The following is a 132500-nucleotide window of genomic DNA, read 5'->3' on the forward strand; positions in this document are numbered from 1 at the left end:
AATGTCCCAGTTAGTGCGTTATCAAAGCATCAGCGGGGGGAGACCGCGGTTAAACAAGACATCAAAGATGGAGGAAAGTGTCAGCTCATTGTTCCCGATCACCCCCACAAGTTTGATACCGAGAGAGGATCCTAAATCAAACCCAAGGCGGGAGAGTGTAAACATGAGTGTCATCTGAGAGGAGAGGGAGGGGGGTCAACTGTGCATCCTGCCCCTCATGCACATGCAGAAAGGTGCATGTTTCCTCCCTCCACCTGCTCTCAATCCCAGCCTTTGTTTACTGCAGCACATCACACACTCCTTCAGGCCTGAGCTGCAACTGTCTATAATTACTTGTCTTTTTTCTTCTTTTTTTCTAATATATAATTCCATCAATTCATTAAATTTGTCAAGCCTGCAATGCAATCAAGGATTTGTAATTAAAATTGATTGAAAACTCAAATAATTGCTGTGTAATAGCTTCATAAAGAAGTGTTCTTTTTGTTACGCAGCGCTAATTATTAGTTAGTAATTAGAAAATCCTAAAACGCGTTAAGTGAGGAAAACAGGGCTTTGTGTTGGAGTGCGTGTTATAGCGTGCAGTTACATTATCAGGCTGCTCTCTGATTTACATACTGAAGGCAAAGGTATAATTCAAGTGTGTTGAATATGCAGTGTTGCTATAAAAGGCTCCCACATTGATATGGAAAATCTTCTGCAGGACACTTGCAGGTTTAATTTTATAACACCTTTTTCTGATTTGTGATTGTGACACAAAAAAAAACTGTGTGTGTATATGTGTGTGTGTGTGTGTGTGTGTGTGTGTGTGTGTGTTTGTGGTAGAGGAGATTTAACGGCAACATAAATCTAAATAGATTTTAACTCATTAGCCATTGGAGAGGTAATGATGTAAGTCTGCCACTAATGAGCTTAAGCTCTTAATTGAATAGGAGGGGGTGGGGGGTGGTGGTGGAGGAACACACACACATACACACACACACACACACACACACATTACACAGCATGGACGCCCACACAACCCTCAGTGCACAAAAGGATGCACACACAAAGACACACACACCTACAAATACAATCCCGCCTCCTGTGTTGGTATGGGGTGTTTTTTTTTTCCCCCCTCCCTACTCTCTCCGGGGTCATGAAGGGAGGAGGGAGGGGAGGTGGTGGGGGGGGAGTCATAGTCACATGACCAGCTAAATTTCAACTCCACTGCCTGCGGACTTCAGTGTCGGCCCTCATCACTTCAACACTGCACTTTTATTTATGTATTTCTTTTCACTCTGAAAATGAAAAATAAAAGCTGATTTAATGCTGCTGTTCGTGTGTTATTTATTAAATCGCTGCTACAAGTGAAACACAAGAAGAAGGAAAAACAAAGCCGTTTTTCACAATAAGAGCTTAATCAAAGCGCTCATTGAACGTCACGCTAATCAAACCTTGTGGTGCAAACGCTCCATATTGGCGGTATAAGAGGGAAGAAACATGCAACAGAACCCGCTGCTTTGATGTCACCTCTACCAGACACATTTCATATTTTTTATTCATCTCCTCCAAATAATTATCATCACTTAACCTGCCATGTCTGCGGCGACGTAAAAATGTCACAATCAATTTGAGCAAAGAGGGAAGCTTATAGGATAAAATGTCCACTCTTTATAAAGTGTACAATACATTTAGAATAGACCCTGCTCCCTTGGTAATACAGTGTGGAAATGATGATATCCAATTTCTTAGTGTGTCCTGTGAAGTGTACGCTGGTATAAACAAAGCCCCAGTGAATGGGGGGGACAATGGAGGGGGAATCTCAAAGCAGGAAATCCAGTGGGAGAGAAAGGAGATTAGACTGTTTCCAGTTGCTCAGATAAAGAAGAGGGGAAGTAATGTTGGAGGGAATGAGTCGTCTTCTCTGTGTGTGTGTGTGTGTGTGTGTGTGTGTGTGTGTGTGTGTGTGTGTGTGTGTGTGTGGCCGATCCTCTTTTATGAGCCCAGACTAACGCCCTGATGGGACACGGCGTATATTTGAGCAGAGCCTATTGAGCATAAGCTGCTAAATTTGGCAATAAAGGGAATGTGATTTACTGTAAGCTCCACTGGGCCGAGAGCGACACAGCCGACGGCATGTACACACACACACACACACACCTGAGAGCATAAAAACACACACACACACACACACACACACATACATACAGTAACAATAACTCACTCACTCTGTTACTGTCTCTTGCTCTCTCCCTCATTCTCCCTGACACACACACACACACACACACACACACACACACACACAACACACACACACACACACACACACAACACCACCACAGCACACACACACACACACACACACACACACACAACAAGCACACACACACACACAGCGAATGCCTGACCAGCTTGCCTCTGAGCCCCACACACTCGCGCAGCCACTCATGCGGCTCAGCGGCTGTGACTTTGACAAATAACCAGGAAGTCCTGGTGTTGGCTTAAAAACTCCAACTTGTTCAGTTGCAATTCTGCATTTGTCCTGCTTTAATGGCTGTGGAAGTGGCTTTGGAGGTAATCTGTCAGTGATTGATTAGAGCCCGGCCAAATCCCCTCACTGAACACATTGGTAGGCTGCAGGCCCGCCTGCTGCCTGAGCGAGGCAGAGAGAGAGACGCAGGGAGAAGACAGCGAGACAAGCACTGACACACAGTCCTCCGATGTGTGAGCACATGTTGTGTCCACATACTCCGACAATTCAAAATGGAAAAGTTCATCCGTGCTAACAAGAATTCAATAGGTGGATTTCAAATATTAATAATAATAATAATACTCAGCCTGGAATTTTTTGCTGTATATCTATTAGACGTCTTACTGTAATAAAACTCCATCACATTAATACGAATTAATTTGGATGCCGGAGGGGGATGCTGTGTAAAAACAAAGGTCATGTGAGGTCACTTTTTGTAGCTGACGTCTGAGAAATGTCGTCAGTTCAAAAATCATTTTTTATAAACAATTAAAATCAGTTAAAGTCCGGAGGTGTGACTTGTTTTTCCAGCAGGTTACGAGGAGCCCCAACAGAACACCTGGCCCCAGCACGAACTGCATTCTTCAAATCTACAAAACCTTTATTTAAAGTCGAGTGAAGAAGTCAAATATGACGGTGTCGCGTCACGGGTTTGAATTAATATCATATAGCTGAATAAATATAAAAGTAAAAGCAGCATCTCCATTAATGTAAAAATACTCAATTACAAATAAAAGCTCTAAATTACAATTTTAACTAATCAAAAATGTCAAAATAAAAGCTTCTGTTATTTTTATGTTAGCTTTTTGTGGATTATTTTTATAATAATATTATTATATAATAATAATAATAATAATAATAATTAATAATAATAATGCATTAACATGTAAGCAGCATTTCAGGTGGAGATAATTCTACTACTTTATGCACTGTTAACTGATGTTACAGTTTATACTGTATGTATGTATATATTATATATATATATATATATGCATTTATACTAGTATAAACTAGTATAAATACTCAGTTAAAGTTTAAGTACAGTTCCTCATTTGCACTTATGTAAATCTACTTAGTTACTTTCTTGCACTGTATATATGATACTGTGAGACACCGGGAATTAAGGGGTTAAAAAGATAATTCCTGATTGAAATTTTGCTTTTACATTTGCAGTTGATCTGAGCTCTACTGGAAATGCTGGGAATTTGCCGCCTTGCTCAAGAGCACCTCAGCAGCACTCACTGAGGAGAGGTAAGATCATGGATTATGATGAAATGCAAATGTCAGCAGACGGTAAAATTTGTAATGTTTGACACGATCGCTGACGTTAACACGTAACACCTCTCTGATCACAACTGCTGGAATTGAAGCCAAATTTCATGAGATTTGTTCTGGAGCTCTTCTGTCACATCCAGAAAAGGAAACAGGGAAAAAGAAGGGATGAGTCTCTTTGCAGCTAAAATCCATATTATCTTTCATCCTGGAAAAAAAAAAAAAAAAAAAAAGACTTTTTAATGGCTGCACAGATTTAATCAATGCTGATATTTCACATGCTATAAATGAATTAGTCCACAGATAATTACACTTCCAATGATGTAATCATCTGTTTTCATCAGTTTCCATGAGTTGATGACTGCATCGGAGTTTTGCATGTAGAAGAAATGATGTTGTTCCTGAGGATCATCTGCTAATAAGCAATCAAACCAAAACCATAACGCAATGCAATTTAAATTTATGTGAAATAGACATTTATGAGTAATATTCCCACTCCTAGTTGCTAAGACTGATCATGCTAATAAAAATAATGGCTGTTAATCAGTATTTAAAATAGTCTCTAACATTATTATCAGTCAGAACTAATTTCCACATCTAAAAAAACATTCAATTTCTTTGTCTTTTCTTTTATATTCAAAGATGAGCCCATCCTTTTGCCAAACATGTGGAGGTTCTGACCATGAAAATGTTCAGCATGAATCTTAATATCACTTAAGTGATAATTATTCCGCTCGCCACAAACCTGACGAACAAAATGGAATTCAATCAGAGCCTGCGCATAATGACAGTCATTATGAAAATAATGAATAAAAAAGTAATAATGACATCCCTATCTGCATTCAGACCTTTTTTTTTTTCCTCACACATCTCCATGGTGATCTGAATTATTATTTTTTCAACTCTACTTTCTGGCTGGCCCATGGCCGCTTTAATCACATTGTTTATGGTAAACCAAGCGTTGTGCACGAGCACTGTGCTTGGACTCATTTAATTAACCACTTGAGAGGTGCAGCCGAGTCTACGGTAGTACAGCGTTGTCTCCTGCAGTGGTGAGTGCAGGGTTATTGTTGCTGACCAGTCCATCTCTCAGCAGCTCCCTGCGTCTCTCTCTGCTGGCTCCATGAAATGAGACAAATCTCCCTCTGAACAAGAATTTGCCTTTCAACCGCTAATGTGAATCAACGTCCGACAATCAAGAACAATATAATTATGAGAAAAACATCTCACCGGGGTTGTGGAGAACAGATTACACATGCTGAGATTAAATGATAAATCACTGGCTGCTACTCCATTACAGCCTCTGAGTCAAACGCAATAAACTGCGACAATAAAATGTCTGTTTAACTTTATATTATACAGATTTTCTCTGACTTGACTGTAAATTAGATTTTAAAGCCTTTACTTATTTATGACAGACAACATTTTAAACCCTCATCTGCACCTACTGTTATCACTACAGTCATTATTAAGTGTGTGCACCTGCACGAAAATACAGTTTCTTGTGCGTGCCGGAGGATTTTCCTAAGCTTTCCGCACAGCAGAAGTGTGTGTGGTGGACCATGTCCTTGAGGTTTACTCTTTTGATTCAATAGCGCTCCACATGGATGGACTCAATCAGATACCTCAAACCCAGTGAAGGGTGATGCTCAATGGAGCTGAAGTTACACTACAGCAGCTCCTCGGAGAAAAGACGGCCTGGTTCTTAGACCATGTTCACATGTAAAGACACTTCTTTTTTTCCCCTGTAGAAACACACAACCTGAATTTTAGGTATGTAAACAAAGTCATTTTGACTTGTTGACACTGCTACGTTGCTTAATTGTTGTTGCTGGCATGGAAACGTATTTAATGTTCGGAACAAACACAGTTTTCTACTTCATATACTTTGTCAGTTGTCAGTTCATGTGGAAGATTTCCTGATCGGTTACAGCATGTGAGAATCAAGACTACACTTCACATAAATAATCTATGACTTTCTGCTTTTCTACTGTTAAATCTATTTTAAAATCTGATTTATAAAAAGGTGTACAGCTTTAAGAAAGGCACAGAGGGTTGTGAGCAAACACAGCTGCATTTAACTGTACAAATCTTTTCAGGATACCATCCCGTCTCTGCAAACACTCACACACAGTTCCTGAACAATAACTGTGGAGGTCTGGCCAAAGAACTTGAAATGGCCAATAGGTTTCTGGCCCTAGAAGCCATTACTCCTTGAATACCTTGAGGATAATGAAACTGGGCCAAGGGGAGAGTGGAGATGGAAAACTGTGCTGTTGGAGTGCAATGAGCCATTGCAAATTTCTGTTTGAACCCATAACACTGTGGCCATGTGACAAATGATAGCAAACACAGAGCCTGAGCCGCTCGTAGCAGATTACAGTCAGCTGAGATTCAACTAAAACTCAGGAAAGGTTGATTTTTCTTTTCTCTGGTTTGTTGCTTTCACTGTTCATGTCGTGTTTCCAATCATTACTTAACCCAGTTTAGTTGTCAAGGACCTATTTGTATTTCTGTCAAGTCAAGAAACATTAAGGGAATACTTTGATATTTTTTTATTTGCTTTCTTTTTGCAGAGTTAGCTAAGATACCACTTGTTCATCTGTCCGTTAAGAGACCATTAGCTTAGCATAGCAAGCAAGATTGCAGGCTAATTAAAGCTCAATCCAGTCTAAAGGTCTGTGTCCATGTGTAGTGTGATTATAGATCAGCTCTAGCTTCTATATTAATACTGTGAAAGTATCAAAGCCTCAGTCCACAGAGAAATGCACACAGCCTGTATTCAGAAACTGAGCCTTAAATCCAGTCGTCAGGACTTCTGGAACTTTGTGATGTCACAACAAAGCAGCCACCAAGCCCCGCCCACCTGGACCCACCATCCAAGAGAGAAGCCTGAGAGAGGAGATGTAAAACTACACTGAGATGGTTTTTGGTTCTTAAAACCACAAATCCATCTTCTTATGGATCAACACTTCAAAATAAAACACAGCAGAAGTGTAAAATATGGAGCTTTAACATGTTGCATGTTACATGTTTACGTTTGGAGCGGGCCGAGCTAGCTTGCTTCCAGTTGCTGTGCTAATGGATCCAGATACAGCATGGCAGGCTACGTAATCTTTCACTAAATATAGTTTAAAAGTTTCTATTTGTCATCCCGTATCACAGTAAAATCGATTTTCTCGGAACAGGGAAATACATTTCTTTGCACTTACAGCATTAAGGACGACCCAGACAATTTCTGCTGTGAGTCACATGTCAGTTTGTGCCAGTTCTATCTGAGAAATGAACATTGGCTGGGAGCAGACTTCCTGATTGGTCATTTTGAAGCAGAGAAGTATGTCTGCATGTCCTGACCTCTGCCCGTTGTTTCTTCATGCTCTGCTGTATAACAAGACCATCACACAGCAACGACGGGAGACAGGTCTCAGCTGCTCGCACTCTTATCAGAATGGGCTGTGCGGAATGAGACGCCTCAAGGAAGTATCAGTAAACAACGCTATAGGGTTCCAGTTGCTATACGCTCAGGCGCTCATGCAAAATTCAGCACTTTGTAGACCGAGATGGAGCCGAGGCAGAAGTCAGGGGTTATGTTTTAACTGGTGAACCTTCAGAACTCCACTATTCCCCCTCTAATTCTGAAGGAAATGTTTGCGAATTTGACCTGAGAGCATGAAACAAAAATATTAATTGCTGCATTTATACATGAAGAAATTCAAACAGCTGCTGCTATTGCCAAGCTCCAGCTCCAACCAGCTATCTCTCTCTCTCTCTCTCTCTCTCTCTATCTTCCTCCCAAGTCCTTTAATGGTGCGATCGCCCTTAACTCCACTGTAAATCTCTCCCCAACAGCTTATGGTTCAAATTAATGGCCCTGCCATAAGTGTTTGAATTTCATGAATTGTAATAATACTTACATCACAAGACACATGAAGTCATGTCTCCCTCTCTACAGTGGAGATATGATACATTTTAGAGGGATGCACAAAGTGGTCCCCTGGTACGGTAGTGATGTATTCTAATAGACTGTGCTGGCCAACCCCCGGGTGCAGATATTCATGATTCATATTTGAAGGCTGCAGAACATTTAAATGGGACATTAAGTGGCGAAGAAGATTAAAACACTATTGGCTTTGTGGAATAACTGGGACGTTCACTGGTAGAGTATTACGCCTTTTTTTTTTTCCCTTTTTCTCTCCCCTTTACAGTAACTATCCTCGTTCTGAGGAGTCAAAATATATTAAAGCTCAACTACATTTGAATTTCTATGTTGGAGATATAAATCAAAATAATTGTAATTCTGCTATTGTTTTGAATATTTATTGATTTTTCAAAAGTGGATGAAACAGTTTGTAGGAATGTTTTATTTATTACAAACACTTCTCTTCAACAAACTCACAAAACTTTGGCTTTCAAACTTCACCTTTCTCTTGCTTCTCAAATAGTGAAGCTATCAAGGCTAGCTAGCTAACTACTAACTAGCTTCCACTTGGAAAGCTAGCTTACTTTAACCCTGACTTCCATTAGCCTTTATTTTTTGCTCATGACACACAGTGTTGTATTTGTTCCACATTAGCGATAGCATATATCTATACGGATGGTGGTTTAGCTAGCGTTAGCTGTTTCACTCTTCTAGCATATTACCCAGTGATCAAATCATGACATGGAGCAACTAAAGACCAAATATAGAGAGTGGTCAAACTACAGATGGCACAACGGCTGAATGTCAAATATCTATGTGGCCAATGCAACTGAAGATATTACAAAGTAAAGTATTTTTATTGCACTAATTAAATTACCAATACCAACACACTGAATATATACATATATATTTATTGGTGAAGATTAAATTTGAGTTGAAGTTTAATTCACAATGATAGTGATATGGTGTAATTGGCATTTGTAAGCTACAAATAAGGTTAGAAAATTGACAGATATGTCCTTGTCTGTCATCATCATCTTACAACTTTATCTCTCCGTTGTTATTATAGGAGCATGTTGTGTGTCTATGAGAGCGGGAGCGTGAGCGTGTGGGACACAGATGTGTACGTGTGTGTGGTGGAGCAGGAGGACAGGCTTGATGATTCCCCCGTCTCCTGGTGACTGTGGAGCCAGCCAGCCGTGGCGAGGCTGCCATAACTACCAGTTGAGCTCTGTCAGGGAGATGACCCACTCTCTATTCAACAAGACCTGCCACCCTGACAGACAGACAGACTCGGGGAGCGTGATAGACAGTGAGACGGGCGGGCAGAGAGACAAAAGACACAGCATGTGAATATTTTAACTCTCGACTGAATCGGAGAAATCGCCGTCTCACTCCCAACGGCTGAAAACAGGAAAAAGCCGTAGGTGTAATTGGACCGCAGCAGCACAGGTCAGGAGTCAACGGTCTTATTTGAGGGCTAACACCATTTAAGACTAATTTGAGACTATGTGTTATTGTGCCTTTAACTAAGTTTCTAACCTGATCTGTACAGAGGTTCATTGTGCTTTTAAAAGAGACCTGCTGCCCTGCAAAAGGCCATCTAATGGTTTTTCAAACCCACAGTATTACTTTAATGTACTGTAGATCAAAGGATAAAACAACCACTTCTACAGAAGAGGGGGAGAAAAAAACCTGCGTGCAGAGAAGATTTTAGATTTTCTTTATGAGACGTCCATTTGGGTTCTCACTGTCGCCAGAGATTATAGTCTACAAACGATTAAAAGGCACTCAAGCAAAAATCAAAGCACATTTAGCTCATGCAGTATATTTTCCACAGAGGCCATACTGAGGTATTAATGAGTTTGGGCTCGTTAACTTATGTCCAATAAACTGTAAAGAAAAAATGTAAAGTTAGTCATGTTTTCAACGTATTAGAAAAACTATGTGGATTCTCAGCATTAATGTTAATTGGTTTTCTCATTTACTCTCCCGGCGGTTGTGTGTATTCAGGCTGTTGCTCCAGTTTACCTGTCCGATGCTTTGTGCATGTGTGTGTTCATTTTGTCATCGGTGTTTGTGTGTACGTAGCGAGGTCAGGACCCCGGCTGGAGGCCCGTCCCCGGAGAGCTCGCCTCCAGCGTGGCCAACTAACACTACAAACAATTAAAAACCACTGCTGCCTCTCCCCCAGGGCGTTCGGCTTTATCCAGCTCGGGTCGGAGAAATCGCTGCTCTGCGCTGCAACAAGATTCCAAACTAAACCCTCGGTATCTGGTCTATAACGATGCTGGGCAACGCAGGAGATGGAGAGGCAGAATCGATACGGCTACAGCCTGTGGACCAGTGTGGAGACAGGGGCCTATTATTAGGACGTCCTTTCTTTACCACCTGAGCCACTTACACACTTAGGATAGTCACACACACACACTCACACACACACACACATTCACCTCTTCCTCTGTCAAGAGCTTGTATGTAAGAACAAATAATGCTTTCAGGAAACATTACCACATAAAAGCCTTTTTTTTGAAGCAGCAGTCCCAAATATTCACATTACAAAATCAACATGTTCTCTCTGCCGCTTTGAATTCACTTGAATAAAAACAAGACTGATGCAAAATTAATCGCAACTTTGAAAGCGAACAAATAATTCAGACTCCTGCCTGATGCAATAGCATGAGTCGGCTACAGAGCGGGCCTCACATCCAGAGCCAGGTCTGTTTGAATTACAGGATTTGGATTTAGTAGCAGAGTGGATGAAGTTTGCGTACCGGCCAGCCAGTAAGATAACCAGTCAGCCAACCAGTTATCTCCCTGGGCATATGCTGTGTCCACTGCTCCAGAGCCCCGCTGTCAAAGCCATTGTGAATCCTAATGATCACAGTGCATCCCAACCGCTCAACACACATACACACACACACACACCAACACACTCCCTGGTCTTCGCTCCAGGGGTCCTGACAAAACAGGAGACGGCGGGGACTCGTCAGAAGACAGCGCTGCCGGTGCGCTCCACCTGCTCACTGATTCTTACGCCTGGAGGAGCCTGAAGGCACTGCCATCACACACCCTCCCTGTCCATGGCACACACACACACACACACACACACAAATACACAAATACACAAATCAATAGACACACACACACACACACACAGATGCCCACATACTTACACACATAGATCCACAATGCACATATACACCCAACTCCCCCTCGTCTCTTACCTACTTACCTCCCACCTCTTTTCTTCCTAGCATCCTTTCCCTCGCACCCTCTCCATATACTGCTGCTTGTCTTCCTCCCCCCCCTCACCTCCCGACTGCAGAATGCATGAAACAACATACACAAACACACCTACACACACACCCTCACCTGTCAGGTAACATCAGAGAAGGAGAGAGTTGAAGAGACGTGACAGCATGCTGAAGGAATCGTGTGCCAGGAACACAGACCTCTCTGCGTTCACCTCTGCTGTGCTGGAACACAACGAGCTCCAGCCCCTCACCTTTGTTAAGGATCAGACCTGTTTGGAGAGTGCTGGAGAACCTCCAACAGTCAGAGCAGCGAAGACACGCTGAGGAGACGAGGTAATGTATCCGAGTGTCGAGAGGAAGTTCTGATAATCAATAGGCGCGCAGAGTAAGTCGGAGAGGAAGAAACAAAGACAGAAAGAAGGAAAGAAAGCATGGGGTACGGAGGGCCAACACACGCAGCCCGAAGGCCTTTTCACTATCCATCAAATTCAACAAGTTGGCCCGAAAGCTTGCAGCTGCCGTATGTGGTGAACCATTTACACAGTGAAGTCCAACAAGTCAGCAGCAGCCGGCAGATGATGTGTGAGAGGGAAAAAAAAAAAAAAATACACCATGAAACCCTTGAAAACTGCTCGAAATCCAGCTAACGGTGATGCACTTTACTCTTCTTGGCCATTTTAGTCGATTGCTGGTGTGTCTTTACTTTTATAAATATAGTATATTATATTATATGGCCAAACACGGGCGAAGCTAAATCATGTTGAACAGGATTCTTTAAATACAGAGACGTTTCAGTCGAGTCTTGTTTTACATTTCCTGAGCATTCTGACACTACGGCTAAATTCATTCATTTCCTTTATTTATTTAAGCCTCATTTATGAATCACTGAGGTTTCCTTCATTTCCAAAGATGTCGAGATACACAGAGGTAACAGAGTTAAAATTCAAAAGAGGACAATACTTGGTGCTAAATGCTATTAGCTGTCACTGTTTAGCTTAAGATAAGAAGCTAAACCGTCAGATATTGAATAAATACAGCAAATAAATTATTTTGGTAAACAACCAGGTGATGATTCCAGAAACACAAAAGATGGCACACTTAAAATAAAACATGATAAATGTTAGCTTACTTTCAAGGGATCAGTAATCTTAGCTAACAGAACTGGCTATCATATGCTAACATAGCTGTTAACATTACTGGCTAAAATAAGAAATGTGAGATGATGCTAATTAGCATCCGAACAGGCTATGCTAAGTTAAATCACGTCTGAGGAAGAAATGACACCGTTACATTACTTAAATTGTCTAAAATTTAAATTGTATTTTTTGTTTTCACTTTGTGATTTCATGGGAAAAAGATCCACAACAGATATTTTTCGTTATAATTTTCATTGATAAAATTAAAAATGGATATAAACAGGTGAATTCATAACTCTTGGATTGTATCTAACAGCATCAGATGAGGAGGTTTTAAATAATTAACTGGTATAAACACAACATGGACATGAGTTCACAGTGACAGCACGTACAGACCTGCGTGTGCTTTCAATATCTTTAGATTAATTTTAAATATATCATTGAAATTAATAGACTTGTCATTGACCCTGTGACAGACTGCTGACCTGAGGGGGTCTCCCTGCCCACTGCAGAAAATATGCTGATATGGACCTGAACCTCCCATGACCCCAGAGAGGAGGAGATTATGAGGAGAAAGAGTGCTGCAACTGAAGGCTGCCATAAGGTTGAGTCCATCATCATAAAGGAATTTTTTTTAATTCAATGTTTTTCCTATTATTTTCCTGTTGAATTAGCAAATTTCCTGTAGGCTATCTTGTTTTCCTGTCCCGAATGTTGCGCAGGCAAAGTGTGGTCATCAGTACAAATAAATGTGGCCACAGTAGAGCATATGTATCCAAAACACACTGCATGCAAAACTCAATGTATTCAAGCTCGGAGAATAAATTAGTAATATGTCTGCATGCGCTGGCCTTGGGAAAACATCCCCTCTTTATAATTAAGCCACTGGCAGACTCCAGCAAACCTTAGCGCAAACCTCCGCATCTCCTCCCGGTTTGAGGGGAATGTTAAAAGCCGTTGCAACTAATTGGTTCCCCTGCCTCCTGTTTGTCATGGGAACGACACAACAATCAACACCCTCCATCAACTCCTCCAGAATCGGGAAGTGAAACAACAGGGTGGTTGTTTCGTGTCACACCAAATAGACTGGTTGTCAGTCGGGCATTAGTGAAGACTGATGTCACGCATTAGTCACTGGCAGGAGGAGGAGGAGGAGGAGGAGGAGGAGGAGGTCCACTGCCTCCTTCTAACTCCTCTTTGCATGCACAGCCAACAAAGTATAAACTTCTTCAATTATCATAAAACAGAATTAATCATAAGTTCTTTGATTGTTACCTGCAAGTAGGAATTAACTTCTTCTAATTTCTTTACTTCATTTACTTTGAGGGAGCACTCCAGCACTGATATTAAAGAAAAGCCCTCCACACAGATTTGAGGGGCTATTTGCGAGTTAGAGAACGCTACTTGAGCAATAACTACCCATCTCTAGTGTTAGTTATCCTCTGTGTCCACAAGGGCCATTTCCACAAAGGGGGGGGGGGGGCGATTTTCTCTTCATCAGGAAGAAGTGGATCTTCTAAAAACAGTCATTTTGTTTCTGCGTCTTCCACCCCCCCACCCCTCCACCGCCCGCCCTTACATCTCGAGAGACGGGGTTGCGGGCTGATTCTCGGCGTGAAGAGCCTCTCGACGCTCTCAAAACTTACATCATGCATTGTTTCGCCGCCTGGCGTGTTTTGCGGGCTCTTGGCCCATTCGGGTGGCGGATTGAGTGTGTGTAGGTTAGCGGGTGGGCAGCAGGAGTGGGTTCTCTGCGAGGGGCAGTAGATGCAGGAATTCCTAATAGAACATAATTGAAAATGAGCACTTAGAAGCCGTTGGATGGAGTTTTCCCCCAGTGTGCGATGAAGGGCTGCCGTAATCATGTGCTAGACACCGCTGTACTCAACGTGCAATCGAAGGGCTCGTGGATAGTTTTTGCATTTTATGGGTGTTTGACGCAAAAAACAAAAAGGAACATATGGTGAGCTTGCCTTTCACAGTCTGCTGTAGGATTTCTTTAGTGCTGAACTTTCTGCCGCTGTTGGGGAAGCTGCTGCAGCCTTGAAAAGTTTTAATAAAATGCGACAAAATTCAGTGAGTAGGCAGCTTGGGGATGTGAAGTGGATGGCTCACCCAGAGAGCCTCCACCTCAGTATTTCTTTCACTTTCTCTCCGTCTTTCTGCCGCTGCCTCTGTCCATAGCTTTCAGGACAAATGGTACACTTACCCTTAGCTACTTTTGCCACCCTCAGATAGATTTGAACAGTCACTACGAGCTTTCAGTGGATGCTTCACTCAAGATAAGTCCTTGTTCCATTTGTGCAAGTTGAAAGGCAAAGAATAAACTCTTTAAAAAACATGTTGAGCTGAGGTATGATCACCTCACTGAAGGACATGTTGTCAGGAGAGTGGAAGATTGTGAAATGGTCAGAAAATACACTGCTATTTGCCTCCATTGTGTTCTGTGAGGGTGTGCGGACACTAAACCTATTTACAGGGGTAACCTTGGGAGTGGAAGCAACTTAAAGAAGGAGGGGAAAAACAAAAGAAGAAGAGAGTAAGGAGACAGAGGCAGGAGCTGCCTGAGAAGTAGAGCGCACAGACAGGGAGGTCACATGATCCAGTTCTGATAATCCACACATTTAAACGGTTCGGCGGCGATGGAGCTGAAATTCTATAGCCGCCCGCCTCACTCAATCAGCCACAATATCTTGCTCCAGCAAACAGAAGCTGTGCTGCTGCCGCTTAGCACCAGGATAATGATCAGATTAAAAGCTTTGACTGGTGAGACTTGGACTAATGCCAGGTGATGGGAGCAATTTGCTGCCCAATCAACGCCGAACGAAGAGGGAGGTGGAGGGGGGGGGTTGCACCATTGGCTACCGACGACAGCAGGGAGGGGTTAGGGAGGGCTAAGAGACGGGGGTTGGAAGCATCCCAACCCCAAAAAGCAGCTGGTGATTCAACAGTTCCTACTGTCAGATTCCATTACACCCCACCCCACTACGCCCACCCCCCATCTTTGTCTCTACCTACATCTCTCTGTCCGTCTCTTCTCTTTCTAATCAACTTCTTTCCCCGTCTTCTGCTTTCAATCAAAAAAAAAAGAATTATCAGCAGAAGGCCTTCTCACTGAGAATATTTCTGCACACACACACACACACACACACACACACACACACACACACACACACTCACACCAAAGCTAATGCAGCATCAAACGTAGAATAAAGACAAGGATGTGAGGATAAAAAACAAAACAAACAAGCGGCGAGCAGAGAGCGAGGAGACGTCTTTGTCAGTGTGAGAAAGACATGAGTGGGCCGGCGCGCTAATCATCGATCGGATGATTAAGGCAGATGAGGAGGGCTTTTTCCCTCCGTGAAGGATCTGATTGTTGGTCTCCTCCCGCCTGCTGTCCAGGGAGCACGCCGGCGGCAGCGGCTCAGGATCAATACACTCAATCACGGCTGAGAGGGGCAGCGTCAGTCACGCTGTGCCAGACTATTAGAGGCAAGCAGGCAGACAGTGAATAACTCCATGCTTCCCTAGTCCCACCTCACACCACAGGGGGAAGCGATGAACTGGCTGGCTGGTTGGCTGACTGGAAGGAATGTGTGTGTGTCTGTCGTCACACTTCTGGTTTGGTTAAAGGAGTAGTTCGACACTTTGGGGAATTCGCCTCTTCATGTAGAGGAGAAGACTGAGACAGGAGGCTGTTAGCTTAGCTTAGCTGGAAGCAGGTAGGCGGGCTAAAGGTAACAACATCACTGACTGACACAAATCTTTCAATCACATTTTCAATGTTGGTCATATTTTTATCTTTGCGGCAGTTTGGCTAATTAGCGCTCGCCACCTCTGCTGTACACATTCAAGCAAAACAACGTAAATAGCGACCAGCATGAGCCTCCTAATGCTCTCCAGACAAACTTCAGCTTGCTCATCTCTGACTTCTAAACCAGGGGGCTACTTCCTGCGTTTACTTTGAGTCGCTACCAGGAAGTGATGAGACAGGCTGGGGCTAGCCTGTTAGCATGCTAACTTCAGACGTGATAGAGACAAGAATTAACGTTGGAGTTACCAGTCTTGTCAAGAGCTTCAGCCGTCATCGTGTTTACGATACAAAAGGTTGTGATACGTCCTCTGAGCAGCTACTTCTTCAGGGCAGACTGGACGTGAGAGTTGCTCTCCACCGCTGGAGACAGCTCTTGGCGAGTAAAGGAATGAAGTTTGATGCTGAACTCACAACGTTTCTGCTAGCATTGCTAACGTTAGCTATGTAGCAATAGCAAAACATACAAATAGCTCCTTTCAGAGAGCACTGAGGCCCAGAAATGCTTTGTTTTGACTCTCTCCTTGGGAGTTGGTGAGTGAAACGTGGTGATCCTTTGTCCTTTGTCAGAGTGGACACAATTCCCTTTAAGGACACAGCTATCCTGTAAACTGCTTCAACTGTGAGGCACATTCCAACTTTAAATAAGCACTTACTTGGATTCTTATTCATATGTATAAGGATGTAGGAATAAAAACATAATTCTTATTTTGTGATCCATTATGTGAGGCCAAGCATTTGTTAAAATCGATAACTGATACTTCTGCTGCAGATCGTCCTTGTAAGACAAATGTAAGCATTCCAGCACTTTACCAGACTCGCTGACTTTAGAAATAAAACAGCAGCAATAACCATTTCTTTTACCGTATCCTTCACCTTTTCACAATGCTCCCTTTAGATTCTCAAGTCTCTGCACTTCAAAATATAACACTGAAAATCATTTTCCCTCTTTTCAGACAAAAGGGAATAACAAACCACTTTGAGCTTTGCCGCTCTGATGTGGTGTCAGCAGACTCACACATGCAGTCCGGCACTCATCCTCATCTCGGTGCTTGAAAACCTTGTGCACTGACAGAAAAACCCTCGTGCCCCTATAGACGACATCATCCTATGTGGTGTGTGAAAGACTTGTTAGCGCTGTAAGAAAGGAGAAGGGAGGACGGCACTTTGCAGACAGCTGTGTCCCTGACAGACAATGGATGGCCTGGGTCCATCTGGATGCTGCAGCCCTGGACCAACATGATGTATACATCTTAAATAGCCAATGGGAGCCATCAATCCCTCCTTCACCATGGTGACCAGCAGTGACAGCCAGCCGAGGACCACTGCCTCTATCTATCATTTATCTATCATTATCGTTCCTATTCAGTATGTAAACAAATATTATGTGAGTATGAACAGATAATAAGCTGAATGTTTGACGACTTCTTCTCAGTCAAACTGAAACTCACACATCGTTCACATGAGGATAAACCACGGTGGATACATGTCCACAAAACGGTTGTGAAATCACACACACACACACACACACACAAAAAATGTGTTCATGATCTGAAACTGACAAGCTGAAGAGGCTTTTTCAAATTCTTTCTCTCTCTTTTTATCCATTCTCCTTTTTCAAACCAACTTTCTTCAAATCACCTTTCAGTGATGTATTATGAGCCATTTTTATGTCAGTAGTGATGACGCTTCAGTCCAACTGTAGATTCATTTAAGCCTCATCCCATAATGCACACACAACCAATGCAATGCAGTTCTGACTTGCATTGTATATTCCACTGTTAAAACCCCCTGTTCTCCTTCCAGTATTCACATGGTTAAAATTCTACATCATCATTGAGCCGTAAAGACAAATTCAAACTATTTCAAATTCTAATAACAATACAAATGTAGATATTTTTGTGAAACGAATAGATACAGATTATAGCTTTTCTTTAAACACTATCTATCTATCTATCTATCTAGGGGTTGTCTGCTTTCCCATCTATTCACCAGGTGTTTTAAATTCTGTATTATCCCTTTAGTAGACCCTGCTTTTGAGTTGAGTGTTTGCTGCACACCTCTCTAATCTCTGCCTTTAAAAAAAAAAATAAAAAAAATCGCAGGCAACCTTGTCAGCCGAGCAGTGGAGATGCAAAGAGGAATTGGAGGAACGGCCTTGCTACGGGACCATTCTGAATATGTTAACAGCGCTGCTTCCCTTGAACTGTCACAACTTGAAAATCCACCGTGTTAAGAGCTTCACATGCAGGCGGCCATGAATATGTGCCGTTTCCATAGACTTGGCCACAGAGGCTCTTAAAAAGCACTTGTTGTAATACATGACCAATTTCCCGGCAGCGAGTGCAGGGGAGTATTAACATCTCCTCAGCCTGGTTCGGTTTTAATGTGATGGAGATGTTATTAGAGCGATCACAGGCCCAAATGAATGGCCGGTGGAAGCGCCACAGCGGGAGAGAGAGGGGGGAAAGCACCGACCTTCGCCTTACCAAGGACAAGGACACTTGTGCTCGTAAAAAGGGGTGGTCCAATTGTTCACACCAGCCGTGGCTGCAAACCAAGCCTTGAAGTCAGGCTTACATGTTCATATTACACCCAGTTAGTCAGCTTTTATTTCACCAAATTCACAAGCTGACTCAATAACTTTCAATTAGTTAAATTTCCCTTTGCTCCCTTTGACGCCATCTTTAAAATCTAAGTATAATGTGTCTATAAATGGTAAAATGGTTCAACAGGATCTTCTGCACTGAATCACTTTCTAATCATTTATAATAATGTAAATTATAAAAACTCCACGGTATCTCTGTAAAATCATTTAATTATGACCAACAGATGCACAGAAATATTTCTGTGTGTTGCTGTGTTTGTGGAATTCACTCTGACTGAGCTCTTAAATGTATAAAATGACTGATTATATTAGGAGACTTTAATATCTCTGCGATCCATTTGATTTATTTTGCTGTCCTGCATTGTTGTGGCAAGCAATTTTCCCTGTGACGAGAGGTGCTCTCGTCTTTGAACACTTATCCTGCCTCCCTGCCCCTTTGAAGTATAATTATTTCACTGTAATTAGAAGCGAATCATGCTTAGTAAACACAAAAACACGGTCTCTTCAGATTAATAAGCCGGGGTAATGCGTTAGGCATGGGGAGTTGCTTTGAATGGGCTTTGGCTGCACTCCAATTCGGGCATGATTCTCATTGTGCAGCAGCTCCCAGCCTTGACGAACTGACCAGTGACTAGCAGTTGCAGGAGGGGGGGGTGGGGGGTGGGGGGGTGAAGACACAGCAGAGAAGCAAGCACAGGTCTGTGTCTAACACTGGATTCTGCTATTGTTTCAACACAAAACATGTTGTTCTTTGTTGTCCGCTATTAATAATACATCGGCCAAAATCTGTAAGTCAAATACAGCAGAATTAGGCATGAGGCACCTTGTCCAAAAAACAAACTGACTATTACATAAGTTATGAGCATGCTGTGAGACTTTTCCGTCATGCAAAATTTAAAATCTTTGATTAAAATTGCATCCTGATGATAGATTTAAGGTTCATTTATTTAATTTCTTACATTCAACAGTTTACCTAGATATTCAAATTCAAAAAAGCAAAAAGATATTTGGTGAAATTTCAAATTCTTTTAAATATTACAAAAGAAGAAAGTCGCACGTACAATTGACTGAATCTAAACAATGACTTATTCCACATCAAATAGTTTTTAGATTAATTTAAATAACAAGAAATCCAACAACCTTTCCTAAACACATTCAATTATACTATCAAACTAAAAAGATAAAATGCTCTAATATTTACTTGCCAGTTTCAGCAGCTATGTGGAGGGAGGGAGGGGGGGGGGTCTGGTGTGGGGGTGTGAGGGGGGTGTCGCTCTCCCAGCAACTAATTACTTAAGCAGTTGTCAAAGGTTTGAAGCTCGCTCTTGAATTCCAATGAACACTGTCCATGGACAGCGGTGGTTTTGCATATATTATGAATATTTCAGCTTCTCCCAGTAACCTTGGTGTCGTTTGGCAGATAGGGGCTGGCAGAGAGCCATTTAAAAGCTTCTCTGTTGCAGAAGGGAGGAGACAGGGTATTAAGCTTTATCTATACTTGACATTTCGAAGCATTTGTAATTAATTCATATAGAAAATCTTTCCCCCCTTTCTCTAAATGACTGGCTGTGAACAGTCTGTAGCAAAAGGCAAACCGCTATTGTTTCTGTGAAAGGACACGAGACCACAAACCAAAGTGGTACATGACAAACTTACACATCAAAATACACAGAGAGGAAATCAAATCAAATCATGAAAACGTGTTCTTTTCAAGCCTGTGGATATTCCACTCAAGCTCATGTGGACGTTTCTGATTAAGCATGCTGTTCGAGACTCAAGGTAAGAGCTCGTATCACGCAGCCAGGCCCAGAATACAATCACACAGGTTTGAGATTCTGAGTGTGAATAAAGATGCACATGTAAATGTTAAGGAAAGTGAAATGTGAAAGCGCAGCCAGATGGACAAAACTATAGTCCGTCTGCATGTCACAACTCCTGGCAGCTAGCCAAAGACACAGGTGTGTGTGTGTGTGTGTGTGTGTGTGTGTGTGTGTGTGTGTGTGTGTGTGTGTGTGTGTAACCTCGTTTCCATTTTCATCTTTTAACATACAAAGAGTTTTTGAGACGTACAGAACTCCCTAAAGTTTCTACCTACACCCACAGTGTAGATACACATTGTTTTCTTTCTCCGCTGCATCACACAAAGATATATATATATATACAGTATATATATATATATATATATATATATGCTTTTCTATAATTCTTCCTGTTTGGGTTGCTTAGCTGAAAAGATTAAATATTTTAACGCGAGTCAGACAGTCTGAACAATTTGGCCTTGGATGTGATATTTCTGCAGTTCTTCTCCTCCAGAAACAGCCACAAGCAACCACTTGCATTCATCTTGATAAGATAATGGCCACCATTATTACTGCTTCTTCCTTGTTAAAACATGGTGCTTACTTTACCCACAATGCAGCCTGACCACTTACAATTCAGTGGGAGATTGGGGTTAGGGTTAGCTAATGTAGCGTTGAGCCACTAGACTGATAAACTCACTTCTTCATTTTCAAACTTGCAGTCTTCAGACTCAACCGACGCTGACTCAAGTGACATCACTTGAGGACATTTATCAGACCTCAACAGCCCCCCCGAGGAGAGACAGACAATACGCAGTAGCCCATTTTTCATTTCATTTTTTCTCGTCTTTCCATCACCTACACGGCAACTTCAAAATATCATTTGTGGGATTAAGATCTGTGACGGCTTGCAGCCAAAGATAGTGGGCGGCACAGTGAAGGTATTTAAATGTTTAAAATATTGGTGTTTTGGTGATTCGATAAAAACCATATACTCAGGTTTCCTTGATGGAGGGTTAGCTCCTCAGTACGAGCGATGTTTGCAGTAGCTCAGCCTCTTTGCTGGAGGTGATGTCAATCCACTGAGATGACTAGGCAAGTGTAAAGACTTCAATCTGCGGCTGTGCCTCATCTAAAGCCGAACCCATCCACACCATTGTGTCCATTTTCTAAAAGAGTGAGCGAGTTAGAACGGCGTGGGGGTAGTGAGTGTGTGTTTATGTGTGTGTATGTGTGTGTGTGCATTTGTTTGTGTGTGTGTGGAGTGAGTGTGCCTGTCCAAGAGCTTGCCAACTGGGATTAGGGGAATGTGAATCAGTGAGGGACCACCGCGGTGGTATCCAGTGGTGTTGAGTGTGCCCCCCCCACCCCTCCAACACACACACACATAACACACATACACATACACTACGACCCCCCCCCCCCCTACCCTCCCAACCCCTGTTCTCTCTCTCTTCACAATCCACCCCCTCCCTCCCCTCCCCACCCCCATCCTTGTCCCTTGTTTCTGCCTCCAGCTTTAGCACTTCCTAGTTTAGTTCTGCCTGAGCGCAGAGCGGCTCTCTCTCCAATTTAGTGAGTGGCAGGGAAGATGCGGACTGGCATCGTACTTATTCAGTGAAGTGTGTGTGTGTGTGTGTGTGTGTTGGAGGGGGTGTGTGTGAGAGAAAGGGGAAAAAAAATAAAAAAGTAAATAAAGTTTAAGTGTGAATATGTGTGAGGAAGAAAAAGGGCTCATTAGCGGCGCAGCAATATCTTGATTTCACCTCTATAATCTCTCAGCAACTGTTGCCATGTGACCTGTGTGTCCTTCCTAATTAATAACCCATTCATGTGAGAGAATAAGCAGCCAGAGAGAGGCTTTAACAAAAAAAAAAAAAAAAGGGGGGAAATCATATCTTCTATCAGCTGCGATGCCGTATCTCTAAATCCTCTCTTTTCATAGTGAAGACTGGTGTTTGCACAAGGGCTGCTGCCATGTGAAGCCTGTATCTGTAGAGAGCTACGGCGCTCTATGAGAAGGCCAGCGCTCAGTCTTCAGGGTGCCATCCTGTGGCAACATCAGAAGAAATGTCAAAGATTTTGAAGGCTTGGTTAAATACGACTGGATTTCTTTGCCTTAAACCTTCAATGACATTTTTGGCTGTCGGAAAGGTCAGCGTGCAGCTCCTGTGAAATGCTAGCTCTTTTGGGGTGAACTTCAATACAGGATAATAAATCCCTCTCTCTATTTTTCCCTCCATACTTCCAGCGCCGGCCCCGGCCACAATAGCCCGTCAACAAGTAGGAAAACATACAACGTATGATGGATATATCTGTGTGTGCGTGTGTCGTTTGTCTGATGAAGCGATTGTGATATATTTTTCTTCATACAACTGTTCCACAGATTTCAATGCCAGGCTTTAAAACGAATTGCCTTTAAATACAGAATAATGAATGTTTCTCATCTATGACATAACTGCAGTGTTTATTAATCAAAGTCGACACTTCATTTCTTATGAAACCGGATGAAGCTGTGCCGCAAAATATCAGGAAATAAGGGTTTTCGAGTTAATCTAAAGATGGATTTGTGCATTGACATTTTACCCCCGCAATTTAAAGTTTGTTTTCATAATCCTAATAAAGAAAGAATGTGACAGTATCGACTGCAGGCTCCTTTTTGTAAAATCATTTGATCGAGTAACTGTTCGATTTTGACATTGATGGGGTCAGGAAACTGCTCCTGGAAACAGACGCTGTTTTGCATTTATAGAAACCTTCTTCCTCAATTTCATGTCATGTAGAGACGTTATTTATAGAGCTGGTAGCCAACACACCTCTTTAATATATTTTATATACACAGTATAGCCCAGCAGTTCTCAACCTGTGGACCACAAGGGTATTACAAGTGGGCCGTGAAATCCTTCCCAAACAACAGGCTACAATTTAAGTGAAAATATAAATATAACAATATAAATATAAAATAAATAATATTTTCTAAATGTTTAAAAATTAAATGATCTTTAAAAAAAAATGTGACAGTAATGACTGGAGGCTCAGGACTGCAGCTGTTTTCATTTTCAGTGTGTGCAGCAGAATTGGTCCAGATGTGGAAGTAGCATCTGACAATCATGCTGTATATGGGCCAGATTCGGGCCGTGGAGCCGGGAGAAAACAAGCATGTGGCCCAAGTATGGGCCAGATTCATTTGGAGCTTCAACATTTATGACACCCTCAACATTATTGGGTACTTTTTTAAAGGTGCTGTTACAGTGGCTGAAGCAGTTTACGTTTGTTTTTTTTGGACATCAACACTCATACACTGATTCTTCCAGAAGCAGAATCTGACGCGACACAAGAACTTATGTGGTCATCATGGATGGAACCATGTCAGGGTTCCACCATTGTCCTTATACTACAGTTCTCCTGTCTGCTGCTGTCAGTCTACCACACACCTTTGACAGACACACACACAGAGCAAGTCCATCTGCACAAGTGACCGAGAGCAACATGTTGGTATACGAGAGTCAACTCCTCTCTGAGATGGAGGTTCTGAAGAACATCAGGGAAATGACTCCTGAGGAGAGAGGGAGACATTTCAGAGAAGAAATGTACAGAGAGCTGAGGCGAGTGGAGGAGGAGAGAAGAGCAAGAGTTGCTCTGGAAGAGCTGGAGAGACGCAGGAGAGAGAAGGAGAAAGAAACTGAGAGAGTGAACAGTCTGAGAGAACGAGTCGAGGAGGTGAAGAGGAGGCAGGAGAGGAGGAGGAGAAATGTGATGACGGCAGAGGAGCCCATCACGAGACCCAGACTCACACTGAGTGATCTGAAGGAGGAGCAGCAGAGGAGGCGCGAGGAGGCCGAGGCAGCTCAACGCAGCTCAAAGAGCCCGACCTCTGAGGTGAGGAGTCAGGAGCAGAAAGGAAGAAAACCTCTGATCAACAACTGGGTTGGAGAGCAGACTCCAGAAGAGGAGCTCCACCCAACCGACTCCACCCACCACCGCCCCGCCGCTGAAGGAACACGCCTCCAGTCTGAAAGTACCTAACTCCTTTCTATCCATTAGTTTCAAACTGCATCGTTCTACTTATTTAACGCTGCATCTTTTAATGTGCTCTTCCCCTCCTTGCTCCTCTGAAGAAGCAGCGAGGCCGATGTCGTCCAGGGCGCTGCGCTGGCTGCAGAAGTCTGGACTGTGTGCACAGAAACAGGAAGAGGTGGAGAAGAAGAAGGAGGCGTGCAGACTCAAAGTACTGTACCCAAAAAACAGTCTGTGTGAGCAGGTCCACAGTTACCGCCTGTCCAGGACCAGCATCCTCAAGAAAACCTTCTCCTGAACTCTCTATCTCTCTCCCCCACCCTCTCTCACCCTCTCCCCCCATCCAACCCCTACCCCCACTCCCTTTCTCCCTCCCCTCCCAAAAACTGTGTAACTGTAAATACACTTGTATAAGTTTGATATATATACTGAACTGTACTTTTGATGATATATACTTGTATAACTTTATATTAAAACTTTTCTGCATTGAGAACATGTGAGCTGTACCTGATGTGGGTAACTACACGAAGTCACGGTCATGTCCTGTATTATAGATGATTTACATTCTGTGCTGAGAAAAGAGGCTTTAGTTCAACCTCAACTCATAGTTCCTCTTTCACTTCATGTTAACAGTTGTGTGTGGAACAAAGCTCTGTGCTCCTATTAGTCAATGTCATCCAACATGTTGCATCACTCCAGGTGAATGAAGATATGATGATATGATGATGAAAAATAAAATCTGGCAGGAGCCACTGTTTCGGTAATAACAGAACTGGATTTGCTTTGTTACTGTTCACATGTTGCCCACAGTCGCATATTATACATTTGACTGATTTAAGGATATTTTTTTCATATCACACATCCTATGTCTGCTATTATTATCAAAGCAAGCAACAGAAACTTTGAAACTTCCTCTCACAACTTTTCAGAATAGCACTTCACAATAGTTAAGGGTTAGAATATACATATCTATATATAGATATAGATAGATAGGAATAAAACATTGCTGCAAAAATATCCCTATTTTGCACCATAGAAACTAACTACTCCAAACCAGTGGTTTTATTAACTCCACAACAACTTTATACACAAAGTGCTGTCAACCAACCTCCCTCCCTCACTTACAGGTCATAACAGCACAGGTGCTTATCATAGCTCTCTGATTAGTCACAGGTGTGTCAGTCTACTTTGATGAGCCTCCCCTCTCTCCTCATGGGGACCCGCCAGCCCATGTATGGGCCGTTAAACGGTTATGTGAGTAAATGCTTAAACGTTTGTCAATACAGTCAAGCTGTACCTCATTAGATCGTTAGTGTCTCTATAATTCAAATATTCAGTTCATTTTGCGCTAACCATAAGCACATAAATATGATTTATTAATATCTACCAGCATCATGTACCAGCGGAGTGTGGTGACTGCTTACCGTTTAGACGTGTAGAACTCCGGTTCTCTCTCCATTCCTCCATTATCTGTGTTCCTTTAGTCCGTAACGGTCCACAGGTCACAAAAATCAAAAGGGTTCCTTATAAAAGTATTCCAGGTTATGAATATTGTCATGAGAAGTCCAAAGCAGATGAACGATCCGGCTGCTCTTCCCTCACCTCTTTCTCCCTCCTTCCGGTTCCACCTGCGGCTGTTAGCGGCTCTGCTACTGTTTGTTAGCTTTCTGGCGGCAAAATGGCGGCCTCCCTGTAACGGTAACGATCGGAGCAGATTTCACTTCCGGGGCGTCTGAAGGAAGACAGTAGAGAAACATGTATAGAGGATCTTTGGGGAAACCAAAACAGCGAGCGTAACCGAGCGTAAGACGTAATGACGTGTACTTTTCCGTCGTAAGAAGCCTGTTTTTTTCTGTTTTTTTCTCGCTTGTAGATAGACGTCTCCCCTGACCAATCAGAGCAGACTAGGGGGTGGGCACTTCAGTGCGAAGTCCAATAGACAGTTGACAGCCGAGATTAGCTCTGTTTTAAATGGTTTAAATAGTTGCATTTCTTGTATGAAAGGGACTATACAAATAAAGTTTATTATTATTAATAATATAATTTTTTGGAAACAAAAAATAAGTTGGACCATGTGTTTGTTTTTTATCTCAAGTCAAAAATACTATAAGTAAAAACGTAGTGTAACTGTAGTGCAGTAGCTCCAGTAAAAGAGGAAATCCAACTTATTTCCCCCTCCACTTCTGCATGAATAAACACATGTGAAGGAGCAGCATCATGGTTCTAAGATGTAATTAAAATATTGATAACAGAGCCAGGTATTGGTTTACAGTCACTTCTCATTAGTTGCACTTGTTTTCACTGCTGTGACTCCTCGTTCGTTCCCTGAGTCACTTTCACTGAAAAAGAACATATTGTAAACAGTCAGCAGAAGCAGGGTAGTACATTGAAGTATAATTATAATTAGAACATGAGGATATTTCATTTTTGTGCATATGACAGGAATACGTCATTATCAGCGCTGGAACATCAAGCTACAACTTCCCTCATATATTATTGTGCACCCGAACGCTCCTGCTGTAATTCTACCCCTGGCTTTACCAGAGGATGTTGCACTCCACCATCCACAGTGATGCACAATTACTCCTTCAATATGATGCCACACAAAGACGATTTGGAGAGATGGAGAATCTGATGAAAAGCATTGAACAGGAATTAAATCATGTTTTCCACACCATAGGTTCAGAAAATGGTGCTTGAGACACTGGAGAGCCCAGTGGCAGATTCCAATCTGTGGGCTGAAATTGGAAATGAACAGCGGTCCCGTCTCCATTCTGACAGCCGTGTGTCAATAAAAGTCAGTTTCCCTCCATTGCTTCCCATCGCTGACCACAAAGGGACTTTTTGTCAGCTGCAGCCGGACAGCTAATATACTAACGTGCACAAAATGGCGATTGCATTTACAACACAAGTAAGATTTTAACGATTAATCTGAGCATACAGAAAGACAGGGGGAGACAGAAGGAGGGAAAACAAAGTCTTTAAAACCTCCACCTGTGCCCATAAGTGCCATATTATACAGCGGCGAATTGGTCGTTTTCTGCTTCCAGAGTGAACAGCACACACCAGCTCCCCGTGCAGAGGAGATCATATAGTGTGATTTATGGTTCTGGGGTGAATTATGGAAACACTGACCTTCCCTTTACATCCCATCAAACAGATAACTGGCCAGTAAGTTGCTGTTATGATAGGAGGAGGAGGGGGGAGGGGGGAGGAGAGAGAGAGAGAGAGCACTGTCATGTCTGCTTACATGTCCTGTTGCGGCCAGAATGGCAAATAGGACTAGATTCATATCGGACGCCGCCTTTGATATATGAATAGGACTCAGATATTTTGGATGTGGATTTGAGTTTGTGGTGTGTGATGTGATGTTTTCTAACATGCCCTCACATTCGCAGCAACACTACCTGCTCCTCTGGCCTTGGTCGCACAAAATAACATTAACGCTTGTATCTCCCATTTTTCTTTTTCCAACAGAATGTCATGACAATACCATCTCTGAGATTTTTTTTTATTATTATTATTATTTTGAAAAAAAAAAAAAAAAAAACCTTCATCTCCCCCACCTTTGTTTGCACTTTCAATTTGCATATCAAAGAAATCCCATTGGGACCTGCTTTGCATATTTACATCTGATTAGTAACTTTAAATGAACATGTCAAAAATGGTCGAGTTTTCTTTTTTGAATGTGCGAGGACTACCTAGCTTGTATAATTAGTGCCAGCACATGTAACATAGCCAAGAAACAAAACAAGCTGATTTCAAACAGCACAAGAGGCACCTTTTATATTGCCTTTCATTAGGCGTACTCAAATATTCCTGTCTCACCTTGGACCTCAAAGCTTGCTAAATGATAACTCCCTTCGAATGATAAAGACAAAAATATGTACTGTATGTTTGTGGTAATATTTCTTTGCAATGACATTAGGTCTTGTAAATTCTATCAGTTTGCTTCTGATGGGAATATTTTTAGATGTACGGAGGAAGAGTTTGAAAAGAGAACGGCTGGGTTCAAGGTCACTTAGTTCTGTGACAAAAACAATCTGTCTGCTTACCGTCATATAGTTCAAAGTCACAATAGGGTAAAGTGATATTCTGTCTTCTTACCTGACAGCAGAGTATGTCTCAATGCTGACATGTTATTCCTCTCATTCTAGAGACCAGAAGTGAGATCTGAAACCAAATTTAAACATTTTATTTTGCCTGTGTTTTGTCACATGTGGGAGGGACAGACTCGAGGGCCTGTGCCTTCTTATTTCCACCAAGTTGAAACTTGACATGTTGAACGTCCTCTCTCTCTCTCTCTCTCTCTCTCTCTGTGTGTGTGTGTGTGTGTGTGTTTGTGCATTGCAGCATGTTGAGAAATTTAAAGCAAACTTTTCCCTGCTGAAACTTCCTTTCTGCAGGCCGCAGTGTGCACACAGGGAGCCCAAAAATGAACTAACTATGTGATTATTAATTGGAGTCTATTTTGATTCAGTATTCCACGCTGCATATCGTCACGGGTCCTCAGTGGGATTGTGTCTGCGTAGCGGTGTGTGTGTGTGTGTGTGTGTGTGTGTGTGTGTGTGTGTGTGTGTTGGGGGGGGGCAGTCTGGAAGGCTGTGCCGTGTGGAGCACGGCTCGCTACCCGCACATCGGCATACCAATGAGTGGGGTTAAGAAGGCACGGCTCCTCGCGGAGACACCGTTCCTTCAGCAGACCCAATCCGCCAAGTCTCCACGGACCTATTTCCAAAAGCTGCTCCTAATGTGGGCCTGTGTCAATCACCCCCACAGACACCCCCTCCTCACCCCCCCGCTCCTGTCCATATGAAATAGTCATACATTAGGAACCAGGGGAGAGCACCTCGCTGTCTAGGAGTCCTCATGTATTCTAATGTAATTCAAAAGCTATGGGTAGTTAAGAGGAGGACAGTTGCCGCTCACTGGAAGCACTTCCTCCTTTTTTTAGTCGTTCAAAGAGTTGGATTTCGACATGCGACAATTCGGCTTCCTTTTGTCTCAGTTTGTTTGTTTATGAAGAGTCATACTGTGCAGGCAAGGAGAGGCTTTAACAGAGGAAGCGTTGTTCTGTCAGCGAGTGGACGGGGGCTCGATATTGGATCTCGCAGTGACATGTTTATGTGACAACATCGTTTGACAGCTTTGACACTCCATAGACAAACACCTTCAAAAGAGTCGGCAGTATACCCACTCAAAAAATATAGGGATACCTTTCTGCTGCCAAATGTACACTAAGTTGATGGGCTCATCTTTTTTATTTTTTTTAACAGACTTAGGGCTTGGAGTGCATTTCAAACATCGTCAGGGCTTCATTTGGCAGCTATGTCTGCAACACCTCAAATTAAATGCTGGAATAAGCAGCTTTATGCAAAATCTTGATTGTAGTTGATAAAAATAAAAAAGTCAAGATATTTACGAAAGATCAGCACCCAGAATAAAATCACTCTTCCAATTAATTTTATCTCCATCAAGGTTTTACAATTTATATTTATTGCTTAAAAAAGCTATATGTAAGTTTTGCTATCGCTACATAGCTAGCATTAGCATTGTGTTTACGAAACAAAAGGTTATAACACGTCCTCTGAGCAGCTACTTCTTCAGGGCAGACTGGACGCTACAGTGACTCGGTATCGGAAAGGGGGAGTCGGACCCTGGCGCTAGCTGCTTAGCATGCTAACCTCAGTAAAAAAAAAGAAAAAGTGAAATAGAAGCAAAACAATAAGGTTGCTTTCCACCTCTGGAGACAGCTGTTGGTGAGTAAAGGAATCAAATTTGATGCTGAACTCACAACGTATCTTCTAGACTGGTAAGTAAACAGCTGTTAATGCTAACGTTAGCTATGTAGCAATAGATGTTCAATGTTAAAATCAATGATTTAGCCCGTGTCTCAATACTTTCCAGCTTTCATAACTCTCAGGCCCAAGCGAGTTGTAAGTGAAGACGTAAGGGACTGAGTGAAAACTATTATCAGGGAGGGTTTTGTATTTTCGAATTTTTGCGAAAAGGGAGAGAAGGTGTAGAGAAGGATCATTTTATCTCAATGATTTTATCTCAGCCCTCCACAAAGCTGGCTCCTGTTCATTTAGTTTCTGACAGAAGAGCAAGTTCACTTCGGAGCTCTGTCCATTTCAAATCACTGAGGAGAAAACACAGACAAGAAAAAAAAAAAAATCAGAAATCTCTCCTGTGAACTTCTGCAGAATATTGTGTGTTCGTATTGGACTCAACCTCTTGTAGCAGATTGGAAAAAAAAAAAAAATCTTTTCAAGGCCTTTAAATTGGCCTTTGAATTTTGCTTTTTTTTTTTCTAGGTCAAGAGCAAGGTCCACTGAAAATATTTGCAAAGCTGGGGAAGGGCTTTGCTTTTTAAAAAGGTGGACAATAAGGTTCAGGTAGTTTTTAGAAAACATACCTCAAAGAACAGGAAACTCCATTTATTATGCACTTTTTTACCCGTGGATGTGGCGTGCCAGTGAGTATTTAAAGCAGCAGGACGGTGTATGTGGGATTGAGTCCAAATAAACCCAGTGCAACAAGCTTACTGGTGTGTGTTTATCAGGGTTTAGACAACAATGGAGCTCTATGGCACCGAGAGGTGAGGTATCTCAGGCTGTGGATACACACACACACTGCAGTAGTTGTAGATCTTTCAGGGGAATTATTGATAATACAAAGAATATCACCAGATTAAACCTTTACTGTAAACATTGGCAGATTCATCAAACTGCTAACAGCCAAAGCTAACTTGTTAAAGCAAACATAATTAAAGCCGTCAGGGCCGCTGCCTGGACGCCACCTGATGCCACCGACATGCATTACGTTCGTTCATATCAAGTGTAAAACAGAACATGAAACTGTCAATCAAATGATGACTGTCACTCAGGAGTTACTTCCTGTTTTCAGTAGGTGGCGCTATGGCTATGACGTGATATTAGCATGCATGCATGTGCAAAGTTTGATGAGGTTTGGAGCATGTTTATGCCCTGAGACAGGCGAGTAACTTTGTGTACAGAATAATAGTAATAAACACTACAGTTCCCAGAAAAGTAGAGGCTCTTTCTCTCTCTCCTGCCCTGACTGCAGCCTGGAGTCTTATCACTACAGCTAACACATTATCCCACTATAAGGAGTCACACTGCGGTGCCATGGAGGCAGCTGGCACTAAGTTCCTCCATGACCAAGGATCCAATCTCCTCTGGGGTCAGAGTACATGAAGCGTCCACGGCCGGTCCAATAGCTCCACGCTTCGCTGAGTGCGGCCCACGCTGGGCCGGAGGTATAGTGGCAAGTCCACGGGACGTGAGCTAGGATGAGTAAACCACAGGGATCGGAGTGGATTTACTCTCCTGTCAGCATCCTTTTTGGTCAACAGTGGAGCTATTGTACCGGCTCAATATGTTAGAAGCAACATGGAGACAAAGAGGGAGTGAAGGAGACAACAAATAAAGACAGGTGGAGAATGGTGTTCACAGATGGGATGTAACAAGGACGCTTCAGTCATTTTTCAAAAATTGGCTTTTTATCACACGGAAAAAATTAAACCCCTGATAGGAAAAAGGAGTGAAGGCCATGAAGCTGAAAATTATCAACACTTCTGGTTCATTTATACTTATGTACAACTTATCTTTAAACTTGATTTAATATATGTGAAAAGAAGATGATAACCCAATTAATTGTGAATGACTCTGCTATGCAGAGAATTTGGATTTGTTTCAAATAGCTTCATTTAAGATAGAAAATGTTGAAGGCTGTTCCTTAGAAAATATCTTCCTACCACTGGAATATGTGGTCAAAATATGTATTGATTCGTTCACATTCATTGTCCTGAAATTAAGTTTTAGCGCACTGACAATGGAATAAAGCGACTGCATGGGAACTAATTTATTACAGTGTGACAAATCTACCTCTTTACCAGAGTCTCTGAGAATTTGTGTTGGAATAAAAAGGAAGGGTCACGGGAAGATCAGAAACGTTCCCTTTTGAAGACGTCGCTTTGAAAAGTTGTTGCTTTATGATGCCAAAACCTGAAATACCCACACGGTGTCAGGAGAAGCTGGAGAGCCGCAGCTCGGCAGTGACAGCAGTAATGAACAATTCAGATGGTTGTTTGTGGCTGCTGCTATTGTGTGTTATGATTTATCGAGAAGCGTCTGACTCGGACTACCTTTCGTCTTCACCTTTATCCGAGTTACATAATTCACTTTCTAATTCAGCATGAAGCTTGTGAAGGCTACTGTTTATGTTGTTGTGGTTGTTTTCCTTCAGACTTGCATGTTTTTACTTGTAAAAAGATATTCATCGCGTTAGGAAACTGCCTGTAAGGAAGTTAATCAATCGTAAGTGATGCAAAGACAAACAGCAGCTGTAGCTGCTTCTCCTCTTTCACATGAAATAGTGGAATCAGACTCTCCTTGTACTGTTTCCTCCTGATAATGAACCAATTAAAATACTCTGCCAGCAGATCTTATTGTATCAATTAACACAACAACCTGCTAAGGAAACACTGGTGGTTAGTAAATGTTTAAATAAAAGGACTGTAGAGAAATTATTCTGGGGTCAAGTTATGAACAGTATTTTAATTTTCATTCCATTTCTACCAACATTACCCAGTTAATTTAGTCTAGCTAGCTGCTTAGCACGCTAACTTCACCGGAAGAAAAGCATCAGTGTTTGAATGAAGTTTGATGCTGCACTCACAACCTTTCTTTCTGGTAAGTAAACAGCTGTTAATGCTAACGCTAGCCATGTAGCAATAGCAAAACTTGCATACAGCTCCGTAGGAGTCGAGCCGCTGCGTTCAGGAATAGATCAGGGCGTAGGTTGTGTGCGTGGTGGTGATGCTTCAGCTGCAGTCCGGACGACGAGCCAGGAAAGTGTCATTGCATTTTTTTTTTTTTGAAGGTTACCATAGAAACATTCGATATGTTCAGTGTCAGTTCAATGGAATAATCCTAAAACGTCTTCAGGCAGGAAGGAGTGCAGAAAGGTGAAGAGCGAGAGAGAGAGAGAGAGCGACTTTAAGCACAGGCAACACAAAATCAAGAAACTGTGATGAAAAGGCGTGTTTTAGTCTCGTCCATATTTTTCTCATCAGTCTGTAAAAGTCACCACAAGCCGCGCTAACCAAGAGCTAAAAGCTAAAAGAGGAATCCATCGATATTGTTAATAAAGACAGAAAAGGGAACCGTTAGACTCAGACGTCCTTTCAACCACAACACATTTTTCCACAGTCCCTAATATTACATTAAAGTAAACTGTTTTTCAGTTGTGCACATTTTCTAGAAATCCATTTCATATAATAAGACCTTGAATTCCACTTGATTCAGAAAAACCTAACGTCCTCTTTACACAGCACAGTTACTATATAGCATGAAGCGCAGTGGAGGAATTTATCATTACTGTGGGAAGTCTGACGGTATGTGTGCTTTTAAAATTAATGACAGAAGCACTCTGACTTTTAGTCCATCTAAAATTTTCATTAAATTTCATTATTCAGCTGTCTCTGTGGCCCTGAATTAATAAACTCCAGGTATCATATCATGAATTCATATTACATTTGAGACAGATAGAGCCAGGTATGCTGCTTTTTTCTTTTTTGCTCTTTACAATATCCTAAAAACATACAATTAAAACTAAGTTCAAAGCAGTTTCTTCAACGTGGAACTTTGGTCATTGCCTTGAAAAAAGATTGTGAGGACAAAGAAAAAGACAGCTGCTGTGCCTCGTACAGCACACACACACACACACACACACACACACACACACACACGCACATTCAGGTGCTATTTTTGTAGATGCAGAAATCAATGGTTCGAACATATATCACTCAGTTGGGTGGGAAAACATCTCTTTTTACTGACACTGACAGATGAAGAGAATGTGATGAAGATTTTCCTTCAGTGGCTGAAAACCTATAATTTCATGCCGGCAACACAGACGGTTATTTATTCCATATAACTGGAATTGTTTTGTTTTATTTGATTTTATTTAGTATTAAAAGGTTATGGTTAAATTCCCTTAAAACTGAAAAGGCTCAGTTTTAACTTGTGTGATACTGGATAACACTACAACACTGTACAGACGCCAGTAGCAGAACAGATCCGGCCCATACTCGGCCCACATGTTTGTTCCCCTCTGGCCCGGTATACGCCCGGTTCCACGGCCCAAATCTGGCCCATACATAGCGTTATTTTAAGATGCTACCTCCACATCTGGACCACAGTCTTCCTGCTGGCGGACAGCAGCCGGACTCTGCCCAGATGTGGACGTATATGGGCCAGACTCGGGCCGAGGATCCGGGGGTCTGTTGAGCCAGAAGTTTCGTTTTGCTGTCTGGGACTGAAACCACTTGAGTTTCAGATTTGATAAGCAGCAGCTGCCGCACTGAAAACTATTTTTCCCTCAGTGATGTTGGAGGGAAAAGGAAAACTGAGGCTCAGGTAAAACAAAGAAACATAACTGGCAGGATTTATCTCGCACTAAATTATCTCTGGCAGACGCTGTCAAAAAAAAAAAAGACCTTTTGTTAACTGCTTTTTTGTTTTTTTACATGAAACTTCTGTAACGTTAAAAGGTTTTTACATGTTTGCCTTCATTTTATAGCATGTTTAACAAAAGACGATGTGAATGCCAGAACTCTAAAAGCAATCTCAGACAAAACGGACAGTTTGCCGTAAATATATCTCGTGATTTCAAGCGGGGAATCAGAGGTTCTGAAAAGCAGATTCCTGCTGTGTGCTGGGTTCATGTTTGTTTACCCGAAGTGTGATGGCGCCGGGGTTAAAGCTGCCTCCAGAACCGGAGCCGGGAGGCGGCGCGAACACCTGTTAATAGCGCTGGCCTTTACTTCAGCAAACTCTTTAAAGTGAGACTTTACATTTCACGCAACGTATCTCTCCAAAGAGGCGCTGCCTTTCAGTTCCTCTCTCTCAGGCTCCGAACCTTCCACCTTCAGCTCACGAGGCCGGAGGTGGATGTAGGAAATATGTGTGAGATAAGACAGTAGAAGCTGTAAGAAGAGGGAGTGTTTGGGTTTGATGAGAAAAGTCATTAAACTGCATTAAAGGACGTAAACTGATTCTGTTCTCTGAACCGATCCCTGCGCCGCTTCGCATTTCAACAGGAAGTGAACGTGTGACTGACAGACTCCGGGTCAGCGAGGTCACAGCGCTGTGTAAATATACACCACGACATTTAAACACACGCTGACTAGAACTGATCATAAGAGTGTGAAGATTTCCACTGTCAGCACAACCTACAGACCATGTGACTGTCGAAACTCAAAGGCGCCATGTGGCGTTTTGTTGTAAACAAACAAACTAAAGTTTTATTTACATTCAGTGTTAGACATGAAAACACAAGGTGTGAGTCTTTGATGCCTGAAAACTGTTTAATTCATCAAATAAAACATTTATTTTTAAATCATTTCCATGTTTACTCGCTAGCAAACTTCTTCTTCTCTGCCTTCGTTGCCACTTTGCTGTTTCCTGGCACATTACACCAAGATTTTTATTATTATTTAAATTTGTATTTATTATTATTCTATTTTATTATTCTAGATTAACAGAATAATGTGAAACTATTGGCATGAATATGAATCGTGTCACTCGTGTGGATCCACTCATGAAAACGTCGCCATTATACATTTTATTACACCGTTTAACTGAGACAATTACATTTAAAACATGCAGTAAAACGTTCATCTGAAATCATTTGTACTTCTGCACCGTGCAGGAGTTTCCATGTGGATCTCTCAGTCACGTTACAGGGGCTGCACGAATAAGAGAAACCGTCTTTTTACTTTCCATTTAACCTTTATTTTACAAATTCTTATTTACAGCGACGGCCTGGCAAGAGTCACAAAACAAACAAACAAAAACACGAGGCAGGAAGACGAAGCAAACAAAGATGAACGACTAATTAATCAAATCAAACAGAAGAAAACTAAAATCTAGAAGAGGATGATTGGTTGTTGTAAACCCTTTTTTCTTTTTTTTTTTAAAACAATATTTTTCATTTGAGAACAATTTACATCTACATCAGTTTATCTGCCACTTTAACATCATGAGTCGATCTTTCCCGAGCAAAACAAGCTGCGACTTCCTTTGTTCACTTTCCTAAAGGAGAATATGTTTTTCCATGAGATCGTAATTATCCGCACAAGGCCGAAGCCTTATCGGTAAACTCCACATACACAGTTCAACTCAAAGAATGGATCCTCACACAAATAAATATTCAATATGTTTCAGAAGATAATGACTCAAAGAAACGGCCGTAGATTAAAGCGATAATAAGTGTTAAAGTAGTTTAATTCCTGTATGAGAGGTAAAGATATAAATATAAAACTCCCGTAGAAGAGGTTTACGTATGTTGCAGAGAACAGGACAACCATGAAGATAATGGAGACAAATGTAACTAATTGTCATATAACCTCAAATTGGGGGCATGAAAGTGTCTAAATAATGGCAGCTAATTTGCCTTGTATTGTGCTTTCTTGATGGGTTTAAATTGAATGAGTCAGGATTCATTCTGGCGTAATGTGAAAGCCGGGGCACCGGTTCACACCGGAGACATTCAAGGTCGAGCTACTCCAAATGAAGGGTTGACGGAGAGGGCTGGGGGGGGGTGGGGGGGGAGTGAAGAGATTTAAAGTAAGGCAGCTGAGTCAATGGACGCTCCAGTTGCAGATTTGGCACCTTATACATGTAACCTTGAGTTATTGTTTTGTTTTTTTTCCTGCATTGAAAGCTTTTCTACAAGCCCCTTCTCCAAAATATATTCTTCTCTGTCACACACGTTAATGGCACAATCAGCCTGAGAAAAATTGCAGCCACAAATTATTCATTGTAATCCTCCATCTGAGGACCCTAATGCCTCTAATTGGGCTTTTATGACTTACAAACTGTATCTTCCTTTCTCTCCCTCTTTTTTTTTTTTTTTACTTATTTTTATTTTTTTTATTTTTTTCCCCTCTGGCGTTTGTTTTTTCTTCCTTCCCGCCATGGTGCGGAGTGACATTGAGCCTCTCCCTGTCGGGGTGCTCTCTTGTCTCACTCCAGTGCACATTTTCTCTGTCCCCTCTCCTCCCCCCCCCCCCCCTCCCTTCCCTCCCCCCCCATCAGACAATGAGCTTTTGACTGAATACATTATCTGAGCTGTTGTCCTGTTTGTTGTTGTTTTAGCATCCAAGAAAAAGAGATGAATTATTAATGACGACAGACAAAAAAAGAAAGAAAGAAAAATAATAAAAACTCTTGTATTTTTAGTGAATGCTGCCGAGTGCTGCGGCTCCATCAAGAGGCCTGCGACGTACGGCCGTAAAACATCAGTGTTTTTATATTTACAGCGTGATATCACTAACCAATAAAACACTGACCAGTTTCTGCTGCTGCTTAAATGTAGGTTCAGAGGAAGAAGACGAGACGTAACGTTAGCAGACAGGAACTAAAGCAAACGGCCTTGTTCCTAAAGAGGAGAGCGGTCAACACACTCACTGCATCTGTCCACATGTGATGGAAACCATTATCCCTCATTTAAAGTGACTTTTAAGTATTTCTTCTTCTTATTATTACCTTGTTTTATTGCGTCAGAGTTTTAAGCTTTAAATAACGGTGCACCTGCGGGGAGGAAGGAGGGACGACGACCGGGGCTGTGTTTGGGGTTTTGTTTTTTGTTCGCAATTCGAAAACTTGAAATTAGAAATTCAGAAGAAGTTTGTCTCGTGGTCCGGCGCAAATCTGTTCAAGTTCACTTTGAGGCGGATGATCACACGACTTGAACCGTCTGAGAAGCGGCAGCGGCTCGGGGGCCGCCGCGCTGTCGATGGAGAAGACGATGCTGAAGGTTCAGACACTGTCATGATGCGGCTTCGTGGGTTTTTCTTTTTGTTTGAACTTGTTCCACCCATTTACACACACTTCACACAGTGAAGACACACCTGTAAAAACTGAGCGCACACTCTAAAGCGATGTCTGTTCTTTACTGTTTATTGTAGCTGTAATGTGACCTGATAAATACGTGTGATTTTTATTGCTCTTGATCCATTAATATAAAGAACAGGAGGGAGTCTATAAAAAGTGTTTAAGCGGGTTCCCCTTTGTGTTGTGTTCTTATTGTGTTTGAGTTTTTATACTGTAGTTTTATTGTATTGTGTCGTTTCTTATCTGGTTTTTTTTGGGGGGATAATAAAATGAAATCTGAATCTGAATCCAAAAAAACGCCAGGGCCGTCAAACCGTAACTCTCAGCTGTTCAGAGAGTATTCGAACCTGATTCATCCGGTGAACTGACACTGTAAATATTGTGAAGAGAGACTGTGCGCATGTTAAGACTTTCATATAAAGCTCCTTTGTAAATTACAGCCAAAACTACCAAAAATAAAAGCCTAATCAGCAACAACCTCAGCAGTCGCCGTGGACTGCTCTGTTCTCATGTCTTAATTACCACCATCAAAGCGGATGTGTTGCTCAGGCCCGTCGTCACGCCGCTGCTCTTAAGCAGGGATTGCTGTGCCCCCTCTCGGTCGCACACGAGCACTGCACTGTGATGCAGAGCTGGAGTTGTCAGCGAGATTAGGGGCAGAGCTGCTGCGATCATTAGAGTGATTAGACTGGAGCCGGTCGCAGGTGCAGGCTGCAGGTGTCAGAGCATCAGAGGGAGGGAACGCATTGTTTTGCATTAAGGTGCACAGAGGTTTTGATCAGCAGTGACGGAGATGTCGACCATTTATCACAAGAGAAAAGCTGCACTCTCTCTCTCTCTCTCTCTCTCTCTCTCTCTCTCTCAGGATCCAGTGATAAGGGATGAATGAAGAAAAATGACAGCGAGATAGGGCTTGTCCACTATCTATCACCGTCTCCTCCACGTTCAGCCATCACACGCTGCCTCTGCTTTTGTTCCTCGCTGCTTATTTTATATAGTGCCGCCCGAGCGTCATGAATCAAACCGGCTTGACTTTGTGGTTTGTGTCAAAAAGGTTCGGCTGTGTCCTTTAACGTGCCAGCAGCAGTGAATCATGATTTGAAAAAAGGCTCCAGCTCAAGCACATACAATCCAGATACTTGATTGATTTTAACACTCACTTTTTGGATATCTATTTTTTCCTGCTGTTTGTATTTATAGCACCTCTTTAAGTCCTTCTTCCCTCAACCAGAGGAGGAGAGAAGAAAAAAAAGAAAAGGAGGCCTGCCTGTTTGGAGTTTACAGGATCAAAGACGAGGTAAATATCATTTCCATAACATTTGAACCAGTTAACCACCAGCACAATGCAGAGAAACACTACTGTAAGCGCCTGACAATGCCAATGAGGCAGGAACTCTGTGATTTGCCGCTCCGCCAAAGAGGATGGAAACGAGCGCAAACATGGAGGAGGTGAAGGGGGTCAACTGTGCTCTCCCTGCATCACTTTCCAAGAAGCCCCTCCAGCGCTGGTGATGTTTCAGGCAACCGTGCCTCACTTCGGGGGGAGGCCTGATGGATGCCGTTCCCAAGGTGAATGGAAAAGAATAGCATTAAGCTGCAACCGCTCTGCCTGGGGAGGGCTACATCGCTTTTGGTGATTCATCTATTGATTATTTCTACCCAAGCATTGAGGTGCCATGTAAACACACATATATTAGTAGTCTGCGATGCACATGTGCGCCCCGAACACACATGCAGACGCCGCCGCCGCCCTCCCCCCTCCCCCCTCCGGGCCTGCTCGCTGTTTTATAATCAGATTCTGACTTCTGCCAGCTCGTGGGCATCTTCACACCACCTGATGGATAACTAAATAGAGATGAATGAAAAGATGAAGGAATAAATAAATGATAAATGTGCATTACCGCTATTTGTGTGGGCCAGCTATTGCGTTATTGATTGGAGCTGGGAGATGTAGTGTGTGTGTGTGTGTGTGTGTGTGTGTGTTCAGAGTCGGCTTCAGTTTGTGGGCCAAGTCAAATTGTTGTTTATTCTGAGCAAAATGAGTAAAATGTGTATTTCTGTAGGTGAAGATCTGAAGGTTTGAGCGTCTTCTCAGATATAGGCCATAACAGATGAAATCTTTATCTAAGAGGCTTTACGAACCATCTGTAGTGTTGGGTCGTAATTTTCTTCTCTAATCTTAATTAGATTAATTCAAGTTAGACAACTTCACAAAAATAACCCCAGCGAGAAACCAACTTGGCCCGAGTCCGGCCCATATCACTGCGCCGAAACCCCAAGAATCCAGAGATACACTGTTTAGGTTCTTGCACGACTCGGGATCATATCTGGATTGGGTTCATAGTTTGAAATATCTGGGCAACGACCTCTCCGGGGGGATTCTGGGGGATTTTTGCGCATCGTATACTTCTCACATCCGGGCGGAGTCCGGCTGATATCCGGCAGCACTGACTGCGCCGGGTTGTTTGTCCAGATGCGGCGGTAGCGCCTTAAAATCATGCTGTATACGGGCCGGATTTGAGCCAGATTCGGGCCAGATTCGAGCCGTGTAACCCCGGCTTATACTGGGCCTGAGGAAAACAAGCATGTGGGCCAGGTTTCTTTTGCCATCTGAACTCGTTTCCATGGTAATAAGTGACACCAGTTGATGAATAACAGCAAACAAGTGCAGCAGCGAGGACACCGTCGCACGTCTTCACTCGTCCAAGGAAACTGTCCCGAGTCGAACGTTGACCCAGCAGAAGCTCTGAGCTCCATCACGTCACTGCTGTGCTGCTCAGTCAGCCATGTTTTTTCTTTTCTTCATACCTAATCCAAGTTAAGGATTGGTTTCTCGCGTTCACGCCACGGCCCTGGCTCATTAACGCGTTTGAACCTGGGGGACGTGGTCACGTGACTGACGCGTCCTCCAGGATTTAGACTCCCCCTGTTTGTCCGTTGCTGTTCAAAGGTTCCTCGGTGCTGATAGCGGTTTCGTTCCTAGGTGCTGGATCATAAACGTACATGACAGAGTAGCATTTCATGTTAGGCTGCATTATGACTCCCGCTCTCTTGTGTCTGCATAATCATGAACGTCGCTGCTCAGGTTGAAATCCAACCTTTCAGTGCTGAGGAAGGATAATGCCACAGTTGTCACTTACATTGGATATCATTTCTTCAGGCAGGAAAAGAGCTTCTCTCCAGCTTCTTGTGTGTGTGTGTGTGTGTGTGTGTGTGTGTTTCTTTTTCCACATACTTTTATTTTTTTTTTTAAACGTTAGATGTGGCTCTCTCCCTTAGGGGCGGTAATGGCATTCTCCATGACAACGGCAGTGTGACACGGCTGTGCCCTTGAGGGCCGGGCACCCCCTCTGGGGGGAGCGCTGCAGAAACACGACAGGGTCAACGGTCACCTCCCATCATCCACCAGCAACCCGTCCTCCTCTCCCTCTCCCTCTCCCTCTCCCTCTCCCTCCCTCCCTCTCTCTCTCCTCAGGTAGAGCGAGGAGTGTTGGAGAGAGAGAGAAAGAAAAGTCTTGAAGCGAGCCCACTCAGTCCAGGCCTGGCAAACAAGGAGGTTTAGCCACAGGCGGTTCTGGCTAGGTCTCTACCTCGCACAGCTCCTTGCTGTTCCTCCAAGGCCAGGGCTGGATCAATACGTATAGTAGTGCGGATTCTTTTGGCACCCAAGTATAGCTATGCAGTATTGCCCTGAGCTATGGGTCCGTTAAAGACATAACAGTGTGTGCATGTGAGCAAAGTGGACTGAGTTTATTCAGGAAGGTGTTGAAATGCTTGGCATAAAACTGATGCTTCCAACAAGGATTTTTTTTTATTTTTCTTTCTGGAAATGCAGGAAATTCTCATGTTTCCGTTAAATATATATTTCTATTCTGTCCTTCATGTGGATCCTGAGACACTTATGGAAATTTAAATGTTAAATTAATATTTTAAAATTTTCTTTATGGCTCCTGAGTAAAGAAAAACAATAGTTGCTATTATTTCTTTTTAAAATGTGTCACTTGTGAATCATCCAGCAGATGATGGGATGAACAAGGAGCTCACGGTCAGAGCCTCATTTAAAAACGATGCTCTTCTGCCACCTGCTGGCGGGAAAACAAACCAGCCTGAAACGCAGTTCATGAGTTTTACTGCAAAAAAACAAAAAACAAAAAGTACATCCTGAGGGAGAAAATAAAATTCCAGCACAAACATAGAATAAGTCTTTGGAATGACATCATTGCTTTTGTTTTACAGTAAGAAAAAAAACCCAACAAAAAACAAACAAGAAAAAAGCTCTGACGTCAGCGTTGTGTCCGCCTTGGCACATCTTCAGTGAAAAGTTAACAGGAAGTAAAGAAACAACAGGACGCTGTCAGTTCAACAACTCGTGTCCTGCACGTTTGGCCTCCTCCACAACAGAGAATGTTTATGTTCGAGCCGTGAACGTAAAGTTCAAAATGAAACCAGACGACACGGTGTCAGAAAAAATTAAAAAATAAAAATAAAGAGTCGTATTTAGCAAAATCCAAACTCAGTTGTTTCGTCTCTGAAAAATGATGCAGTTTGTTTTAATGACCGAGTCGCTCGTTGAGCGCGGCGTCCTCGGCCGGCTGCTGACACTCCCTCAGAGGAGAGAGAGGAAGCTGCTCAGGCACCTGCAGCACAAACACATATGTACATTACATCAAACTTTACTGGAGTTCATATACGCAGAAGTCCTGTAAGACCACGACAGTTACTACTGGATAAACTACTAATATATGACTGGACTCTGGAAAAATGCTTTCAAGACAAAGTAAAAAAACGCTTCTGCTAAAGAAACGCACGGTGTCGTCTCCGCCAATGAAAAAAGACACAGAAAACTGTGATTACATGGTGGATGAAGCGACTCACCGTACTGATAGGTAGACCTGGGGGGTGAGGGGAGGGCGTCGTGGGGACCGGCGGGGGCCCGCGGGCTGAAAGCCTTCCCTTGGCTCTGGAGGCGGGACCTCTGCACAGCCATGGCCACCGCCTGAGCAAACCTGGACGGACCTGCGCTCATCTTGTCCCGGAGCTTCGTCGCGGCTGAAGTCGACACATCTGGATGATGTCGGTGGTCGTCGCTGAATTCGTTGGTCTGCCCGTTGCAGGTGGGACTTGTCGGCTGGGAAGGTGGCAGAGAGGAAGTGTTTGCATCTTCCTCCCCCTCCTCCATCACTTCTTCATTAAAGAAGACAGGTGGAGGAGGAGGAGGGAAACTCTCCTCTTCCTCCTCCTCCTCCTCCTCTTCTTGTACCACTTCCTCCTCAGCTTCCTTCTCATCAGTGTATGAGCCACACTGGTCCACATCTGTATTGACAGACCGTCCTCTGGGGCTTTGAAGACATCCACTCTGATCCTGTGAGTGGATCCGACCGTCACTGCAGGCCGACAGTCCAGCTGCTGCCTCCTCCTCCTCCTCTTCTCCCTGCCCTTCATCGCTGTCCTGGTCCTCAGAAGGAGGTGTACCTGTGCAGTCCTGACTGTCTGAATCATGTGGAGGTGGAGGACAGTCTGGCCAGTCAGAAGCCTGGAGCTCCTGACTGGAGGAGAGTGATCCAGTGTCTGGTCTGTCAGGGGGATATGAATCCTCCTCAGCCTCAGTTTGATGATTCTCAGCCTCAGGAGAAGCTTCACTCCCAGGATCATCTTCTACTGGTACCTGGTCCTGGTCTGGGACGTCCTCAGTTAGNCTGTGCAGTCCTGACTGTCTGAATCATGTGGAGGTGGAGGACAGTCTGGCCAGTCAGAAGCCTGGAGCTCCTGACTGGAGGAGAGTGATCCAGTGTCTGGTCTGTCAGGGGGATATGAATCCTCCTCAGCCTCAGTTTGATGATTCTCAGCCTCAGGAGAAGCTTCACTCCCAGCATCATCTTCTACTGGTACCTGGTCCTGGTCTGAGACGTCCTCAGGTACCTGGTCCTGGTCTGGGACGTCCTCAGTTAGCTGGTCCTGGTCTGGGACATCCTCAGTTACCTGGTACGGGACTGGGACGTCCTCAGTTAGCTGGTCCTGGTCTGGGACATCCTCAGTTACCTGGTACGGGACTGGGACGTCCTCAGTTAGCTGGTCCTGGTCTGGGACATCCTCAGTTACCTGGTACGGGACTGGGACGTCCTCAGTTAGCTGGTCCTGGTCTGGGACATCCTCAGTTACCTGGTACGGGACTGGGACGTCCTCAGTTAGCTGGTCCTGGTCTGGGACATCCTCAGTTACCTGGTACGGGACTGGGACGTCCTCAGTTAGCTGGTCCTGGTCTGGGACGTCCTCAGTTACCTGGTACTGGTCTGGGACGTCCTCAGTTAGCTGGTACTGGTCTGAGATGTCCTCAGTTAGCTGGTCCTGGTCTGAGATGTCCTCCGTTACCTGGTCCTGGTCTGGGACGTCCTCAGTGACTTCTGGGTCGTGGGACGTTTGTCTCTTTGAGGGAACCACTTTGAAAGTGGTCGTTCCCTTCCTCTGCAGAGGATCCTCCCACTCAGGCTCAGTGGGGAGTTTAGACTTGATAACAGACTCCAGTTCAGCACAGAAACCCGCAGCCTCTGGACCCCTGTGAGTCCTGGACGTGAAGGAGACACTGTGTAACTTCGGGAAGGTGGCAGAGTTCCTCAAACGCCTCACCAGCGTTCCTTTGGACACAGAGGACGTCAGGACTTTGGCGAGAGACGTGCGGGCGTCAGAGAAGTCCTTCGCTCTGAACGAAGGCAGATACGGATCGAGCGACGGACGTGAGGAGGATGAGGACGAGCGTGTTTGTGATGGATGTGGTGACGAAGATGAGGACACTGATTGGTTTACAGAGGCCGACTCATCACTTTCTCTCAGCTCCTCCACAGTGTTCAGAGAGTCTACGGTCCCTGGGGAGACAGGAAAGACTTGATGACATGGACACAGTTTTTCAAATTAAAAGGTCTGGAGTTCAGTGCATGTGTCATTTATCATGTAAAACACATAAGAAACTCAATTCTCCACATTCATTTATCTCTTGTGGTTTTATTTCTAACTTAAATCACTTTAGATGATCAGAGACATTTTTAACATGAAATCAAGATTTACAGTTAAATTCAACTTTTATTGCAAAAAGACAAATGCTGATTAATAACGAAAAATCCTGCATATAAACTTGTGTCATGTGATTATGAAGCATCATGTCTAAATAAATTAGAATTAATAAGAATTAAGATCAGAGAGTCATAAATATATCAAAACATTAATATACAACAGACTGTATAGAAGAGAGAGGAATAAACATATAACATATAAAACATGATTATAATAAAGAGAATATTTATGATTTCACAAAAGGGACAGGAAAATAATAATTGCTTATAGATGAACCAACGACTTCGATATCGATTCTTATTGATACTTTTTTCAAAACCAATTTGATCGAACCTATTTTAACAAAAAAGAAAATTACAATAAACATCACGGTGCAAATTCTAGTTTTACTTTTATTCTCATTTACACTCACATTATTAGATCTCGGTCCAAGCATGCTGCATGCTGATTGGCTCACTTAAATTTGGTAATAAAGACTTTTTTTTGATCGATTTGGTCGATCCATAAAAGTATCGACGGTCGAGATGATTCATTTACCAAGTACTGATGTTGAATCAAAGGCACGGCAGTTCGTCTACAAACTCTGATCGATGGAAAGAAAAAGAAACAACAACAGAGTTTCACAAAAACAGGCAAGAATGAGCAAATAAAAAAATTAAAAAAAACAGGACAAATGAAAAGAGTTTAGGTGCAGCAGGCCACAGTGACACATCCATAAAAAGCCACTACGGTGGGAAGGAGGAAGAAGAGGCCGACGCAGGAGGAGGACGGAGAGGAGGAAGAGGGATGATGGAAGGAGGAGAGGAAAAGGAGACGACAGCAGCAGCAGCAGCAGCAGCAGCAGCAGCAGCCCTCAATCAGCCCCTTCAGGTAACACAGAGTCTGTAAGCAGGGAGGAGAAAGAGCTCGGCTTTAGGGCGGCCATCTTTACAATCATGACGTTCACGATGAAGTTCGACCGGGATGAAACTCTCTCACTGTTCCCGCCTCAATGGAGGCGTTTAGACTCTGACAGGTCATGATTATATAAGTGCAGGAGGAGCAGGAGTGTGTTTGACCATCATCAACTCTGAGCCGGGAGTTTGTTTTCCCGCCTGCGACTGACACCGACTCAGCAGTGTTGACTATGAAGGGAGTGAACCGAGACACTAATTTAATCTGATGATTACAACAATGACAGGGAAGAAGAAGAACTGCTTTAAAACTTTTTTAAAAACTATTTGCACAATGCGAGTGCTCCTCACATAATTACAGTTCCCCATTAACCTGTGTCTAATGACAGAATGACCATTGTCCATTCAAAGCCTGTGAAAGCAGCTCAGGAAAAAAAAGAGAGAGGCTGAACCCCGGCGATAAAAGCATATCAGACAGACTAATACAGGGGAATGAAAGCTCGGACAATGGAGGGATTTATCTCGGGACGGACTGAAGCCAACATGTTCTATGAACAAGGCTCGGGGTCACTTTAATTGCCCTGAGCGGGGTTAAATTGCCCGGGCTGATAAAAGCAGGCGTTTTGTGCTGGATTTAACTGCTAAATCTCATATTTGCTAAATCTTCTATTTGATGGTTTTAACTTTGACATTTTAATCTTGATTTAACTTCAATCTCTCTTGACCCTGAATGAAGCCGTGAGGATTTGGCAGATACAAGAATTCACCCCCCACCCCCACCCCTACTCTAAACCCATTTGATTTCCACTGAAATACTGTAAAAGGTCAATTGGGATTATTCGACAAGCATATTTCATCTCTGCTGCTGTCTCAGTGATGCTGCCTCAGCTTTCTCCACCAGATGGCAAGACAAACAGGAAGTTCACAGTAATAAAACAGGATCCAATCACTCAGCTCAGAGGTCATCGATGAAGATTTTACCTGTAACGTGCTGTGTGTCTGCCTGCAGCTCCTGCAGCTCCCGGGGCTCCTGCGGCTCCTGCAGCTGCTGCAGCTCATGCAGCTCCTGCAGCTCCTGCAGCTCCTGCAGCTGCTGCGGCTCCTGCAGCGTGGTTGCACAGGGAGGGGGTGGGGCCCTCCTCTTGGTACTCCTTAAGGTAGATTCTGCTGATCTCTACAGAGAGATAATTATGTTACTGAAGGATGTCACCATTGTTTCCCAAACACCGAAAATTGAAGAAGAACACACACAAAGAAGAAGGTGAAGAAAAAGAAGTTACAGACAGAGAAGAAGAAGAAGAAAGAAGAAGTCTTTCCTCCCCACCATTAACCTACCTGTGGCCCGCTGAGATGACAGGTGCTGAGGTTGTTGGGGACGCTCTGTGATGCACCCATGGGTGGCTGCGGCGCTCGCCTCTTCTTGGGCATATCTGCCTGCAGGGTGTCAGAACAGCAAACATCCTGCTCACTCATACTGACTGCCATTTGCTTACTGAGACCGGGAGAAGTTGGAGCACTCACTGCTTCTTCCTACAGAGAGGGGAAATGATCAGGTCAGACGAGCTGCATCACTGGAGAGCAGCGTCCCTATCCACGTAAACAGCTGACATCACGTGTCATCGCCAGCTGCCGACGTACCATCTCAGGTTTCTTCTTCCTTCTCCTGAATAAGCTGAGGAATCCTGCGTTCTCCTTCTGCTTCTTCTCCTTCTTCGACAGGTCTGCAGGAAGCACGAGAACCTGATCAGTGAATGAAGCGAAGGCTGGATAACAGCTGAGACTGTGCAGGAACGTGTTTGTGTGTGTGTTACCTTGTAGTGCAGGAGGTGAGATCAGCTCTGTTGGTGCCACAGCTGAGAAAACAACACTATTATTATATCTTAAGTCCATTTTACTGAGACCCGCGTGGATACATACACATACAATACACATCCCAGAGTTCATTTCAAACTAAATGTGTGTGGAGCAGTGGGATAGTGAGCTGCAGGATGTCCTTTAGGAGGAGGGAGGGAACTCAACTCAAAGTACGGTGGCCCTGAGAGCTCAACACGCCGCAGCTTTAGCAAATAGACAAAACACAAGCTGCATTTAGAGCTTCAAACACAGTTTACACAGATGTGACGACAGAATAAACTGCAAGGACAGAAAACAAGCAAATAGAGGAACACATCACAGCTGCATGTGACTCAAATTGTTGCTGATGTTTTCGTCTATTTGCATGAGTTTGTTTTCGCAGTGCGCCGAGCTCTCGGGGGCCGCTGCGGGAAAAGCTGGAAAATAAATCAAACATAGTATTTTTAGGTCCGAGTCTAACGCTTGAAAAGCCTTGAGCTTGAAAAGCACCGAGCTTTTTCAAAAGCCGTGCATCAATGCAACAGTAGGAGAACACAACAAGAGCGAGGGTTTATTTTATTTAATGCATTACTCAGTGGGACATACAGCGCTCAGGGTTTTGGAATAGAGGCTGAGTCCGCTGACGTACCTGCTTCAGGTGTCTTGGGTCGGAGCTGATGCTCCGCCGGCTCCTTACCGGCCGCATCTCTGGCGAACACTTCCCTCAGCCCGTGGTCGTTTAAGGTCTTGGTCACGTCCAGCGGCTCTTTGGACTGAGAGTCTCTCAGCAGGACGGTGGTTTCTACTTTAAACTCACACTTGTCACACACCAGCGGCAGCAGCGTCTCAAGGGGCACTCTGGGATTCACTCGCACCACTGCCTTATGGGATTTGTTGTAGTTGATCAACAGACGCACAGTCGCCTGCAAAGAGAGAGTTTCTGCTTATTTCATGCAGCTGTGGATTGACACTGAAAGTAAACAAGATAAATATTCCTAATAATAAAGTAGAAGTTATATCTACAGGATGCTGAACCCTTTAGACTTTATATCCTCATTCTCTTACTTCTGGCATGTATGGCCTCCTGATCTTTTCCTCCACCATCTTGGGCTTCAGCACAATCCTCTCCGCCTCTAGAGAGCCAATGGGAGAGTTTGGTTTGAAGCTGATGTTGTTCTTGTTCGGCGACAGAACCTCCACAGTGTAGTCAGACGGATTCAGGTGGTAAGTTGCGCAAAGGGTCACCAGTAAGTCCATCACTGGTTTACTAGAGAGAGAAGGATGACGGTAATTTATCTTAAATCTTCTGAGTTTGCCATGTTATGCAAACGATTAGAGATCACAGTGTATTTTTAAATCTGAAAACTGCTGCACAGAAGAGAAGAAAAAGTGAAGAAATGGCCGACCTTCCATGCACTGTGGCGTTCTTCTCCATCCCCCCTGGCAGAACCACGGACAGGAAGTGGTCCCTCTCCAGCGGATTCACCTGTTCCTCCATCTCGAGGGAGCTGAGGGCGCCACCCAAGATCTGATGCTGTTCCCGACGTCAGGTAAAGCTCCTGACAGGTAAGACACATTGCGGGAATTAAATGAATCAGTTTAAGTAAAGAATTTAGGCTGTTTGAGACGTCACTGCAGGAACAACAAACAGTCAGTGAGGTAGAGCTGCTCGAAAACATCTCAGAGATTTGAGGGTGTGACTCTCACTCCCATACTGTAGGTACACCCAAAAATCCTTTATTTCCTCTATTAATCAATTCATTATTTGGTCAGAAAACACTCAGCAGAACTGTCCTACGACCAAGCTGATATACTGTGTTTAATGCTAGCACAGATCTGATGTATTCATTCATTCCAAGCCTGTAAAAAGCCAAAAACATTAGGCAAATAAACACATTAAAGTTTTACCTGACAAGCCTCTTCTTCAAGCGTGAAACTATTCCCACACCACAAATCAGAAACCTGTATCCAAAGTGTTGATTGAAAACTGAATTAAATCAACGTTTCCAACTTTGCTGTGTCCTCGTGAAAAACTTAGTAACTTCCAACAACGACCGACACAGTCCAGGAAACTTCTCCTCCTCCTTCGAGGTATTTAACGACTCTGTGTGTCTTCACCTTTGACCCTACGTGCTACTTTTCCGTCGCTTAGGAACAGCGTCTTTTAACACTTTGATTAAAGTCAACGCCCTCGGTGTATTTTTAAGCCAGCAGCTCACCGGAGCGTGCCAACAACACAGCTGTGTGCATCTGCTCATCAACGCGCGCGTGCCACTGGCACTGCCTCTGGCGCGCACGTAAAGAGGTGACTGAGTATGACATTAATAATTCAGTATCGTCAGTTATTATTGTTAGTTTAGATAAACTTAAACATAAACATATCTTATTGGAGTCAAACTACATTTAAAAATAAAATATGTATTTAAAATATAAAATGTGTTAATATATATTCCCATACAGAAATCTCATATATGACATGCATGTCCCTACAGCAAGTTGTCATATATGTCGCCTGTATTATTATCACATATATACATCCTCTGGATATATGAAGATATAAGTTTATAACCTATATGAAAAATCCATGTACATATATTAAAACATATGTATATGATGAAGTTTTATATGGTATAACACGTTGCAACTATATATGTATATATGCAAGTTCATTAAAACAACATACATATAAAAATTCTATATGCTTTTATATACATAAACATACATATTTGTATGGGCTAGACATATGTATTCCAATTTGTAATAGGTTTCATAAATAATTTTTACATATTCACTTTTATTTTATATGTACATATAGATCATTTATGGAAATTCAATATATGTACTTATATTACATTTGTATATGGGAATTTAAAGCACAAACTGAAATAATTACTTATTTATTTAGCTGCGAATTTACTCTTCATATATTTGTAATACTGAAACATAGCTTTTTCAGTCAGTTGTTCATTTATTTGTCCACTGGTTCTACTTTTTGTTAAATAAAAGTATTTAATAAATAAATAAATTCTTCCAAAAGCATATTATAACAATAGGATCATTGTTCTACTGGTAGAAAGAGCTAAATAATCCTCAGTGCAATGCCTTAGAGAAACTGAGCCTGCTGTATAGTTGACATATTGGATTAATACTGTAATGAAACTATAAAAAGTCGTCTTTATCCACAAACAAATGTTTCTGAGGACAAGCTCCATTCAGCCCCTGTTTGTGCTCGGCCATGTTGTCCAAGCAGTAATGCTGACTTCCAGATAAGCTTACACTGTTTCCCCAGTAAGAGGGATTAGTGCTTCTAAAAGGCTGCGTCTCTCCACGCTACCATATTCAGAGACACGTCATTGATTACATACAGTACGTATCTATAGTCTATTGTATTTTGCACTTACCTGTGTCCATAGATTGTTCCCATTCTCTTTCAGCTTTCTCTTCTGTATTGAGTGATGGGAGGAGAGAGGATGAGGAAGAGGGAGTGAGGACTCTTTCCCTTGCAATCCCTGTTTAGCAGACAAGCCTATACCACACCTACAGGGCCTGCCCTGTCATGTGATCTCTCTTTGCATGTCTGTATTTGTGTGTCCTGTGTGTATGCTTAGTGGGTGGCAGTGGTGGTGGAGGGGGGGGGTATCTACACGGGCATTAACATTGTAACCTGGTGAACCAGTCTGCAAAGCGAAACCTTTTCCCTAAAAGAGTATACGAGTCAATTTGTAAAAAGGCCTGTAATCCACATAAGCTACTGATCCTCTCCATAGGATCTGGCTAAATATTTACTCAGCTGTAAGTCCTTCATACTGTATAGCCTTGCTCTCCAATCAGTGCTTCAATGTAAATTATTTAATCAAGCTTCATCCCCTTTTCTGATAAAAGAATCATAAATAGATAACAGTTTTTCAAGGTATATGTAAATCAATGCTAAAGGGTCAGTTAAATAAAACAATGTATTATATCTTATTGAACATGGAGGTTATGTGACATGAAAGTACTTCAGAGCAGTTACGGCAGTGAATCAACAAATGCCCTGACAGTCGTCCTCTGCATCCACAATATTGAGCTTTTGGTTTTGCATGAGACTGTTTTTGTTCCCATGGAAAGTCACACTGTCTTGTTTGTACTTTTGTTTCTCTGTGTCATTAATTTGTCTTTCCAACCTTCTTGTATAACCCAGCTGAATGAAACAAGTTCACATCAGTCCTCTCAGGGCAGCTGAGGCTGTCATAGTAAATCTTCAAGTAGAAGTAGTTGAGGCAAGTTGAGGGAGGTGTGTGGACTAAAAATAACTCCTGTAATTAATTAATTGTGCAGATAATTAATAGACACAATTATATTTTAATATATTGCACAGGAAAATTTCCAGCATACAGAAGAGTAAGTACAATAAGTTCAGTGTATTCTGTATTTATCTCATGTACTGTGGCAAACATTTTAATGCTAATACTACTAATACTACTATGCTAATTACCAAATGTTAGCATGCTAACACACCAAAGATGGTCAAAATACCTGCTGAACATCAGCAACATTAGCATTGTCACTGTAAACGTGTTAGCATGTTGACGTTAGCCGAACAGCTAGCGTGACAGTAGACTCTTAGTCTTGTTAGATTATTGGGTTAGATAAATATTATTTTTTAGATTTAATTGTAATTTATTGGCGGTGAAGTTATCTTAATCTTTGCACCTCTGTAGTTTAAAGAAAGGATTACCAAAAGAGGGTATGACAACTTCAGTGACCTACTTTGTGCTATTTGTTTTAAATATCACATTAGCCTCAAACTATTAGATATTATCTTATATTCCCCCCATTATTGACACAGTGTCACTGGTTTATTGTTACAGTACTTACTTATACTGTAGAGTTATTTAGCTTTGATTCAGAGAAGGATTTCCTGGTTTTTACATTTAAAAATAATGTGTAGTTAGCCAAAACTCTCTTGTAGAGAAAATGTTTTGCACCTCATTAATGAATCAAATTGATGTTATCTATGGGGCAGACTGCTGTAGTATGACACACAGCTCTTGATTCATCTGCATGCGGTAGGTGAGCAGTAACAGGCAGTTAAGTGGGAGTTTTAATCAAATTAAGCGCAGGGAACACATGTCCACACGGGCTGTAATCTTGTAATCTCATTGTGAAGTCTGTCAGTGGAGACTCAATGAGCTCCTACAGTAGCTGGCTGCAGTAAACAGATCACTGTGTGACTGTCTAGGTTAATGAACTTCTTTTGATGACTAACAGATGAACAGAAAGCCTGTTAGTCACACCATCCAGTCCGGCGCTCTGTATCATCACTTATCATGTTGTGAAATGGAAGAGGGCCAGGCCACACACATGCACTAGCCTAGCAAACATTGGAGTTTTACCTCTAATGTTAGATAAGCAGGTAGAAGGACAGAGATAGATTTACCACATGGCCTATAGCATAAAATCCACACTGGGCCAGAGACGTGTGAGGAAATAAGTGGCGTGATACTGACAAGTTTTATGTTTCCTGTCAAAGGAAATTAAAATGGCAACAATATGATTTCATTTCCCAGTGTTATCCTCTGCTCAACATTCATGTGTAGGCTCATGTAAACTCAGGAAGTGGTGTACTGTTCTTCAGCTTAACATTTATAGAATCAAAGTGTATGTACAGTACATGCAAACTCTTGGTTTTTCCAGAAATTACTTCGTTTATAATCATTTATAAGCTGTTGCAACACATTACTCACCTGTTGCTTGTCATATAGTGAGCCCACATTTATCTGTACTGTTAAGCCTCATATCTCATTAGTGAGCTTTTTTTGTTTTCTCCATCCTCCAGCATTTGTACCCGCTGCTTCATCACATATTTGTTAAGTTACCAGCAATTAACCACAAATCATATCAGATGACCAGATTCATACTCTAAGGCCTTGGCAGTGTTGTTTAAATTGACATGCTATCAGCAGCCGTCCTCATTATTATCACAGGTGTTGATATGACACATGCTATCAGATTGTTATACACAGTGGATATTATAATGGAGATACTTCTCCTCCTATTCCATACTCTAATTTGCAGCATTATACACTGAAAGCTTCCCGACATGCTACAACCTAATTGTGACACCCCACAGGCTGAACAAGGCTCCCAAATTCATCACCCTGCTTCTAATGAAACCTGCAGCGAAGTCACACACAGCTGTCGAGGAGGGCGGCGGCAAACTCGCTCACACCAGTGGAGTGGGAGATAACCAAGGACACTCCGTATGTATGTTTTACACCATGAACACTTTTAAGCAATGTCCTCAAATGTCATTATTTCATTGTTGACAAACAGTCAAATTTGTATAATGAGTGTTTTTTTAGGCTTCATCTGCCACTGTTCATTGTAAGGACCAATTTTATAGTGTTATATATGGTTAAAACCCTTTATAAAATTCTGTAGAAATGTGGCCTTGAGAATTACTGTTTTGTTTCAGTGATAGAGAAGAGAGACTGTGGATCTCTAGGTCTGTAGGTAACATCTGCAGATACTGTCAGCCTGCATACATGCTTCCTAAACCAGAATGTCATGGCAGACTCTACTGTATGTGGTGCAAGAGGTAAAACTCAGGGGCAAAAAAAAGTCCATTAAACACTTCATGCTTTGATCAGCTACTCTCTCTTGTCTGGATTTTGGCAGCTTGACAATTAAAAGACACTTTATAGTGACTTTTTATAAATAAAAACTAAAATAAATGATATAATAACAAATGCAGCTTGTTAAAGTGCGTTTCAAGGAGTTGTCAGTTATGTTTGCACATTGAAGTGAAACTGCCTGCGCCCATGAGAGCGTGACATGCTACACAGGGTGTGTCTACCTCTGCTGACTGAGACTTTACCTTCCTATTCAAATCACACACATCTGAGATAAATTCATATCACACACCCGCACTGGGATCACCAGTTTGTCCACCTTTGTGTTTTTCCCATATGCTACTGTGTGCAACAGTTTCCCAACTACAGCAGAAAATAAACTTAATTCACAATATAGGCGTTAGGTAACCGAGTGAGTGTAATGCAGCCAACTGTCCACCAGGTGGCATGAATTTACAAGAAAAATGCAGAGGGAGTTGAGGTCTGTACCCCAATGTGGTCTCCACGTGAGCGTGCACATGACTGTTTCCTGACACCTCAATCTCCACCTCATTTTCAGCTAAAATTCCTTATTTTTTTATAAATTTTTATCTATTATATAGATATAAAATCCAGCTTCCAACTTTTATTACACAGTCAAAATACTTTAATGGCAATGTAGAAGTGGAGTTTTATTTGTATAACATTCAACATATTAATAAACTATATTTTGATCTTAACAGCAGTCAGCAAAAATGTAACTTCTAAAAGATACACTAGTATGTGACTGTGGCTTTTGCACTTTCTAGAAGTGATATAACAATAATCTTTATCTTTAGTTTTATTTTCATTATTTACCATATGACCACTGTTGTAAATGCCTGGAAAAAGTCATGCATTGTGCATTACTAAACAGGTGTATTATAGTTACATTGGTCTATTAGAAAGTAACTTGCAAATTAAATTGAATAAGAATGAACATAAATATGCAGGATGATTACCTTAATGTACTGATTATCATAGGGCAATCGGCTACCAAAATAAGACAAATTTGAGCTCTCAATTAAATTAAACTCAGTATTAATTCATCTAATCTGCATTATGGGCTATTTATGGAAAAAAAACGACTATTTAATGTGATTCATGGTTGAATTCTGAACAACAACAGGTTGCTGTTGCTCTGCTTCCCTCGTGAGTTTGATATTTTCTAGCAGTGCACATCCAGGCCATCTTGCGACAGTCACAGCTTTAAGGACATTCACTCCCAGCCTGTGATGCCTAACCAACCGGAAGCGCGGATTGATTTCTCCACGGCAAGCAAAGGCGGCTAAAAAAAAAAGAAAAAGAAAAGAAAAAAGAAAAAAGAAATCAAAGGAGCGCTTATTATATGATAATCCGCCAACCTCTCGGACGGGATTTCTCGGGAAGAGACAAAGGTTTTAAATCTCAAATTGACAAGATACCTGCGAGAATAAAGGATTATTCTTTCGGAGATGGGATCTACCTTCAAGGTCCCCACCTGCTGGGCACCGTAATGGTGGTGAGTATATCCAGATCTTTGGAGAAGGGTCTCTCAACCTTATTAACATGATATTTTACCTCCACTGAAAGATACCGGGACCTGCCGAGACGAAACAACACTATAATGTTGATGTCTTTTGTTTGAGACATAGGCAATGAAAGAACAACGTATTGTGATTTATATATCTTTTATATTTAATCTTTGATATGCCTCCGCTAATTGCGTGCGTGATAGGCGTATACAACCTCAGTGTAATACATATTTTATATATCTTTATTCTTCCCTTCATAAAAGCTAATTCACTGAAGGTGTTTTTAAACTGACGTTATATACACCGTTACAGACTATATGAAGACATTTTTCCTTCATTTGCAAACAAATTAAATGAACAAAAATAACCTCCACGTCGTGACAAACAAAAATACGTTTCAAATATTAGCATCCCCCCACCCCTAAATATATTCCCCCTATATACAGGCCCTTTTTGGTGTGAAATATTAACTGTTATTTACATGTTTGATGGAAAAAGGACAACAACAAAAAAACCTTCTGAAGACATGTCATAAATAGTGACAATTTAAAAGAAGGCTTATTTCTATTTCTGGTAAACCAGTTGCTGCTTATATAGGGTCTTGATTACAAGCATAGACACATCTGGGAAGGACACGCCCAGACTCATTCAGACCCATTCAGAGGTTTATGGCAGGACTTGTTGTGGACCTGTTACATCACTGAGCCTCAGTACACCTCCAGTTTCAACGTGTCTGATTGGAGTTTGACCTTCATTGTTGTGGGTTCAGCATTTAATTGTATACGCTAAAACAAAATGGAGAAGTGAGGCGGGGGGAACGTGTTAGTATTTATTTATGTTAGTTAAACTGAAGCCCTCCTGGATCCACAGTTCAAGGACCCCGGGTGGCTCCCGGACCCCAGATTGAGCATCACCGGTTTCCCGGGGATGTAAATGGGAGGCTGCTGCCGCTGAAGCGATTAACAGCCTCAACCTCGGTCGGTCGCTCACCGGCGTGTGTGAGTGTGTGTGTGTGTGTGTGTGTGTGTGTGTGTGTGTGTGTGTCTGTGTGCGTGTGTGTGTGTGTGTGTTTACGTGCCGTCGCCTTTTTTCCTGTTATTTTCTGCTCCCGCGAGTCGTCGTGCTGCTGGTGGCGTATCTGGAGAGGAGGAGGAGGAGGAGGAGGAGGGGGGAAACATGATGGCCGCCGCTAATCAACGGTCGATATAATTCAAAAAGTGTCGTTTGTTTTGTCGGAGTCGTGGAGATGAAGCGGAGACATCATCAACATGGCGACAGCTGCCGCGGCCCCCTCGGCTCCTTTTGAAACCGCGACAATTAAAGGTAGCATGTCGTCTGACACCCGTCGTCTCTGTATTTCTGATTTTCTAATTAGCCATATTAGTTGTTAAGAAAATCAATATGGCCGCTCCAAATTAAAATAGAAGTGTCATACGTAAACGTCTGCTACCTTTAGCCACTTTTAAAGGAAGGGGATGCAAAAGAAAAAGTGCTTTAAGGTCACAATTAACTCGCTGTAGTGACACAAATCTATATGAATATTACAGACATGTTGTTGTAGCTTAAATGTATTTAAACACATAGTTTCGGTGGGTTTCTGTTTGTTTTCACAGGCCGCCATTGCTTTAAGCACCATGGACAGCAGCGCCCCTTTGACACCATGTCAGCTGCAGTTTCAGTCATTCACATGAAATCTGAACAACTGAGGTAGATTTAGCAGGATTAGCAGTGAGCAGGTAAACACTCCAGAGATGATGTATTGTTGTTAGGTCTTTTCAAAATGTCTGATACGCAGGTAGGTTGCACATTTGTTTTGTTTTCTGAAGCAGCTGCCCCTGGAAAGTGAAATGTCTGTCCGTGGAAAAAGAGAGCTAGTGTTTTTGCTTGAGGGCTCTTAGAGGAGGGCATGTTGTGTAAAGGTGAAGTTCACATGTCTTAAAGTCTGTCTTAAAACAATACTCGTGCAATAAATGGATTCTCACTGTTCCACAGTTGAAGCTGAAATGAGGCTTCACCTGTCCGAATTACACAAAGTGTGTATCGTGGGTAAAGTTACAGTCTTTTTAGTGCTAAATTCAGTGTTTTTGCTTCAGTAGACAGTATTTTGTTTGAGCTGTGGTGGAGGAAGAGTAAGACGAGAAAAGACAGATACACACTCTGAATCAGACTTCTGGCTTAACTTTTGAAGACATTTTTGGCATCTCTGTCCAGCACATGGACATTTGAGTGTTATTTCAACCTCATCATTTAACCGCTTGACCACCTTGCTGAAAGATTTAGAGCGTGACATCTTGCGTCAAGATTTCATGTCATCATTTAGAGGTCGGTGTGACGGCTCCTTTTGTGACCCTTAGAAAAAAGATTGAGATAAATTATTCTGAGGCTTTTTTTTTTTTTTATTGCCTAGCAACAGCGTTGTGTCATTGTGTGGAAATACTTGAAAACCGCAGATAACCCTTGAAATATCACAACAAGATTTGATGTGCACTGGAGATAGTATAGGCTGTATCATGTGATGAATATCATACATGTGCGGAAATGTCATCTGTCCCTATATGTTTCCAGCCTGTCATGTTATATTTGACTCCAGGGTTGACCATGCTGATAGCTGGGGCTCTGAGGTGGGTGTGGATGTTAGACCTACAGGGTCGATCAGGCTTTGCAACCCCCCGCCCCCACCACCCAGCAGCTCATGCTAGACAAGCTGTCAGTCCTCGCATCACAACGCGGGTCCCGGGGCAGTCTTTGGGACACAAGCAGATGTGTTTTATGAGACGCCCCTATGGGAGAAGCTACAATTAATTCACAGTTATGGCTGATGAATTCTTTGAAACACAACATTAGCTGGCTGCTGTGGCTCCCTCGTCTAGAAATGGTTATAATTAAACATTTATGTGTGGTTTGACATTAAGACAAACGGTTTGTGATAGTGTGGTAGTGTTTAAATGTTCAAAACACAGTTGAATTTTTAGTTACAAATAATTGGCTGTAGTTGATTTGATGATGATTTTTTTAACCTTTGGGGAAGGCAAGGCTAGCAGTTTTCTACTGTTTTCATTTTTAATGCTAAGCTAAGCTAACAAGCTTTTGGCAAAGGCTTCATATTTGCCGTGCACACATGAAAGTGGCATCAATATTCTCGTCTAACTCATGTCAAGTAGTTTCTACTGTTAAGAACAAGGTGTTTTACAGGACGATTTTGTAGTAATGTCAGTATGTTTTTGATATTATCATGAATTTTGAGAGGTTTTGTAATAAGTTAAGTAGTAGTTGGTTCTGTTGGGCCTGACACATGAAGCTCAAACTCATATTTTTATCATACTGTGTTTGGTGGATTACACCGTGTTCCAGACCTTCCCTTGAGTTGCTTGCCACTCGGGTTGAATGTCAACAAGCTTAAAATGTCCTCTTGCTCTACCCAAATGGAAAGAAAATTAGGTTGCGAAAGCATCTCTGCTCCATTTGGAAAAACCATTAAAAAACTGATGACTGAAGGAGACGTCACTTTTGAGATTCTGCCAGAGGGAGGGAGGCTCCTGTTTTCTGGGCCAGTACAGTGTCCCAGGAGGAACTAGGCCCACCTGTGAGACTGCAGAGACTGGATGGCACCAAGGTTGCGCTGATAATGGCTCACCAGGGTTTTTGGGGGAGATCTTGTTTGTGTTTCTTCCCTCTTTGTCCTGTGAGAACAAGATGGGCTTCTGGGTGTGAAGGGTGGGACAGTAGCTGCTGATTGTTGCCGATCTACAATCACTCAGCGAAGTTACTTTCTACTGATGAAAGCTACTATGAAAACAGTTCATTCATTCAATTTTTCTCTAACTTGAGGCCATTAATTAAATATTAATTATTCAATAAAAGGAAAGTGCTGCCTCCAACTCTTTAAAAACCATTTACAGATGCAGAAATAAATAGACTGAAACAGAGGAGTAAATGGGAGGAAGTGGCAAGATCATGTTCTCTCTGCTTGTCTTTTTCTCATGCTGTCCACCTCAGCTGTTGCTAGCTATTTCTGTGTCCCCCTGTGAATCAGCTGAAGGCGTGTCACCAACGTCAGACCCCATATTTACTGCCTCTCTAAAACCTCCACCCTACCTGTGACCTCTCACTGCTTTGATTAAAACACTGTGCCCAGAGGTCAGCACGGCACGCACCACATTTTTTTTAATCTCCTCTAAAGAACAGAAGCATAAATCTGCCTTTTAGCGGACAGTTGGTTTGTTCCCAAAACAAAACAAATTCATATCAATATGTTAAGTTTGTAATTTGTCCATGTGATGATTTCTAGTCATCAGTCATCGGTTATAAAACAGACAGCAGAGAGCCCAGCTGGAAACGTCAGGCCATTGTGTTATACAGTAAAGCACTCAAATTGGTATTAGTCACTCCATCAGCCATTTGCATGTGAAACATGTTGTCTTTTATGTTTTTCTCCTCCAGCCTTTCAAACGCAGCTCTGTATTACCTCCGCAGTGTCTCCATCCTTGTGTGATAAGACGCCTATAGGAGGAAATTCCATTCATGTACAAATAAGTTGAGAGTTAAGGTCAAACGAATGAACTCAGGTCATTTTTCTTTTAGCTCCTTTTAGTCATTAAGCTCTTTGTGTAAATGTTTCACAAGTGTCTGAGTCACTTTTACGTAAACTGAGGTCAGACTGAGTAACAGTCTGAGCTGAATGCTGTTGGATTAATGTAAAAGCTGCAGCAGCACCAGGTTGAAGTCATGCCGGTCACTCTCAGTGCCTGACGATTGTAATGAATTTCTCTAAGTAGCAAAGACAATAATTAACCGCAGATCAACTGATTGTAAATTGTTCAGAACAGTGGTTCCCAACCATACACTGTAAACAAAGATGGACGTAGCCTCCCTGACGTCACCTATAGGTTTGAACTGACTCTTTTCAGAAGCTTGGCTCTGACCCCTGACCCATTCCCTTCTCGCTGCAGCTCCCCGCCCCAGCTGAGCCCCTCGTTGCCCTCTGAAGAAGCAGGATGACAAGATGGCACAACTGCTTGTACCGCCCGGACCTGACAGCTTCCGCCCCTTCGTCCCCGAGTCGCTGGCCGCCATCGAGAGGCGCATCGCCGAGGAGGAGGCCCGGAGACCACGGGCGGATCGCCGCAGTGACAGTGATGATGAAAACGGTCCAAAGCCCAACAGTGACCTGGAGGCAGGGAAATCTCTCCCCTTCATCTATGGGGACACCCCATCCCAACTGGTGTCCACCCCTCTGGAGGACTTGGACCCCTTCTACAGCAATCAGAAGGTCAGTTTCAAAGAGTCCATCTTATAAAGGTAAAATAATGGATGAATACCTTTAAGTCATGTTCTCTCTGCGCTGGCTTTAAAGCATCGTTCTGTATTTAGATTGAAATGATGAGTAACTCAGGCACTGAATTTTCATACATTACACATCTGCACTTTTTAAGCTTGAAGTAAATTGACCAATGTGCTCAATATAAACTATTTTAAGGAAGCACTGCAGCAATTTCCTCCAGAGATCCAGGGATCAGAAAAAGTAAAATCTAAATAAAAAACACTTACATTTAAATCAAAGGGGGTGCTTAGGTTAGGGTGCATACCATGTGGGCACAAATGCTCTGAGCAGGCGAGTCAATTAGAATAACTTCAGTTTTGTCTGCCGGTCATCCAGTTATAAGTCTCATCCGGCTTCATAGATAAATACAGCGATGTGTCGTCTGCGTAACATCGGAAATTTATCCAGTACTTCCTGATATTATTGCCTAAACGGTGCATATAATAGGGTGAAAAGTATCGGCATTAGCACAGAGCCCTGTGCAATTCCATGACTAACTTTTGTATGCATCATTGTTAACATGAACAAACTGTAATCTATCAGATAGATATGACGTAAATCAGCCTTGCCAACTGCTGGACAATTTTAATTTCCCTATCTAACTAGCTAAAATCCACCGATCGATGGTGTCAACTGCAGCACTAAGACGTAGCACGATAAGTATAACAACTGGTTAATTCTTCACAACATTTAAATCTGCAAAAGTCAACATTTAGTTTGTCAACAGGCGAGATGTAAAACCCACATTAACATGAACGTGCTCAGCCAAGTCGGAGGCTTGAAAGCGTGGGCCAACAGAGGTGCTAAATGCTAATCCGAGCTGCTGTGCCAGTTGAACTCCAGTGCCAAACGTGTGCTGCCTGAGGTGGACTCATCCAGCTTCATTACAATAACAACCACAGTGGCTGCACACAGATGCAGCTTCTCTGCTGTTTTGACTTATCAAAGCCTCCGGGTGCTGCATCTCTCGCATGCATGATACATATTTTAATTCATCTTTGTTTTTTCTCTCTTTCAGACCTTCATAGTATTGAATCGCGGGAAGGCAATCTTCCGTTTCAACGCCACTCCTGCCTTGTACATCTTAAGCCCCTTCAACCCTCTAAGGAGGATAGCTATTAGAGTTTTAGTACACTCATATCCTTTCAGAGTTTGCTACGGTCACAGCTTGATTTGGATTAAAAGGGTTTATCAGACAAAAGACGGATTTAAACGAGCTGATGTTGAAGACTAAATGTCATGATTGGTTTAGACTTTGCACATAGACATACATCTGGTTTTACAGCAGCTGAGCAGTTGAAGACACTTAAGATTAAAAATGAGAAACATACAGGATTTCCTTTATATTTCTTGTAACAGTAATGGACGGGGAATGTTAGCGTACAGGGATTTATGCTCAACAAAAATGTTCTATTGTGTTCCTTAACTTGGTTTTTTTACGTTGTTCAGCATGTTGATCATGTTCACCATCCTGACCAACTGTGCTTTCATGACCCTCAGTAACCCCCCGGAATGGGCCAAGAATGTAGAGTAAGTCCTCAGCTGTTCATTTCCTCCTCCCGTGTGACTTTTTCTGATTTTACATTGACGTACATTTTGATGAATCCTCTGAGACACAAATTCCTGAAAGCAGCACAACCTGCACATGCAGGGGGTGTCAGTATATTTGATGGGAAAAATTATTGATTGGTTACTGTGCAAACAGGAATTAATGTGTAAAATATATCGCATTGCATCATGGGATTGTTAGCCATACCATGAATGCTACTTTTTTCATTCCTTTGTAGAATTTCTGACGTCACTATATAGAGCATATTGATAAAGTTCACACTCAGATAGACTGGTGAAGGGTACATCTAGTCCCCTGTATAATGAGTCGGGGGTGAGTCAGACGTATGCTGCGTTCATGTCATGTGGGCCGCATGGTAAAGATGTTAATGATCTGAGAGTGTTCAGGTCATCAAGACAGTTGTATAACTACAGAGTTGGTTGCATAAGTATTAAAATACTGTCCATTGACAACATATGACCATACATACTGCCCGTATCCCTCAAAGCATACTGGAAACTGTAGTTCCATAATTCATAAAACCTATTTTAGAAGGAGTGTAGTTGTATGCACATCACATGGACTGTGGGTATGAGGCTACAACATTTTAATAAAACAGCAGCTTTATAAAACTTTTCTGTCTATTTATTTATATATGTTAGACTGTTTTAATGATATGTCCTTTTTATTTTCTAGGTTGTTTTCCTTCTAATACCCTACCTTTATTTCTGGTTTTACTCACTTCCAAACATCTCCTCTGTTTAGTTTTTTATTATTTTTTCTCTATCTGTATCTTTGCTTTCCAAAGGGAGGATTTTTTTATTGCTTTTACTCTGCAAAACACTTTGCACTACATTGTTTCTAAGAAAAGTCCTTTACAAATTGTGTGCTGAAAAATGTACATGTATATAACTTTGGTTCGTAATACTACTATGGTCAACTGTTTGATGTTAGCTTCACATACGTATTTGCCTCCATTAGATATAGGTGCAGTCATCAAACAGTAATTGATCTCAGTAATGTACACTGCAGCGTTTTCAGGACATGATGTAATAACCAGAAAGCTCATGAAGAAGATGGTTGACTAATAAGATTTGAAGAGGCAGTGATACAGGTAGTTTAAGAAGCCAGTGCTGCACTGCACACAGCGAGTCTGTCACCTCGCCTCTGAGCAACAGAGTCGTTAACCGACATCGTTATTTCCCTCAGCGTGTGTTTTCATTTCCTCTCTCAGGTACACATTCACAGGGATTTACACCTTCGAGTCCCTTATAAAAATCCTGGCCAGGGGCTTCTGCGTGGGGAAGTTCACTTTCCTCCGGGACCCATGGAACTGGCTGGATTTCAGTGTTATCCTCATGGCGTAAGTATTATGACAAGCACGGTTAGGATCAGCTTAACATGATCTGGCGTAGATTAAGAGGCCAAATGCTGTTAATGCTAATCAGCCCAGCAGCCTGTTAAGTCCCACTGAATTGGAGAAGAAGAGCAGAGAAATGAAGAGGGGCGTGATAATCTGGAGCTTACTGCTGTATGTTTTGATAGCATGGCCAGAAATCTCAGCTCTGCCGTAATAATGGATGTTAACCCCAAGAAAACCTGCAGTATCCTGGCTTAGATTTGTCCCATGCTTCAGTGACTTCAGCTACTTGTCTTGACACCACAGAATAAAGCCTTCAGCATTAGGTCATGCAGTGATTTTAGCGATCGTAGTATCTGTTTCTATGGAGGATTACTCACTTTTAATTATGTCATTGACGATGCTTTTAACAGAGGTGTGTGTCTGTGTTTGTGTGATGCTGTGTAGTAACTGTGCATTTGATCCTGCAGGTATATAACAGAGTTTGTAAACCTAGGCAATGTTTCAGCTCTGCGCACATTCAGAGTTTTGCGAGCTTTGAAAACTATCTCAGTAATACCAGGTAAGGCTGCCCGGGCCTGCTGCCAGCACTCCTGCCATTTGTCCTCTGTGTGTGACCGTTTGCCGTTCCCTCCTCTCCCCCCCACCCCCTCACCCCTTCCTCCTCCCCCCTTCCCGTGACCCTCCTCTTGTCTCGTCATGCCATGTGTGCGGGTGCCTGATTTGTGTGCGTGTGCGTATGTGTGCGTGTGTCCCACTCCTTTTTTTTCCCCGAAATGCCCCTATAGCTACAAACCCCCACCCACCTCCTCCCGCTTCCCCACCGCTTTCCTCCTCCTCCTCCTCCCTCTCCTTCCTCCCCCCTCCCTTCCCTTACAGATATGTCACAGAGTTTGTGGACCTGGGCAATGTCTCAGCACTGCGAACCTTCAGGGTTCTGCGAGCCCTGAAAACTATATCAGTCATCCCAGGTGAGAGAGCCATCAAGGCCCGTAGGGTTGATGAAATGCTAATGGCTAACTGGCGTTTCGCTAACATCCAAGCACCCCGCCCCCCTCTCAGCTCATCTCACTGTAGCTAAGCCTGATGACGCCCGTCGCCGTCCCTCATGCTGCCTTCGTCCCAAGGCCAGTAAAAGCTGGAATCTGGCTCCAATCTGCACAGATTGACAGGATTCTTAGCTTTTAGAAACATCCTTTAAGGCAGAATTCTTTTTGGTTGAAATCTATTCTTGCCTTGGGAGCCTTACAAGTAGATTTTGTGCACTATTTCTTTTTTCCTTTTTTGCATGAGACATTGCAAAAGCCGATTTTCTGGTGGCAAGCACTTGTGTGTGTAGGGTTCCTCCTCACCTTGTTTTTCCTGTGCATGTCTTGTTCAATGTTGTGTGTTTCTTTGGAGATATTGTGATATGGTGAGTGGTGGTTGGGTTATGGCACTAACACTATTCACATCACAAACTAACCAAAAGGTCACATGTAAACCATCCAGGAAAACTGTCATTGGCTGTTTGTATTAAGAGAATCATCCAATTCCACAACACGTATTATTTACTACATTTAGACCTAGTTTAAACATGTTGGGCTCTGTTTTTGTGGCAGTGCAAAGCCTAGTACAAGCAGCACAAACATATGCTGGTATTTTTCTGACCTTTAAAAGCATTTTGCCTGTGTCTTTGGTATTTATTAGCTCATGGCTCAGTGGTGGGAGAAGCTGCAACAAAATTGAACATGGTGTTTTGGTGAATATCGAGTGGTTGATGTTGAAAATAGACGAACACCATGTCATTTTGTTAAAGTGATAGTTTGACGTTTTGGGAAATGTGAAATGACACCACTCTCTTGTCTTTACAGTAAATATGAAGCTGGAGCTAGCAGGCAATTAGCTTAGCTTAGCATAACCTGGGGAATGAGAAGTAGGAAAGAAGGGAAAAGTAGCTAGCAGGGCTAAAGTTCAAAAATAAACCTGCCAACACCTCTAAAGCACTAATTAACCCATTGTATCTTGTTTGTCTGAACCAAAAGCCAAAATGTAAAAACAATAAATTGTGGTTGTGTGGCTGTTGTGTGCAACTTGCTGTTTTTACATTTAAACTAAACTAAAACACAATGAGATCATTAGTTAACTTTAAAGGTGCTAATGTGCAGATTTGTTTTAGCCTCAGACAAGGTAGGCTAGGCTAGCTGTTTCCCCCTCCTGCCAGTTTTAATGCTAAGCTAACATCCTGTTTGAACCAAAAGCCTAAATGTAAAAACAAGTTGTGCGTGCAACTTGTGGTTATTATATTTAAACTAAAACACAACACAATGACATCATTAGTGAACTTTAAAGGTGCTTTTTTTTAGCCTTGGACATAGCTAGGCTAGCTGTTTCCCCTTCCTGCCAGTTTTAATGCTAAGCTAATGCTAAAATAATCAGCTAAAAGTGGTATCAATCTCCTCATTTAACTATGTGTATTTCCCAAAATGTTAAACTATTCCTTGAATAAATTGTTGCTTCCATCAACAAGCACAAACTAAATACTTGATTCACAGTGCAACACATCGGACTCGCCCTCCACGCCACAATATTATTTTCTACTTACCTCATGCTCCACTACAGCTGCATGAGAGCGGTATGAAACCAGCGATGTAACTGGCTGAGAGAATAACAATTACTCAGCAAAATCACCCTCCAGTTTTAATTCCACTTCACTTAATGATCTTGTTCATCATGCTGTGCCTATATGGATATAAACAGCCTGTGCACTTGGATAGGTCCCCATTGACCTGCTGCTGTGCGCCTGGTCTTTGCAACTGCACTAAAACAAGAGCTCAGTGGCTTTACAACCAGAAAACAACAGCACAGATTTATAGAGTATGCTGCTCGTTCTTCCTGGTAAATAGATACAAAAACACAACAACACATGTTTCTCCAGTGGTTTATCCATGATTAGCAGTGATCTGTGTGAGCGTGGTTCCTGTATGACAGCAAGCAGTTCATACAGGAACCTCCACTGCAGATCCCCCTGGCTGCTTGCTCCTGTAAGCTCTTATTAGTAGCGTCTTCTCTATACAAGCTTGTGGCTGTAATTAGCGGGCAGTAATCACTCTGCGATGTCCCCTTCCCGCCCCCTCGCCCTCTCTCACGTTCAGGCTTGAAGACCATCGTCGGCGCCCTGATCCAGTCGGTGAAAAAGCTGTCGGACGTGATGATCCTCACCGTGTTCTGCCTCAGCGTCTTCGCCCTCATCGGCCTGCAGCTCTTCATGGGCAACCTGAGGCAGAAGTGCGTGCGTAAACCGCTCTTCACCAACAGCAGCAATATCACCGCCGACGATATGATGTTTTTCAACGGCACCCTGATGGAAAGCAACAGCACGTTTGAGCAGAACGGCACAGAGAACGCCTTCAACTGGACAGAGTACATCAGCGACGAGAGTAAGCCGAGTGACACGGCGTGAACGTGGCGTTACATGTCTGCCAGGAGCACAAGGGGGTTAACCAGGGTCAAGTTAGCATCCGCCCCAGACAGCCTGAGTCAGATACTGGCTACTGCACATGCAGAGACGGGTCAGAGTGGCGGCGGTGGTAGTGTAGGGGGAGGTCAGGCCTGCTGCCATGATAGGGAGTGACAGCAATGGCTGGGAGCAGAGGCTGTGCTCTCTAACAAGGGCTGGTGGGAGAACGCAGCAAATGTGGCGGATAATCGCCGCAGCAATAAAACCCTCTTCTTTCACCCCCCTCGACTTCCTTCATCATTCTCCCGTGGCCCATCTGTGTGGCATGAGCAGCCTAAAGTGCTAGAGGAGGGTGAGTCACTGACCGCCAGCGGGATAGAGAGGAGACGGGCACCGGCTACATGACAAGCTGCTGCCAGAGCGAGAGGGAAAGAGGAGAGAGAGACAGCCGGTTAAAGCCTGGCATCGTTATAGTTTCAATGGATATAGAGAATCTGATGTGATTGTGAAAGTGGAAGACTGCTTTGAAAGTCAGGGTGACTAAGGGTGACTCATGTGGTTGGGTGTTAAAACAAACAAAACAACCAAATCCTGTGATGTGTCTCTGACTTACCGTCGCTCTGTCTCTTCTCCTCTCCAGATAATTATTATTACCTCCCTGGCCGTAGGGACGCTCTGCTCTGCGGGAATGCCAGTGGCGCTGGGTAAGACTTGACATGTTTTATTTATATGGCCAATTAGATGCACCACAAAGCTGAGCATACACAATTAGTGTCGACACTCACCACCACGCTGAGGCGTCGCAGGAGTCTGAACTGGTTAACTACGGCTGCTTTTCATTTAAATGTGTTTTAGCAAATGTGGAGAAAGTTCTTCCTCCATGGAAAGTTTAAGATGCTTAAGAAGCTCCTTATTTCACACTCTTCCTGTTTTATTTTGAAGTGTTGATCCATGAGAAGATATATTTGTGGTTTAAAGAACCAAAAACCATCTCAGTGTAGTTTTACATCTCCTCTCTCAGGCTTCTCTCTGGAGCTCTAGTAACAACAGGTCGGTGAGCCAATCAGAAGAGAGGAGGCTCTGAGCCTCTCTTCTGATTGGCTGACTGTTTTTTGAGTAAAACAATAAAAATACAGCAGATTTCAGGTAAAAACACTCAGAGAAACCAAATCCTGTAAAGGTTTGGATGGTGGGTCCAGGTGGTTGGGGCTTGGTGGCTGCTTTGTTGTGACATCACAAAGTTCCAGAAGTCCTGACGGCTGGTTTTAAGGCTCAGTTTCTGAATACAGGCTGTGTGCATTTCTCTGTGGACTGAGGCTTTGATACTTTCACAGTATTAATATAGAAGCTAGACCTGATCTATAATCACACTACACATGGACACAGACCTTTAGACTGTACCTTTAATACACAAATGGCAGCTACACAATGTGAACACACTGTAACTGTTTAATGTTAAAAAGAAGTACATGTGGCACCTTTAATGCTAAATATTAGCATAACACCTGTGTGTCCTGACAGGCTCTGTCCAGAGGGCTTCCTGTGTTTGAAAGCAGGTCGTAATCCAGATTACGGCTACACCAGCTTCGACACCTTCAGCTGGGCCTTCCTCTCTCTGTTCCGACTCATGACCCAGGACTTCTGGGAAAACCTCTACCAGCAGGTTGGCAGAACCTTCAGTCAGCAGACATATCCAGTCAGTTCAATAAGATGAATTCATAACAACAACCCTCTCTCTCCTTTCCTCTCTCCCGACTGTCTCGGATCCGTCAGACTTTGCGCGTGGCGGGGAAACCCTACATGATCTTCTTTGTGCTGGTGATCTTTCTGGGCTCCTTCTACCTGGTCAACCTGATCCTGGCCGTGGTGGCCATGGCGTACGACGAGCAGAACCAGGCGACCATCGAGGAGGCCCAGCAGAAGGAGGAGGAGTTCCAGGCCATGCTGGAGCAGCTGAAGAGACAGCAGGAGGAGGCACAGGCAGGAACATTCATCTTTGTCTTTTCAAAAACAAGTCATGATTCGATTACAGGCCCCCAGCTGATCAGTGTTTCCATTTCATCTCATTTCGTTTGAGAGTGATCTCATTGAGAGAGGATCCATTCACAAGTACATTAAGAAAGTGATGTTTTTAACTGCGCAGCGTTTAACATAGACGGTCTCTTTGCACGTATGTGGGGAGGGGGGCTCTGTTGATTTTTCAGCTTAGAGTCTTGAGCCAGCTGCCATAAGCAGCGTTGCCCCTAGCAACCGCTGTCCTGGATGACTGACACCCCCCTGCTGCAGCCGTGGTGTCAGGAGGTTGACCTGCAGAAATGAGGTGGAAATGATCAGTTGGACACCGTGTGCAAGTGGAAATACTGGATAATGGAAATTTACCCACTGTGGCTCTGACTGCTGAGTTTAATAATCTGCCTGTCGTCCGTACGAGACGCTGGTTACCAAGGGAGAACCCGTCCTGATGTCACTGAGCAGCCGAGCAGTTAGGACAGGAACACACTGGATGCGTCGCGGCTGCTGAACGTCTTGGTTTTCATCTTAACGGGTTTGAGCATCTCACCCGTGTGTCGCGTGTGATCTACAGAGTCGGTGTTTCGCCTGTTTTTCACACTTGACGCACGTCTCCCGGCAAAAAAAGACCGGTTGATGTCATTTTGACGTCATACCAACATAAAACTGACATCTTCTGAATCTGAATATGTCACAGACATGAAAAAATATAAATATACAGTATATTATAACCATTTTAGCAGCTACATATGGAGACAGTGACAATTTACTGATGTTTTCTGTCAAAGTATAAATCAGAAATTAATTTATAATGAAGAGAAATCCAACGTTCAAGTGACCTGCAAGCTCTATGTAGTGAGATAGAGCTGCAGCAACGCAGGCAGTGTGTTCCCGGCGTCACTTTGAAACTTATGACGACAGAGCCAGAGAGTCTATTTCTGTCCCACTACACATGTAACAAGTGCATGTGCACGGTCGGAGGCTGAATCTGATAAAACTAAGTGTAGAGGCCTCAGATGATACACAGCAGAGATGTACTCGTCCCCCAGGGAGCGGATCTGCAGTTGCCAGGAGGTTATGGTGGAGTAGCTAATGAGATGAAAGAGAAATTATGTTCTGGTTAAAAAATATAAAGTGCATCTATATATGTGCATGAGATAAAAATTAATGAGAAATGGTGAAAATACAGTAGTTAGCTAAAAAAGGACGGATAAACAGATGAAATAATGAGCTAAAAAGTGATGGATGAACACAATAGTCGGTTAAAAGTAGCAGATAATTGGTTGACATGTTCACCTTCTGCCACTCCAAGTGGTTGTAATATGAATTGTATGTATTATTATTAACAATATCCACTTTTATTTAGTGTTATTAAACATCCACTTTAAAGTCAATTGAATCAGAACGGGTGATGGTGGGTGAAGGGGTACTTGAGCTCATCAGAGAGGGACGACGGGTTACATGACACAAAAAGTTAGCAACTGATTTATATACAGATTAATAGTGTAAGAGGATTAATAGGCCATAGTTCCCCTTTATATTCTGCATTATTTAATATACAATACCACATTATCTCGATCTGATTAGTGGAAGATCAGATACTTCCGTCTTCTATTGCTTTATTGTGTTTCCTGTAAGACCTTCCTCCCACCTCTGCTCTCTCCGGCTGTTCTTTCAGGCTTAACACTGTTTTGTCAGGCTTGTGCACATTCTGGAGCGAAGATAGAAGATGGAAAAAGAGGAAATAAAAAGCGTTTGTACTTATTCACATCCCCAACCTGAAAGCATTTCATTAGGAGAACACATCTCTGTGGAAAACAGAAGTTCATGCATTTTTTTTGTGCAGTTCTGTTGACTCGTAGAAATGCAGTTTTTCTCTAACTTAATGAGTCTTGCAAATGCAAAGATTTAGAAATGTTTTGGTTTGCATGAAAACAATCAGGCGTCCATTTTTAGAAGGTGTCTGAGGCTGATTTGTCTCTTCATGCTGCTGCTGCCGCCGCCGCTCTCTCTCTCTCTCTCCTCCGCTCCATTCCGCAAAGAGCCTTTGAGACAGGCGCTGGGTCGCCATGACAACTGTGTTTGTGCTCCGATTGGCTGGCAGGTTGCCGCAGCAGCAGCCACGGAGAGCGGAGAGTACAGCGGGCGAGGGGGCCCCACCTCCGAGTCCTCCTCGGGGACGTCTAAGCTCAGCTCCAAGAGCGCCAAGGAGCGACGCAACAGGCGGAAGAAGAGGAAGCAGAGGGAGGAGGAGGAGGAGAGGGGGGCACTTAAGTTCCACAAGTCTGAGTCTGAGGACAGCATCAAGAGGTCGAGCTTCCGCTTCTCAATCGATGCCAACCGGCTTTCTTATGAGAAGAGATGCTCCTCGCCCAACCAGGTAAATACTTCCCCAACGGAGCAGATGACTTGTCTCTCTCTCTCTCTCTCACTGTGACTAATAAAGGCAGAATAAAGGCAAAAAATAACTTCAAATACACAAAACAAACATGAACTCATTGCACTCATTACAGTGTATAAGTGTGTGTAAATTAAAGGATTTAAGAAATACGCTTCATCACAGAGGTGAGATTAGCTATTTTAACTCAGATTCTCCATTTTACTCTTTGTTTTTGTACAGATTAAACAAACGATGTAATCCATCAATGATAATAATAATAATAATAATAATGATAATAATGATAATTAGATAATTATGAGAAAGAAGGTCGCCTGCCTCGTTGATGTCCTGGTCTGCCCTCGCTCCTCACTTAGCGTTGAGTAGTCACTAATATATTATCGCATATTGAATGATTTATTATTATAGCTACATTATCATATTATCATATTATGATGATTACATTATCATACTACTTAGAAATTATTATTATAAAGATAGTACATACAAATCATCTCCACTCCCCTGGCTCTTCTCGTACATCGGTGTAACAGTTTCATAGTATTGTCTGTACATTTGCCCATTATTGATATTTTCTGTTAGCACCAGTCTACTACGTCATCTTTAATATATTTGTAATTTTGTTGTTTGCCAATAAAAAACAATCATTTATTGACTTTGGGCAGAACTAGGTGAGTTTTTTTCCCCTTGTGCTCACTTTTTATGCTAAGCTAAGCTCTGTCTAGCTCCTCCCTGTTTTCTCAGGACCACCCAACACCAAATATGGTCATTTGGTGTCTGTCCTTCCTCCCTCTAATTTGAATTTCCCTCTCTTTTTCTCTCTCTCAGTCTCTGCTCAGTATCCGCGGATCCCTCCTCTCTCCTCGGAGGAACAGCCGTGCCAGCTTGTTCAGCTTCCGCGGCCGGGCGCGCGACATGGGCTCCGAGAACGACTTCGCCGACGACGAGCACAGCACCTTCGAGGAGAGCGACAGCCGGCGGGGTTCCCTGTTCCTGCCGCGCCGCCTCGAGCGCCGCTCCAGCGCCGTCAGCCAGACGAGCCTCGGGGCGCCGCGGATCATACTGCCTGCCAACGGCAAGATGCACTGCACTGTAGACTGCAATGGTGTGGTTTCTCTAGTCGGTGGAACGTCCGTAACAACCTCCCCTGTAGGTCTCCTGCTGCCTGAGGTGACTTCATTGTTTCATGCTTTATTTTCCCATTGACCTCCCTCCAGTTCACTGTATATAATTCACATCCCTTTGTTCTGATCTTATTGATAAGTAATTAATAAATTAGTTATATGGGTTTTTGTTAAGTCAAGTTCTTAATGTTGTTTGTTATTGTCAGCAAAAGCTTTCCCACCTCTCAACCCCATCTGTGGTTCTCAGCTCCAAGCCCATTGGTTCCTGTTGGCCCCCTACTGACTTTGTTGATCATGAACTGTTGGATAAAGACATTCATCTTCTTCTCAGCACGAATGCTAATATATTTGGCAGTCCCTTAATTTTTCAGGTCAAAACTTTAATTTGGCCGATGGAGCAAATACCGACAGTGATAATTACATTTTCATCAGCTGAGGTTGAGACTCTTGACTCGTGCTGAACAGAAGAGAAAGACATACACAATAATTAATTCATTAGCCATACTGCTTTAGGGTTTTAGAGGTGGAGCCTGGACTAATCAGGGAAATAAGTGAAAACCCCTGTGCAGGTGTGTCAAGTCATTCACATGAGCCCAACACTGATAATCTTCTCGTCCTTCACATATTTCCAGGGAACAACGACAGATACTGAGCTGAAGAAACGTCGGTCAGGTTTTCACCAGCCGTCCATGGATTATCTGGATGAACCAGGGGGCCGGCAGAGAGCCATGAGTGTGGCCAGTATCCTCACCAACACCATGGAAGGTCAGGAGGTCACCACAGAGATAAATTCAACTGTATTCCAAGAGCATCGCAAGAGCATTATAACGAAATGTGGTTATCTCTCCTTTTTCCAGAGCTTGAGGAGTCGAGACAGAAGTGCCCCCCCTGCTGGTACAGATTTGCCAACACCTGTCTGATCTGGGATTGTTGTCCAGCATGGCTGAAAATCAAGGAGGTGGTGAACATGGTGGTCATGGACCCATTTGTGGATCTGGCCATCACAATCTGCATCGTCCTCAACACCCTTTTCATGGCCATGGAGCATTACCCCATGACGAAAGAATTCGACACTGTCCTCTCAGTCGGAAACCTGGCAAGTATTTTGTGAAATGCTCACCAAGTCCGAGTGGATGAAACCGGAGACAATATACAGTAACTGTGAAATATCTCTCATGGGTTTCCCCTCCTTTGTCGTCAGGTGTTCACGGGCATCTTCACAGCAGAGATGTGCTTCAAGATCATCGCCCTGGATCCCTACTACTACTTCCAGGAGGGCTGGAACATCTTTGACGGCATCATTGTTAGTCTCAGTTTGATGGAGCTCGGCCTGGCCAACGTAGAAGGCCTGTCTGTGCTCAGGTCCTTCAGACTGGTAAGAGCGCTGGGGGTCATGGTTGGCTGGTTTTTAGAGAAGCTACATTACATCATTTATCTGTGTATCTAAGTTAAGATGAACCTGTACTTTTAGGCAACACAAAGACTCTCTCAACAACACTCATGTTATTAATGAGGTAATGATGTAATGAGAGCTTTTGTGCAGTACATAAAAAGCCCACTGAGAGTTGTTTTGGCCTTTGGGGCACAATGTGTTTTCTTCTGTTCACCTGATTAGCTTTCTATCAGAGCTGCTACACAATTAGTGCTTTTATCAACTGAGACTGAAAGTATATTCACCTCGTCTCTAAAAGTCTAAAAGCAAAAACAACCGCACAAAGAATTTAGTTTTGCTTTTAACGCAGCGAGTCTGAGATTTCTGCAAATGTGCTTGCTGCCTTATTTTTTCTTACAGTTAGATGAGAAGTTTGATAGTTCACTTGCATATCTGTTCATTAAATAGGTAGCAAAAGCTAGCAGGTGAGTAAGCATAGCTTAGCATAAAGCATGGAAGCAGGGGGAAACAAGAGCATAAAAACAACAAGTTGGGGTTCTCTCTGAGTGACTTCCTTGCCTCTTGTTACTTGGGTTGGTAGGTAGATTTTTAACGTTTGGACAGAGCGGGGCTAGCTGTCTTTATGCTAAGCTAAGCTAAGCTAAACGTCTCCTGGCTCTAGCTACATGTTTAATTATGTTTCCCAAAATGTGAAACCATTCCTTTTAACAAATAAAATGTGCTGTGGCAACTTTAAACGAATAGTTTTCAACACTATCCCATATTTAAAAAGCACTCAAAGTCTAAGCCACAAGTTAACTTACGAGGAAAACATCCTTTTAATTTCCTTTTTACAACAGCTGAGGGTTTTCAAACTGGCCAAGTCATGGCCCACTTTGAACATGCTGATCAAGATCATCGGCAACTCGGTGGGCGCTCTGGGGAACCTGACTCTGGTGCTGGCCATCATCGTCTTTATCTTCGCCGTGGTCGGCATGCAGCTGTTCGGCAAGAGCTACAAGGAGTGTGTGTGTAAGATCTCCGACGAGTGTGAGCTGCCTCGCTGGCACATGCACGATTTCTTCCACTCCTTCCTCATTGTGTTCCGGGTGCTGTGCGGAGAGTGGATCGAGACCATGTGGGACTGCATGGAGGTGGCGGGACAGTCGATGTGCCTGATCGTCTTCATGATGGTCATGGTCATTGGAAACCTGGTGGTATGGTCTTTGTTTCCTTTCCATAATAATGAGAAGAAAATTACATATATTCAATATGTTGTGGTATTAATCATGTATTTATTGGCTGAATTGATTTTCCCTGCCTGATGTCCATTTCTTTCCAGGTTTTAAACCTGTTCCTCGCTCTCCTCCTGAGCTCCTTCAGCGCCGACAACCTGGCGGCAACCGACGACGACAGCGAGATGAACAACCTGCAGATCGCCGTGGGCCGCATCCAGCGTGGCATCGCATTCGTCAAAGCCACGGTGCGGCAGTTCCTCCAGAGCCTCTGCTTTGGAGGAGCCGGTAAGGGATCCGGTCTGGCCGAGGAGAGCAAACCCTTAGACGAACTGCACAGCAACGGCAAGGGCAACTGCATCTCCAATCACACTTCAGTGGAGATCACCAAAGACCCCGGTGGGGTGTACATGACGGAGGGCAATGGACGGCCTGGAGGAGGGCTGGTGGTAGGGGTCAGGGCTGGTGGGGACACTACGGTGAAGTACCCCATAGAGGAAAGCGACTACATGTCATTTATTCATAACCCCAGCCTCACAGTGACGGTGCCCATCGCTGTGGGCGAGTCAGACTTTGAGAACCTGAACACAGAAGATTTCAGCAGCGACTCGTCGGACGTAGAGGGCAGCAAAGAGGTAAGACGAATGACTTTGATTGGACGACCGATGTGTCTGTCAGCTTGTAGGAAACCTCTTGAGTCGCACAGATTTTGTATTTGATTAGCTCCTTTATAATTTAACTCAAGTCAGTTGACTTGAAATGGATAAGTTTGAAAATAACCTGCTGACTCACTTGTGCATGCATCATGCTGTGCTACTGAGGGAATCTTCTGGAGAAGCAGGACAACAAGAAACAGCAATGAAAAATAACAATTATAACAGAGTGTATGTGTCAGTGTGTCAGTGTGTTTGTGTGCGGTGTTACGTGTTTGACTCACTATCAGGCACACCTGCAAAAGAGACTGCATAATTTATTGTGCATATGTGTGCATGTGTTAAAGATGAAGCAGCAAACTGTTAATTTAGAATTTATCGAGGTGATCTAAGCTCTTTCTGAGTAATAGTGTACCAAAACTGATTATCAGTACACGTCAGAAACTTTATCAAATATTATAACATTTGAATGAAATCAAATACTTCCCCTTTTGATGCACAATTTGCACGAAAGTCTCGAAATGTGCTTTTTGCCGACAGTTAGACGAGACGTTTGATGCCACATTTGTATATCTCTCCATGAAATATTTAGCAAAAGCTAGGAGGTGAGTTAGCTTAGCTTAGCATAAAGCACGGAAGCAGGGGGAAACAGCTAAAGCTGGTAAAAAGCTAAGCTAAACGTCTCCTGGCTCTAGATACATATTTAGCCTACACATATGAGAATGGTATCAATCGCAAATAATTATATTTATTTAAATGAATAGTTTTCAATACTTTATCCCACATGTAAAAAGCAATAAAAACTACACTAAAAGTTTAAGTTAAAACTAGTTTAAAATGGATTTGAAAATAGGATTAACACTTTAAAATGGCAATTTGCCTGAAAGTCTTATTACAGATTCTAACAGAGCAAATGCCAGGTATGGTTGTTAAGTGTTGCCAGGCTGACAGAGCGGTGGGACTCTGCTCCCTGGTGATGTCAACCTGCCACTGTGGGTGTGGTGCCAATCCACTGTGATTCAAAACAACTTGGGGGCGGGGGGGGGGACTATTTCTAGCCACGGCACCACATGCTCCATATATCGACTCTCTCACCACACCCTGTAGCTGGGAGCTGGTGAATTAAGCACAAGTTAAGTTACAGATAGTGAGTAATTCATGCATGCATTTGGTGTGCCTGTTGTGTGAGACGTCACGTGTCATTGCCAGTAAAAAATAAAATGAGCAACCCACATCTTTTGTACTGCATCTGTGGAGGAAAATGCTTTCAGGGGAATCTGAATTGTTTGTTGTCTGCGGCTAACTCGTTCCCCCACTGAGCCTTGTGGCTGACCAGTGAAAGCAGACTTGAGGTTGTATGCTGGCTTTTGGTGTGTCTGACTTACTTTGTTTAACCCCCCCGTTTGTTATTGCAGCTGTGTCACAGACGCTCTCAAGGTTTTCAGTGAGAGGAGAATTGTAAGACCACTTTATTGTACCATAGCACTAACCATGAGGACTGCCTATGCCATTTACAGACAAACAACATATTTTTTCTCATACCTTCAATGGATTGCCCATTTTCGTTCTTTGCCTGGTCTGCCCTCCGTCCCCCACCCCTCCCCGACCCCCACCCTCTTTGCTTTATTTATTGTACTCACCCCCCCTTACCTTCTCCTGTATATCCCACGTCGCCTCCCTCCCTTCTCCAAACAGCACACTTTCAATGCTGTGAGTTTTCCTTAGCCCCTTCTCTCTCCTCCCCCCCTTCATCCTTCCCTTCCCCCTATTCCCTTTCATAATTGATCTCCAAGCATCAGGCTGTATTGCAGTTACCAACCATTAGGAATGAGCAACACCACCTTTGTTTCCATTGATATATAAACTCATCTAACATGATCTTTGCTTTTGATTTCATTGCTTGGTTTTTGACTTGGTTTTGGGACTTGATTGGCATCCAACACTCCGAGCTTGAGAATGAAGGAAGAGAGGAGATGGAGGAGAATGAGATAAAAAAATAAAATAAAAATAAAACTGATGGAGTGGAGGAATGAATTTTGCTGTAGTTTGACAAAATTCATTTGTCTGGTTCATAGCCCATGCATACGCACATGAAATACTTGTACATACTTGTTTCCTATGATACTCAAATAATAGTGGAATGATGAAAGATTCTTTACAGAACTCTTTCCAAGGAGATAATCGATCAATACTGATTTTTGCAGAGTGGCAAAACAGATAACACATGGCAGTTTATACAGAATCAATCCGTTATTTATGATGACGCGGTAAATTAGTGTAATTTTATCATTTTCTTTTCTCCTCAAATATAGAATTAGTAACAAAATTAATTCTAAATTAAAATGAATTCTAAAAGATATGATACATACACACAATTATCCCATTAAGACTGAAGGTGCCTTCTGTTCTAAATCCTCAGCTCTCTTTGAAAACGACCTCCTAAAACCTCAGGGTTTTCTGAAAAATTTAACGTTCACTAATGCCTCTAGCTAGCGGTGATACTGGCTCCTCCCCCTCCTGCTTCTACATGCGTCACCCTGAGCCTTGGCTAGCTGGTTAGCGTCTTAGCAATTGGAGTCAGTGTCTGAATCTTCTAAATCGTTGTCTTTGTTGTTTTAATCCACATAACTGCTTCACTATTGCTCCTCTGGCTCAGCTTATTAGCTATTGTCTGAACCGCGACTTTAAAAACTTTTTTGCAGCTTAAAATACCGAAAACACAAACGAAATACATTTCATCCGGTCTTAATGGGTTATTGTTGATTGTTCTATGTGCTTTCATGTGTTATCCACTTTCGTTTCACTGCAACTATCTTATCATCCCAACTACAACTATAGTGAAACTTGCCATCAAAATCTGACATTTCTTATACAGATAAAAGCGTGGTAGGTTAAGAGTCAAAGTCTCATATAACCCACGTCCAGAAGAGGTAAAATGGGTCTCTTGCTGAAGGAGAGAAAGAGCGGGAGGGAAACACCCCTCCAGAAAACGATGCACTTGCGAGCAGCATGCTTCCATCATTCCCATGCCGTATTAGCTGGGTCCCACGGCAATCAGGGCTGCTGCACTGTCTAGGATGACATGTTCCTTCACACGCTAGGCAGATCAGGCACGAGGCTACACAACACCATGTTTGCCCAAAGAAAAACAGACAGGAAGCCTCACAAAAATAAAAAAAAGTCTCACTCTATGCAGATGATGTTGTAATGTACATTACTGCAGAAACAAAGATGGTTGTAGGGTTTCAGAGGAGTGTTATCAGAGAAGAGAGAGAGGGAAGACAGAGTGAACTGAACTTAACAACAGCAGCAACACTTGTCCTTACATGTGTTTTGCAATCACTGAGAAGAAGGACGAAAGTCATTGAGTACCACACTTAGTCCTGTATGTTTTCTGGGTATGCATGGGTGCTAATTCAATTCAAAGAAAGAAAAGCCAGACCACATGCTGTCTTATAAACAGTGCACAGTACTGGTTTTTGCTGGTAAGCTAATGTGGTTATCCGTCTACTTCAACACAAACAGAAGAAGCTTGTACACCGCTTTCAAGGAATGGAAATGATGTGTTTTCATGTCACTGAGGAAAACGTTTAGCGATAGCTCCCTGGGTGGATTCTACGTTCGAGGGTGGGGGATTTTTATTCATGAAAGAAAATTTTTTTGGAAATGGGATTAAATTATAAAAGAAATTGATTTGGGGTGTTTTTTCAGTGGACATGAAAATACTAAAGCACACGTTCTGCTTGGTACTATTTCAGGCTTGGATTGATAATGCACTGGAATACTGCATGCACTCTTCCTCGAACTGAGGTCACATCAAACGTACCCACAGTGCATTTCTGCCAACGCCAACCTCCCCGTGTCATGTGTTGCCACATAATCTGATTCGAGCCCCATCAGATGAAATTAATATCAAAGCCTGTAGGTACATTTGATCGATGCTGCATGTTGATGATACGATGACGATGACTTTAAAGAGCCCAACTCTGTGAGCTATTACAGTGCCTAGTCTCCACACTGAGGTGTACAGTTGTGGCACTGGAGTACATGTGAATGGAGAATAACCAGCTCAGAAGGTTGGCTCCTAAAACCACTGAACCTCTGTGGTTGCAGGCACCACGGTGTAACTTTGTGCTCTCGTCTCCTTCCTCGCCCATGCAGAAGCTCGACGCAGAGCCCCAACCTCTGAGCTCATCGGAGGGGAGCACAGTTGATATTCGCCCCCCAGGAGATGGGGTTGACTCAGTGGAGCTCGAGCCGGAGGAGTCACTGGACCCAGAGGCCTGCTTCACCGAGGGTGAGAGGGATGTGAGGGTGTGACAGGCAGGGAGGATGATGGGTAGAGGGAAAAGTGGGTCAGAGCGAGAAAGGTGGGAGACGAAAATGCTTTCCACAGCACATTTCAAGACGAGGAGAAAATCGCGTTAACTGCTTGTGCTTGGCGCCGGTGTGTCATACTCTGGGCTGAATGACAGTGAATACGAATGCTCAGCAGGACAGAAAGAGAAGTAGTCTGTGGGATTCTCTGGGTTTGTAATGTAACCTGACATTTTATCTGACAGACCTCCAGCACAAATCTGAATCTGTAAAATACCTCTCAGGAAGGAGGAGGAAGTAATTTTGTTGATTTGTTGATCATTTACCTTACGTTTAGAATATACTCTTTCAGTATTATTTAGTTGTTTTGTTCACATCTCTTTGAATTACAAGCTATTGATCTCAGATTAGACGAGGAGTAAATGTGGCTGACCACCTTTTATGGAAAGGTGGAAGTTGGAGGTGACTGGTGCTCTTCTTTACATTTCTGCACATGCTTTAATGGCACCCGACCAGAGAACCAGCCCATACACCTCATACTCCTGTGGTCCGTTTCTCACCCCCGACCCCCGACCCCCCACCCCCCCTTTCTCACCACATTTGCCCCACGCCTGCAGGCTGTGTGCGCAGGTTCCAGTGCTGCCAGATCAACGAGGAGGGCAGCAATTATAAGAGCTGGTGGACGCTCAGGAAGACCTGCTTCATCATAGTGGAGCACAACTGGTTTGAATCCTTCATCATATTCATGATCCTGCTCAGCAGTGGAGCTCTGGTGAGTGAATGTTTTTGCATGTATGTGCACTTACATTCCTAATGCTTATTTTCCCCTTGACCTCCTCTAACATCTTCCCTTTTTTGCAGAATTCTGTAACTCACACCTCATTGTTTCCACCAGCTGTCTTCATTGTTTGTTCCACTGTGTGCAGGCGTTCGAGGACATTTACATCGAGCAGCGGAGGACCATCAAAACAATGCTGGAGTACTCGGACAAGGTCTTCACTTACGTCTTCATTCTGGAAATGCTATTGAAGTGGGTGGCGTACGGCTTCGTCAAGTACTTCACCAACGCCTGGTGCTGGCTCGACTTCCTCATTGTAGACGTATGTATATAGTTGAATGTATTCATGCAACAGGGATCTGCTTCAGATTCTCCTTCTTTGTGATGCTGTTGTTGTTTTGAGCTTTCATAAAGGTAGGACTTATCTCAGGACTGTTGCATTAGACTGCATTAGTTTTAGCTATACCATTGAGTCCACTTAAGTCAATGTTGAATCACTGACATTCACAGTCTTCAGAGAATCTTCTTTGATTCATTTTTAATCACCATTAATACTTTATTATCTCTTGAACTATGTTCAGACGGATCATTAATTACAAATGAGCCGTCCTCTTCAAACACTTGAAACACCTGTGCCACCTCTGCAGAGGAGACTTGCTCATTGCTCACCTTTCACCCTGCTTGTCTCTCACATTATCTTCTCCCAGGTGTCCCTGGTCAGCCTCGTAGCCAACGCTCTGGGCTACTCCGAGCTTAGCGCTATCAAATCTCTGAGGACGCTGCGAGCCCTGCGGCCCCTGAGGGCCCTGTCTCGGTTTGAGGGCATGAGGGTAAGGACACGAGGAATAACAGCGACATGAAAGCCAACTTGTAAATGATTACTGTTCATGGGCAACCTGAAAGCATAGTTACACGTGCAGTTTATTAAATTAGTTTTAACTCCTTTTTTTAATGGTTCAAGTTGAAAATATTCAGTTAAATTGTAAAATTTTGATAAAACTCTTAAACTCTTATGTTACATGTGAAGCTGGAGCGTGTTTGAGCTCTTCCAGCTGCTTTCAGCCAGCTCATTCTTTTTTTAATTTATTTATTTACTTATTTATTTTTTTTACAAAATTTGCTTTTCTAGTCGCATTACTTTTATTTTGCTTGTGTCCTTAAACCTGTAGAGACTCGTCCTCAGTGTCTGCTCGCCCTCTGGAAAACTCCACAGTATAATTCATATTTCCGGTTCTAGACTGTCACATTGTTCTGGGTTCATGCTTGAAAACAAAAGTGATGTCAGATGGTTTTAGATCATTCGGGGATCTGTTACTACTTCTGTAACGTTATCTTTTCCTTGCAATTCAACGCTGTACTTCTTCTCTCTGCATGACTTTCTTCACATTGTGTCAATTACTGCATACAGCCGTTCTCAGGCATTGTTTTCTGACGTTGCTTGTGTGGTGCCTTTGACCTGTAATTTTTTTCTTTGTTGTTTGTCTTTTTTCATTTACAGTCAAACAAAATGTTGTGACTTCATCCCGCCTCTCTAAGGTTTTTTTCTGTTTTGCTTTTTTACCTATCAAATGTTAACTTTTTCACCTGTCCACCTTCTTCTTTCCAACTGTCACGTTGTTAAATTCTCTTTGTAGACATGTATGGTGGCAAGAGCTTTATGTGTGCACGCATGACATTTTAAATACAGCTTTGAATAATGTAGGAACACTGTAAATTTTTAAATCAGGTGTCCACATGTTTTATTTAAGACCAGTTAAGTGATTAGATGATTGTAGTGGCCACAAATCCAAACTCAGCGTGAGCGACAGGAGAGTGCTGAGTTTGTCCGTGTGCTCCGACCTCCCCAGGTTGTGGTGAACGCGCTGCTGGGGGCCATCCCCTCCATCATGAACGTGCTGTTGGTCTGCCTCATCTTCTGGCTCATCTTCAGCATCATGGGTGTCAACCTGTTTGCAGGGAAGTACTACCGCTGCGTCAACACCACGTCGGACGAGATCTTACCCATCAGCATCGTCAACAACAAGTCCGAATGCATGAGCTTGGTCAACGACAGCGCCCGCTGGAAGAATGTCAAAATCAACTTTGACAACGTCGGTGCCGGCTACCTGGCTCTGTTGCAAGTCGTGAGTTTAACCTTAATATAAAAAGTATAAATATACGTATGCAAAAACAACGTGTACCAGTTTAATAGGCTGTAAGTAAACACTGGCACATGGGATTTAAAAAAGTATGGTGCAGTGGGGACGGTTGCAACACATTCTCTGTTGTCATCTGCTCTCAGGCGACGTTTAAGGGTTGGATGGACATCATGTACGCAGCCGTGGACTCTCGAAATGTGAGTCTGTCTGTGCCCAACGCATCCGTTTACTGAGCTTTCATGTCCGGTTGCGTGAACAGTGTGACACAATTACATTTCTCTTGCTCGTTGCAGTTGGAGGACCAGCCTAAATATGAAGTGAACCTGTACATGTACCTCTACTTTGTCATCTTCATCATCTTCGGCTCCTTCTTCACCCTCAACCTGTTCATTGGTGTCATCATCGACAACTTCAACCAGCAGAAGAAGAAGATAAGTTGCATTAAGTGACACTCTTAGACTTATTTTATCTCCTCCAACCACTGCTTCACTGCTTCAGTGTGTTATTTTATATATTTAAAAAATACTCGTACAAAATGAAGGAATTCTACTTTTTAAATATCGGCCTCGTCCAGATTTGAACATGGGATGTTCGACTTCATGTTTACCACCTTAAACTCCATGGTCACCTGGAAAAAAATCAAACACAGGTGTGAGTCGTGGTAGTTGTTGAGGTCTTATATAGTTACAACAAAATATAAAGATTAGAACACAGAATACACTTTATTCAGTTAGTACGTGCTGTAGCATGAGATTCAGACGGATGTTTTATACGTCCGGCAGCAACAAAAAATTAAATTAACTGAATTAATGTGATGGATTACCCAGTCAAACTTGTAACTGAAGCTTTTGGAGATGCAGTAATATTTCAAAATAAAGATCAAACTCCAGTAACACACAACTGCCGTGTTGTTGCGTTGCAACGGGAGACCAGCAGGTACCAGGTCCTGCACATTCGAAGCTTGGGTACAAAAGCAGCTGAGGCACAGATTTAGCCAAAGCAGCAGACCCACGGCTGTGTTAAAGAAAGAACTGAGCTACAGACTAATGATTATCTGGAGCACGGTGAGGACCTGCCGCTGCTGAGGATTAGTGAGGGTGCATGAGTCACTGAGAAACACCCTGCCTGCACACACACATATACACTTGCGGTGTCACAGTGCATGTAGTCTGGAAATCTGGCCTCTTTTCATCAAGGCACTAACTAGTAGGAGTGGCAACGCCCAAGAGATGGAGCAGGGGGGGGGTGGAGGATGACATGACAGGCAGAGCAGAGAAGAGGAGGGGGAGGGGGGGGGGCTTGCACTGCATTTGCTGTGTGCTAGCAGGTCTGACTTGATTTGACTGACTGACTGAGACACCACATCAGTTGGTGTGGTTCAGCAGCCCCACAGCCACAGCGTCACACAGATGGTGGTTCACTGCTGACACCAGTCTTCCCTCCAGACGTATCACACATTCACCGAGCAGCTCTGAGAGTGAGATGTGTGCCTGGGATTCATATCTTTGATTAATGAGAACATAGTAACTGTGTCGGCTGAAATGTAGACATGTTTGGAAATAATTTGTTTTTTTTTGACAGGCATTACTTGAGACAGAAAGTCTGAAATATATTTAAAGCTCCTCCAGTGTACAGGTCTGTGTCCATGTGTAGTGTGATTATAGATCAGCTCTAGCTTCTATATTAATACTGTGAAAGTATCAAAGCCTCAGTCCACAGAGAAATGCACACAGCCTGTATTCAGAAACTGAGCCTTAAAACCAGCCGTCAGGACTTCTGGAACTTTGTGATGTCACAACAAAGCAGTCACCAAGCCCCGCCCACCTGGACCCACCATCCAAACCTTGCAGGATTTGGTTTCTCTGAGTGTTTTTACCTGAAATCTTCTATATTTCTATCAGCTCACTTTCTCCTGATTGGCTCGCAGACCTGTTGGTTTCTGCTTTGTTGTGACATCACAAAGTTACAGGAAGTTTAAAACCAAATAAAATTTAGTTTACAATCATGAAAACCAGAGAAAACGATTCAATTTTTTTTGGAATTTTGCTTTTAAAAATCACCTAAACAATTAAAACGATCAGTAACTATTTGATTAATTGACTAATTGTTTCAACTCTGGATAGAATTACTCTCAGGGGCATCCTCAAATACTCATACTCCTGTTCTGATCAAGTTTTATTCCTCACATAATATCATTCAACACAAAATCCAGATACGTGTTAACACCTAGCACACCCCTCGGCACGCAGGGCGGTTCCTCTGGTGTTCACGTTGCTTGTTAAAAGAGTTCCTCCTACGTGGTTATAACCAGGTTTTGTTGTGCTCCCTTTTTACTTCGGAGGTCAGGACATCTTCATGACAGAAGAACAGAAGAAATACTACAACGCCATGAAGAAGCTGGGCTCCAAGAAACCTCAAAAACCTATCCCTCGGCCGACAGTAAGAATCCTCCGTGCTCGTCTCTACGGACCACATGTGGCGGTGTAACATATCTTAACGCTTCCCTGCTCCTTGTCCTCCTTTTCCCCTCAGAATGCATTTCAAGGCTGCGTGTTTGACTTCATCACGAAGCAGGCGTTCGACATCGTGATCATGATCCTCATCTGCCTCAACATGGTGACCATGATGGTGGAGACGGACGACCAGACGCCGGACATGGACAAAATCCTCTACTGGATCAACCTGGTCTTCATCGTGCTCTTCACCGGGGAGTGTGTGCTGAAGATGATCTCCCTGCGTCACTATTACTTCACCATCGGCTGGAATATATTTGACTTTGTGGTGGTGATCCTGTCCATCGTAGGTGAGGAGATGTTTCAATGGGTCTCGGCTTCGCAGTAGAGTTGTAGATAGAAACTGTGTCTTTAACGTTTTGTTCGTTTTGCTTTTTTGCTTTTGCAGGAATGTTTTTATCCGAGCTCATCGAGAAATACTTTGTGTCCCCGACGCTGTTCCGAGTGATCCGCCTGGCCAGAATAGGCCGAATCCTCCGTCTTATCAAAGGCGCCAAGGGCATCCGGACGCTTCTCTTCGCCTTGATGATGTCACTCCCCGCCCTGTTCAACATTGGTCTCCTCCTCTTTCTGGTCATGTTCATCTACGCCATCTTTGGCATGTCCAACTTCGCCTACGTCAAGCGCGAGGCGGGAATCGATGACATGTTCAATTTCGAGACGTTCGGGAACAGTATGATTTGTTTGTTTCAGATTACCACCTCAGGCGGGTGGGACGGCCTGCTGGCGCCCATACTGAACAAGAGGGAGCCCGACTGTGACAGCCAGATGGAGCACCCGGGCAACTCCTACAAAGGCAACTGTGGCAACCCATCAGTGGGCATCTTCTTCTTCGTCAGCTACATCATCATCTGCTTCCTCATTGTGGTCAACATGTACATCGCCGTCATCCTGGAGAACTTCAGCGTGGCTACGGAGGAGAGCGCCGAGCCGCTGAGCGAGGACGACTTTGAGATGTTCTACGAAGTGTGGGAGCGCTTCGACCCAGACGCCACTCAGTTCATGGAGTACAGCAAGCTTTCTGACTTTGCAGATGCTCTAGATCCGCCGCTGCGCATGCCCAAGCCGAACATGATCCAGCTCATCTCCATGGACCTGCCCATGGTCAGCGGCGAGCGCATCCACTGCCTCGACATCCTGTTCGCCTTCACCAAGCGAGTGTTGGGTGAAGGCGGCGAGATGGACGTGTTGCGCGGGCAGATGGAGGAGCGCTTCATGGCCTCTAACCCCTCCAAGGTGTCTTACGAGCCCATCACCACCACCCTCCGCCGCAAACAAGAGGACATGTCGGCCGTCATCATCCAGAGAGCGTTCCGCCGCTACATGATCCGTCTAGCCATGAAGAAGGCCTCCGCCCTCTACAAGGAGCGGCTGAAGGAGGGCGTCCGCGACCCGGACAAGGACGTGATGGTCATCAGCAAGTTCACTGAGAACTCCACCTCGGACAAAACGGACATGACCCCCTCCACAGCCTCGCCGCCCTCCTACAACAGTGTGACGAAATCAGACAAGGACAAATACGAGAAAGAGAATAGGGAAAAAGAAAACAAAGGCAAAGACTTGAAAGAGCGAAAGAAATAGACTTTTTAAAAAGGAACAAAAAAAAATAAAATGCATCAGAGACATGAGGGAAATTTGTTTACAGCTTCTAACTGGGGGGGGGTAGATACAGTAGATGTACGCTTGTGTGCTGATTGTTAAGAGCTGAGGAATGCTGTGCCAGGTAGGCCTAAAGTTAGAGTGTGGTTATGTCATTGATGAATATGTGGGGTCTTCTCACGGGGAAACAAGTAATCCAGCAGACACTGCCAGAGATCGAGTGGAACTTGGAAAAGCCTCTCTGCAAAACGCTTGTGATTTTCCTATTGGTTGTTGTTACTATCTGACACACTGTACTGTGTGCACTGTTAAGTTGTCTGTAGCTAGTGCTGCTGCTACTACTATAAATCCAGTGTCTTGAATTTAACAATCGCTGTATCACAAGTACTCTGCATTTTCTTTTTTGGTTCATTTATTTTGGTTACGACGTTTCTTTTTTTATGAGAAAGAATGTTTTCTACTTTTTTGTGTCCTTATCGTGCGGATGTGTCCGCAGCTTTCACTGTTGTAAAATCACCAAGGGCAGAGAAGAGTCGATGCTGGAAACGTACAACAACCATTTGAAACCAGCACAATGCAGGGTCAGTGCCAGAGCGCTCTTCGGTCACACAGTATATACGAGGCTGAACCAACAAACATACCGCTGAATTACAATGGACAAATACATTCTTTTCACTGGTGTGCCATCAGTGGTTGTTCAAATCTGTGCTGTGCTTCTATCTGGACTGCCATCGCCCCACTTCAGTAGAAAACACAAGTCTCTCAGTGCAGAGAAGCTGAATGTATGCAAGCTGAAGGAATGAGATACTCTTAAAGGAAAGGTTTGATATTTTTGGGAAATTCTTACGATGCTCAGTAGCAACTGAATTAGATGAGAAGATTGATATCACGCTCATGCAGCTAGAAGCAGCAGACCAGTAGCTTAACTCTGCGTTAACACTGAGCTAGCCTGGATAATGCTACAGCTGCTAGCACCTTTAAAGTTTACTAATTATCATATCTTGTTTTGCTTTTTTAAACCATAGACAAACAAAAATGTAAGAGCAACAAGTTGTGGTTACTTTAACCCCACTGTCTCTCTCTCCTGATACTGATATTGATTATTAGGATATCGGTCGATAGCCGTAGCTGCTGTCAATGTAATAAAAAGCAAAATGTCCTCCTGACAAAAAGTGTTGAAATGTCTAAATCCTCCATAACATACAGTAGGCTATACTGTACGGTAAGTTTAGGGTAATGCTAGCTTAACATGAGAGTGTTAGCGGTAGCTTTTAGCAGGGGTGGAGCCAAGCTGATTTTTTCCCTCTTGTTTCCAGTCTTGCTAAGCTAACAACTTAAGCTGTGCATGGCACACACACATGCTAGCTCCTCCAGGAGTGTTTTAAATGCCACTTACAAAAAGTTCATTGCTAATAAGATCCCTGAGCCGCTCAGGGACGTACGGTCACATTAGCTTATAAAATATCACTGGTAGTTTCACGTGAAGAGAAAACTGTACTGAATGTGGATTGTTGATGTTTTGCTGTATCTGTAGTTACATGGAACTATTTCTCTGTGGGTGTAAGTCTCTGCTAACAACCAGTCCTCCAACATTAACCACTACATAGGTCATTTGTTCCAACCCTCTGATACGACCCACACGAGTGTTTCCTGAAATAATGCCCCCTTTGTCGCCGTGGTTACAATAATAAACGGTCATGACTTGGTTAGGTTTAAGCACAAAAAGTACTTGGTTATATTTAGGAAAAGATCGTGCTTCCTTAAGATCAGGCGATCTTTGTTGTCACGGTTACAATAATAACAACGAAAACATAAACTGCTACTTTCACATGGGGATCGAACCGGGCTTCTTCCTTCTGTCATAATCACTACGACCACTAGATGTCGCCTAGCAACAAAATGTAACTATGGGTCATAATAACCTGTGGCACAGACGACCTATGGGCTTGTTTTTTTTACAGGCTAAGCTAAGTTAGCTAACATACAAATATGAGAATGGTATCAATCTTCTAATCTAACTCTTTACAGCTAGGTTAATTCGCATATTTCCCAAAATGTCAAAATGGTTTCCTTAAAGTGACACTCACATCTACTCGTTCATCCACTGTCATACTGCGGTGTCTCCTCCCATGCATTCGTTGTCCTCCCCTTCATCCTCCACCCCCCTTCCCCTCACATCTCCCAGAGCTCTTGTAAAGAAAATATCTGAATATACTTAAAAAGAAAATGTCAATCTTTCTAACTGCTCTTAAGCTAGAACACGACAATATATCACATTTAAAAGTTATAATATCACAAATGTTTTTCATGTTGTTTAAAATTGAGAAGCGAGTGGTTTTAATGTAGTGGTTTGGTTTGTAAATAATATCGCTATTTGGGCCCACAGTATGCATCACACTTACATTTGATGTAAGAGCACTTTTTATCCCCACTGCTATGTAATACCACGTGTGGCGGTCATACATGTAAGTGTGTGTGTGAGAGAGAGCGTGTGAGTGTGTGTCTTCGTACGTCCATGTGTGTGTTTTGTAAGAAAGGAGAGTGAGAATGTAAGCATCTCTCTTTATGTGAGCAGGCGTGTGTTTGTGTGCAACTGGGGTCTGCGGGTTGCTTATGTTCTACTGATATAAATAACATTTTTACTGTAGATATGAGTCCATTTTTCCATATGAGTCTTTGGGTTTGATTTACATTTTTTCTAGAACAGTTTTTTTTTTCCGTTCTGCACTGTAACACATGATGAAACACATGTATGGTCCCCATATCTGTAGATACAAACCATGAAGCAATCAGTAGCCATCTCTCATTGCGCTTGTAGTGTTTTAGTGAACTGCATGCAAGAAGTGACTACTGTCCGCTCATATGGTCATATAATTTTAAAGCCAAAAGAATAAAGGACATATTTTTTGTAAATGCTTGTTTATTTTCTCCATTTACTTTCCAGCGTTTTCTTTGTTCAGTGGTTCAAAAGGTTTTTTGTTTTGTTTTTCTGTGAGTGACATCAGCTCTTTGGTCTGTGATCTGAACCTGAAGTATGATTGCTAAACATGGCGGGAACTTTGGTTGAACAGGATCATTCATGTGGTTCAAGTACATGTTACACTTAACTATGTATCAATTTGCAAAATGTGACAAGTGACATTTCTTTTTGTTATAACCAAAGATGTGGCAACAACTCACAAAATCTAGATTTCCAAAATAAAACCTATTTTGGGAAGCATATTTTGCATTGCAGGATGCATTCATTCTGAGGTGAGAGCTCGTGTTGCTGGACTCATGATGGAGAGAGGTAAGAGGCTCAGCATATTCAATGAGGTTTAAACAGTTATGTAGCTGCTGAGATGATGGTCTGTTTACAGACTGAGGATAAGCTATTGATTATAGACAGATGCGACTCCCAGGGTGACACTGATGGATGTCTTTTACATGATTGTTGCAGAAAAATATTTAGAAACTGATAGTACACAAGAACAAATTATTTTACAAACTTAGGTTTAAAACTACAGAAGGCATGTTGAGTTTATTCTATACCTTAGAAATAGCAGTTGGTAAAATAATAACAACTCTTCACTCAAGATCAACTTACTAGATTTCTCCTTGAGCTTTCAGCCCCAAAAGGTTTATTTTTGACATAACCCAACATCTTTTAATCATGTTTCTGCACAGTTGTATAATGTGCAGTGAATCATAACAGTCAAATATCTAAAGGAAAAAAATAAGCCGGCTTCATCCTAAAATTGAAATAAATAAATAAAAAGTAAGGATATTCAGCATTTTCCGATTATTGGTATCGTTATTTTCTTTAACCAACAACCGATAAAATAAATTAATTTAAAAATTGCAGCCGCCTGTCCCGCCCACAGCAAACATCTGATTGGTTTGACGTCACGAATAAATAGTCGGTAGCTGAAGTCTGTCCGCCCACTGCACCATCTGATTGGTTAGACGTCACGAGTAGCAGCCTATCACGCTGAAAGCTGCTGTGAACACAGACGCAAACAGATTTGTACAGCTGCGTGTCGAAGGTAAGACTGCAGACATCACTGAAGCCGTAACAAACATCACGATCCTCCACACTGAAGTTACAACAACACCACACTCTGATGAACTAGGTCACCTGTTGGTTCAAGAGAGAGAGAGAAGCTAGCGCTAACTGCTAAGCTAAAGTAACTAGCACATCTGAACAGCATGTAAACAACTGCTGAATTAGTGAAAGTCGCGAAAAGGAGCAGAGAGTTCTGGGTGCTGGAGCAGAACTAGTGTAAGTTTAAATGTACAGCAGGTAGTTAGTCACTGTGATGAAGTAAACAGCAACATTAACTGTGTTCAGAGTAGACAGCAGCAATAAACTCTACCAGTAACTGAAACTCCAGAGACTGGAGATGAGACATCACTGACGTCAGCACGTCAGTGCGTCAACGGTCACTAACTGTTACTGAAAAGACATTACACTACAGTAGAAGTAAAGATGTTCTCAGAGTACAAAGTGAGTCAGTTAAAATGTCTCTGAGTAAACGTGTTACACTTTAAAAGGGGAGGGGTAAAACATGTTATATGGTGATAATAATAATAATATATGATAAAACTGTTAAATTAAAGAGCGTCTTTCGGTTACCAGGTGAATCAGTTCCCAAGTGACAACAGCACTGAAATCAACCAATTACAGTCAGGCTCTTTGCAGCCTTTGCATACAACTGATAATTACTAATATACACTCAGCAGTTAATCCTTCATGAAGGTTATAATGTTCAGTTTTTATTAAAATAGTTTTAGACAGTTGTTGATTCAACTGTATGATCATATAGAGGATGTAATGTGTGGAGCTGTATTACATTATACAGAGGTGTTTCTGTTGTTTAGCCTATTTTCACTGATATAAATGGGGTGGACAAAACAATAGAAACACCTTGACGTCATGGCGAGAGAGAGTCCTTATGTAGCAGTAGTTTTCTGTTTGCATATCGGTTCCAAATATCTGTTAAATTGAACATATTGGCTTATGTGTTATTAGATTCTATGACTTTAGTTTTAGTTTTCTGAGAAATCCCATGAAAATGTCACCATGAATTAATTATTTTGTCTGCTGGAACAACAGATAAAATAACGGCAGCAGATAGAGGAGGCTGATGAGGAAACAGACGCAGCTTCAGGGCTTTAAGTGAGGTTTTAAAATGATTGTGTGATTAAATAGATGCTATTATGGATTAACTAAATTACTAATTTATATTTAACATAACCATAGTCCACCTATTCTGATGTTAACTTGTAAGTTATTATATATAACACATGATAATTTCCTAAACTTTTAGTCTTTGATCTGATACGGCATAGTTTTATTTAAATATAAATACATTTCTGAATGTAAATTCAGATCTTATATATGTTAATAAACCGTTTGGTTGACAGTGTCCCTACCAATGTTGAGACCAAACCTACGCCCTTGTGTGTTAGAATTTGCTGAAGGAACTGTACGTCCTTTAAACGTGCTATATATATTAGCATTTTCACATGTTCCTTAATCAACATATTTAGTGTTTGCTGTAGATAACATAGTCACATATCACAGTCAGTGTCTTGTTGAGCTACCATCAGACATGTACAGGGAGAAGGAGAAGGTGGTGCTGGGATAGACGAGAGGGAGACGGAGGTGAAAAAGCTGAGACTACCCCCACCCAGCAGCAGCCCCCTCCTAACGCTTTGCAGCTTCTGTGCCTGCTGCCCCCTTCCTGTTGCCTGGCAACCTAACATCACAGCTCCCCTGTCTGTGATTGATCAGCAGCATCTCTTAGCTTGCTTACCCACAATACCTTGCTGGCAAAAAAAAAGCATGCATTCCCTGTGCCAGCCCCCGACTCAGTGGACACACACCTTGACAGTTTGATTATATAAGAAAAGGAGAGGTCAATTGATGACCTTGTGTTCCTAATGAAATCCAGTGTACAGCCTATAGCTACAGTTCATTTGAGCACCATTGCTGTATGTCCACGTGCATTTAGTCTCTATTGTGCACAGCACCTGCTGCAGAGCCTGTTTGTTGTGTGGTTATGAAATGAGCCATGAAAATATTTCTATACATGAATCAGCTGGAACACACTGTCTGATCTCTGCCTCAGCCGAGGACAGTGTTAACTCAGCAGTGCTCTCTAGAGGCGACAAGGTGCAACCAATTCAAAGTGGAAGCACTGGAGGAGAATAGATAGGAATGGGACATCAGGGTGACATGACAGATAGACAGATCATCCTCCATGTGGAATGATACAGGTGTGTGCTGACGTCAAAATACCCCTGCAGACTGACTTTTATGCACATTTTCTTTAGGGTTCAGTGCAGAAAAATGGTTGAAATCCTGTTTGTTTCCTGTCAGAGAACAGATGCTATGAGCAAAACCAATGTCACAGATTGTCCTGAGGCAGAATCAACAAATTTACTGACGTCAGAAAAACATGATTTAACCTCCTCATGATGGAGGATGTCAGTGGCAATCAAGATGAAGTTAGATGTTAAGCCACAGACGCCATCTGCTGGTAGAAAAATAAAATGCTTCTCTGCCCTGATCACATAAATTATTTTATTTTATCATCTGAGTCTTAAAATGTCAATTTTATGATATAATTTGCTAAAGTTTTATCTTCAACTCACCACCAACACAATTAATTAACCACCTATAAACTGAGATGGATGTTAAAAAGTTGTTTTTTTATTCACACTCTCATGGAAATGTACAGAACAAGAATATTTGGCCCCCAGTTGTCGGCAGTATTGAGAGACAAAGTTTAATTATTCTGACACAAGCCTGAACTCATCTGAAACCTGGAAAAATTGCAGCTTTATCACATTGTTCAGATGACTGTAAAATGATAAATAACATGCACAGACACATGTTTGTGTTTATATCAATAAATGCCTTTGTGTGCTACAGAGATAGTGATTGTGATGTTGTTAAAATAAACAGGAAAGACTCATTAGATTGAGAAATTACTGTGAAGAAATGCTAATGTCAGCATGCTAACATCCTCGCAATGACAATGCTAACCTGCTGATGTTTAGCAGTTTATCGTCTCAGTTTTTTCTTATTAGTGCATAAGTAAATGTCATAAGTTGTGCAGATATTTAATCATAAGTTTTGGACAAAGTGAAATTTGCAATAATTTAATAATTTATGCCTCCAGAAGCTGCATACACTGACATCATCACGTCAAGTTGCTATTGCTAACTTGTTTGCAAACGGTTGCCGATTCACACAACCAGCAGATACTGAGAAACATTTAGAGTTGTATTTAATGATGAATGAAGCTTCTTTTTATCTCTGTTTTTAGTCTCTACCAACTCCTGAGGGAAATATCTGGCTCTGCTAAATGCTCCACTTTCTTCACAGGCAGATTGCTAACGCTGCTCGCGCTGGGTAATAATTAATCACTCCTTACACATACACATAGTCATGTGATGCATTGTTAATATAAAAATATTTATTTATAGCCACTTTAAGGGATGTCCAAAGTTATTAAAATTACTTCTGTGTGGAATGTAAATGTCCAATGTACCAAATTTGAAGCAATCGATCCAATAGCTGTAGCTAGCTACATAACGCATTGTGTTGGTAATAATTCACATGAATGTCAGTGTTTTGCCAGTGACCTCATTTATCATTTTACAGTTTGTGTAAACACCTCAGGTAAAATGAACACATGCTTTACAGACAGGCATTTCAGAACGATCAGCAGCAAGAATGCGACACCAGCAACAACAATGGAAAATAGTGAAACAATACAAGCACCTCAGAATCTCACAGATTTGTCATAGATGCCAGTCACAACCAGAAAACATGCTGTAATGATCAAAGACTTTATAACAGGGCAAAATGATACTCCATGTAGTTACAGGTAACTTACAGAAACACTGTTTTATTGAGCTTAATCAACGACCATTTTATAGTTTTATAGTCATTTATCCAAACCAACAATTTTGAAAAGGTTTAGAGACAAACTGAGCTAAAATTAGATCACCTCTTCGAGCCGTCTGTATGACTCTTTTCTCTTTGGAAGTGCACTTATCAAGAATAAATCAAACTCTGATGGTTGAAGGTCACAATTCTTGAATAAAGGTTTCCAAATAACAACCTATCCCTTTCTAAAGCATCAGACACTCTCTGAGAAAGATGCGTCTGTCTTTTCATCATCCAAGGCTCCTTGCATTTGCAGTCGCTCCTGTAATGGCTCTTTTATTTCCTCCCCTGTCTGCTCCAGAGACCCAGCCGAAGCCTCAGTCTGTGACTCATGGTCGTCTGGATTGTTCTGGCGGTCTGTGGAGAGCGGCTGTTTGGCGGCCGCTCCAGCAGGTGCAGCGTCAGTCTCACGGGTGTCTGCATGTGAGCAAGTTTGGAGTGTCAGGGAATCTGTGGGGTCGGAGAGTGTTCGGCAGTGGAGTTCTGTGTTTATTTCAGACTCTAATGCGGTCTCTACTGTGGGGAGCGTGGGAGTGACGGTGACATTTTCACTGAGAAAAGCAGGAGTGTCATTTACAGAGCTGTCTATCTGATAGTGCTGCATGGAGGGAGTGTTGTGGAAGGGGTTACTGAGGCTCATGAGTGTGTTATTAGAGTAACTCAGCACAGAAGGAAGTGGAACAGAGTAGGGCGGAGGACTTGTTCCATGTAATGAACAATCCCAATCTTCCTCCTCTTCGTCTTCTTCCTCCTCGTCATCGTCTTCCTCGTCCTCCTCGTCCTCCTCTCCCTCCTCGGGGTCGATTGTTTCTAAGCTGTGTGTGCTGCAGTCTGACAGCCCGCTGCAAACACTGCTGCCATCCTCATCTTCCTCATATGCTTCATCATCCTCATCCTCTTCCTCATCTTCTTCTTCTTCTTCCTCCTCCTCCTCCTCCTCTTCTTCCTCCTCTTCCTCTTCTTCATCTAGATGTGAATCCGTGTCGCCTGTGTTCTGGAGGTGCATGATGGGAATGTGCGGCGTGCTACTCATCAGAGGAAAAAGCAGGTTCGGCTGCTGCTGCTGCTGCTGCTGCTGGACCAAGGAGGAGTCGCCATGGTAACCGTTGCCATTGGTTACAAGCTGCTGCTCCGGCTGCTGCTGCTGCTGCTGATGCTGCTCCTCGCGGCTCTTCTCCAGCTCCAGCTTCATGATGGTGTGCAGGAAGTGGGTCCGGACGCGGACCGGGTTGAACTCCAGGCGTCCCGTGGTGTTGCTGCAGCCTTCTTTGGTGCAGCCACAAGGGAAGGACATGCGGTCCACCTGAAGACAAACATCACAGGTCAATACACAAGTGTGGGACAGCAGTAACAGCAAAGGTAAACACAGCTGCCGGCCAGAGCTGGTCATGCTTGAGGAGAAGCCGCAGAGTCCACTGTTGGTTTCATTCATCACGACCCTGAAAATCTTAACTTAAATTTAAATAACTGAATGATTACATGGCAGTCTACTGTACGCATTGAAAGAATAATTCACCCGTTTGGTTTAAAAAATCCTTGAGGATAAATTCAATAATAAATAAGTCGAAAAATAAAGCTGCGTTTTCACCAGAAAAGGTCTCTAAGATGTAGTGATGTGCACAGAAACTGTCTGAAACTGTGATTTCAGACGGAGGGCACTAAAGTCGTGAGCCCCCTTGGAAATGGTAGAAAAGTCAAACTGACATTTGATTTTTATGAGAAAATATAAACCAGTTTTCTGTTTTTCAAAAGAGGATAAACATATTTGTGGTGCGCTACTGAGTGAAGCATGTCATCGCCTTGTTTTCCCCTCTTTTAACAAACCCAAAAAGCATTAAATCTGTACAGTTAGCAATTTAGCACATCTATTCTGACCCTTTCTACCTGACTAACACTCTTGCTAACCTGAATTCACAGTGGGGTCGTGGATGTGTATCGCAGTTGCTAGGTAATAAGGTAAACCTTTGTATTTCTGCTGCCAATCAAATAAAAGTATAGACATGACCAGTGGCCAATAGTCACTGTTGTGCCCGTTTTCATACGTTTACGAACACAGGATTCGACATAACCAGGAAAAAAAAACAAAAATAGCAGTAGAAGGAAACATATGAGGTTTTATTTGAAACTATGAAGTTCTAAATGAAAAGTGCATCAAGTCGTGTCCCGGGAAAGAATATTTAGGACTTAGGAACTAAAGTAATATAAATAATTGAGGAATAGATAGACAATAGGACTTCACGACTGCTTCAAAGGTAGGGAATCATTGTTTTACCAGTCGGCCTTCACCATAGTTTATTATTCTTATTATTATGTTATTATTATTCATGTTCTTTCAACACATGCTGAGTCATCTGTCCTGTAACACTCATACGTTGCGCTGAGATTCGAATGAAGACTTACATACATGTGGTAGTGCTAACAACGGTTAACTGCCCGTGTTTGATTTTGAATTTATTGTAACTGTAGAGTTTTACTGCACAGACAGACATGAACAACACTTTAGTATTATAGATAGGCCTCACCACAGTTCCATTTACCTGGCACTTAATGCCGGCCAGGCTGCAAGCACAGGTCTCCGGGTCACATATCCCACGGCAGCGGCACCCACACTCCTCTCGGGACATGCGGAGGGTACGCAGCTCGTGCTTCTCCTCCACGTCGATGCGTCGGACCCCGGAGGAGCGGAGGAGGGCGCGGCGCCTCCTGGTAGTCAGAGGCTGGAGGAAGAAGTAATCATCCACCTCTGTGTTGTCCACATCCAGGTCGTCCTCAGAGATGTCGTCGAGTGTCAAGGTATCTGCCTCTACAGATGACACGGTGCCATTCTTAGTCAGCTGGACGACAAAAAAAGAAAGTTAAATTAAGATTGGACCATGAATGTTCGTGTACAGAGGATTACAAAACATACAGAGTGTATATTATTGTGCAAAGAATTTGCTACACTGCAGGTAAATGAGGCCTCAATTGTCCCACAGACTTTGAGTTTGATGGCATTGAGCTTCTCCTCTTTCAGATGATCCCTCAGCATGTTGCGGTGGCTCCTTTTCTGCTCCATGGCAAACTCCCTGAGGGTGAAGCGCTTCACCCCGCTGTGACGTGGTGACATTCCCAGGGTGCTGCCGCCCTGTGTGGGCACGCTGGTGAAGCCTTGCCGCCGGTTGAAGTAGTAGACTGTCACGCTCTCAAAGTGCACATTGCGACCCCGGAGTCGCTTTGACTGCTGCTGCAGAGAAGCTGAAAGTGAGACAGAGAGGTGAGTCTGAACTTTAATTAGCGCTTTGAAATGCAAGTAAATGCTAGTTTAAGAGCTGTCATGAATAAAATCAAAAGATATTGTAAATGCTAAAACACCGTGTTAACATTAGCACAAATACAGACATTTCAATTTCAGTTTTTAAGTTAACAAACTGACTAAACCTTGTCTGTGTTATAAAATACCTTAAGTTTGCTAACATTAGCTAACATTAGCCACCATAAGCTACTGGTCTCGCATTAATATACCTGATAATTATAATAAACTTTATTGTGTAAATAAAAACTGAATTTCAATGGATATTGGTAAAAAGTCAGGTAATATAAAAAGGCCTTCTGGTAAAAATGAGTTTGAGTTATTTAAAAGATGGGATCAATTTGTCTCGTCAGAATAAAATGACCTGGAGCCAGGAGACCCCTAGCATCTTTTAATTTGTAAGAGACATGACAAGTGTTGGGTTATGTTAGCAGTGTCACCAGGTTTCAGGGGGACATATACATGTCTGTGTACTGTGTGTCATCAGCGTAGAGGTCAAACTTAATGTCAGATATCCTTAATATGTGACCCGGTGGCAACATACACTGTTTATAGTAAACAAAAGTGGTCCTACAATAGATCCTTGCATCCTTGCGTTTTAATTAGATTTTTTCACATTTTGAATAGTTCCCCTTGTTTTAAATTTTTTTTATCACCTTTGTTTAACCAGAATTATACACAGTTATTGTTAAATGACACTAAAGAGGGTATTATGAGAGCTTCCACTTCCACCAAAACATACTATCTGGAGCTGCTGACACTGATGAGCAGTGTGGTAATGTGATCTTACAGTCCAGCAGTCCGGAGGGGACGGGATGGTTGAGACTGTCGCTGCTGTTGCCGCTGTCGCTGCAGGAAACCTCGTCATCATCAGACCCCTGCAGGGAGAGGTAAGGGGACGGGCCCTCCTCAAGCTTCCTCTTCAAGATCCCACTCATAATGTGGCTCCTCCCACTTGGTCACACCTGCACAAAGGACAAAGTTAAGTTTAATCATACAAGCCAGATCCAAGATGCTACAATATACGAACAGAGATACAGGCTTTTGAGACAAAGTTAGAAAATTTACACCATTAAAGATCAAAACTATTTAATCAGTGTACTTAATATTTAACGATTTTTTTTCCAGCTATTTCATGGAAAATTAAATTTTTAAAAATGTGTGTATTGGGGTGTGGTCAGGTGTGGATGTTGCAGTTATTTGGCATGTGCTGTAATTATTTGGCTATCTGTATGCACCATAGTACAAGTATTGGATTTACATTTATGAGGTGAACACACAAATGAATCTTAATATGGCTCCATAACTGATGGCTGTGTAAAAGAGGCAACTATTGGCCATGAATTTGCCGTATCAACTTACAACATATAATAATACAGCATGTACAGCTTTTCTTCCCCCAAAACTTTACTGTAATGAAATTAACACTACAAATATATACACCTGTAGACATTTCATCTATGAAAAACTGTGGAATTTAATCTACATAAACACCTTATTTATTCTGTCCTGTGCTAGTTAGGGAGCAAATCGGCTGTACGACCCCCCCAGGAAACATTGCATAGAGTTAATAGAGTTTATAATTTTAAGTTCTATTAAGCCTCCCATCCCTGCAGCGTGGTCTCAGTGTTGTCAGTGCAGAATGTTATTACTATAATCTTATGTACAATAACTAAGGTCACCACTCAGGAACTTTGAATTAGTTGGAATAGCACAATTGTGTAGCCACAAAACTGAATTTCATATGACCTTTTTTTTTTAAAAAAAGAAAGAAAACCTTGATGTGGAGACACAAAGGAAAAGAAAAATGAAAGTATTTTTGTGGTCATTTTTTAAAAAATTTAATTCTACTTTATTCTTATTGTAATTGATTATCAAACCACTTTAACAAGTTTGGAGATAAATAGACACAATCATCCTCTAGCCTGTTCATTCTCAATAGACTGGAAGAGGGAATTGGCCATTTTCCCCTCGGGTCAATATTTATATGAAGTCCATTTTGTCCATTACATGAACTGAACTTCCGCTCAGTTTAGAAAGATTTAATACAAACCTTTGTAATAAACTCACAAAGCATCTACACAAAGCAAGTGTTTGAAAGAAAGTGAAATAAATAGTCAATGATCTGACCTCATGTTTTGACCAGTACTGTGAAAACTATATTTTCTGAAAGAAATCTGGACTAAACTTTAGGATGTTTCATGCAGAACTTAGCGCCCCACTGTTAAGTGTGGTTAGGTGACCTTGCCAAATATTGAGATTCCTCAGAAGTAGAGAATGAATCATGTCAAATCGAGTGTTAAACCCATTAAGATGTTGAGACACTGATATTCTCTTTTCCATTGGTTGCTTTTGTGGGAAATTGCGAGTCTGATGACACTTTGTGATAAGAGATGATTTGTACACATTGTAAAGTTCTCTCTCAGCGCTCCTGATGATGGGATGTATGTGGCGTCACCCAGCACCTCTGCACTTTGTCGAGACTTAAATTTCAAATTTGTAGAAACTGTTGAGCTGACTGCTTGGACTGGTAGAGGATTACATCATATGCAGCAGAGCTTAATGCTGGGCCAAGCTTTTCCTCTCTGACTGGCTTTGTCTCCCTTCTCGCTCTCTTACTACCTACTGCCTTACAACCCCCCCTCCTTGCTTCCTTAGCTTCCTTTCTGTTACTCATTTCTTTTTGTTTCTTACCTTCTTTTTTAGTATTTCTTATTATTATCTCCCTTTCTCTTCACTCTCTTCTACCTACAGCCTCCCAGGTATTCACTCCTTCACTCCAGCTCGTTGCTTTTCAGGAAAAAAAAAAACAGTAAAAACAAGAAGATCCACAGCAGGAGAAACACTGAACATATATAATAATAATAATAATAATAATAATAATGATAATAATAATATCTCTCTGTAAATTAAATGTCATGGACGGTGTTGCAGTTTCTCTTGGATTCAGGAGGGTTTCCTGCGCTGCCTTCCCATGCTGCTTTAACCTAAACATTCCCACTCAAGCTCTCATGACCGGTGCCATTTAGAGCGCACACACACACACACATGCACACACACACACACACACACGCACACACACACATGTACAAGACTGCTCACGTGTCTGCATGCATGCGCAACCTCCCACTCCCCATGCATGCCCACGTCCCAAAACACTAACAGGGGAATTCTTATTGACAAATGTAAATCAGTATGAACCTGTAATGTGTGTGTGTGTGTGTGTATGTGTGTGTGTGTGTATGTGTGTGTGTGTGTGTGTGTGTGTGTTGGCGTGCACGTCGAGGCTTTGTGTGTGTGTGTGTGTGTGTGTGTGTGTGTGTGTGTGTGTGTTTGTGTGTGTGTGTGTGTTTGACCGTCACTGACCTGTTTCCTCGGCTTGCCTTTGGTTTCCAGGAAGTCCTCGACTCTCTCCTCTGCATCACACAGTGTTCACCAGCAGCAGCCAAACATCCCCATGTGTCGTGATGATGCAGTGAGGGCTGCCATGATGCCTGCTCTCTCTCTCTCTCTCTCTCTCTCTCTCTCTCTCCCTCCCTCTCCCTCTCTCTCTGTGTCTCTCTCTCTCTCTTTCCAGCAGCCTCTGGCACTATTGTGCAGCACTGAGCACTTCTGCCTCTGCCTTGCTATCTTATGCGTCCTCCCTTTGCACCCTCATTCTCTGCTCATGCTGTCAGCTCTCTCACTGTCTGATTCTCCTCTGCTCTACACCCCCCTTCCTTTCTCTCTCTCTCTCTCTCTCTCTCTCTCTCTCTCTCTCTCTCTCTCTCTCTCTCTCTCCTCACAAAGACTTGTTAGCTCGATGCTGCTGCCGGCTGGAGCGCTGGAGCTTGACTGAGGTGAAGCAAGCCCTTCGAGATCACAGAGAAAAAGGAGGGTGGAGAGAAATGGAGGGGGGGGGGGGGGGGTGTAGATGTGGTGGTGGATGTGATGGGGTGGGGGTGGAAAGTGTAGACTCTGCTATGTGAAATACCTCCTTTCCACAGGCTTCGGAAGAATTATTGACACAAATGTAAAGTATTAAACTACAGAAACAGTCTCACAGATCTGGCCTCACAGGTGAAATCTGAATATTTCTCACACTGATAAATTTTCCAGGGTATTTATAATGCAAATGCAATGTGGGGTTGTGCTTTGTGATGTTCCTTCTTTTTATTTTTATTAGGCTAATTTGAAATTTAAATTGATAGCAGAGGGAAATAGATCAGAGGAAACACAGACAATGACCGGATGAATGAAATCAGTCATTTTCAGTATGTCTTTGTGCAGAAAAAGATTATGAAAGTAGCAAAAATATGTGTATATTAAAGATAATAGAAGCAGGTATCTATTACAGAAGCATTTAAGGAAAGAGGGTTTAAAGTTTATTACCTTTATTTTATGCTTTTTAATGCTGTTTTAGCCACATAAACTAGGAAATGCTGATACTGTATCTGCACTGTAACACAATCTCTTTTTTCAGCTTTTTTTCCATGTTATCTTGTTTGTTTAGGAAAATAAATTTAATTGGTCAATTGGTCACAGATTAAATGCATCTCTGTTTAGCTAGGTGTCTGTAATATTTACTGCAATATAATACCTATTTATGCTACAATATTGATATTGAAATAACTAATATAAATTTGAAATACAGTAAATGTAGGATTTTTTTAAACTCACCTAATTCAATTCATTCTGCAAAAGTCAAAAAGAGATGCCAGTTAAAGCTAACTTACTCTGCTAACATGTGCTAGCGCTACTTTTAGCAGGAGCTTAGCTAGGTTTTTATTCTCCATCACAATTGGACTAAGCCATCAGCTCATGTAGTTATGTGGAATAACTAACGAAATTACTGAGATATCAGCTCATTATATGTTTCAGTGACAGATAATAGCTAAGGTTGTGAATTTAATTTTAGCGTTAGCTAAGGTGAGCCAAGGCTAGCTAGCTAGCTTTCAATTGATGTAGCTCTCTTGCTTCGCCTGTTTTCAGTTGTCCAAAACAAATGATTTCCTGCCTCCATGCTTCACTCACATGGGTTTGGAGTGGTTAAATAGTTGTTAAATAGTCATTAAAATGAAAACAGAATGTTAAATTAGCTGAAATAAAAAAAAAATCTGCTTTTTTTGTTGCCTGTAGACGACGACACGCTGCAGCTCAAAGGTGCATACGTGTAATCTCCATGTGTGTTGTCATGTCTGTGTACATTGAAAGCCAAATGCCAAATGTGTGTGTAACTGTTTGCACTTGTTTGATGTGGGAGACGATGTGTAAAATAAATTGGCTTTGTTTATCAGTGAAGTGAACCTCAACAGAAGATTCATCGGACTGTGTAGCATCAGTCACAAACCTTAAAATAGACCAGAACAACCCAACACCGTACAACTTTCTTCAATATGTCTTTAATATGTAATTTCAATATTTTATTTATTTATTATTTATTTAACTGTTATCTTTGGACTCTTTGATTTGGACTTGAGGGTTACTTCCTGTTTTATTTTGTAATAACCTACCTTGTGTTTCTCGTGGGTATTTTACTTCCTGTCTTTGTCCTGTTTCCCTCCTTTGTGATTGTCTGCCCCGCCCTAATGTGTTTCACCTGTGTTCAATCACCTTTGCCTCCCTGGTGTCTATTTAGTGTCTGTGCTCCCCTTTGTCTGTGTCAGTTGGCCCTGTTTACCTGGTTGTGCTCCTGTTTTGTTCGGGTGTTCCCGTTCGTTGTTCTCCTGTGTTTTCGTTAGTTCTTGGATTTTCTCTTGTTGTTTTTGTCTTTGTTTAATAAATCACAGTTTTCACCTACTCTTGGATGGTCTGCATTTGGGTCCTCTAAAACCTGACATGTGGTTGTTAGCAACCAAGCCAACAAGCTTAGCAGTTAGCTTTTGTTAGCGTTAGCTTTGGGAGCTTCCTTCCCTTTTCAGTTAATCATTTTTAGATGAATTGATGTACAGCACCAAGAACGAAATGCCAGGGGAGAGTAATACTGAGAAAATAGGTAGATTGTGACTGACTAGCCTGGACTAGCCTCCTTGTGTTACTCATGGATGGAAATATAGTGAATAAATTATCCTTTTTGCTCTGAATCTTCCTGAAGGACCCCTGGGAGTCCCTGGACCCTACTTTGAGAACCACTGCTCTAGATGCATGGGCTTTCAGGTGTCACAAATTTTCATGTCATTCAAATAAAATAAAAAAATTCAAAATAAGATTTGCAATCAGTTTGAGAGAAACACCCTGCTCTTTATTTATCATGACGTCCTGGGAACCTAATTTTAGGCTGAAATTAGTCTCTTTTAAACTAAATTTCACATGAGGCAGGTTTCCATCCAGATGTAGCACAATGTTGTCAAAATAAAAGTGAATTAAGGCTAATTAATGCAGTTAATTTGTCAAGATAAACAGCTGGCACTAATTCTACGCCTTCTTCATTTCAGAAGAAGAGTGGTACAGCAAGATGATGCGATGAAGAGAGCTCCAGTCAAATGGAAATGATGCCATTTATGTTTCATGTGTTGATTTAAGGGATGTAACGGTCTCTTTATCGCTCCACTCAGATCTGATGGTTTTGTCTGCTGCTGTGACATGTTGTCGTGTACATCATCAGTCTGTTTCCATTACACTCTGTCGCTTTTTGCTTTTTATCAACACGCCAACTTTTCCAGCTCAACCACAGGATTGTTTGAAAAATGTATTTTTTTATGTGCAAATCAAAAATACACAAAGAAGCAGGTGTAATCAAACCACATTGTTACTATACATGTTGTACTTTTAGGAGGTTAACATTAATACATCCAACCATTTCTTTTAAACGTGATTGACCACCTGACGCCCACGCACAAGCCCCTAAACATTGTTGCTATAGCAATGCTAGACCCTGAATGTTCAGTCTTCCCATTATAGTAGTGCACAGTAGAAAAATATCCAGAATGAAGCTTCCAAGAGCCTCAGCCTTGAGTTTGTATGTACTGTACACAAAGATGGTGTGTTAAAGTGATTCAACTTCATCTGTTTGTGTAGGACGTCTCCTTTTTGTTCATTCCTGAATGTAACACAGAGGAAACCTGAAACAATATGGACTTCCTAGTTTTTATAATTAAGCTTTAATCTTCATAATTAGGGCGCTTGATGCATTCATGGTACATAAGTGTTGAATGGTTAAATATGAATAAATACATTAACCAGGTCAGCAGTGCATTAAGATCTGCAACAGCTGATACAAGTCTCCTCTCTTTCCGCAGTGAGGAGCTTCATCATTAGTTTAAAGGGTGATTAAAAAGTGCTGAAGCTCGTGCTCTGTAACGCTGGAGCCACCAGTGTGTGGAGTAAAATTTAAGGTGTGAAACTTGGAGTTAAATACTCATAACATGAATCAAGTGCTTGGTTTGAATACATTTGCTCATATCACTGCAGAAGAAGGGGGTTGTTAGAAGTCAGCACTGTTGAGATTTAAAAATTTAAGTGAGTGAAATGAAAAGTTACTGCATTTAAAAAAAAGAAATTACACTAAGAAACACAATATAAGTTGTTATATGGAAGTTATTATTGTGAACCCTCCACTGGCTGCTCCAGAGGGTTTCTCTGCTGTGCTTCGAATCGTCTTGTTTTCTCCCGGCAAGGATGGAGTGGCGATGTGCGGTAGAGACGGAGTGATCTTCCACATCAGATTCACTGGCAAACGGGCACGAGAGGGAGGGAGGGAGGGAGGGAGGGAGGGAGATGGTGGTGGTGGTGGTGGTGGGGGGGGGGGGGTCGGAGGAGGAGGAGGCAGCTAGAGGGTTGAGGGGAGGTGGGGCTGGGCTGTGGCAGCGAGAGAAAGAACACAGTGTGTGTGTGTGTGTGTGTTCAGAAATCTGAACAATGGTTGTGGTTAAGGAAAATTAGACATTGAAATAACTCTCAACACACACATGACGATGGTTTGAGCATCAGTTGGTATTTATTACAACACACATCAATGTCCTCGTTATTATGTACAAATAAAACCATCACGGCTGTTCTCCTCTCTCCAAATATAATAGGTGTTCTGTCCCGTACGCAGCCTGTCTAAGTCTGCGCCGATGTGGCTCTTAGGGTCAGTGGAGGATGCGGCGACCATCTGTACATCCACACACAGCACTAAATACTGACATCCATTCTCTGTATTGTTATTGGATGTTTCATTTCTGCAGAAAAAAAGAGCTAAATAATACCAATCAAAGTAGGAATTACTGTAATTATTTTTATTATTCCCTCCACTGTGTCACCTGGAGCTGCTCAGTGTATAGTGACCCTTTTGTCCATTTGCTGCATGATGAGTAGTTTCCTACCTGATGGTTAAAGTAGTGATAACAGTGATAAAATATTGCGCTGCCGATAAAATTTCAAGTAAAAGTAAATGTTAAAACTATTTATTGACTGTAGGAAGTTATGTCTACTAAATGTAGCAGACTAGAAGTATGAAGCAGAATAATATGGAAACACTTAAAGCTGCACTCATCAGAGTTGTGTGTGTGTGTGTGTGTGTGTGTGTGTGTGTGTGTGTGTGTGTGTGTGTGTGTGTGTGTGTGTGTGTGTGTCTCCCTCCCTCACATCAAGCCTTTTCCAGCAGCAGCTGTTCTCAGCAGACGAGATCTGATAAACCCACTGCACTCTATCTGCTGAGCACAAAAACATCAGGCAGAAAAAGTTAGCAACTGGCTAGTGGAGCATTTAGCAACTGAAGAGCCAGATATTTCTGTCATGAGTTGGTGCTAAAGCTAAAAGGAGAATGACTCCTGGACAGTAACATACACAACTATTTGCTAACACATTAGCCAAATCAACTTTACAGGGTGATGTTATGTTCATGTCAAATTTACAGCTTGTGTTCGATCCAAGTGAATTAACTACGTAATTAACTCCAACTGCACGTTATCACTTCTATTCTTACAGGGATTTATTGTCTTATTGAGTTTATATATATATATATATATATATATATATATACCTTTTAATTTAGTTGTCATGTGTGAATGTATGTGCTGCTGGAATATTGTTGTTGTTTTGCAAGAGAACTCAAATGAATTGACTCTAACTCCAACAATGTATTTCATCATGGTGTCAGTGACCAGCAGGGGGAGCTCTCGGCCGGTGACACCGTCCTTTCACTGAGGTTTCGCTTCAGCTGGAGTCATGAGCCCATCATTAATTCCCAGCCCTTGTCCGGCTCTGCTGCCTGGTCGAGTGTAATTGTTTCCCCAGGGACTCAGACTGATGTCTCAGCTGTCTAACTGCACTGTGACCCATAGACCTGTGTGTGTGTGTGTGTGCGTGTGCGTGTGTGCGTGTGTGAAAATAAATGGTATGAATTATATTTTTTCTATATAATCCAGTTGCTGTCTCTCCATCTTGACCAAAGGACTTTGTTTTAAAAGCAGGACTTGTAAAACTATAAAAGAAATAGAGGTTCCTCTGATGCACATCCACTTCAGTCCTGGCAGAGATAATAGCTTTTTTCTTCATGGGAGTCATAAATGTCACTTTATATGAAGAGAAAATCTGTACACTCCTTTTTACTCTTCCATGTACATAGAGCAGATTCCTTTCTTGGCAAGTTCATATTCCCACCTGTATCGCTCTGTGCGACTGCGCTGTGTATATTTCCCTCTCATGTTGTTCCATTCAGCTGTAATTAACACATCAATGATTCATTGTCCTCCTGTTGGCGTCGCTTGGGGAACACTTTGACACAAAAACTGGATATAAAAACCAAACATGGCTGCGAAAATCTGTGTTCAATTAAATGTTAAATTAATTAGCTTGGTGTTTATTTTGTTTTGGCTGTAGATAATATCTTCAGATGGCAGTATCATGTATACTCACTACCAACACTTGACATTAACATATATGGGATTTTAAATTAAAATATGCCTCCATAACACTTGAAGAAAAAACGAGAAAAGATCATTTAATATCATTTAAAATGTCCGCTGTGAAAAAGGCCTAAAGAGAGAGAAGGAGACGTCAATCAAACACAGTCTTTACATCCAATCTGGTATAACATGGAAGGTGTGTGTGGCTTTTAAATCAGCTGTGATTTTGAATCCTGGTCATTTAGATTCAGAGTAATACACCTCTGGGTTTGCTTCACAGCCCCCACTCAATTACAGCAACTGCCTTCACCTGGTGGCACAGGTGCAGTGAGGTCGTCACTAACTGAACCTTGGTTGCTGGATTGAATAACAGTGTCCAACACTAAAGTCAGTTTTCTCTTTATTTTTACGAACAGTGATGATTTCCTGTGTTTCCAGACAGAAATGGAAGTGATAACTGACATGATTTATTTATATATAAATAAAACTTGATTAACAAATCTCTGTCCATTATTATCTAATGAAATCCACCTTAATTATATAACATTTCAAGACAAACTAAGTAAATAAATCAGCATCAGTCCAACAAATCAAACTAACTTACATGGGATGATGATTTAATTTCACTGTGCTTTATTCAGATTCATTATATTTCTTACAATAAAAAGGCTGTTTAGTTCCCAAATTAACTTTAAAGCAATGAGATGGATTTTTCCACCATTTACTCTTTCAACAACCACTGACATTAATTTAACTTTCTATATCTGAAAGAATGACATCACCTTTGTTTTAATACTGTCATGATGTGTTTCCAGGTAGTGAACAGCAGATGGCAGACTCGGCTTTGAAATCAGATGCCAGGCATGAGAGCTGAGGATCCTGAGGGCCCTTCAGACAGATATACTAACAACCCTCATTCCAAGATTATTGCCCCAGCAGTGACATATGACAGTTTTACGTTGAATATTATTTCATGATGAATTTTACAGTCCACAATATGTGTGAAAATGGGACTGTGAAATCTAAGATGGAAGGATATATAGTGAAATAATAATCTAATAATTAATGTAACAGTTAAATTATTTAGTATTTATGTATTTATGTGCTGTGTTTACTGTGTGTTCTTGTCGAATTAAACGGGATATTCTCTGTAGGCTATAAAACCACAAGGTAAATGAGGTTTTTTAAAGCGTGTCAGCCTTGTAGCCACTGAAGGACCCATGCAAACCTTGCAATCTCTCAGGAGAGCAACCGCCTTTCCAGTACGCAGCAGTTCCATTTTTTATCGTGGTTTATTACTCCCTTTAGACCAGAGGACAACGCTGCAACCAGCTGTGATGAATGTGAAAACGAGGAGACAGTCACTTTTGCCTATTCGGAGGAGGAGGTGACGGAGAACCAATCAGGAGAGCAGATGGCATCTCCGTCTGTCTGGTCTGTTTAAAGAGCACCACAGGCGAAGCTCCAAGTCAAACAAGCCAACTACACGGCCCGGGATGATCTCAGAGCCTCCACTGTGGCTTTTACTGCCTGAAGACATCAAGTTTTAATCCCTGCTCTGGACTAAACTCCAAATCATTACACAGTGTAGTGTAATCCAATCAAAAGGCATTTCCTAGAATTAACTGGTCTGTGATAAAAACACATTACAGTCCCACAAAACTGAACATTAAATGGTTGTTACTCAGTATACAACCCAAACTGTTAGCATTTACTGACATTTGACCGTTAAATACCACAAAAATACCCAATAAACCTGCCGTGAAACATCTTGTTTGTTAATAATGTGCATAGCATTATGGGTATATTGTATGAAGCCATCTGTCATTTACAGTACAGATGTTATATCTTCAGTATCTTTTAATTACAAACCACCGTTACGGTGCAATTAGCATGTGCGAGTAGCTAGCTACGTTACCATTCTTCACAGCAACTGATAAACAGACAACAGCTTATTTAAACATCATATTTTATCATCCTGGTTCACGTACCAAAGTGCTACAGATTGAAATTAAGTTTCCAACCAAAAATTTGAGTCTAATAATTTCAAAAATGCTACTTTAGCTTTGACCTAGCTTGTGCTTGGGGTTAGCTAACATTAGCAAGTTTAGCGAAAATAACTTTAGCAACTGTGGTGTATTTTTACAACACAATACATGTCCCTTGTACAGTTATTCTAGGGCAGCTTTTCTGTTTTCCATCTGTAGCACAACTTGTTATGTATAAATAAGATTTATTTTAATTATTAAGTGGACATTTCTCTTTTTCAAGCGCAAGCACTAAACTCAAAATACATTTGTGAAACTGAGCAGAAATATATCCAGAAACAGTGAGTGTCCCACTTACACAGAATAATCCACCAACACCTAATAATAAACTATCTCTTTTATTTTCTCAATGAAAACTGTCATTTAGATTTGTCAGTTATTATAAGTAACTGGGGCATTATTTCTCTAAAGAAATGTTGCTGTTGCCATTTTTAATGCTTTGAGTCGGACAAACTGAATTCCATTCCCCTCTATTGTGTTGAGTTGAGAGCCCTGCCAAACAAAACAAAACTATAAACTATGTACAAATACAACCAAGGCTACTTGGATGTTGCACTGGCCCAAACAATGCTCTCTTCAGGGTCTCTGCATGTTTAGATGTTGGTCTATATCTTGCTGTGAGCAGAGCAGCTTCCCACTGTGCTAACTCCTTGATGAACTTGTCAGGGTTGGAGATAAAGGCAATTTATTTTCCGGGCCCTTTCACACTGTCGCCTCCGATGCCACTCCGCCCGACCCCAAGATGTGAAGTTCTGGAATAAAGTGGTATCAAGTTTGGGTTTTTTAAAACAACTACAGGCTGCATCTGTGATCTGTATTGTCATGGATTTTAACTTCACCAGTAAAGTTCATCACCGGATGCTCGTTTATGCCTCAGGATTCATCCTCGCTGGATGTCGCTCGCTTGTGTTTCGGCGTAAACACAAGCTGACAATTTCAAAGTCGTTCAGTTGTTCTTCTTCCTGCCACTTGTGTTTGACCTGCATTACAACTCCTGAAGGTGCAAAGCTTACCTTTTCTCAGCTGTGTGCACGGGCTCCTTTCATCCCGGGAAATAAATACAAATAAAACAAGATAAAACACAAGGTATGAATCACAAAGCCATACGGATAATACACTCGTCTGACAGCAAACAGTGGAGTTAATTTAGTTTGTTCTTCCTTGTTTTGAGGCATCAAAACAAAGTGCTCTCATATTGTTCTCTGTAGATACAGAATATATTAGATATGTGGTGGTTGTTCCCCCACTTATTACATTCAGTTACAGGGTAAACACAAGGTTTACAGGCTGTAATCTGAAGCGTTGCCAAAGTGATCCGATTGACGTTACGTACCCTGCAACAAAAGAATAGGCAGCCAGAAGTAAAGAATAACTCCAATAATTACACCGTCACTGCAGAGTTATTATGCTGTATGTAGCAGGCTGTAATTTAAATCATTACCTAAAAGGTTTTGAAATCAAATCTGGCGAAAAATCTATTATTTCACACATGCAAATTTAACTGATATCTAATGTGACAGGCTTTTCTCTGCTACCCATAGCTGTTCCTGTCACCATGTCCAAGAGCTACTTCCTGCTCCAGGTTAGCCGTCACTGCTGCTTCCTGCTATATGTTCAAAAAAAAAGCAGCACCGACTCATTTACCTCAATTTATCAGGAAGACTCTTTCATTGAGCAGCTCATCCACTTACCTGCAGACAGCTGACTTGATAAGCCTTTTTCACAGAAGACAATCTGATGTGTAATTAATAAAATGAATCATGGCTCACTAATGCAGCTATTGTTAAAGTCCTTAATAACACCCGTGCTTTTCCTACTATGACAAGTTAACATGTCTGCTGTGAAAAATCTTGATCTTAATAGAAAGTGTAAATAATTATGTAATTAAAAAGGTCATGACTCTCTGCAGTTATGAAAGACAAAGGTGTTCTTCTGCTAAAATAATTCAGTAAGTCAGGTTTGCATCTGCTCTCATGAAGGTCCATAATAAATCTCCAATTTGCAGGATTTAGTTTCTCTGAGTGTTTTGCCTGAAATCTTCTATATTTTTATTCAGTCCCTCAGAGCCTCCTCTCTTCTGATTGGCTCTCCGACCTGTTGTCACTAGAGCTCCAGAGAGACACCTGAGAGAGGAGGAACCACAAATATATCTTCCTATGAATCAGCACTTCAAGAGAGTGCAAAATGTCGACATTTAAAACGAGATTTTGTCTCAGGGCTTAAACACAATAAAGGCCACAACATTATAAATGCATGTTGATGGCCCTGGAGTAATGGGCTATTTTTCTCACTTGGTAATCCGCCGCGACACGCTCAGCAAAATCATAACAACATATGATTATCTAAGTGAAGTGAAGTGCGAGCTTGAAACAGACAGATTATTCCACTTTCTTTTAGCTGATATTTTGTGTCTATACCTGGTTATTTAGATAGAGTCCTCCAAACCAACAGCTTCCACATGATGCTCATGCAATTCATATGGAGGAGTTCTCAAGCACAACACCTTTAATATATTTATACAAATAGCCCCGTGATATGAAAAGACTGAAATGAATATGAATATGAAATGAATATGAAAAGCAAATGTTATAGTAGAAAAGCCTGAGGACACTGTCAGACCATTTATTATTATTATCTTATTTGATTTATTTATTCATCGGTTTGATTTCAGGGCTTTTGCAGGGCTGACAGGGTAAAACAGATCCCGGAGGATCTGGTTTCCATGGTTTCTGCGTGCGTCTCCGGGTGCATCATTTATATATGATCATCATTTAAACATAAACAACACCTCTGATGGTCAAGAAAAGTTTTCCTCCGACCTCCGTCCTGATGAGAACTACAGACACAGAAACTGAGAAACTGAGGAAAACGACACAACAAACTTCCACCGAACTCTGATTTTAGTTCACGTATTTTACTGTCACGACTTTGAGATCCCCCGAAGTTCACTCATGTTTTACCAATGAGCTGTGCCATGAACTCTCTCCCAGCCCGGGGGTCACATCGTTTAGAAACTATGGGCCTATACTGTAGTGGAAATACAGGTTGATAGATTCTCATATTAATCGCCCATTCATGTAACGAGAAGAAACTTGTTGCATCAAGAGCAGCTCTGATGACCTCCCCAAACTTTAAATATCGTCCCGTCTCCTGACTCGCAGCAGGGCAGATGAGTTAGAGAGCAGCGGTACAAGATGAAATACAGGCCACATTTTCACAGGTAGAAAGGCAGCAGATGCACTCTCTGTTTATTCTTTATTTTTTTGCAAAACACCAGACGATGCACAATATGGATCTTACGACTCGTGCACGGGACGTATTAAATCTCTGCTGTTCCTCAGCCTGGTGCAGACAGTTTGTCTAGCTCTCCTCTCTGCTGCTGAGTCTGAGGACAAGAGCTGCTGCAACAGAGGTTTGAGTCACAGTGGATTAAACGGATGGATGCTTCTGTGGTGCTTATACTCTGCTGACTGTCCCTGCTCCTCTCCCGCCCCACAGTATCAAATACAGGCAACTTTAAGCAGATGACCTCATTATGCATTTGACCCTTGTAAATAAAGGCTGTCTTGATTTATACTGGTTGTGTGTTTTTAATAAGTGCCTGATGCACCAGGTTGCAACTGTGGTTTCTGAAGAGAAATAAACAAATTTCTATCAGTTTTATAACATATCTATCTATCTATCTATCTATCTATCTATCTATCTATCTATCTATCTATCTATCTATCTAACAGTTTCTGTTTTTTCTTTTATCCATGACCGACAAATTAATCAGGTTGTTAGTGTTGTAACCATGACAACAAACATTGTCTAATGTTGAGGAAGGACTTATTTTAACCCACATCACGATCTCTTCCTCATGTCGTTGTTGATGCTCTGCACAGGAATCAGCAGCTGTTGTAACTGTGGTGGCAGACGAGAGCAGACAGACACTCAGCTCTCAGAGGAAATTCATAACAACCATCACACCAGCTATTATCATCTCCACGCTCAGGCTGATTCTCTTCCTCGTTTAGTTTGGTGGATGATTTTGCACAAAGTGATGAGACAAAATCGAGTGTGTGCACATTGTCAACAGACACGAACCTTCATCTTGTTTCCTGTTAGTAGCAGAGCTGAGGCCGGACAGCTGACCTTCACTTGCCTCAGTTGAGACCCACATAAATAAGTTTCATGGTGTGTTTATTAGTCCAATAAAGCTGTGAGCCGGAAAGTGACTGAACAGGAGGAAACATTCAAGATCATTGCTGATGCTTTTTACTGTGAATGAAAGAAAATTGTATAGAAGCGGCAAAAGCTGTGCTGCTTAAAAGCATCAGCAAAATGGACCAAAGGTAGTTGATCTCAGTTCTATAAAAATAGTGCGAGCACAGCTATGAAAGCGAATCATGCTGTTACTGTAACGTTCAGCACTCAGACGCCTGAAGGACCGTCATGGCTGGAAATGTGGACTTCATCTTGAGGACTTTGAGTGGGACTGCTGATCTGCTGAATTCAACCTGGACTGATTCCTTAAAATGATCCTTCTCAGTGATTTATGGTTTCCTCTGAGCAGGAGTAAACAATAAATAAAACAACTACCTCTTTATCAGCTGTGTTGTCATCACAGATACTGCTGCTGCCACAAACAAGAAGGATGAAAGGGGCCCCGTGGAGGTTTGGGTGAGGACAGGTTTGACAGCTTTATCTTAAACAAATAGTAGTTTGTAGAAATTACATTTCAACAAATCTAATAAATACATCAAATTATTGTTTTGTTGTTTGTTTCTATGAAAAAGAGAATATGAACTCATCCTGGAAAGGTAAGGACACTCCTCCTCACAACATTTCTTTGTTCCTAAAGTGCTTTAGTTCGCTGGCACAGAGAATATCACGTTTTGTGAATTAAGCTTTTATCTTGCTGGTGTTAATACAAGTGTTCCTTAATAAAAGACGGCGTTGGGCGATGTTGAGAAGTAGCCTGGGATCATGGGAGTTGTTGTCTGTACGACCGTTACTGTAAGCTTCTCCTGGTTTGGATTCCTTCAGGCTTCACTGTTGAAAATGATCAATAATATATACAGTATATATAATAAAAGTCAGACAAACACAACACTGACACATGATCATAGAGGATGTGATCAAATGAAACTGACTGTTACCATGATTTAAATCAAGTATTCGATGACAGGAGCTTTGGGATAATGTTAGAAGAAGAATTTTTTTTTGACATTTTAACATGGAAAACTTTCATATTATAAATGAAAATTCACAAAACCACCAAAGTAAATCCGTCCAATCTCAGTAACTCAGCTACTGGGAGGAAATGAGATCAAGTTTGTGAATGTATCATTGAAGAACTGATGATACTGACATGAGTTTGCCTTGTTCAGTTTGTGTGTCAGGTTCCCTCGGCCCCACACAGATCTGAACTCCTGCCTGCAGAGCCTCCTGACACTCGGGGACGTTGTTAAAGATGTCAGCTGTCGGGAGTCTGATCCCTGATGCTGCACTCATGAGGTGAAGCACCGCTTAGACAGCACCACTCATTTTATCCTCAAGTTGTATCCTGAGCACTGAAGGTTCAGTGGCATAGACAGCGGCCCTGAAATGTTTCCCTCACCTCTCAATCAGTTTCTGTCCAAAAAAATCTCGCTCAAAAACACATTGCTTTGTAATGACCTTTAAATATTCAATGAAGTCACAACATTGAATTGTTGAACCTTCCACAGCCGTCCTCATCACGACCTCTGCCGCTGTATTACGTGTGGATTGTGTGTTGACTCTGAGCGGCAATGAACTGCCAACATTATGTCAGGGATAGCGGTGGGCGATACGGCGAAAATATCATATCATGATTTTTTTCAGGCAGGATCTCTGAACCTATCACAGTTCTTTTTTAAATTGGTTTTTAAGGCTACTTTGCAAGTTACTGAACAGAACAATCAAACCAATTTCCCTATTAAAAAAAATCCCCAAAAATGAAAAATAAAAATACAGCCCTACAAGGTAACACATCTTAAAGGAAAAAAGAATAACAGAGCATTTCGGCCAAAGTACCTTTTCAAATTGATTTTAATCAAGTGCACAATTCTAAAAAGTATGAAAATTCAACAAGAATTCTGAAATAGTTTAGACTTGTATTCCAGTACAATCAGAGACGTTTGCATTATTCCAAAATGAACATTGGTTTCAAAAGGTAAACAACAATACTATAAATAGCTCATTGGAAAAATGTTAAATATAAATGTAAACTAACTCTTGTAATACAATAAAATGTAAATTATATTGCAGAGTAGTCTCATCATTTTACTTTGTTCTGTGTTTTTGTTTGTAGTTATTTTATTAATAGGCCTTTGTAGTTATTTTTTTCACTTCACCTTTTTAAAAGGAAAACTGAGAGAAATGTGTTTTAACTCTTTAATATGAAATAATAGAAAACACACTGAAGTATTTTGATGCCTAAGAAACCTTTAGGAACCATTTAAAACAGAGCTGATCCCTGCTCTCAAAGCCTATTGGACTTCACTCTGAAGTGCCCGCCCCCCTACTCTGCTCTGATTGGTCAGAGGAGACGTCTATCAACAAGTGAGTCATGTAGAAAAGATGTGAAAAAAACAGGCTTTCTCCAACGGAAAAGAATACGTCATGATGTCTCACGCGCTGTTTTCCCCCTACCACCCAGAAGTGAAATCTTATCTGATCTTTATGATGTATGTATTATAAGACTTAAGTCCTATAATGATAACTTCATGATCTTTACAGTAAAGCTTTCATTTTGCCGCCAGAAAGCTAACAAACAGTAGCAGAGCCGCTAACGGCCGCAGGTGGAGCCGGACGGAGAGAGAGAGGAAAGAAGTGAGGGAAGAGCGGGATACAAATGATCGATCGTCTGCTTTGGACTTCTCATGACAATATTCATAACCTGGAATACTTTTATAAGGAACCCTTTTGATTTTTGTGACCTGTGGACCGTTACGGACTAAAGGAACACAGATAACGGAGGAATGGAGAGAGAACCGGAGTTCTACACGTCTAAACGGTAAGCAGTCACCACACTCCGCTGGTACATGATGCTGGTAGATATTAATAAATCATATTTATGTGCTTATAGTTAGCGCAAAATGAACTGAATATTTGAATTATAGAGACTCTAACCGAAATAACGAGGTACAGCCTGACTATATTCACAAACCTTAAAGCGTTTACTCCATCAGAACAGGCTCAGAACCGTCTAATGAGCCATACAGGGGCCGGCGGGTTGTATGAGGCTAACTACAGCCTAGCTAGTAGCTTGCTGACAAAGTTGTGGATGAAGTTTTGTCATAGCTGAACCCTAACCCTAAGTCTAAGTCTCTTTCACCTTCACAAAAAGAGTTATTCCAAACATTCGGGGCAGTTTTCATCCCTTATTCTAAAGAACCTGAAATCTGAAACCTTAACCCAAACAGCCAGTTCAAATTATTAGTAATGTTTAAATTTACACAAGTTGATTTAATATTGAAAACAACACAAAGACAGTACTCCATAGTTTGAGAAACAACCTACAAAATTTTAAACATATTTTAACTAATTTACTCTTTGAGAAAGGCTGACTTAGAGAGACAGACTAATATTGGTATAAGTTTGATCATTTTATTTTGAAAATCCAAATAACCATTTAGTAGAATTTTGAGTAAAACAATGAGGATGGCAAGTATTTCTTATTATAAATATAACATGTATTATATTATGGGTCATGGAAGAGTATAGGCTTAAATGGGCCATGTATGTAATGGTTTTTATCAGCTACTGAATGTTCTTATTCTTATTCGATCAATTGATTCTGTTCTGAGATAGCAGCTATTATGAGCTGTAGGTCTCTGTCCATAGTGTTTTCTAGGCGCAGACAAGGAGAACACTATCTTTCAGTGAAGCAAAGACCATCTATTCACCAAATATACCCTTTCTACACGGAGTGCATCCAGATAAGGTGTTTATATAACACAAGCAGTCAGTTCGTCCCCAATGGAGCTTGCTAATGATGCAGAAGCTGTACAGACACAAATGAGATAACAAATGAGGAACACCAAAATAACATGGAACAACAGTGTATAATAATAACCCCAAGTGGGAAATATATATTTAAAAAAAACATGAATTCATAATGATATAAATGCAGAAATTCAAATCAAGGGGTTTATAAGTCTTGCCCTTGTGACATAAAACTATTTTTCAGTTTTTGCAGCTGCACAAAAACATCCAACATTCAGAGCCTGAGTGCAGTTATTACGTCCATGCATTTTTCACAGTTTCACCTTAAAAGACTCCTGTTCGTATTTTCACTGATGGTAGGCCGACTGTTACTACTCCACAGCACTATCCTCTGGCCCTATCGGATGACCTGCTTGTGTTATAATGAAGGTAGGGTAGGAAGTAAAGCCCAAGTAACTGGAGTCACAGCTGTAATTTGATCCGTACTGGCTGCTGTCTCTCCCTGTGTGCCTAGAAAGTGAGCAGGAAGTACAGGGTGTATAATGAGAAATACAGTGAGTGAACGAGAAGCCAGAACCAGCCATTTTTGCCTAAAAAATATCGCTTAAATAACAGTTATTTGATTATCAAAATGGTTCCACATCAATTTTCTGTTGATAAACTAATCAATCATTTCAGCTCCAGTCGACGTTATACATACTGCATTCACAGACTGAGCCTTAAAACCAGCCTACACTGAGATGGTTTTCGAATCTTAAAACCACAAATATATCTTCTTATGGATCAACACGTCTAATGAAACAGTGTAAAATTCGGACCTTTAACCTTTTATTTAGGAAGGAAGTCTCATAAGATAATGAGAGACCTGTCCGAAATGGGAATGCAAAGTAAGTGTCACATACGGTTTATGGTTTAAAGGGGCTAATTTCTTCAAGAGCATGATGATGTATGTAAAAGAGCCAGGCTTCCAAAGGCATTGTTGTCATCTCTGGCTGCAGCAGCATGTTGATGTCAGAGAATCTTTTTTTTTTTTTTAATTCCCATAATATCAACAAACCAGCAACAATGAATTATGTGCAATGAGCTGGGAAAAGATTTTTCTGGCTTTGAAACGTTGACAGTTTTTCCAGCTGAATCTGTCATCTGTCATGACTCTGAGATGCTGTTTCCAGACTTTTTCTTGGGAACCAGAATGGACCTTTTGGCTCTGAAAGTAGAAACCATGTTAAAGTATGTTAAGTGGGCGTACTTAGTGACATTTTTTATTTATTTTTTATGGTTTACTGGAAAATGTGATGTGTGCGCGTACTCTCTGTACACTGTAGACAAAATAAAACAAGAATAGTTATTTCTTCTTATCTTATCAGGGGGATAATTTTTCAGTCTGTCCTCAGAATAAAAGTCATCCAGAGTCCTTTGCCAGGAATTCAACATGGGATCAAACACAGAACCTGCAACAGCTTTCATTTAATAGAAGCAGACACTGTTTATACCCTGGCGGATCTTCACCAGAAAAGTCTCTCTGAAGCCCCACTTGGCCTGAAATATTGTCTTGTTGTATTAAAGAAAGCTGCTCTGGTGCTTTGTGTTAGGGGCCATTATGTTTGCTCTCACACTGAATTCCACTCAACCCTGCACTTAAAACAGTGTGTGTGTGTGTGTGTGTGTGTGTGTGTGTGTGTGGGCTTGTGGGCTTGTGTGTGTGTGTGGGCTTGTGTGTGGGCTTGTGTGTGTGTGTAATCTGTTTTCACTATCCAACAAATCAAGACGCATAACACAGAAAATCTTTAATACTCCATTACTCCGGATCATGTCCTCAGAGGCCTGTTTCCTCTCAAAATTGACTCTTTTCAGTTGCTGAAATGAAATAACAGGAAGAAAAAACATAAGTTAAATGCACAGTAAGTGTAAGCTCTGTCTCTAGGGTTCTCTTAATCAAAACAATAACAAAAATACAGCGTTGGGTGACGTCGTGAATTGGCGCGGGATCATGGGAGTTGTTGTCTCCTTACCTCGATCGCCGTCAGCTTTTTCCGGTTTGGATTCCTTCAGTGTCAGCGGTTCAGGAGGTTTTTACCCGGAGCCGAATGATCCACAGAGATCTCCTCCTCCTCCTCTCCACAACAAACAGACCAGGGCATTAAAACCAGTAGAAACACTGAATAAAGCAGTTTTAAAAATCAGTGATTCACCGACGCAGTTGAGTGGACACAGGACGTCTCGGAGCGGAGCTGTCTAACATTTACTCAGCTTTGTTCTCTGATAACTTCAGATCCAGACGTTCGATGAGTAAAATCCTTCATCTGGTTAAAATACATAGTTGAAAACAACCAATTAGTGTCTTTAAATATGTGGCTTCAAACTAGATAAAAGTCAGTTTTTCTCGAAGTTTGAAAGTTGCTGTAAACATCTTGGATAATGGAAGTTGTTCTTAGACATTTTAATGTGGAAAAAGTTAAATATTTTAACTTTTAATAGAAATCCATAGTGGCCTAATCAGATGTATTTTTTAGGTGAGTAACTGCTGTAAACTACGTGGCCTCAGTGGACACAGGATCCAGCAGAAAGTGACACACATACCTCAGGGCCTCTCTGAATAATGTATCCTAGCTGGTATAAATGGAGTGATACTGTGTCCTCTAAAGTACTATCAGATGCATCTATCATGACCGTTCATTCATTAAGATTGGATTATCTGGATTGCCTCTCAGCTCCTTCCTCTCTCTGCCTCTGTATTGATGCTTGTGTTGTGACTGTGACTGACTGTTTCAGGCTTGTAACTGCGCTCTCTTTGTTTCCACCCGCTCCTGTAACTAAGCTGTCGTTCTTCTTCGGCTTTCCTCTTGTCAGCCGCTCTCACTCTCCCCTCCGTCATTTTGACCCCCTGCTCCTCTTTCTCAGCTCATGTGAGTAGTTAACAAACACCCACTCGCTCAAGGCTGGAAATGTGGCACAATATAGTGAGAATCGCACCTTAAACACGACAGGATGAGAGAGGAGCAGCTGAAATGTGAGTCACGGAGAGGAAGCTCAGTTAACGTGTTAATCTCCCTTTTCTTGCCAGGGCCGAGTTCAGGAAAACACTCCCCAGGAAGCGCCGGTGTGGCTGGTGAAAAGTTAACAATATATTCGCCATCATGGCTGCAGGGCATGCCAGCAGGGTTAGCTGTTATGGACCTTTCCGTGATTTGATCGGGAATAATGAGCTTTCCCACCCTGTTGTTTAAGAGAGGATGGGTGAGGCAAAAAGCTGTTAATCTGTTTCCTGAAAAATGTTGCGACCAGCTGATTTGAAAGTAAAGCAGATCCTTGTGTGTCGCTGGATTTAACTTCCTCTGTTTTTGGTTTCCCACAGTCCTTAATGCCACATAAAAATAATAACTGTACAAATCAAACAATCATTTTTTCCTTCAGTTATGTTTTTCTTTTCTTCTGACCTTAAAAAAACGAAATAATTGGAGGTGTTAACCATTCTTTAGCCACAAACCAGACTTGCATATTTCATGAGTGTGACCAAGTACAGAAATGAACATTAAGCATTTTTTTATGACACTAGATAAGGAAATATTTTGTGCTTTATATGCAGTGTTGTGCATACTGTATTTAAGCTAGCTAGCTGCCTAGCCCCAGTTTCTGCCTCTCATGTATTAGCATTAGCATTAGCATTAACTTTCACAAGGTCAGATTCAGACATTTTGATATTTCGAGTGGGAAAGTTGACTTGCAGTCAGGGGAGCAGATACAAAACGGGATAAAGGAGTTTTTAGTGTTATAGCACCTGAACTGGGGAACTGAATCTACGGCAAGAGGGAAGGAAAACCTATTTTTAAAACCCATTTCCTAAATTGCGACTCTGTTTCCTATTCAGGTAGCAACCAGCTAGCTTGTTACTGCTGGCTACTTGGAGAAGAACAGTTATAGCTAAATGTATTTAAATTACAGACATAGTATTTCTAGTGCAGCAGAATGGACCCTGTCAGTGTTATTATTTTTATTTCATTTTTAATAATATTTTATAGGTCACCCCCCGGGCGACAAGAAGACGACCAGAGGGTTGGGATTCCTCCGGGTACACCGGCTTCCTGCCACAGTCCAAAGACAAGCAGGTATGTTTAATTAGCAACTCTAAAGTGTGAATTGTGAATTTGTCTACGAATCATGTGATAGATCTAATGTCAGACTTTAAAAGGAGAAGCGGGTATGACCAGTGAATGAATGCTTGGTGCAAATATCTTCAGTTAAACTGGATTATTATTGGTGATTCATTAACATGTTAGCAACCTGATGTCATAAATCATCAAGGCAGAGTTCATTTCAACTAGTTTTTAGCCTATTGGGTGATTTAACTTTGAATAATGCATCGTATTTTACAAGTTAATCATATTTTACAAGTTATATTTAAAATCTTTATCTGTAAAGTAAAATGTAGTGGAGCATAAAGAACAATGTTTTGTCCTCAGTTATAGTGAAGCCAATATCAAATAGCATAGAATAGAAATGGTCAGGTAAAGTACAATACATTTACTTAAGTGTATTATATTATTATTATTAGCAAATATAATGTTTTACAGTCATGAGACTGGTTCTGGTTTATAAGCAATTATCATGTCATGTCATAAACCAATGTGAAGTACATTTTTTTGAGTCTCCAGGAAACAGAATCAGCACTTTCTTCTTTCTTTGTTGTTACTCCTTTGGCCTGCTCTCACAGCTCGTATCTCAATTTGCTTTTCTGAGCCCACATGTGAGTTTACATAGGCTTCTGTGTGTGTATGAGTAATTACTGGGCAGAGGGAGAGAGGGGGAAGAAAAATTTCCCTGTGAACTTTTTCTTTTCTCCTCCTCTTTCCTCCAGCGACTCGCTGTGCCTGCAAAGACCCAGACTGACAGACAAAGAGGAACCCCAGCAACATCTCCATCTCTATTCCTCACCCTCTCATAACTCCCTGTTTTTCTCCCTCACTTCCTCACCCCTCCTTCACCTCACACAATAGACTTCCCCTCCGAGCGGCGGCCTGAAGGGAAAAGTAGGGGGGATACAGTTTCTGTGCAACAATGGAAATTCAATCAGGAAATGGAGAGGAGGTGGCGAGCACAGTGTCGGCGACCTCGGGCTTCGTTTCCCGTCGTCCCTCTGGGCTGCAGGTAGAGGCATCAGACAGTCCAGTGCTCAGAGAGGACCTGCAGGCTGCTAAGAGGATTGAAAGGTTTGCCATCCCACTTGATAGTCTTAAGAGGATGTTTGAGAAGCCTGCTGTGGCAAATACGGTAAGTACTGCCACTGTGGATTTTCATGGGGTTATGTGGTGTGAACTGTACCTCCTTTTTGTGCAGTTACTTTCCACCTCGCTCCAGGTAACTGCCAAGCTTGTGCTGCATGTGACAGGTGGATGAATATAGGCCTTGATGCGACTTGCATTTCAGCAAATTGAAAGAAACTTTAAAGTTAGTAGTGGTGACATGACTGTGAGGGGAAAAACACATCTGTTTTCCGAGTGGTGAAACTTCAGATTTCACTGTTGTTTTCCTCTTTATGTGAGGACTTCAGGTGCTGCTTGACTATGCTTTTATCTTGTAACAATATGGGATTTATCTCTGTGTCTCCATTTGCTCCAGTATCATTCACTCTCTGGCAATTTGTACTTTTCCGTCATTTCCTCAGTTTTGGTGAAAAACACTCACAGCACACGTCTCCTCGCTCTCCCACTTTGTTTTTTCCATCTCAGCTGGCTTCTCTGAGAGGAAAATCTAAGTCTGCTGGAAGTGAAGTGGGTCATTATGAGAAAAACCTCCCATTTTCCAAATGTCTGATGATGAGACAAGAAGGTCCAGATGACCTACTTTTTCCTCCTAATGTCGTCTTGACCCGTCAGAATGTTCCAAGGACAATGAGCTCGATGATGCTGCATGAAAACCTCCTTCTTCAGAGGCTCCGAACTATAAAAACATACCCCAACAAAATCCACATGGGCCAATGTATTATGAGGAGTGTAGTTGTCAGTGTGTGCCAGTGCAAACTGGTGGCACAGATCACACACCAGCTGCATCCGTGCAGTGCCACTGGGGTTGCTGATATTCGACACCCTGTTATTTAAGGCCTATTTTGGGGAGCTTTATGGTTAAGCAGGATTTTAAAAATAACCCTGTAATTGGTATGTCGGCTGCTGCTGCTGGAAGCAGCGCGAAACTTCTCCGTCAGGCCAGAGTGGAGACAGAGACGTGGAGCTATTAGAATCAAATCACATCTGGCTCCTGAGATGAAAACATTTTCCAGATTACTGCGGTTAATGAGCCACATCACTGAAGCCAAGATAGCATCTTTTGAGGTTTTCTTCTGCTTTCCAGTCCGGCTATTATATATTTATTTTTAGTCATCAGGCATATGTTTGGGTTTGCTGTGGTATAAGTCATAATGGTCCCAAAAGATAAGAAGGCTTATTATGGCTGTTTGACATTCCACGGTGTCTCATTGACCGTTAGCTATCTGCAGCTCGGCATGAGGAGAAAGTTCTCAGGCTTTTGATACTCAAGGGTCACTGAGGTGTCTGCCTGAGTGTTATCTCTTGTGTTAGATAGTGACAGTAACTAGCAATGGATCAAATGACTGTGTGTAATGTAAAATGGGTCACTTCTGGTGACAAACCCTCAGAGAATTGGCAACAGAGTCCTGCAGCTTCTATGTTTTCAGTCTCATTCCTCTCAGCGTTTACTTCCTGCACAGCAGCAGAGAGATAGAGTTAGCAAATAAAGCTACGTCCACACAAAAACCTCACCACCTCCGTCCAGACAAGCGTTACGTTACCTACACTGGGCATGTGCGTGCCAGTGTAAACAGGAAGTAGATTGTCAAGAAAGCAAAGACCACAAGGTCAGCAACACATCAACATCAGGGAGTGACGTCATTGTTTCCAAAGTTTTCCAGTTTTGCCCGTCCAGACTAAAAGAAACCCCGGAGTTTTCAAACTAAAAATGGGCCTGCGGCGTTTCTTAAAGTCTGTTTTAGAGGCTCGTAACTTCGGAGCAGTGTGGACGATGTAGCAGAAGAGATGCGTAGTAGTAGTGTGGACATACAGTATTTAAAGGAGTTGCACAGAATCTCTTAAAAGGTTTTCCGTAGTTAAAGAAAAAGTGGAGGCATTTGCAGCAGCGCAAAAGATTTTACAGCCGTAAATTTCTTCTGTTTCCACGGGAACTGCTCATTTGCTGCCGTGGTAACTAAGTCTTTTGTGCAGTGGTTTCTTAAGTAAAAGACTAAGATAAGGAGAAAACCTTAAATACTTAAGTGAACATTTAAAGGAAACCTGAAGGAGAAGACTTGGAGACCAAAAGCAGAGCAAATACTGGAGACACTCTATGCTAACGCTAACGTTCTCTGTATCAGCTGGATGTGTAAATACTGTAAGCAACTGTCAACCTTAGAGGTGATAATGACCCAGTTCCTAGCTTGTTTCCGTTTCATGGCTCATCTCTGCCTGCTTATCTTTACCATCAGTCTCCTCGTGCCTGCAGCTAACCCCGCTAACATCATCCTCTGTGGGAGCTGGGATCATTTCACCTTTAACCTTTCCCGTCGATATAACTAATCAACTTGCCACTTCGCAGCCACTCACGGCTGATTCAGGTTTCACGTCACTTTTTTCTTCTACTTCCAGACTGAATCCTCACTTTCTGACCCGATGGTGGAGCAAGCCTTTTATTTATATTCTCTTTTAGATAACAAGCTGTACAGCTGGTCAAAATGTCTGTCACAAGCTGGCATTGCAACACATGCTGTATCTTGGAATTGTATCATGAGTGCTTGCAGTCTGTTCCTATCTTTCCTTGAAAAAAAAAAAGCCTGTAGTCAGTGTTAATGGAGCATATGGGCAGTGTTCCCAGATTCCCACAGAGAGGAGAGGACTAGAGCTCTGCAGCCGGCTGGTTATAAAACACGACCTTGTCTCCAACTCGTTTGTAAGGCTGAGCTTAATATTTGATGATGCGCCGTATTTTTCTTTCTGTGGCCCGTTTCATTTATTTAAACGTCGCAATGTCATTGGACGGCCGGCCGTAACAATGAGTGATGGATTCCCAGGTGGTCTCTCAGCCGTGGCCAAAAGTCGTCCGCGTTTTCCAGCAACTGCAGATGTGAAGTGATGCAATGGTTTATCTTGCAGTGCAAAGAGCGTGTTTTTCCGCTTGTGTGGCTGGACGAACCTCCAGGGACGCTGGCTTGTGTTTATAGCATCTGTCTGACCTTCTGGTCATGACTGTGCGCACAGGGGAGAACACACACACACACACACACACACACACACACACACACACACACTGATGCATGACACACATGAGACACATGAGGCGCTTCAGTGTCACATCTTATCAAGCAGGAGGTTCAGTATTCTTGGAGACACGCACTTTTCATTCATTTATATAAATATGCAGAAAAATAGGCCACTAATCAAGGATGTTGAACATTTGCACTTTTCATTATTTTGTTCTGGCTCATTAAAATGTTCAAGCATAAATTAGCAGTTACATAATTTAAATGTTTGAAATACTCATGACCTGACTTGTTGTAATGGCCGCCGTCAGCCAGCGGGTGGCAGTGCAGCATCTGTGAGGCCGAGAGAGCAAAGCTGGAGTTAAAAACAGACACTGTGAAAGAGGGAGGATGAATTATATGGACTTAATCAGGAGTTTATCACAGGGAGACAATTGCTAATCACCTGGTGTTAATTGGAGTTGATGCTTAATGCCGGGGGGGGGTCTTAAAAATTGCCGTTCTCTTGTGTCTGAGGCAGTCAGATTATCAGGATTTGCATAACTGGCAAAATATCTAATTTTAATGTGTTCAGTAAATTTAACGCAACATAAGAGAATTTAAAAAGGATTTCATACTGTGGGATTAAACAGGGTTACCAGGATAATGTGATTAGAGAGAGAGAGAGAGAAAGAGAGAGAGAGTAACTTTTCAGGTGTGTTCTGTGAATGAGTTGTCGACGTAAACGCAGAAAGTGACACCAAAGGTCTGGTTTATTTTCATAACTGTCACTATCAATAACTTTGAATTGAGTGGAAAGACTCATTTCCCTCCTGTAACCATATTTTCTCTTTCATAATGTGCTTTCAACAAATGGTTTTCAAAAGGCACCATTCAGTCTGAAAGACAGTAAATGGAGCTTTTCATGTAGTTCATTTCTATAGCTTTTTTTATTTTTTAAATCACCTTTCTCCAGCTTTTATGCGAAAGTGTGTGAATTTTGTCACTCTGCCTTTTGGCTAATTGTGTGCAAAAGAAAGAAGGGGAATCAGTCAATATGCAACACCATTCCTAAACTCACTTAATTAAATGTTAAATAAACTAAAAGCCACAATGTGTCTCTGCAAGACATTGATCCGGACTTGATGAGGACACCGGCGTCCTCATCAAGTCCGGTGAGCTCGTAAAAATTCCATTAACTTTTACCAGGCATCTCTTTCGTCTCAGTTTCACAGATTCAAATCTTTTAATGGAGCTGGCAGCAGCCGAGCCGTGTGTGTGTGTGTGCGCGTGTGTGTGTGTGAGTGAGTGAGACGCATTGCTGGTCTGCTGTGTGATGATGACTTGTTGCTCCACAGCTTTGCCTCTGAGAATAGTTGCACTGTTACGTGGTCTGTCAAACATAGCGCAGAAACTCCCCGCTTCATTTGACTCATTCAGATAAGTCGTTTGTCGAACCTGCCGTTTATTTTGTTTATGGATTTGTGGAATTGAAACCTACTTAAAAGTCTTGCTCTGTACTGCTGTCGGTGCTTGTTAAGACTGCCCTTTTTATTCCAGAGGTATTGTGGCAGCGTGTGCACTGCAATGTAGGATAATCCATTCCCACAGCTGGGTAATGAATGCATATCTCTGGGCCTTTTTCCATAGAGATGGTTACGTGACTCAGGCTGTCTTTTCTCTAATGCAGTTTGACACCCACGGCCCCACCAAAGCATATGTGTTCAACAATTAGCCAAAGACCGCAAGGCTTACTGTTTCAATCATTTATTCTAGCTACAGCAATATGTCTATGTGAGGGCAGCACCACGCCATCTCTCTCCTCTTGCCATTCATCGTTGCCATAGCAAAAGAAAAAAAAAGGAAGTGCTCTTCAGAAAAGGTCCCCACTGTAAATCCTTTCGGCTGTGTATCATAAATGAACACTTTATCATTAAACCTGATGACTGCTGCAGTTTGACAAGAGCAGGAGCAGCCGTGCTAGCAGCTCTGTGATGCTGCACTTACACACATGTTAGCTTAGCTTTTATGTAAATGCTAACATCAGGAAGCAAACATGCTAACTCTTAAATGCTGATGTTTAGAAGGTTTAATGTTTAGCATGTTCACCATTTTAGTTTAGCGTGTTAGCAACCTAACATATGCTAGTTAGTTATAAACTCAGCGTTTTTATATATATTGAATAAAAGAGCATATCTCAAAAGTAAAGTAAAATATGTAAGTACTTACTTTTAGAGAAACTAGGTACTTTTGACTCAAATATTATAATGAAAAAGTAACATTTTGCCAGTCAGTGCTAATTTGTTCTGCTCTGTTAGCAGAAACTAGTCCCAGCTAAATGCTAACGTTCTCTCTCTCTTGTTCATATGTGATGAAGTGTATTGTTACGTGTAGAAACATTTCACACATTTCTACCTTTAGACTCTCTAAGTTACACTAGCAAAGTATTTGGAATTAATTAAGTGTAATAATTGTAATTCGTCTTTACTTACTTATAGGTCTTCAAAGGAAAACAATGGACCCATAAGATAAAAAATTGCTTCCAGTTTAATGGCAGTCTGTCCAAGAGTTGAGACGTTTTATTTAAAACCACAAATATGTCAACCTCACTGTGTCAAGTCGTTATGAATAAACCACTGGGGGAAATTTTCATGGCAACTCATCCAAAAGCTGTTGAGATATTTGAGTATGGACCAACCAACCAGCCAACCGGCATTGCCGTCTCTATACTAGCCACTATGGCGTGGCTAAAGTCAGTTGAGGTTTAATATAAAAGCCAGTATCCTAAGGTGACATGAAGTTTGTCCACCTGCATGGGCTTGTATTACACACACATAATTATAGATGTAAATCCCCAGAATATAAACTCGGCATGCGGCGTGTCAGCCGATGTCAGGTCCATGGTTCGGTGTATATTTGGAGAGGCTGAAAACGGAGCCGGATCCCGGGCCACTTCGGAGTCGTCATGTATAAATAGTAGTGCCTGGTGATGTTGGCATCGCTCACTGAACATTAAGAGGGCACGGAGCCTGATGAAAGAGACTGAAATATGATTTACATTCAGTGAGCACAGGGCCATATTGTGAAAGAGAGGACTGAGAGTGGATGGGAGGGGAAGGCAAGAGGGTGAGGAAGATGAAGACGGATAGGATGGATGATGGAGAATCAGTGTGTGTGGGGGGGTGAGAGAGAGAATCCAAATGAAGATGGAGTTCATATTTTAGCAGGTGAAGCAGCTCCCTGTCTGATTAACAAATTATATTCATGTTTCAATAATGATAAGCTTCATCACGCCCCCCCACTTCAGGGCTGCACAATCACACTGACAGTTTTTGTTTTTTTCTTTTCTTTTCCCACAACTTCCTCTCCTGACAGCCGAGCACATGTCTGTCAGGTTTCAGTCCCGGTTAAGATCACTGATAATCAGGCGAGAGCAACCCAGAATACAGAATGAGCTCCGCCACAGGCCAAAAGGTAGACACTAGATATACAGTATCACCACATGTGGAGCTACATTTACAACATCAGTGGGATCAAACGTCAGAGCGTTCATACGAGGGACGGGGATCGATCCCGAAATATCGACACCACGTCTCGTTTTTGAAGATTGATTCTGGCGTCAGCATCGATCGATGGCAGTTTCAGTTTCTCTCTTCTGTGTTTGACTCGTTTCAGAGAAGAACTGTTTGTTGTTGCCGCTGCTCTTGTCGTGTCGTACGCACTCAAACATGAACCGACGCCTCGGTGGCTCACCTGCAGTTTGGGGCCAGAACAGTGACGGTATTGATATTTGAAAATAAAAGCTGGCATTGAAATCAAAACCCAACAATGGCATTGAAAAAGTTGCATTAGAAAAGTTGAAATAAATATCGACTCTGGAAAAGGTTCAACTGGAAAATAAAACACTGGCTTTAAAAAAATAATAACTGTCACTGAAAAAAGAAGATTGACATTGAAAAACATCATAATACAAAACATATCAAAATTAAATAAGATAAGATGGTAATTTGTCTTTTCTTTTTCCAGTACAACTTGTTGGATGCCATTGTTTCCTTCTTCACTTCAGGTTTTGTTTTTAATTTAATTGTGGATCAAAAAGAAATTCTGTGGTATTGCCCAATACAACGTCATATAACGGAGAGACTTGTTTAGTTAACTTGCAATATCTCATCATAATGAACATAATGCTGCACTTTGCTATATATATATACAGTATATATATATATACATATACAGTGTATGTATACTATGTAATGGCTGAGCACATCTCCAGCCTGCATTAATTATCTGCTAATGTCCCTGTTAGTTTTCTCTAGTCAATACACACAGGAAGTTTCTGCAGCCAAGCTTTGAAACTCCAAATCATTGGACGTCTGTCAAACTTTAATTTATCCGCTGCTCACTAGATCTGGGTCAAATTTGTCATTCGCAAATGGACCCAGTTGAGCAAACTGAATCACTCTCCTTTAACAGCCTCCACCCCGGGAGTGTGTCTGAGCGAGGCACTTAACCCTGTAGAAATCTGGTGGACATGCAGGGTGAAGCGCTGAAACACTGGTTAAAACCTGCTGGAGTGGGCGGTAAATTACAGTTAGAAAGTACAATGCGTGTGGTTTGTGAGTCAGGAGGGCAGATACTGCAGCAGAGATGCAGTATTTTCTTTGTACTGTCTCGGTCTCGTCACACCAGAGAGTGGGGGAAATTAATCAGCACATCTTTGCAAAAAATGTTTGGTGCAGAAACCAACAAGCTTCAATACCTTCCTCCATTTTTTAACATTTTTTTTGGACTCTCCAGCTTTCTGTGTCAAGACAGGCTGCTATTGGTCCACCATGTTAATTTGTAGGTCAGATTTCAGCTAAGCCGAAAGAAAAATTTGCATGGATTTGCTTTAGCCCCTTGCGACTGTGTATCCACTAATCATGGGGATTCTGCTGGAATAAATCAATTTTGCTGTGAAATTTCACCGCGCCTTAGGAATTACTGGAGCATGGTGTTAGCTCAGGCAGAACACTTAAGTCGTGCTTATATTAGCGGAGTAGCATCAGCTGTTTCATTCATGCTTCGCAGTCACTGGCAGCCTCACCAGCTGTGTGACTATCAGCTGACTAGTTATGTTCCATCACAGTCATGCAGGTGCACTGTGCAGCACAGCCCTTATGACTTACTGTATGTGCTTTATTTTTGCTGTTTTATCCATTTTCTATAAATCCTCAGCT

General features: G+C 42.2%; 3 protein-coding genes across 3 annotated transcripts in view; 2 read left to right on the forward strand and 1 right to left on the reverse strand.

The window, feature by feature from the left end:
• The first annotated feature begins 55983 nt into the window (after positions 1–55983).
• LOC111222690 (sodium channel protein type 2 subunit alpha-like) lies at positions 55984–89036 on the forward strand. Its single transcript, XM_022746492.1, has 27 exons — positions 55984–56180; positions 61143–61462; positions 62532–62650; positions 62954–63043; positions 64297–64425; positions 64893–64984; positions 67557–67841; positions 68502–68565; positions 69383–69524; positions 69635–69841; positions 71976–72251; positions 73098–73439; positions 74026–74158; positions 74251–74489; positions 74595–74768; positions 75626–75982; positions 76108–76635; positions 80815–80950; positions 81588–81742; positions 81897–82070; positions 82456–82578; positions 83596–83871; positions 84030–84083; positions 84180–84317; positions 86221–86325; positions 86419–86689; positions 86788–89036. The coding sequence occupies exons 2-27, from the start codon at positions 61196–61198 to the stop codon at positions 87978–87980; spliced, it is 6069 nt and encodes a 2022-aa protein (XP_022602213.1). The 5' UTR covers positions 55984–56180; positions 61143–61195; the 3' UTR covers positions 87981–89036.
• A 7097-nt stretch (positions 89037–96133) lies between these two features.
• On the reverse strand, positions 96134–100167 carry LOC111222658 (cysteine/serine-rich nuclear protein 3-like). Its single transcript, XM_022746460.1, has 4 exons — positions 100020–100167; positions 98918–99174; positions 98478–98774; positions 96134–97243 (listed from the first exon to the last, which is right to left on the reverse strand). Exons 1-4 carry the CDS (start codon positions 100165–100167, stop codon positions 96134–96136), a joined length of 1812 nt encoding a protein of 603 aa, XP_022602181.1.
• Positions 100168–123918: 23751 nt separating this feature from the next.
• Positions 123919–132500, forward strand: part of LOC111222698 (xin actin-binding repeat-containing protein 2-like) — a 60858-nt gene continuing 52276 nt past the window's right edge. The window contains exon 1 of the mRNA XM_022746506.1: positions 123919–124322. Coding sequence (XP_022602227.1) covers positions 124095–124322 — 228 coding nt within the window. The 5' untranslated portion in view covers positions 123919–124094. The remainder of the gene's footprint in view (positions 124323–132500) is intronic.

The sequence above is a fragment of the Seriola dumerili genome, unplaced genomic scaffold (assembly GCF_002260705.1).
Source record: "Seriola dumerili isolate Sdu_G_001 unplaced genomic scaffold, Sdu_1.0 BDQW01000105.1, whole genome shotgun sequence".
NCBI classification, from domain to species: domain Eukaryota; kingdom Metazoa; phylum Chordata; class Actinopteri; order Carangiformes; family Carangidae; genus Seriola; species Seriola dumerili.

Coding starts and splice junctions, on each gene's coding strand:
- LOC111222690 (XM_022746492.1), top strand. CDS start 61,196: ATGGCACAACTGCTTGTACCGCCCGGACCTGACAGCTTCCGCCCCTTC. Junction 69,525..69,634: donor GGGAAAACCTCTACCAGCAG/GTTGGCAGAACC, acceptor CGGATCCGTCAG/ACTTTGCGCGTGGCGGGGAA. Junction 69,842..71,975: donor GACAGCAGGAGGAGGCACAG/GCAGGAACATTC, acceptor ATTGGCTGGCAG/GTTGCCGCAGCAGCAGCCAC.
- LOC111222658 (XM_022746460.1), bottom strand. CDS start 100,167: ATGAGTGGGATCTTGAAGAGGAAGCTTGAGGAGGGCCCGTCCCCTTAC. Junction 98,775..98,917: donor TCAATGCCATCAAACTCAAA/GTCTGTGGGACA, acceptor TTTGTCGTCCAG/CTGACTAAGAATGGCACCGT. Junction 97,244..98,477: donor TGGCCGGCATTAAGTGCCAG/GTAAATGGAACT, acceptor GTTTGTCTTCAG/GTGGACCGCATGTCCTTCCC.